Raw genomic sequence first — 114,885 nt, 5'->3', positions numbered from 1 at the left:
TAATGCTTGGGTGTTGGTGTACCTATCTGAGACCCTGGATTTAGGTGTAGTTACCTAAGACCCACCCATTTCCCCACCCCAGACCCGCTGGTAACTGGGGGATGAAGCCACGTGGCCGGGGCCAAAGAACAAAGGCCTCCATCCTTCACCATCCATCGCCATCCAGATCAATTGTTAATTATTTGATTCTACAACTGGCGCTCTGAACTCTGACCTGAAACCTGGACCCCCCAAATAAAACAGCAATGATGGTAAGATTTCTGCTTTTCAGTTTCATTTTGGCTCTTTTCGGGTGCACTGAGCCCAAAACCCTGGGCCACGTGCAACAACTTTCAAAGATGGCCAAAACCCCATCTGGGGGCTCAAAGGCCATTGAAACAAGGGAGGTGGAAGCTTGCATCACCTTGATCCCAGGCCCAGGCCCAGGACTGAGACTTTGTTACAATAAACAAAAACCTAGGCCTCCTCAAAGACTTATTAAAAGTCTAAATTGGAAACGGAGTAGAAAAAAGACTGTATTGAAAGCGGACTGATTTTCTGAGAATAATCTTTGGCTTGAATTTGGATTTTGACTTTGGAAATTTCAGACTGAACTTTTAGTTTAAACTCAACATCCAAACATAACCTGCGGAATAAAAAAAGCTGCAAAAAAGTTGTGTTGCGGCAGCTTCCTAAGTGTCGCCCGGAGGGGAGAAAAGCTGCGAGCCTGGGATCCACCCTCCAGATCACAAAGGTGAAATGGCGCGAGCGAAACCGGCCTGCACAAAGTTTACAGAAGCCACGTGGTGAGATCAGCGTGGGACAAATTAATCATCTGGACATATGATTTTAAGTGTAGGGACTAAGCGGGTAGTCATATATTTCACTCATAGTTGGTGATGGGATAAGTTTTAGTGAGTTAGTGGTTTAAAAAAAATAGGGAAGTAATACAGCTTAGCCCATTTAAGATCTGATTTCTAACCGCCTGCATCTTTGTCTTAATTAAGTCATTTTCTTTATAATTTAAATGTGTTTTGTTTTTCAGTTAATATTTTCAATTGCAAAATGTTTTACTGTGTGTATTTTAATGTACTTAGCCTGTTTTTAAAATGTATTTTATGCATTTATGCTGTAGTACTTCTGTGTAGGGAAGGTTAATAGGAACAGAAAGTTCCCCCAATATAGTTTAAAAGTATAGGAACATGAAAGTTCCAAAATAGTGCTTAGTAGAAAAGCATTAAGAAAATATTAAGTTACAGGTGTATAGTATATTTTGCAAAAATGTTATGTTCTTGAAAAGGGCTGGTATATTAATTTTCACTTTATTACATTGGTACATAAAAATATTAACCCACCTTTGGCTAAAGGTGGAGTCAGAATTACAAAAGGGTCTTTATATTTCAGAAAAGGGGGAAATGTTGGTGTACCTATCTGAGACCCTGGATTTAGGTGTAGTTACCTAAGACCCACCCATTTCTGGGAGGGGTCTTAGGAACCAGATATTAGGTGTATCCTTACCTGCAAAACCCCGCCCATTCCTGGGAGGGGTCTTGGAATAGGTAGATAAACCCTGAAGCTAGGGAATAAAGGGCTCTCTGCCCTACTGCACTCGCTGGCTTTAGGTTCTTTGCCTCTTTTGGTCTTGGACCAGGATGGAGGCCAAAGGGAAGATGGCTGAAAGGGTTAAGACTCAGGGTAGCCTAGAATGGCTGAATGCTTGAAAGGTTATGAGATAGGCCACACACATGTGGTGAATAGGGCATGAATAAAGCTGATGGTTCCTGATGCCTGCCTGTGAGTGAGTTTGATTTCGCCTTTCACCTGGGCCTGGGACCCGCTGGCTGGATGGGGTTGCTGAGCCATGTGGCCTGGGATGGCAGAGAGAAAAATCCATCGCCATCCACTGCCATCCAGCCCCATCATTAATTATTTAATACAACACTTAGGGTCCCCAGGTTCACCACCCTTGTGCTTGGGGGGGGGCTATAAGGCCAAATCTAGCAATTATCAGAGCCAATTGGGGCTACACTCAGAGATGCAGGGGTCGTGGTACTGGGGGCTGAATCAGGTCAGATACATGCAAAGCATGTAGCTCTAACCTTTACACTGGGGGCCGGTGAGATGGCGCTAGAGGTAAGGTGTCTGCCTTGCAAGCGCTAGCCAAGGAAGGACCGCGGTTCGATCCCCCGGCGTCCCATATGGTCTCCCCAAGCCAGGGGCGATTTCTGAGCGCTTAGCCAGGGGTAACCCCTGAGCATCAAACGGGTGTGGCCCAAAAAAACAAACAAAAAAACCCCAAACAAACCTTTATACTGTCTCTTCAGTTCCTTCCTGTGTATATGTACATTTAAAATATATGAACATCTTAATTCACTTAGAAAATAGGAGAGAAGCGAGTGAGACTTGTATGGAGAAATTATCCGAGCTGGGCTGCACCTAAAGAAACCTATCAACTGAGTTTTTCATAAGACAAACATCTAGAACATTCATTTCATCATAATACTCCTATTAGTCACCTTCTCCCTGTTAGTTGTGAGCTTTCCTCCATTTCTGAATCCCCAGGTCCTTATACCACACATTGGCTCAAGAATATGAAGCCTCAGGGGGCCAGAGAGACAGTACAAAAGGCAGGAATTTTTGCTTTGCATACGGCTGACCTGGGTTCAATTTCTGATACCCCATAAGATCTCCTGAGCATCGCTGGAAATGATACCTGAATGTAGAGCCAGGAATAAGCCCAGGTGTGGCTCCAAAACATACATACACACACATCTTCAGTCTATCCCATTTAATTTAGAATTGACAGCAATGTCATTTCTCCTGTGTCGACAATAAAACATTTGGTTTGGGGGCCAGAGCAATAGCACAGGTATGGTGTTTGCCTTGCAGACAGAGACCCAGGTTTAATCCCCAGCATCCTATATGGTCTACCAAGCCTGCCAGTACTGCTGGGTGTGGCCCCAACACAAATAAAATACGTTTTCTAATAATCTGGTATAACATTTGACTGGCTGAAGAACTCAGCAAGAAGGGTGATTTTAGGGGCCGGAGAGATAGCATGGAGGTAAGGCGTTTGCCTTTCATGCAGGAGGTCATTGGTTCAAATCCTGGTGCCCCATATGGTCCCCCGTGCCTGCCAGGAGCAATTTCTGAGCCTGGAGCCAGGAATAACCCCTGAGCACTGCCGGGTGTGACCCAAAAACCACACACACACAAAAAAAAGAAGGGTGATTTTATACTATTGCCCCCAAAGGAAATACATTTTATTAACTATTAGTGCACCATGTTTTAAATACTCATAATTGAATTCCAGGTATACAGTTCCAGCACCAAACCGACCAGCAGTGTTGACTGCCCTACACCAGTACTGCCAAGTTTCCTCCCACATCGTGACCTGTCTTCCCAAAAGAAAAATCTCTGCCCATTCAAAAACACTCCCTGTTTCTTGGTCCCCACACAAGCAGCAATGAATCTACATCTCTACAGATTGGTCTTTTCTGGAACCAGGTAGTACAATTCTTCGCTGCTTCTCCACCAGGCTGAGGATCAAACCTTAGGGTTTCACTTTTGCAAGGCATGTACTCCATCCCTGAGCACATCCCTGGTCTCTGGACCAAGTATGAGGATCAAAACAAAAGCAAAAAAAAAGAAAAGAAAAGTACAGGTGATTTAAAAATCATTTATTTATTGTTTGGGCCCCAGACCTGGTAGTGCTAAGGGTCTTTTCCAGGCTCTATGCTCAGGGGACATACCTGGCAGTGCTGGTGAATTGTATGTAGTGCTGGGAACCAAACCTGGGTTGACCGTGTACAAGGCAGGTACCTTACTCATAACTAGCTCTTGGGCCTTCCAGGTGACTTTAATAATAAGCCTTGTTTATTATGAATGCATTATGAGGAAACTTAAGAACTGTGTTTAATAAAAACATCACACATATTTTTACTTTTGGACCTCCCTTGTATGCCAGTGTATACAATCATCAGCAGTATGAGGAAATGATTTAATAATGAAACCTAAAATAAACTCTTCTATTCAATAGATTCTTCTTTAAATAAACTAATTTGTGAAAGAGACTTCCATTATTTTCCTTTATACTTTTCATTATCATGTTCAGAATTGCTTCCCGAAGCTATTTTAAAACATTCAGTCCACATTTCATCTTTTAAAAATGAGCAGCATGAACCTGGGAATATAAGGACTGAGGTGCTTTTCTTGATTGCTGCCAACTGCAGTAGGGTCTGGGCCAAAACAGCAGCAAAAATAATTTTTTTTAACAAAATTGTCTTGCAGAGAGCTATCTGATATTTTTAATGGGGGTGGGGTGGGGACCAGACTGGCTGTGCTCCTTTTCTTTTTCTTTCTTCCTTCCTTCCTTCCTTCCTTCCTTCCTTCCTTCCTTCCTTCCTTCCTTCCTTCCTTCCTTCCTTCCTTCCTTCCTTCCTTCCTTCCTTCCTTCCTTCCTTCCTTCCTTCCTTCCTTCCTTCCTTCCTTCTTTCTTTCTTTCTTTCTTTCTTTCTTTCTTTCTTTCTTTCTTTCTTTCTTTCTTTCTTTCTCTCTTTCTTCTTTCTTTCTTCCTTTCTTCCTCCTTCCTTCCTTTCTTCTTTTTTCTTTCTTTCTCTTCTTTTTGTCTTTCTTTCTTTCTCTCTCTTTCTTTCTTTCTTTCTTTCTTTCTTTCTTTCTTTCTTTCTTTCTTTCTTTCTTTCTTTCTTTTTCTTTTTTTCTTTCTTTCTCTCTTTCTTTCTTCTTTTTCTTTCTTTTATTTTGTTTTTTGTTTTTTAATTTTTTTTATTGTGACTGAAGTTCATTACACAGAATTATTTACGATACATAGTGACAATGAATGAAGGGCATTCCCACCACCAATGTTGTCCTCCCTCCAATCCTGTTCCCAGCATATCTCCCACATCTCCCTTCTTTACTCCTCAGAATCCTAGTGCAAATGGTCTCCGCCTTACAGCTTGTTATAGGTTGGGTATCTATTCTGTTTGGTGTTCCAGTCTGGTCATTTTTTATTTACACTACATGTTCATATGACTGGTCCTGGTATCATTCTTTCCCCCCTCAATTTATGAGGCTGAATGATTCAAATTATGCTATTCTGTTGGAGATAAAAAGGTTAAGGAAAAGAGGAGAAAATATTTGGTATCAACTACTAAAAAAAAAAATCACCGAATAATATCCACAAAAGTGGAAAAGAAAGAAAAAAGTGGGAGAAAAAAGAGAAGAAAATAATATCAAAAAACAAACAAAAAAATAAAATAAAACAAAACCAGAAAAAGTGCTTCAGTGGCAGGGTTTGTGTTACCCCACCTTTTTTTTTTTTTGTATGGGCACAGCAAGTATTGGGGAAGGAAGGAAATTCCCATGGCCTAAGAGATTCAGGGTTTCTCCATTCTTGAAGCATATTGTCATGGGAACAACCACTGGCTCCATACCTTCTCATTGCCATATCCCAGGTTTTTTTTTTTTTTTTTTTGGTGGTGTCAGGAACCTTTCTTCTCTGTTGTGGATGAGAAAATAAGGCCACTATAGCAAGCAATCTTGGTATTTGTGCAGGTCCTAGGACAGGGCCTAGGATAGAGTCTTTAAGGTTCTAGAGGTACTGTTCCTCCATTGTTGGTGTGTTCAGTTTTCTGTATCATGTGCTCCATGCTTTTGCTCGTTCCCTAAGCTGAAGTCTAGGAAATTATGGCTCCAAAGGTTCTGCTCAGGCTCTGTTGTCAGAATTGTGCCTCTGTATTAAGAAGTCTTGATTTTTGTAAAAGACCTGGGCTATAGCCTAGGGTAGGGTTTTCCTTAATGGTCTCAAGGTACATTCTGCCAGTCACAGTTGTCAAAGTCAGTTTTCTGTAGTTAGCGGTCTTATTTTTCATAGTTCAAAGGACGATACATCTTCTGATTTCCACTTAGTGTTAGGTGATGTGATAGGACCTACTGGTCTTAGGTCAAGTTGCCATTTCCTCACCGTTCTCGTTGTCATATTAACACTGGCACAAGTATATCTCCCAACGGAACTTACTTCCTGGTGCTGTTGCAGGGGGTTGTTTCAGTTCTATGTCTGGGATCTGGGATTTGAGAATGAACTAACACTGTCCAATGTCGTGGAGACTGAGTTGTATCCACATGACATATGTCCATGATGGGAGGCACCCTTGTGTAAAAAGTGTGAGTTCTTATCCTTAGAAGATAAGATCTTGTGTCTGAGTTCATGATTCCCCGTTATTTACTGTGCCTATACGAAAAAGCATGGTGTCCTTTTGTGTTGCTGGTGCTATTCTGAGTAAGGATGACAGGCTACACGTACAGTATCTGTGGTGTGGTCTGAGCTTTTATCCCAGGCAAGACGTTTTCTTAGTTTTTGTACCAAGCAGCACCAAAACTGGTGAGGGTAGAGAAAATATGTATATATAAAAATAGAATATATAGATAAAATTGAGATATAAAAAAAAGGAAATTGAGAAAGAAAAAAGGAAAAAAAAGGCATTTGAAAAAAGAAAGTGATGGGGGAGGTTATCTGTATGTTTAGGAATACATATCTTAAGATACATTATTATAAAGGTATTAAGCTTACGTAGGCAATTAAGGCCTCCCAATTAGGTCTTCTGAGATATTCTTGTGGGGAGTGAATGCCAAGGTACTTTTTCGTATCACAGACATTCCAAATAGAGTTTAAGATATGATTTGCGGCATTTCAGAGTCCTGTAGTGTCCTTGAGCTGGGGGTTTTGCTGCAGTTGAATCCGGTATCAAACAACCTTCCACGATTTGAAGAGGGTGAGAGGGGTCACAAGCTTGAGTCAGGAGGCTTATTGGTTGTGGTTTTTTGCTGAGACACAAGATGAGGGATCGAGAGAATGTCTTTCATTGAGGAGCTGGATGGTGGTCTGTTGGGAAGGAGGTCGGTCTTGGTGCCTAACGAGTTAAAAACTGAGGGTAAACAGGGTTAAATAAGGGGGAGATAACAAATCCAGGTTGGGATATGGGGCGGGGGGTAGAAAGGTCTCTGGGGGTGGGAAGGCAATATAGAAGAAGGGCTCTATACATTGTATAGATGAAATGTTTAAGGATAAGGCTCGGCAGTCAGAGAGGACAACTGTATAGAAAGTAACGTTCACTTAGACACTGACTTCAGAGATCTATTTGAGTGCTATCCTCCATACATAGGGTATTCCATTTCCTTACCTATAGTTTCCTTGACCAAATAGTCAAGAATTAGAATATTTTGGACTATGTTAAAAAGTGTATATGTCGCGCGGGCGCAGATGCGCCCCCACGCTTTTGAAAATAGTTGAGATAAATCTGATTTGGCTAGCTGTCTGGGGGTTCTTTGGCTACCTGTCCAGCCCAGTGCCCACCACATACCAACGCAAGGGACCAACTGCTGGCATGTGGCGTCTCCAGGCCCAGCTCTCACCTCTGTAGCTTGTGAATGAATGGATAGTGGCGAAGTTTTGCTCCACCCCACCCCATCTCCTAAGACCCAGGTTACCAGATCAGGCCATGAAGACCATTCTGGCATGGGGGAATCTGGGCACCTGGACTGGCAGTCCGGGGATTCTTTGGCTACCTGTCCAGCCCAGTGCTCACCACATACCAGTGCAAGGGATCAACTCCTGGCGTGTGGCGTCTCCAGGCCCAGCTCTCTCCTCTGTAGCTTCTTTTTCTTTCTTTCTTTCTTTCTTTCTTTCTTTCTCTTTCTTTCTTTCTTTCTTTCTTTCTTTCTTTCTTCTTTCTTTCTTTCTTTCTTTCTTTCTTTCTTTCTTTCTTTCTTTCTTTCTTTCTTTCTTTCTTTCTTTCTTTCTTTCTTTCTTACTTTCTTTCTTTCTTTCTTTCTTTCTTTCTTTCTTTCTTTCTTTCTTTCTTTCTTTCTCTTCTTTCTTCTTCTTCCTTTCTTTCTTTCTTTTCTTTCTTTCTTTCTCTTTCTTTCTTTCTTTCTTTCTTTCTTTCTTTCTTTCTTTCTTTCTTTCTTTCTTTCTTCTTTCTTTCTTTCTTTCTTTCTTTCTTTCTTTCTTTCTTTCTTTCTTTCTTTCTTTCTTTCTTTCTTTCTTTCTTTCTTTCTTTCTTTCTTTCTTTCTTTCTTTCTTTCTTCTTTCTTTCTTTCTTTCTTTCTTTCTTTCTTTCTTTCTTCTTTCTTTCTTTCTTTCTTTCTTTCTTTCTTTTTTTCTTTCTTTCTTCCTTCCTTCCTTCCTTCCTTCCTTCCTTTCTTTCTTCCTTCCTTTCGCTTTCTCTCTTCCTTCCTTCCTTCCTTCCTCCCTTCTTCCTCCATCCCCTCCCTCCCTCCTCCTCCCTCCCTCCCTCCCTCCCTCCCTCCCTCCCTCCCTCCCTCCCTTCCTTCCTTCCTTCCTTCCTTCCTTCCTTCCTTCCTTCCTTCCTTCCTTCCTTCCTTCCTTCCTTCCTTCCTTCCTTCCTTCCTTCCTTCTCTTCCTCCTTCTCTCCTTTCCTTCTTCCTTTCTGTCTTCCTTCCCCAGTATCAAATCATTTTCCTTTTACCTTTCTCCTTTACTTTCCAATAAACTTTTTTACCTTTTGAATCTGAGCCTGAGCGTCTTTATTCAGGAATCTGCAAATTGTGGTTCTTTAACATAGAGACTCAGCGTCATCACTCCTGCATCACTAGCAAGACAAACATTGCATATGGAAAATGGAAGCTTAGAAAGATGAACTGGATTACTTATGGTCCTGTGGCAGAATCTGAATAGTAACCAGAACTGACTTCCGGACTTCTCTCTCTCTTCCAAGTGATCCATTTTTTTTTCATTGACTGAAATTTGCTCTTATAGAATTCCCAAAACTTGCCCTCTTATTAAGGCCATTTTTTTCTTTCATTGGTCACCTTCTGTGGAAAGCCATTGACCCAGTTCTACCGTCACTTCTGTAGACCCAGGACTCTTATCTGTTAGGTGTGATTAAGTTTCTGCATTGCAGAAGACCCAGTGCATAAAAGAAATAATCAGGTCAGCAATGCAAGGCCATTAGAGAAGCAAACATACCTCCAGCCAGGCCTCCACAGGAGCCTCAAGGAAGTTTTGGATGCTCAACCACACAAGGACGGGAAGAATCTCCTAGAGAGTCATAAAAACAGTAGGTGGGGGTAAGAAATGGGAAATCTGGGGGGAGATAAAAGGATCTGCGATTGTTTGTCTTGGAAAGTCCAAGGCTAAGAGTGGCTTTCCAAATAAGAGTTTCAATGAGAAGACCAGTTATAGTACATCTTCCTTGAAGAATTGGCAAGAAGAGAACCACAGCAAGGGAAGAAGGGGGCCCAGAGATGAGCGACTCTAGATGCCAGGAAATTGAAACATAAAACAAAATGAAACAGATAAGCAGCTCCATATCCCACACCATCCTGGAGTAAGTGAAATCAAAATATTTAGGATTGGATGCTGAACATCAGTCATGTAATTTTATTTTTTTAATTAAAAAATGGGGGCCCTGGGGCAATAATGTGCAGATAGGGTGCTTGCCTATATGCAGCTAACCTGAGTTCAATCCCTGGCATCCCATAGCCAGGTCCCCTGAGCACCGCCAGGGAGCAATTCCTGAGTGCAGAGCCAGGAGTAAAAAACCACTGGGCATACTGGATGTAGCCAAAGAAACAAAAATAAAGATTTTGGGGGAGGGTCACACACAGTGTTTTTCAGAGGTCACTCCTGACTCTGCACTCAGGGACCACTTCTGGTGCATTTGAGGGAACATATGGGGTGTTGGGTATCGAACTCAGGGTGGGCCATGTGAAAGGCAAGCAGCTATATGTTGTATTATTGCTTTGATTCTGATTTTTTATCTTATTTATTTATTTATTTTTGAACATTGATAGACCAGACCTTGCAGTGCATAGGGGCTTGCACCTAGCTGTGCTGTAGGATAGCATAAGGCTGGGAATCAAATCCAGGGTTCCTTCCTACCAAACTTCATACTTAGAGCTGCCCTCTCACTCTGTCCCTCAATTTATCCCTGCTCCTCATCCCAGCACTCAGCACCTCCACCACAATCACCCTACTTTTCTTTGGGGTGCCACACCTGGTGGTGCTCAGGGCTTATTCCTGGATCGACACTCAGGAATTACTCCTGGTGGGATGCCAGAGATTAAATCTGGGTGATCTGCATGCTGACTGCATGCAAAACAAGCAACCTACTCATTGTACAGTAACTCCTACTCCTAAATCCTGCTTCTTAACTTCCCCACTCCCACCCAAACCCAATAATAGGTAATGGAGAAATAGTAAGGAAGTTACAGCAAATGTCTCCTGTGTGGCCAACCAGGGCTCAATCCCCAGTATCACATATTCCCTGAGTCTATCCGGGTGCAGTCCTGAAAGTCTCCAAGCACCACTAGGTGACCAAGGTAATAATCCTGGGTACTGCAAGACCCTCTAATCTTCGAAATTAACTTCTAAGAATCACTGGAAATGTCCCCTGGGCCTCCTTCTAAAAATCACTTGGGAGACCCCCAACTCTCCACATTACAATAAAGAGAATGAAAAATAAATCTCATTAAATTATCCTTGCCTTTTTCCAAGCCTACAATCCAGGACAGGGTTCCATTTCTTGAACTCTCTAGAAAGTCACCTAATGCAAAAAATTCTCATCATAAATTCATTCTAGCAATCCAGAACCTTCTAAGTGAGTGGCCTCTTTGGTTGATTTGTGTGCAGGGTTCTGGTTGCAGAGTAATGACCCGAACATGTTTATTTTCTGCCTATCTTTAGCTCCTGCTTGCAGACAGAGCACAGTCTAATGGAGTCTTCCTCTTTGTTTCTTGCTTGGAGAAGCCAGGGCAGAAAACGATCTAGTTTTTTGGGTCTGGCTTTGTACTCAGGGTTTATTCCCGGTATTGCTCTGGGTACCATACGAGATGCTGGGGATCAAACCCTGGGTGGGCAAGGCAAGTTCCCTATCAGATGAGCTATTGCTCAGGTTCAGTCCCTCTTCCTCTCTAAACTGGAAAGTCATTGGCAGTAAGAGATGAAGAAGGATTTTGGCTTATCAGTTGACTTATCAGTCATCTAAGTAATCAATATAGTTTCTTGCCCCTCACAAAGAAACACCTGCAATGGGGTTCCAAAGTGTTTGGGGTAAAAGACTACAATTGCTTTTGTTGGGGACTATGGAACGCGAGTGTGTTAGGTCTCTGAGAGCTGTGTTAAGAATTTCTCCATTCATGGAACTGGAGCCATAGTAAAGCAACAGGAGATACTTGCTTGGCACGCAGCTCACCCGGGTTCCACCCCCAGCATCCTCTAGTCCCCTGAACCCCACCAGGAGTGATCCCTGAGTATTCAACCCTGAGTAAGCCCTGAGCACCGCCAGATGTGGCTCAAAACAAAGAAGTTTCTCCAGGCCCAGAGAGATGCAGAACAGTAGGGTGTTTGCCTTGCATGCGGCCGACCCAGGACAGCTCTGAGTTTCATTCCCAGCATCCCACTTGGTCCCTTAAGTCTGCCAGGAGAGATTTCTGAGCACAGAGCCAGGAGTAACACCTAAACACTGCCAGGTGTGGCCCAAAACAACAACAACAACAACAATAATTTCCCCATTCATTCATAACCCGATCAGTCAAAAACTTCTTGCTGAAGCTAGCTCCATAAATATTGTGAGCTCCCTCTTTGCACTTTGAGAATTAGACAAAAAAAAATGAGGGAAGTTGAGGTTAAAAAAATTTTGGAAACAACTGAAAAAGTGCAACCGGTAGCTTTCTGGAATCAAAGCAAAAAGTCTGCTTTTCCTTCTTTGAGTTACAGACAGAATAGTTAGGAGGATGATTAGAAACTCTTCAGATTTGATTTGATTAATATTCTTTGGATATGATAAAAGGTTTTAGTAATAGCAGCATTTTCTCACCATTTTATTACATTAAAATACATAGAAGTTATGTTTTCTTCATCTTCATGTGTTTGTGTGTGTGTGTGTGTGTGTGTGTGTGTGTGTGTGTGCAATGTACCTAACTTTTTGTTTGTCTTATGTTTTCTGAAGATCGAGTTGCATTTTTGATAATTATACCACAGCCATACTGTGTCCTTCTTAGTACATACATCAACCCATGCAGCTCGTGAAGTTGACTTTTTGGGAGGGGGGGAATGTGCTTGGTCACATTCCTGTCATATCGATATTGTGGATATTGGTGACATTGCCATCCTTTTTTTTCTTTTGCTTTTTGGGCCATACCCAGTGACGCTCAGAGGTTACTCCTGGCTCTGAGCTCAGAAATCGCTCCTGGCTTGGGGGACCATCTGGAATGTTGGGGGGGGATTGAACCGCAGTCTGTCCTAGCCTAGCATGGGCAAGGCAGACGCCTTACTGCTTGTGCCATTGCTCGGACCCTTGGATTCTGTCTTCTTTCTCTACTGTGAAATACATATCTTTCCCTTCCTAGTTAATCTTAAACTATGTCTTGGGGGAGATGCTTATCTTTTGGGCAGCCACACCTAGTGAAGCAATGCTCAGGGGTTACTCCTGGCTGTGCACAAAGAAATTACTCCTGGCAGTGCTTGCACGAGGACCATATGGGATGCTGGGGATCTAACCCCAGTCAGTGATGTGTGAGGCAAGTCTCCTACCTGCTTAACTTGACCCCTTGGAGAGATATTTTGCTATTGCTCCTCTTCAAACTCTCACCCACTCATTTCAGTAGCCATTACAGTCTTGGCTGTGCTTATTCTAGTGGTTTATATCTAATGGTGATTCCCTTTTTCTCTTACTGAGTAAAAGCGTATTTGGATGAAAGAACTCTTTCTTCTCCATTTCTTTGTTTAGTTGATTATTCATGTTCTCATTAAATCATGAATGGATTCTATTCTTGAGGTTGCCATTCCATACTATCATTATTTCTTTTGTTGCTGAAATCACTTTAGTCTTAGCATGTGATCACTTGTTGTTTTCATTTATCCCACTTGCCTGGGTCTTTCCTTTCAGTGTGATTTTTAAAGAGATCAGCAGGTCAACCATCCCTCACCCCTGTGGTTAAACGGAATGAGGCCTGTTAATTCAAAGCTCTCCAAGGGAGAGGAACCCACCACTTTCTCCACTAGCCTACACTCATGTCGAAAATGAACTTGCTCAGAAATGTGCATGTTTTTTTCCCCGCATTTATTTGCTTTTGTTCTACAACTAGTCGAGATAAAGACAAAACAAAGCAGAAAGCACAATAACTGGTGTATATGTGTACCATGTCATATGGGAATTTAAACATACCCAGGGTCAGGTTTATAAATACTAAGCTCTCTTTGGATTGTTTTCTCCAGGATTCACTTTGCTTCAGACATCTGGTTTGGGGAGCATAACTGTTATGTTGTCCTTATTCACAAATCTCAAATGAGTTTTAAACAACTGTAGTCTCTGAGTTCAAAGTCATTTTTTAAATTTTATTTTATTTTTAGGTGCCGGAGAGATAGCATAATGGTAGGGCATTTGCCTTATACATGGCCAACCCAGACCAACCTGGGTTTGATTTCTGGCATCGCATATGGTCCCTCAAGCCTGCCAGGAGCGATTTCTGAGTCAGGAATAACCCCTGAGAGCCGCTAGGTGAGGCCCAGGTGTGGCTCAGGGGTTACTTCTGGCTCTCTTTTCAGGGATCACTCCTGGTCAAGTGCAGGGAACCAGGTGGGATGCCGAGGATTGAACCTGGGTTGTTAGCATGCAAAATAAATATCCTACCCACTGTGCTATTGCTCTGGCCTCCACTGACTCTTTTTTCTCTTGAGAGGGGATTGTTGGACCACATCTGTGCTGTAGTGGTGTTTAGGGGACCCTATGGGGTGCCAGGGTTCAAACCTAGACATGCATGCAATGGTAGCACCTTATCAGCTATCCTATAGCTCAGCCTCTCTTTTTGTTTGCTTTATTTTGGTTTTGGGTCACACCTGAGGTCTGTGTTCAGGGATCACATCTTGCAGTGTTTCGGGGACTCTTGCAATGTCAAGAATCTAAGCCAGATAAGATGGATGTAAGGCAAGTGTCTTTCTCATTTTTCTATCCCACCAGCCCTGAGATAGAATTCTTGACTGTGGAATCTAGTATTCATCGTCTCCTCCAGTTTTTGTTTTGTTTTGTTTTCGCCACACTGGCAGTGCCCAGGGGTTACTCCTGGCTCTGTGCTCAGAAATTACTCACGGGAGACTTGGGGGACCATATGAAACGCCAGAAATTGAACCTGGGTCAGCAGCGTGTAAGATAACATCCCTTCCTGCTGTGCTATTGCTTGAGGCCCTCCTCCAGGTTTCTTTTCTTTTCTTTTTTGGTTTTTGGGTCACACCCGGAAATGCTCAGGGATTACTCCTGGCTCTATGCTCAGAAATTGCCCTGGCAGGTTCAGGGGACCATATGGGATGCCGGGAATAGAACCACCAACCTTCTGCATGAAAGTCAAACGCCTTACCTCCATGCTATCTCTCCGGCCCCTGTTTATTCTTTATTGAGTGATAAAGCTCTCCAAAAATTAGGCGTGTGCACCAGCTCTGAGCATCCTCCAGGTTTCTGGACTCTGCCCAGAAGGTCAAAGGAATATGGCAACTGAGAAAGATTCAATTCTGGTTTTCCTTCCTTCCTTCCTTCCTTCCTTCCTTCCTTCCTTCCTTCCTTCCTTCCTTCCTTCCTTCCTTCCTTCCTTCCTTCCTTCCTTCCTTCCTTCCTTCCTTCCTTCCTTCCTTCCTTCCTCCCTTCCTTCCTTTTTTTTGGGGGGGGGGGTCACATCCTGTTGCTCTCAGGGTTTATTCCTGGCTCTGTGCTCAGAAGTGGCTCCTGGCAGGCATAGGATACTGGGCATTGAGCCACTGTCCATCCTGGATTAGCTGAATGCCAAGCCTGTTCTTTCTGAACCTGTTCACCTCCAAACAGGGACCAGGGAAGAGTTGACACTGGCTTTCATTCTCAAACTTCTATTTTCAAAGTTTTGTAAGGATTCCTAGAGCCAAAGACCTTCTACTGCATTCATGCTCACTTGGATAAAGGATAAGGATTTGGAGAGACATGAAAGAACCTCAAAATGGTAACATGGCAGTGGTTATGACAAAGCAAATGTTACCAAGGAGGAAATTGGAGTGAAGTGAGTCAAAGGGAGAAGGACAAACACGAAAGGGTCCCACTCAAGTGTAGTGTCTAAAGAAACACAATAAGGTTTCCAAATAAAGGACAGTGAGAACAGTCTTTGAGCTTTGATGGGTTCTATCCCCAGTATCCCATATGGTCCCCCAAGCCAGGAGCGATTTCTGAGTGCATAGGCAGGAGTAACCACTGAGCATCACCAGGTGTGACCAAAAAACCAAATATCTATCTATCTATCTATCTATCTATCTATCTATCTATCTATCTATCTATCTATCTATCTATCTATCTATCTATCTATCAACTATCTATCTATCTATCTATCTATCTATCTATCTATCTATCTATCTATCTATCTATCTATCTATCTATCTATCTATCTATCTATCTATCTATCTATCTATCTATCTACCTACCTACCTACCTACCTACCTACCTACCTACCTATCTATCTATCTATCTATCTATCTATCTATCTATCTATCTATCTATCTATCTATCTATCTATCTATCTATCTATCTATCAACCAGTAAAGCACATATTCCCTAATGTTATCATGTTAATCATGATAACAGGATCATGTTAATCATGATCTCAATGACTCCCCAACTTTCCAGGAAACTATTTGCCTGGAGGGGCTGTTCAACTTGGCCAACACTGCTTTCTGCATTCTTGCATTCCCAGAATACAGAATTTCATTTCTCAGTGAACTTCATTTATCGGGTCTTTTTGTTTGTTTTGGAGGGGGAAGGTCAAGCCATATCTGGTGGTGCTCAGAGGTTGTTCCTGGCTCTGTGCTTATTCGCAGCCATGTTTGGGAGACCATGGGGTTCTGGAGATTGAACCTGGACTTCCTGCATGCCTTGATTGTGCTCTCCTCCTCATTTACATAATTCACCCCAGTTGCTGAAGCCAGAAGACTCTGGGGATCCCCCAAGTACTGATCATGTTGCTTCCCGGCCCCTGCTGGGGTTTCTGCTTCTGCTTTGCTTCCTTCTCTGTCACCCCTTTCAATTCTTCAGGCTCCTTCCTCCCTCCTCCCTGGCCCTCCTGACTCAGTTTACAGTGCAATTTTGCTGGAGGGGTGGAGGTGAGCGCTGAGGGGAAGGTGGGAGGCTCTCAATCCCATTGCCTTCCCCAAACTTCCCTGCTCACAACAAATAATTTTAGTTTGTTTATTGGGCGGGGGGCATACCTGGCAGTACTCAGGGCTGACTTCTGACTTTGTGCTGAGGGATCACTCCTGGTGGGACTTGGCAGACCTTGTGGGGTTCTGGGGATGGGAACTCAGGTGGGTCACTTACAGGGCAAGCATCCTTTATGCTGCACTATCTCTGGCCCCATCAAATACTTTATGAGGAGCAAGACGTTGATAGAGTGTAAGGGCAAGCTCTGTGTCAGAACTTCTACTGGTCCCTATGGTCCCCCTGTTTACAACCTTCCCAAGTAAGAAGGTCTATTTTTCCCTTTTCTCTATTTTCTTACATTTTGGGGTGTTGAGTCACAGCAGCTGATGCTTGGGGGCCAAAGGCTTCTCCCAATGGTGTTGGGGGATCATGTGCCTCAGCAAGACAAAGGTTAAGACCTGATCTATCTCTCTGACCTTAGTTTTCCCTTTTATTTAGGGAAAAAAAATTTTTTTTTTAAATTTTGGGCCATGTCTGGCAATATGCAGGGATTATTCCTGGCTCTGGGCTCAGAAATCATTCCTGATAGTTCTGGAGTATCTGTGTGTGTGTGTGTGTGTGTGTGTGTGTGTGTGTGTGTGTGTGTTTTGGGTCACACCCGGCAGTGCTCAGGGGTTACTCCTGGCTCCATGCTCAGAAATTGCTCCTTGCAGGCACGGGGGACCATATGGGATGCTGGGATTTGAACCAATGACCTTCTGCATGAAAGGCAAACACCTTTCCTCCATGCTATCTCTCCGGCCCCAGTTCTGGAGTATCTTAAGGGATGCCAAGGATCAAACCTGGGCTGACAACATGCAAGGCAAGTGCCCTAGCCACTCCAGCTCCTTTTCTTCCCTTTTTATAGAAAGCACAAAAGATATTTGGCTCCAGGGCACGGCCTGGAAAAGCATCAAAGCGGGATACAACCACAAGGCCCTCAGGCTTCACTGGCTGAGCCGTTGGAGCTGAATTGTGGTCAGCCATAACGGAAGTGGCTCTGCTGGTGAAGGAACCTTTCTTTCTTCTCCCCTTTCCTCCTCCACTCCTGTTTGTTCCAGCCCTAAAACGAAGCCCTTGATTCCCTCCTTCAGCTTCTCCTGATTCCTCCTTATGACGCTGCTTCTGGGTTGGGCTTAGAAGCTTGGCATGTCCTTTCCCTTATTTATTGAAAAAAAAAAAACAACACCATAAGATTAAGGACAAGTCAATCCTAGCCCATTATTGAAAACCACACAATAAGGAAGAGAAAAATGCAGAACTGAGCAAAGTCCCTTATATTATCTCCTGCTCCTTCAACCCAACTGTTCAAATATAACTCTTAACCATTTAGCGGATGCCTGGTTGGACTTTTTTTTTTAACTCATTTAGGTGTGTGTGTGTGTGTGTGTGTGTGTGTGTGTGTGTGTTGTGTTTGAAAGGTTTTCTAACGTTCTGAGTTTGGGAAACTGTCTATGTTTTAAATCATTATTCTTTCCAATAAATAAACTTTAAAGAGCCCCCCCCCCCCAGCCCATCAAGCGACACCTCTATAGTAGCATTTGGACTGAATTCAGAAAGGAGCGAAGGCAGGACTCCCAAAATCTCCAAGACAAAGATATATGTCCTCCAGGGAAGAAAGAGCTCCCCACGAGCTTCCTAGCAGCTGGCCTGACCTAACAGGGTGTACAGGCTCCCAGCTTCTGGGCTGTGGAATCACTCAAGTGGATAGGGCTGTCTGGTGCCCAGGGGAGGGGACTCCAGAGGAGGGGACAGGCCAAAGAACGGAAGAGCGGAATGTGGGCTGGGCCAAGTTTAGAATTACAAGTACAGCTGAGGAGTTGGAACCACACTTGAAATAGCCAGCACCTTTCCCTGCCCCTTAGATGATTGTTCTTCTCCCCACTGGACCTCAGGCAACTTCAGGTTGGTGACATTTTAATCTCTCTCTCTCTCTTCCTCTTACCCCACCCTCTTTCCTTTTCTTTCTTCTTGACTCTGGGACTCAGAGACACATTGGGGTCAACCATAGGACTTAGAATCAAGGAATTTTGTTGCAGATCCTTTGGTAAGAGAAGAATGTTTCTTGAGTTTTCTTGCACACAAAGATTATGCTTGACTTTCTGAAAGTCCAGTGGTGTTGGATTAGTGTGACAATGTGATCCGGAAGAAGAGAACCCAAGAGCAAAAGACTTTTGGGTAAATTCCAAGAACATAAACGCTTTCTTTTCTGTTAAAGGAGATAAGCTTGAATGATGGAAAGAACATAAATACTTGGACAGGATTGGATGGAAATAAAACATTGAGTGTCTGTTGCTCTAGTGAGTGTTTTCATGACTAACTCTCTCGCATCTACCTACAAGCTCTTCAATTCTTTCTTCCTGCTAAGTACTTTAGCATGAGAAAATTGAGGCTGAGTGCCATCAAATGAATGTTCCTGAAGACAGGTAGTGAAAGCACAAAGCAAAGATTTGGACTCCCAACTTGTTTGACTTTACAAGTACACCTATGAGCTTAGGGGACCCTGGAGAAGGGCCAACCTTTCGTTTAGGATCTGGAAGGATGAAGAAGTGAAGGCTAGTGACATTCTGTCACTGGAAAATAATGACATTCTGTCATCATCCATTTAATGGTACAGGACAGCCCAGAACTACTTAAGAGGCTCAACAGCCTTTTCAAAAGAACAGAGAAATCTTGGGAACCAGTTGCTTAGACTTTTCCATAGAGTTCTCCCCCAATCTTTGGGGACCCATTTTCTAATTTATCAAAGAAATGAAAAACTCTACCATTCCCTGACTTTCTAACTTTCCAAATCCTTCAAGTAGCCCATGGAGGAGGCAGAACACCAGGAATTTTTGTTAAGAGTCCAGGGAGAGTCATTAAAGAGGATTCCATCAGACATGATAGAAAACACGGGCAACTGATGTAACTGAAGAGCAGGGGCAGTGTGAACTCAGATCCTGGCTATGCCATTTGCTCGCTCATTTGACAGTCTGCAGAGCTGTCCCATTGTGGAAGGTATGGAAGATGCAGTTTACTTTTTATAAGTCAAGGAAATATTGCTAATCTACCAGAGGGCACTGGGGGGGCATTAATAAAATCCATGTAGGTGATGTGCTAGCCCATAACAGTTGCCCACTAAATATAAGCCATCATGTCCTTAACACAAGCAGGGAATTCCTAAAAGGGTCAAGTTGAGGATTGTAGATCCTTATTAATGTTGTCTAGTGTCTCAGACTCCATTATTTGTCACCTCTCCAAAGAAAAAGAGCCCACAGCTTATGGTTCTTTTATTTTGATTTTAGAAAGATGAAGTGAAGGAAAGAGCAACTCATCCATGCTGGTTGCACTCTGCTTCTTTAATTCTTTAAAAGATTTTTTTTTTTTTTTTTTTTTTGGTTTTTGGGCCACACCTGGCAGTGCTCAGGGGTTACTCCTGGCCGTCTGCTCAGAAGTAGCTCCTGGCAGGCATGGGGGACCATATGGGACACCGGGATTCGAACCAACCACCTTTGGTCCTGGATTGGCTGCTTGCAAGGCAAACGCCGCTGTGCTATCTCTCCGGGCCCTCTTTAAAAGATTTTTTAAGGGTAAAGGAGATGGTACTGGAAAGATGGTACAAGTGGAAGGACATTTGCCTTGTATGCAACTGACCCGAGTTTGATCCCAGGGACCCTATATGGTATATATATGGTATCCCCACCAGGAGTGATTTCTTAGCTGTGCTCAAATCTAGGAGTAAAAGAACCAAAACCAAACCAAACCAAAACAGAATCAACAATAAAACATCAAAAAAGTTAAATTGGCTTTATTTGTTTATCTTATAAAAATAAAACATACTTTTTAATGAGCATGTGAAAAAAATACAAAATTAAGCCCCTATAATCCAGCCACTGGAGGAAAATGTTTGAGTGGGTGTCCTAAACTCTCAATACATTTAAATATTTTAGAGTGTTTTTAAATGTACTCATTTTGTATATGCTGTTTCATTTATATTTTCACTCATATGTTTTTGTGTATGTGTGGGTGCGGGGGTAGGGAGGGAGTGTCCACACCTGGCAGTGCTTAGGGCTTACTCCTGGCTCTGTTCTCAGGGATCACTTCTGGCAGACTCAGGGGACCATATAGGGAGCTGGGGGTTGAACCCAGGTTTGCTGCATGAAAGGCAAATGCCCTGCCTTCTGTACTATTACTCCAGCTCCAAATTTCTCTCATAAATTGTGAGCACCTTTTCATTTCATTACACGTGTTTCTCTAAGACAAGTTTTCTTTGGAGGAGACTTTTCAGGGTGTAGTCAGAGCCTGGAGGTCATTTCCAGTGATACGCAAATAATAGGACCTGACCTTTTCCCCACTTTTGGACCATACCCGGTGGTGCTCAGGAGTTACTCCTGGCTTTGCACTCAGAGATCACTCCTGGTGAGTTTGGGAGACCTGATGGTGTTCTGGGAATCAAACCCAGGTCAGCTATCTGCAAGGCGAGTGCCCTACATGCTGTACTATTAATCCAGCCTCCTAATTACCATTTTGGACATTTCAACACTTTCGCATTTCTTGACATCGTTCTGTCAAATCTTCACCCATAAACAATGATTTATTCAAATCAAATTCCAGGAAGGGACTTTGTAGCTTTTAGAATCTATAAAACCCATTTTCTTTCAACTGTTCCCTACTCCCCAGGTGCTAATATGGGCAAGGCTAGGTATTGTAGGGAGAACATGGACAAGGCCCCCATGTTCATACAGCCAATAGGGTTGTCTCTGTAGTCCAGTGCCCCTGCCTTCATCAAAGCAAGCTATATTCTTCACAAATCTAGATTCTTTGAATCTGTCACCCAGTCTTTCCTTATATGGGCTGCTAAGAGGGACTATCTATTGACAAAGGGGAAGAGAGCTACCCCTTGGGCTCATCTATTCCTTTAGGAATTTGCAGAAGGATCCCCCTCTGAGCCTTCCACTGTAACAGAGCCCCTGCTTGTTTTCCAGGTGGGATGGATAGCAGGATCTCGGGAACAACCAGTAATGGAGAGACAAAGCCAGTGTACCCAGTCCTGGAAAAGGCGGAAGATGGTACCCTGGAACGGGGGCACTGGAACAACAAGATGGAGTTTGTGCTGTCAGTGGCGGGGGAGATCATCGGCTTAGGCAACGTCTGGAGGTTTCCCTATCTCTGCTACAAAAACGGGGGAGGTGAGAGCCACTGTGCCATCGCACCCAGCCTCGGAAGGAGGGGCTTCATCTCCTGCAGACCCCTCTGGGGGAATCCCAGAGACATGAAGCTGTGGAGATGGAAGGACCCTTAAGTGTCATTAAGGACATGGCAGGAAGCAGACATAGATTCCATCACATGCCCAGGGCTCTTTCTGCCAAAGCCGGGTGTGTAGAATTGTGAGTGGCAGCTTAGAGCCATGCGGGTTAGAGCTGGGATTCAGTGATGAGACTTAGACCATGGAATCTTAGACGCATGATATCAGTTCACCAGGGTCTCCATTGCTCTCCATGGAGATAGTCATGTCTTTTTTTCATGATGGTTGTATGTCTTAGAGGGAATGGATGGAAAGAGATTAATAAATGGTAGTTATCTGACCCATCTCTGACACCAGACTGCCCTGTGGTCCTTTTCTTTTTCTTTATTTTTTTGGGCAGGTCATGCCTGGCAGTGTTCAGGGGTTACACCTAGCTCTGCACTCAGAAATCCCCCTAGGCAGGTTTGGGGGACCATATGGGATACCAGGAATTGAACCTGGGTCTGCCCCAGGTTGGGCACGTGCAAGGCAAACTCCCTACCATTGTGCTATTTCTCTGGGGCCTGCCCTGTGGACTTAAGACTTCTCTAATCCCAGTCCCTGGATGACACCATGGCATTCCCTGGCATTCCACAACCCACAACCCCCACTAGGATCATTGCCTTTGGCACCAGACGCTCTTTTTCTTTTTTCTTTTTGTTTGATTTTGAGCCATACCTGATGGTGCTAAGGGGTTATTCCTAGCCTTGCGCTCAGGAATCACTCCTGGCGGGCTCATGGGGATCATATGGGATGCCAGGGATTGATTCTGGATCAGCCGTGTGCAAGGCAAGAGCCCTACCGGCTATGCTATTGTTCCAACCCCAGGAGCATTGCTTTTGAGCAGCCTCTGAGGAGAGGGTGCCCACATGGACACAAACTGTTTTTTCTAGGCCTTTTTTGGGGGCTTCTCCCTGTAGCCTCAACAGTGGAGGTTGTTGCCTCTCCACTTACTGTTAGGGATCCCCAAGCTCTGTGAGGAGTCCCAGAGTACTCAAGGGTCTGGTCAGGTTGGTCTAGTCCATAGGAAGCTCTTAGGAGTTGGGGATCCCATGACTGGTTTGGAGGTGAGACAGCAGCGTGGACTATAGTGTGCAGAGGAAGGTAGCCAGGAAAAAAGACCCAGGGAAGTGGTGTGTGTGTGTGTGGGGGGGGGGCAGGTTTGGTCACACTGGCAGTGCTCAGGGCTTACTTTAAGCCCTCAGAGGACCCTATGTGGTGCTAGAAATTGAATATGGGCAGCTGTCAGCTTCAGGTAAGGCAAGTACCTGGACCTTTGTATTATCTCTCCAGGACTATGGGAGAAATAATTGCATGGGATGCAGGGCTTGGAAGTATCTTAAAGTAAGATCTAGCCTTCTTTTTTTGTTTTTGTTTTGGGGCTACACGCAGCAGTGTGCTCAGTGCTTACTCCTGGCTCTGTGTTCAGGGACAACTCCGGGCAGGCTTAGGACAGTATATGGGAGGCTGAGGCTAGGATCTAGACCAGCTTTGTGCAAAGCAAATGCCCTCCCTGTTCTATTATGGCTTTGGTGCAAGACACCAACCTGGATTTGATTGCCAGTATCCCATATGATCGATCCCCAAGCCCATCATTTGTCATTTCCGGTGACCCCGGAGCATCACTAAGTGCAACCCTAAACCAACCAACCAACCAACCAACCAAACGAACAAACAAACAAACAAACAACTTTTAGGGGAGTTGGAACCTCCAGAAACATCTAGCTCCAGTCTGGAGAGAAGACACAAAGCACAGAGTAGAGATGGAAGGGAACACAGAATGCTCAGAACCCGCAGAGATGTGTCTTTGGGGTTTGCAGCGACTAAAGATTGACCCTGAACTAAAAGTTCACTGGATTTTTTCCAAAGGGGTGGAAAGAGGTTAAGGGGATTTTCTCCCCCAGCAGTGTTGAAGGGCAGCCTGCAACGGCAGGACCTGGCTCCCACATCTTGTGAAGGACGGAAGGACATTGTCCCACTTCTGATAGTTCTTTCCACCCCCAAGGCTGGCTTAAGAATTGCCCTTGGGAAGCCTTCCTATAGAACAGGGGGTGGAGGTGTCTGGAAGGGGGGCTAAGCTGGGCATCAGAACTCGTCTGGAACCTGGTAACCAGCTTAGCACCTCACATGGCTGAAGATTAGGAGGTGGGCAGCTTTCTCCGAGCCTCTGTGGAATTGGGTAATTCTCTATGGGAAATGAGCAGGAATGACCCCAAGAGGCAAGTGGGTTAGTGTCCCCTACCTCTGCTACACAGGCCCTCCAGTGGGCTGAACTGACTCTGCTCTTTGTGGAGGCTCTTTGTATAGGCTAAAAATTGAGTTCCAAGCTGCAGAGAGGCCCCTGGCCTCTCTTTGTCACTTTGTCACTTGGGTGCTGGTGAAAGGTGGAGGTAAGAGGTGACTGTGGGGCTTTCCCAGCTCCACCCAGAACCTGCCATTAAGCCTCTGACTCAGAGGATTGCAAAGACCTTTCAGCCAGGGCCACCAGTGGGAGGTTTCCTTGCACTGGCTGCAGTGTTGCATGTCTTAGAGAAGTCGAGACGGTTGTGTGTTTTTCTGGTTGTGTGTTTTCAGTGCTCAAACCAACCTTGTTTCATTGTCAAAGGAAATGATTCACCTCTGGGATGAGACCCTTCACTGGGGAAAATGAGGGTGAAGAGAATAAAGATAGTTTAAGTGGGTTGGTTCCTTTCCTCCTGGGTGAGTGATTTTATTTCAGTCCCTGGTGTTCAGATATGGACTTCCATTCCCAAGGAGGACAGGTCTGGTTTTATTTATTTTTGTTATGTTTTGGGACAACACCTGGTGGTGCTCAGGGCTTATTCCTGGCTCTGTGCTCTAGGATCATTCTTGGCAGTTCTTGGGGAACTATATTCCGAGGATCAAACCTAGGTGGGTTGATGCAAGGCAAGTGCCCTACTTGCTGTGTACTAACTCTCTGGTCCCAAGATAGGACTGTTTTGAAAAAGTTCTGGAGAATGATGTCGTAGTACTCCAGGGTGTATTTCTCTAGGTTCTTTCTTGAATGCCCTTATTTGTGTTTTGTTTCTGTTTGGGGGGTCATTCCCAGTGCTTCTCAGGGCTCAGTACTCAGAAATCAATCCTGGTGGTGCTCAGGAGGCCTTTTGCAAAGTAGTGACTAAAACTCAAGAGAGCTGTGTGTAAGGAAATACAGTTCTAGCTGTACTGTATTTTCAGCATGTAGGTGCTATAGCTTTTAAACAGCTGTGTGTGCGTGTATGCGTGTGTGTGTGTGTGTGTGTGTGTGTGTGTGTGTGTGTGTGCGTGCTCACGTAAGGGCAAGAAGTCAGGCAAGCCAGGGGCTATTTGTTTAGTAGAAATGTCATGGATGAAAAAATTTCCAAAGTACTATTCTAGCCCTAAACCAAAGGAAATAATTGATCGTATGTGTGAGATGCCCTTTGAATCCTTGCAGATTTTTGGAGGGAGGGTTTACTCCATCCATACCTCAAGGTACTGAGGGGTTGTTTCAGGCTCTGTGCTCAGGAGTAACTGCCAGTGCTCAGGACCATATATGGTGATGGGCATGAACCAGTTGGTCAGAAGTGGCTGCTCTCAAAGCAAGTACTTGACTTCTGTACTCTCTCTTCATCCCTCTGTTTTTTTGTGTGGGAGACTTTTTTGGGCTTTGATTCATACTCAGCAGTGCACCCAACTTTTTTTAGGGGGGTTTTGAGTCAAACCTGGTGGTGCTCAGGGGTTACTCCTGGCTCTGTGCTCAGAAATTGATCTTGGCAGGCTCAGGAGACCTTATGAAATGCCAGGATTCGAACCACCATCTGTCCTGGGTCGACTGATTGCAAGGCATACACCTACCACTGTGCTATCTCTCCGGCCCCTGCACCCAGCTTTGTACTCAGAACTTGCTACTAGCAGTGCTTGGGAGACTGTGTAGCCAGGTTCCTTTCAGTGTAAACGTTTCCAGAGCAAGTTCCAGAGCAAGGAAAGGGTGGAGGCTAGTCTGCGACAGAACAGAACAAGAACTGAACTTTGCAAGGCTTTAAGAGACTTCACCTTTCACTCACATTAGGGGGTCACAGCTAAATCGGAATAGGGACCCTGCATAGTCTTAGTGAAGTTGGAAAGGGCTGTTGGCTCAGAGGGGAGTATAGATTTCAGGGGAGTCAGGGGAAAGGGAACAGTTACAAGGTCCAAAATTCTGGCATTATCTTGGATTCTCTTCTTTCTCCCTACATGGTTGGTGCCACCCAAAGTCCTAGTCCCCAGGCTTCAGGACACAGGACACTTTGGCTTCTCTCTAAAGCTTCTGGGACCCTGGCTATTGGCAAACTGATTTCTCCCACTTCTAGAAAATGAACAGAGAGGCAGAACCTCACATTTCTCATCACTTCCAGTTTCCCAGTCCGAGTAATGTAAGAATTTTGGTTGGAAGGAGTTTATTGTCTACTGAGATGTGGAAGTCTGGGAGAGGAGTGAGCTTAGAAAGAAAATAAAGGTTTGGGGCTGGAGAGATAGCATGGAGGTAGGGTGTTTGCCTTTCATGCAGAAGGACGGTGGTTCAAATCCCAGCATCCCATATGGTCCCCTGTGCCTGCCAGGGGCGATTTCTGAGCATAGAGCCAGGAGTAATCCCTGAGCATTGCCGGATGTGACCCAAAATCAAAGAAACAAAAAAACAAACAAACAAACAAAGAAAATAAAGGTTTAAGTTTGGATTGTTGAGCTGAGGCTTTTTAAAATTGTGTTTTGTTTTGGAGAGATACCTGATGGTGCTTAGGGCTTATTCCTGGTAGGCTTGGAGGACCAGAGGGGGTGCCAGGGAGCAGACCTGGGTTATATATGCCTCAATACAGCATCTTCCACCAAGTTTCCACTTCCTTCTGCCACAATGGTTCTAATTTTCTCTCCTCTAGCCCTCTGCCCCATCCCACCCTGCCCAAGGTTCACTTCTATAGACCAGTCTCCAGTTCTTTGGCTTTCAGGCAGTGTCATTCCTTTCCTATGCCTCTTCATCTACCACACATGAGGGAGATTGCTCTGTTTCTGTCCCTCTCCTGGCTCACTCCACTAAGTACAATACTCTCCAATTCCATCTCCATGGCAGCAAATCTCATGATTTTGTCTTTTTCGACAGCTGCATAGTATTCTATGCTATATATGTATCACTGTTTATTATGCCACCTGTTCTCAGGCAGTTGCATTATTTCCAGATTTTTGGCTATTATGAATAGTACTACGTGAACATAGAAGGTCAGAGGGCTTTTCTAGCCTTTTGTTGTTGTTATTGTTGTTGGCCACACCTAGTAGTGCTCAGGGCTTACTCCTGATTCTGCACTCAAGGATCATTCCTGGCAGGTTTTGGGGACTTTTGGAAGATGTGGTGCTGGGGATTGAGCCTGGGTCAGCCACATGCAAGGCAAATGCATTACCCACTGCTCTATCACTCTGGCCCCATGTATTTTCTGAATAGTTAATTTTGGCCTTCGGGGTAGGTACTAAGAAGAAGAATTGTTAGGTCATATGAAGCTCAATTTCTAGTTTTTAAGAAGTGCCCATATTGTTTTCCAAAGGAGCTGGGTTAGTTGGCATTCCCAGCAGTGAATGAAGATTCCTTTTTTTGGGGTGTTTGTTTAGTTTTGGGTCCAAACCTGGCTCAACTCAGGCCTTGTTCCTGACTCTACACTCAGCAACCACTTCCAGCAGGACTTGAAAGTGCTGAGGATAAAATACATGCCAGGTACATGCAAGACAACCATCTGAACCATTGTACTCTCTCTGGTTCCTGAATGATGGTCCTTTTTTCCATACATCCCTACTAACATTGGCTGTTTTTTGGTTTTCTTTGATATGCGTCAGTCTCACTAGTGTGAGGTCATATTGAGATATATTATAATTTTTATTTTTCTGATAAGTAAAATAGTATTTTTTTTCTTATACTTGTCGGCCATCTGTAAAATAGTATTTTTTTTCTTATACTTGTCGGCCATCTATATGTCTTCTTTGGAGAAGTTTTTGTTCATCTTTGCATTTTTTTGATAGAGGCCCTGGGTTTGATCTCAGCACTGCACACACACACACACACACACACACACACACACACACACACACACACACACACACACACACACCTGGGCTGAAGAAAAAGTTCCAAAGACTGAGAACATAGATTTTAAATGAGATGCTGGTGGTCGGGTAATATCCCTTCATGGTCCAGAGTACACCAGAATACATCCCTCAACACACCCAGCTCAAAACCAAAATAAAAAAGAAACAGGAAGAGGAGGCACCAGAAAAACAACATGCCATTAAAAAACAGTTATTAAAAACCAAGTAAACAAAGTGCTGGGGAGGCAAGTGGAAAGTTCGATGAGGGCAGAGGGTGAGGGACTTCTGGTGATGCACACAGCTCAGGGCGCATGAGGAATGAGGTGGAGGTCCCCAGGACCTTGCAAGGGTCAGCAAGGGGGCACAGACCCATCAGGAGGCTGACAATAATGGGAGAGAACAGGGAATGGAAACAGGTTATTTGGGCAAACAAACTCTGGTGGCTGAGGCTCCTCCCTCCCTCGCCTCTTCCTCCTGTTTGCAAAGCAGCTGAGGAGAGTGCTCGCATGTCCAGCACTGGGTCCTCATTTGTCACACTAGCTTGCTAGTGTGCTTGTGTGTCAGGGCATTTGGACATGTGTGTTCAGTCCAGTACTCCCAGGTGTCCAGCACAGATTTCTCACATGACCAGAATAGGGTCATATCCTATACCCTAGTATAGAATTCCCTCGTGTCTAGCTCAGTGTACTGTATGTCCAGTATAGATTCCCTGTGTGTCCAGTACAGGGTTTCTGTGAGTCCAGATGATGGGTCCACATATCCAGAATGGTGCACCCATGTGTCCAGCATGTTGTCCAACATGTGCTTCTGTAGGGCTATGGTCTGCATAACTTCCTTCACCTCCCTGGAGAGAAATGCACAAAGTCCTGTTTTGTTCCCACCATGGCCTGTCCAGCTATAACTTGCCAAAACTGGAGGAGACACACCCCATGACAGGACTTGGGGGAAGGTGGAAGGAGAGAGGATAGGCTGTGAGGTTCAACTCTGCCTGGAGGAAGCGCAGATAATTTGTCTGCTCATCTCAGCCCAGACAAGGGCAGGGTATTAGCCAAGCATTTGAATCAATCAAAGTCCAGTCCAGGCTGCTGACGCCTGGGGCAGATGTCATCGTACTTGGAGTCTCCGCTGGCGCTAATCCTAGAACACAGCTGAGCTGACAATCCCTGTGTGTGGATAGCGGCTTCTTTCTGCCACCACTTCAAACCCTTGTCCCTTCTGCTCTTCAGCCCCAAACCCAGATGTTGGAACATTGGCCTTCAGCTGGACCCTCTCCAACAGTCTGGACCTGGCAGTTGGCAGACTAAGTTCCTCTCCACTCCTGGGTAGTCTGGAGTCTCCATGTGAGGCCACCCCCAAATGCGCACCATTAAATTGCTCGGAAATACAGTTTGTATGGTGTCTACTGGGGTGGAAGTAGCTCTTCTGCTTTGCGCTTCGAAGACCTGAGTTTAATCTTTGATACCTCTTGCTATAATGATGGTCTCTTGAGCACCATCAGGAGCAACCCCTGAGCAAACACTGCTGGTATGGCCCCAAAAATCTCAAAAAGAGAGAGGAGGGCTGGAGAGATAGCACAGCAAGTCAAGCACTTGCCTTGCATGAGACCAACCTGGGTTCAAACCCTGGCAATCCATATGTTCCTCTGATCCCACCAGGAGTTGGGGGTGGCAGGGAAAAAAGAAGAAAAGAAGGAAGGGTGAGAGGAAGAGGAGGAGAGAAAAATAAATATGGCGAAGAAGAAAGGAAGGAAGGAAGAAAGGAAGGAGGGAAGGAAGGAAGGAAGGAAGGAAGGAAGGAAGGAAGAAAGGAAGGAAGGAAGGAATACATCATGAATCTTAAAAGGGGAGAATTGTGGGGGAAGAAGCCATAATGTAGGAACCAGCTCAAGACTCTGGGGGAGCTAAACTAGTGGGTACAGCAGTACCACTTGGCTCTGTTCTCATGGAAACAATCCTGTGATTCATCAGTGCAATGGAGCACGTGGCTGGGGTGCCCCTTTATTTTTGGGGGGTATGAATCACACTAGCAGTGCTCATAGCTTACTCATGGCTCTGTATTCAGTGCTCAGGAGTCCCTAAGAGGTGTGGGGGAATCGAATAGGTATCCGCCTGGTGCAAGGCAATCTCCTTGACCTCTGTCCTGCCTCTCCAGCCATGGAGCATCTTCTCTTCAAGGCAGAGTTCTCAAACCTTGAGTGCTGGGGAGGTGCTGTGGTATAGCTTTGCTATAGAGAATAATTTTTGCAACAGCACATGGAAATTTATTACCATTTCCCTCAATCATTCGGAGTTCAATGAGCGTCAGATTCATATGGATTCCTGCAGAGTATGCTCAGATGCTCTTTGCTGTGCTGCTTATGAAAATAAGACCAGTTTATGTCATAAAAAATTATCTGGGTGGTGGGGAGCTAGAGAGATAGTGCCGCAGGGAAAGGCATTTCCTTGCATGTACCTGACTCAGGTTCAATCCCCAGCCTCCCATATGGTTCCTTGAGCACCAGCAAGAGTCCTTCTTGAATACAGAGCTAGGAGTAGCCCCTGAATATTTTCTGGGTGTGACATATCCACCTTCCAAAAAAAAATCAGCTGGGCAGGAATGGCTTGTAGTGCAAAAGACTGGAGTGGTTGCCTGACATGCTCAAGGCCCTGAGTTTGATTCCTGGTACGACATGGGCCCTGACCACCATTGGGTGTAGCCCTGGTGGGCTCCAGCAGCATGAGCAACTCCACATCATCAGCATGAGCCCTGAACCAGCCCCAAATTCATGACTGAAAAAGGGGGCTCATAGAATAGCTGATTCCTTTCTTGGTTGGTCTTGTGTTCGCTCCTTCTCATGGGGGGGGCATGTCAGGGCAGTTTAGAATCTGAGGGAAGACACTATCAGACGGGAAAGAGGGGGGCAGGCCATAGAAAGCCATCCTCCATCTCTCGGGCCACAGCTCCTTTCACTGGCAGTGACAAGTGGAGGAACTTGGGTGGGGAATGAGGCAGAGGCCCAGGGTATTCCTCAGTGTGTACCTGGGTTCCTCTTACGCTCCAGCCCCACCCCCCCAAGCCTGTTCTGACTTTTAGGGCCAGTGACTTTGCCTGGTGAGCTTGGACTTTGGCCTCGGTGGGAGGTGGTCTTGACTCCCAGAGGCAGAGGGAGGCACTGAGCGCGGCCCAGGAGTTAAACATTGGCTCAGTGGATTGGGAAAGAACCACACAGACAGACAGGCGAGCATTTCCAGCTCTGAAAGCGGCCACTTCTGTGGCTCGTCTTCATAGGTGGATGAACTTAGTGGGCTACAGTGGGGCTACTCTTTTTTCCCCTTTCAATATTTTTATTATATTAAATTCTATTAAGGGAATAAGTGTGGCTACTCTTTATGTCTTTGTTCTGTGGCGACTAAGTTCCCCTCTCATGCTTGAATGATGGGTGTGTAGATTTAAGACCAGAAATCTGATGGTGGGGGTTTGGAGCACCCTATTTTCTATGAACTTTGGGTTTTTATTTTGCATTCGTTTTCCCTTTTTATTGTATTTTTGGGGGGTGTTATACCCAGCAGGAAGTCCTGGCTCTGCACCCCATTCATCTTTATTCCCAAATTTTCTCCTGTTGGGAGCTAGAGAGATAGCACAGCAGTAGGGCATTTCCTTTGCACACGGCTGATCTGGGACAGACTTGGGTTCTATTCCCAGCATCCCTTATGGTCCCCTGAGCTTGCCAGGAGCTATTTCTGCACGAAGAACCAGGAGCAACCCCTGAGTGCTGCCGGGTGTGGCCCCAAAACAAAACAAAACAAAAAAATTTTCTCCTGTCCCATTTCTCCACCTTTGGTCTCTGTTGTTCTCCCCTAGTACAAAGTAATGCCATCACAGATCTGCTCTTTTAAAACACATTTCCACCTGTAATGTCTTACGATGGACATATAATCTATTTGGGGTAAGATGCACATGATGACATGATGCCAGGTAGGAGCTACTCGCTTGTCTGCTCAAGTACAGAGCAGTTTCCTGTAGTAACCAACTGTTCATTAGATCCCCAGAAGCAATTCGTTTTAGGAACTGGAGTAATCATGCAGTGGGTAAGGTTCTTGTCTTGCACACAGCCAACCTGGGTTTGATTCCTGGCATCCCAGATTGTCCCCTGAGCCCTGCTGGGAGTGGTCCCTGATCCCTGAGTGCAGTCAGAAGTAAGTCCTGAGCACTACCTGCTGTGACCCTAAAACAAACAAGTTACTCACATTATAGCTTTGGCTAATATCTCCCCAGTCCCCCACTCCCACTCAGCCCCACGAAGCCACCACTCTTGATTCCCCTGATTTTATTTTATTTTTAAATTATTTATTTTTGGTTTATTTCCATACCCGGAAGCTTTCAGGGGTAAGAAATCAGTCCTGAGAGGCTCAGGGGACCATATGGGATTCTGGGAACTGAACCCAACACCGGCTCCTGATGTTGGTCATGTGCAAGGCAAATGTTCTACCAAAGACTATGCTATCACGGTGGCCCCTATTTCCCTGATTTGTAGATGCCTTCAATTCCCACATAGTCCTGAAAACAGCATTTATTTGTCTTTGTCTGGTTTTATTTCACTTAGTCCTAAAGAGCCATCCAAATTGCTGCAAAATACTGAAAGTTCTCCTTTTAAAATGTTTTTAAAAATCAAGGCATCATGATTTACAAAGCTATTTATAGGAGTTTCAGGCATATCAAAACCACAGGACCTTCTTTTTATGGGTGAATAATTTTCCATTGTACATATAGCATAGCTTCTTTATTCACACAGCTGCTAGTCAACTCTTGGGATTGTTCATTTCCACAGACCTTTCTGTGCTTAGCTTCCATTTCTTAGGCTTTTATATAAATGGAAGCATAGCATATAGACTTTTCTTTATCGTGCTACTTCCCTTCTGCATCATTATTTGGAGACTCATGCATAATTCTCATGTGTCAGCGCATTCCTTGTTATTCCAATTAGCCTACTGCTGAGAAGGATTCCATGATATGGATATGCCATCATTTGTTTATTCATTCTCTTGTTGATGGACTTTTGAGTTGATTCCAAAATTTTGCTTTATAGGTAAAACTGCTAAGAACATTTAGTGTACACATCTTTGTATAAACATAGGTTTTGTTTCTCTTGGGTAAATACCTTGGAGGGAATGACTGGATTACATGGTAGTTGCACTTTAACTTTTTAAGAAATGGCCAACCTCTTCCAAATTCGGTTGTACCATACTACATTTCTGCCAGCAGTGTGGGAGACAGCCAGCACTTGCACTTCCTGTCCAATACTTGCTTAGTATTTTTAATTTTAGCTTTTCTAATTGGTGTGTGATAATTTTTTAAGTAAAGATACTGGGGCCAGAGTGATAGTACAGTAGTTAGGGCACTATCTTCCATGACACTGACTCGGGTTCCATCCCCAGCCTCCCATATGGTTCCTGAGCTTTGCCAAGAGTAATTCCTGTGCATAGAACCAAGAATAACCCCTAAACATAAACAGATGTGACCCCAAACCAAAAAGGAATATTAAAACAAAATGGAGATACAATGACATATGTTATGTTAGTGTACAATATTTGGTTTATAGAGGTTTTGATTTTTGTGAGAAGTATTGAAATGCTCAGGGCTTACTCCTGGCTTTGAATTCAGGAATCAGTCATGGCTGGGCTCAGGGGTCTCTATGGGTACGGGGGCTTGAAATAGAGTTGGCCACATGTAAAACAAAAGTGCTATACTATGACTTTGGGACCTTACACATCTTTTCAGTTGCTTTGTATATACCTGTATTGTTGCACCAGGTAGCACAGAGAACAGAGCTGCCAGGATTACTCTTGGCACCAAGGAACAAATGGAAATCTGGTTCTTTAGCCATCCATTTATATTCTGACCCCAGAGATGGGAGCATAAATGGGCAGGTCTTCTGGATCACCTTAGGCATAAGGAGGTGGTAGTAGGAATGGAAAGGCAGACACTTAGGCCTCTGAGCCATCTCTGGTCCCATTTTTGTCTTGCTCTTGATCTAAGGATTGAACAATTTAATTAACTATATATTTTTTGATATGTGCACTTTGTCAAGTTGAGGAAGTTCTCTTCTATTCATCATGTGCTGAGTTTCTCCACAAAATGGCTCTTGCTTTGGACTAAATACCTTTCTACATTTATACCTTTCTACCTTTATTGAAATGGTCCTTTCCTTCCTTCCTTCCTTCCTTCCTTCCTTCCTTCCTTCCTTCCTTCCTTCCTTCCTTCCTTCCTTCCTTCCTTCCTTCCTTCCTTCCTTCCTTTCTTCCTTCTCTTCCTTCCTTCCTTCCTTCCTTCCTTCCTTCCTTCCTTCCTTCCTTCCTTCCTTCCTTCCTTCTTTTCCTTCCTTCCTTCCTTCCTTCCTTCCTTCCTTCCTTCCTTCCTTCCTTCCTTCCTTCCTTCCTTCCTTCCTTCCTTCCTTCCTTCTTTTCCTTCCTTCCTTCCTTCCTTCCTTCCTTCCTTCCTTCCTTCTCTTCCTTCCCTCCTTCCTTCTTTTGTTTCTTCCTTCCTTCTCTTCCTTTCTTCCCTTCTTCCCTCCTTCCTTCCTTCTCTTCCTTTCTTCCCTCCTTCCTTCCTTCCTTCCTTCTCTTCCTTCCCTCCTTCCTTCTTTCATTTCTTCCTTCCTTCTCTTCCTTTCTTCCCTTCTTCCCTCCTTCCTTCCTTCCTTCTCTTCCTTTCTTCCCTCCTTCCTTCCTTCCTTCTCTTCCTTTCTTCCCTCCTTCCTTCCCTCCTTCCTTCCTTCCTTCCTTCCTTCCTTCCTTCCTTCCTTCCTTCCTTCCCTCCCTCCCTCCCTCCCTCCCTCCCTCCCTTCCTTCCTTCCTTCCTTCCTTCCTTCCTTCCTTCCTTCCTTCCTTCCTTCCTTCCTTCCTCCCTCCCTTCCTTCCTTCCTTCCTTCCTTCCTTCCTTCCTTCCTTCCTTCCTTCCTTCCTTCCTTCCTTCCTTCCTTCCTTCCTTCCTTCCTTCCTTCCTTCCTTCCTCCCTTCCCTTCCTTCTCTCCATCCTTTTACTTCTCCCCACCTCTCCCCTTCCCGCCCCTCTTCTCTTTCCTTCCTCTCTTCTCCTCTTCTCACTTCTTTCCTCTCCTCCCTTTCTTTTCTCTCTTCTCCTTCATTCATTTTGGCCACATTTTGGTATTTTTGGCTCTGTGCTCAGGAGTAATCCCTAGGAGTGTTTGAGGGATCATATATAATGCCAGAGGTTCAAACTGTGGTTAGTAGCATACAAAGCCATCTTACCTCCTGTAATATATCTCTGACCCTTTCATTTCAGAAGCTATTTGATTAAATTATATTAATTTCAATGTTAATAAGTTGCTTTTAACCTAAACACTAATGCTTTTTTAAAACAAGTCTTAGCATAGGTATATTTCTCATTTACTTATTTTAATCTTAATATTTAAACAAATAGGGGCCAGAGCAATAGCACAGCAGTAAGGCATTTGCTTTGCTTGTGGTCAACCTGGGAAGAACCCAGGTTCAATTCCTGGCATCATCCCATGTGGTCCTCCGAGCCTACCAAAAAAATTTCTAAGCACAGAGCCAGAAGTAACCCTTGAGCACCACCAAGTGTGGCCCCAAAACCTAAATAAATAAATAAATAAATAAATAAATAAATAAATGTTTAAAAGTATTTAAGGGCCCGGAGAGATAGCACAGCGGTGTTTGCCTTGCAAGCAGCCGATCCAGGACCAAAGGTGGTTGGTTCGAATCCCGGTGTCCCATATGGTCCCCCGTGCCTGCCAGGAGCTATTTCTGAGCAGACAGCCAGGAGTAACCCCTGAGCACCGCCGGGTGTGGCCCAAAAACAAAAAACAAAAAACAAACAAACAAAAAAAAGTATTTAAACAAATAAAAGAGATATATAAATACATTGATATTTAAAGTGCATTTAGAAAAATTTTTTGTTTTGTTTTGTTTTTGGGTCACACCCGGCAGCGCTCAGGGGCTACTCCTGGCTCTATGCTCAGAAATCACTCCTGGCAGGCTCCGGGGACTGTATGGAATGCCAGGATTCGAACCACCGTCCTTCTGCATGCAAGGCAAATGCCCCACCTCCATGCTATCTCTCTGGTCCCAGAAAATTTTAATTATATTAAAACTATTGAGGTTTATGAAGTCCTTCATGGTTGGGTTTCAGATATACAATAAATCAATGAATCAGGGCCAATCCCACCGCCAGTGTCGACCTCCCTCCACCATGTTCCCAGAGTGTATCCCAACCACCACCCTTTGCCCCCCAGCCTGCCAGTATAACAGGCCCATTTAAAGTTCAGATTGTGGGCCGGAGAGATAGCACGGAGGTAGTGTGTTTGCCTTGCATGCAGAAGGACGTGGTTTGAATCCCGGCATCCCATAGGGTCCCCCAAGCCTGTCAGGAGTGATTTCTGAGCATAGAGCCAGGAGCGGCCCCTGAGCTCTGCCAGGTGTGACCCAAATCCCCCTCCCCCCAAAAAAAAAGTTCAGATCGTTAGAGTTTGGGTCTCTTGATTCCATTGTTGTTGATAAAGTACATTTCTTGAGCCTAAAGGATAGCTCCGTGGTCAAACCACTTACCTGCAGGCACCGAACACAGGGCAGCCTTGCTGTCTGTGACGTTCTGCACTGAGACTGCCTGTGATTTTCAGTGCACAGGCATGTGTGTGAACCTCGTAATCTGCAAGCATCGCAACCAGATGCTTAACCCCCCAAAAGCACCCCAATGAAAGATTTATGAGCACTGTGATCAAGAGCATGATTCTTGGAGATCATATCTGGCCACGCTCAGAACATACTCCTGGCTCTGCTTAAGGATCATTCCTGGTGAGACTCAGGACCACACACAAGGCAAGTGCCCTACCTGTTGCATTGTACTTCTGGCTACTGGGGACTTTGCTTTTAAGAATCATTAGGCAGAGCTGGAGCAATAGCACAGGGGTAGGGCGTTTGCCTTGCACACGGAAGGACCTCGGTTCGATTCCCGGCATCCCATATGGTCCCCCGAATCTGCCAGGAGTGATATCTGAGCACAAAGCCAGGAGTATTCCCTGAGTGCCGCTGCCAATGGGTATGACTCCCCCCTCCCACACACAAAGAATCATTAGGCAGTAATGGAATTGATTTTAATCAAGGCTAATTATCTCTCTGCTCCTGAGGAATGCCTTCTCTATCCTCTGTCCTGTGAATCTTGAACTGATTTAGTCTGACAGGTGGCGACATGCACTCTTCACAGCCCTGTGTGAACTCAATTATTGCTTAATCATTTGGAACAATTATTTCCCTTACCTTGGGTGGTTTTCCTCACATATATGTGCTGACCTGTACTCAAGCTTAAAGGGTGTCCTCTACAAACTTCTGGACCTTGTCATTTTCTCTTTGCTTGGAATACTGTCTTGTGAAGGAGGTCTCTTGTCTACCTTGACAGTAGATAATAACCTTTGGTAGAGAAAATTTCAGCATGACTAGCTTCCGTGATTGCTGCCTTGTCTCAGCACTGAGTGTGCAAACACTGTCAGAAACAATTATTAAATATTTCAGTTGGCTGATAATCTATCATTAAGAACAATCATTTCCAACCCAGAAGGATAGTACAATGGACAAGATGCTTGCTTTGCATATGGTAGACCCATATTTAATCCCAGTTATACCATCTGGTCCCTTGAATCTCTCCAGGAATGATCCCTGAGTGCAGTCAGGAGAAAACCCTGAGCACTATTGGGTGTGGCAAAAGACAGAAAAGAAAGAAAAAAGAAAGAAGAAAGAAGGAAGTAAGAAGGAAGGAAAGAGAGAGAAAGAAAAAAAGAATGAAAGAAGAATGAATCACAGAAATAAGGAAGGAAGAGAGGAAAAAGAGTGAAAGAAGAATGAATCATTGAACGAAGGAAAAGAAAAATAAAGAAGGAAGATAGAATGACAGAAAGGAAGGAAGAAAGGAAGAAAAGAAGAAAAAGAGGAAGAAAGAAAAAGGAAAGAATGGAGAAAAAGAAAAACGAGAAAGAAAAAGAAAGAATGAAAGAAATAAGGAACAATTATTTTCTTGAAAAGAATAAAACAATTGTGAACTGTGGATATCTAGTATTCAATGAACTAAATCCCTTATTCACACCACGCGTTATGTGTAATCTAGTTAGATAGTGAATGATTGATGGTTGATCAGTGCAAACTCTGGTAGATAGAGATGGAAAGTGGTTAATGGCCAAAGGTAAGAGGCCTGTTAGGTCCTAAGTAACTTTGACAGCCCCACCTCTGCTATGGTTCCTGACTTCTAGACAGACATCCTGGATCCTGCAGCTTCCCCATCTTGGGATTCTGATTAAGCATGAGTGGTAAATGAAAAGGTGGTGTGTAATGCCAGGTAACTGATAAGAGTTTTTCACCCACAGGTGCTTTTTTTATCCCCTACCTCATCTTCCTCTTCACCTGTGGCATTCCAGTCTTCCTCTTGGAGACAGCACTGGGTCAGTACACCAGCCAGGGAGGTGTCACAGCCTGGAGGAAAATCTGTCCCATCTTTGAGGGTGAGTAGTCTGCGCCTGATTTTCTGTACCCGTTCTCTGTACGAGTGGTCGTGTGTCTTCTTTGGAATGATTGCATGGTTTCACAGCAGCTCTGAATGAACCAAGACTCTGGGTCTCGGGATTAAACCCTCCACTGTGGGGCCAATATTGAGCCAAGCACACAGTCCACAGAGAAATGAAAGAGAAGTCTGGTATGAGTTTAAATAATTAGAGTGTAATTATATATTTAAACATATATAATAATATTTTTTTCTTTTTGTCTGTTTATTTTTGGGCCTCACCCAGGAAGGCTAAGGAATTACCTTGACTCTGCCTTGGGCTTTCTTCCTGGAGGTCTCAGGAAGTGAGGGATTGAATTTGGGTCAGCTGCATGCAAGGCAAGCGCCCTACCAGTTGTTTTATCACTCTGGCTCCAATAATAATTATATATATATTTATATATATACATATATATATATTTGGTTTTTGGGTCACACCTGGCAATGCTCAGGGGTTACTCCTGACTATCCTCAGAAATCGCCCCTAGCAGGCTCGAGGGACCATATGGGATGCCAGGGTTCGAACCACCATTCTTCTGCATGCAAGGCAAACACCTTACCTCCATGCTATCTCTCCAGCCCCCAATAATAAAATATTTTTAAAGAGTAAAAAATGTCTATAACGGGGCCGGGCGGTGGCGCTGGAGGTAAGGTGCCTGCCTTGCCTGCGCTAGCCTAGGATGGACCGCGGTTCGATCCCCCGGCGTCCCATATGGTCCCCCAAGAAGCCAGGAGCAACTTCTGAGCGCATAGCCAGGAGTAACCCCTGAGTGTCACAGGGTGTGGCCCAAAAACCAAAAAAAAAAAAAAAAAAAAAAAAAAAAAAAAAAAAAAAATGTCTATAACACCTTTATCATTTTGATATAATAGTTATCCAATATTTAGGCTGTTTTGTTTTGTTTTGTAGCTATATCCAGCAAGCGCTCAGAGTCAACCCTGCGTTGGTGATTGGGGGTCATTACTGGTTGGTGCTCAAAGCACATGGTGCCAGGGATCAAACCCAGGCCTTTTACAGTCAAAGCCTGTACTCCTGCTTTGGAACTATCTCTCCAGCCCAATTTAGGACACTTCAGTATTTCTCCCTTGGTAAAATATCTTGTGAGATTTTCATTAGGTTTTTATTTGGGAATAATTGCATAGTCAAAGAGAATTACAAAAATATGTACCTTTGGACCAGTTTTCCCCAATGTTAACATCTTACAGAATCATGGACTAGTACCAAATCCTGAGAAATACCTGGATATTTTCCACAATCTCCACTGGTCTTATGGAGACTCAGCAGTGTCTTCTTTTGTATTTATGTATGTCTACAGAATTTCAACTCATTATAGGATTGTGTAACCACTACAGCATCAAAACACAGATAGTCCAGTCCTCACAAAGACCTTCCTCGCACCCTCCTTCATCATCATGGTTACCCTCTCTCTAACCTCTGGCAGACACCACTAGTTCTGTGGTTTTGTCACTTTGAGGATGTTAGATAAGGAAATCAAACCATAGAAAAACCTGTTGAGATGGACTTGTTAATTTTGTTTTGTTTTAGGATCACACCCTGAAGTGCTCAGTGCTTACTCCTGATTCTGTGCTCAGGGATCTCTCCTGGTGGGGCTTGGGGGATCATATGGGGTGCTGGAGATTGAACTTGGGTCATCCCATGCAAGGCAAGTGCTCATATTCACTGTACTATCTCTCCAGCTCCAGAGGTGAACTTTTTCATGCACCACACAGATCCGTCCACATAGTCTTGGATCAAATAAGCAATGAAGAGTCTCTCACTCTCTTCACCCATTGAGGAATTCTGGAGCTGCTTCTAGGATAGGATAGAGGATTTTATGTTGTTATGTTAGTCTCTCTCTCTCTCTCTCTCTCTCTCTCTCTCTCTGTCTTTCTCTCTCTCTGTTTTGAGGCCACACCCAACTTTTCTCAGGACTTATTCCTGGCTCTGTACTCAGGGATAACTCCTTGAAGAGCTCAGAGGTCCATATGGGGTGCCAGGGATCAAACCCAGGTTGACTGCATGCAAGGCAAACACACTGACAACTTCTCAATCTTTCTGGTTCGATATTGCTCTATCCTTATAGAGTTTGCATATCATCAATTCATGGAATTGACATTTCCTGTGTTTCAGTCAGTGCTATTTTCTTTTTTTCCTTATTTTTTAACCAGAAATCTCTTCTCATCCACTTCCATTAAGTAGAGCCACCATGGTTTCCATAACAGTTGTCTATTTGAAGCTTTTTGTACAGTTTCGGTTACGTACAAAAACTTCCTGTTATATATATGATATCATACGTATGATATATATATATATATATACATACATATATATATATCTGGAGAACCTTTTCCTCATTTGGGAGAGATCATTTCTTTGTTATTAATTCTCAGGGTTAAGATCACTGAATCATGTTTCTGAAGGGATAGTATAGAAGATAAGGCACTTGTCTTGTATGAAGTTGACTCTGGGTCAACACCCAGTGCCACATATGGTCCCTTGAGCACCTCTAGGAATGTTTCCTGAGAACAATTGAGTATGTCTTAAGACTGCCACCCACCTTAAGCCCCTGTCCCAAAGATCAGTGGATCAAATGGGCAGTGAAACTGAGACCCTTTGATCTGATTTGCCACATCGTCTCATGCAAGCAAAACACTGACTGAATAATTGAATGAGTGAATGAGTCATGGGTCAGCTTCTCTCCCCCAATACCTTGAACAAGTTTTATCAGAAAGTTCCCAAATTTTAGTTTGGAGAGATAGTAGGGCACTTACCTTGCACAGGTCAACCTGGTTTGATCCCTGGCATCACATATGGTCCCTTGAGCCCTGCCAGGAGTGATCCCTGGTCGTGGAGTCAGGAGTAAGCATTGAACATGCCAGGAATGGCCCCAACAAACCAAAACAAAGTTTCCAAGTTTATATGCATACCAAAATCATCTGGGTACTTCAAAACACCTTGAGAATTGTACCCCAATGTTGGAATTTGTGACTGAAGTGGGCAGGGGTTTAGTCTGGACTTTGGAATCAAAAATATATCTACAGGAAAGGGGTCCAAGAGATAGTACAGTGAATAGGTTGCTTGTTTTGCCCATAGTTGGTCCAAATTCAATCCCTGGTATCTCATTTAGTCCCCCAGCAGTGATCATGAGCACCATCAGTTGTGATCCCCCCCAAAAGAAAAATAAATAAAATACAAATATCCCAGGGAACTCTAATATCAGATAAATTGGAAGTCACTTGAGTCATTTGGAGCGACAGAATGGCACCTCGCTTCTGCTTTCTTTTGTATACCTACAACTCTGGATGAGGACAAGCACATCTGCACCATAGTTTTCCCCTGTCATTTCTCCTCTGTGAACAGCCCATTCCAGTTCTTAACATGTTTTTTTTTGTTTGTTTTTTGTTTTTTAATTTTTTTATTATCTGATCCAGAGCAGACTAATACCAGGGATCATTAACTACTGGAATCTTGGCATTAGTCTTGCACATTTCAAAAATAACTTTGAATCACAGAACATTCAGAGCCTAACAAAGATGAAAGCACATGGGGAGGGGCCGGGCGGTGGCGCTGGAGGTAAGGTGCCTGCCTTACCTGCGCTAGCCTAGGAGACGGACCGCGGTTCGATCCCCCGGCGTCCCATATGGTCCCCCAAGCCAGGAGCGACTTCTGAGCGCATAGCCAGGAGTAACCCCTGAGCGTCACCGGGTGTGGCCCAAAAACCAAAAAAAAAAAAAAAAAAAAAAAAAAAGAAAGCACATGGGGAGCTGATGTCTGTAGCCAAAAACAGGAAGAAAAGCTCTGAGCACTGTGCAGAAAGCAAAGAGGCAGGAATTGGGCTCAGCACGGTTGGCTTTAGGGCCCTGATGTGGGCCATGAACTCTCTCCTATGCATGAAGCTTAGATGTGAGAAAGCTGTGCATGGCCCCAGCCCCTCGCTGCACTTTCTCCCCACTAGGCATCGGCTATGCCTCGCAGGTCATCGTTATTCTCCTCAACATATACTACATCATTGTCCTGGCCTGGGCGCTCTTCTACCTCCTCAGCAGCTTCACCATTGACCTTCCCTGGGGAAGCTGCAGCCACGACTGGAATACAGGTAAGTTGGTCTCCAGGGAACCCGTTGCCAGCCATTAACCCCACATGAACCCCAAGTAGGCATATCTCTACCATCCAAGCCACTGGTCCTGGCCTGGGACCTACCAGATAGAGCTTAAGTCAAAGGTAAAAGTGAGATAGTAAACACAATGTAGAATGTCCAACTGCAGCAAACAACTTAGATCTTCAGATCATGACTTCCATGTAAGATATGACAATTTTTATGAATATTCTGCTACTGAAGTTTTTCTTTTTCTTTTTTTTTGGAGGATGGTGGGGGCTTTGGGACAAACCTGACAGTGCTCAGGGATTACTCCTGACTGTGCTCAGAAATCATTCCTGGCAGGCTCGGGGGACCCCGGGGATCGAATCCAGGTCTGTCCTGGGTCGACTGCATGCAAGATAAATGCCGTACCACTTTGCATGCAAGATAAATGCCCTACCACTTGCTATTGCTCTCGCCCCATACTGAAGTTTTTCTCGAAAATTCTATTACCATGAATTTGTAACAAGCAATATCAAATAAGTCATTTTAAAAATTATTATTATTATTATCTGGTTTTTGGGTCACACCTGGCAATGCTCAGGGGTTATTCCTGATTCTGCTCTCAGAAATTGCTCCTGGCAGACTCGGGGACCATATGGGATGCTGGGATTTGAACCAATGCCCATCCTAGATCTGTTGTGTGCAAGGCAAATGCTCTACTACTGTATTATTTCTTCGGCCCCTCAAATAAGGCACTTTGTGCCTGCCAACGGAGCAGGCTTAGGGGTGGGAGGGAATCTGGGAACAATGGTGAAGGGAATTTCACACTGGTAGTGGGGTTGGTGTTGGGACATTGAATGCCAGAAATAACTGCATTGTTATAAACTTTGTAAATCATGGTATTTAAGAAGAGTAGCATATATGTATATATAAATATATATGTATACATATGCAAGAATACACTCACACCACAGATAAAACAACAACAACAACAACAACAACCAAAATCCAAGGCACTCTTTCAACCCCTGAACTTTCTTAAAGAAATTCATATATTATGAAGTCATGCATGAGATACTCCCTACTTTTGAGGTACTTTAGTTATTTTTAAATTTTCGGTTGAAGCATAGTTTCCCATGTGTTAATTGCTCAATTATGTGCTTCTCACATCTTGCTACTATTTTAGATCTTTTGAACTCATATAACTTACGTTGTGTTAAGCAGGGAATAGCTATTTTGCATGGCATCAATATAATTGATAATAGCAATTAATTTTCTTCTGGATTCCTTTTTTGGGGGGACAGGTTTGTTTTTCGCTTCACACCCAGCAGGGCTCAGGGCTTATTCCTGACTCTGACTTTGTATTCCTGGTGGGCTCAGGAATCAAACTCAGGTCAGCCACATGCAAGGTAACTGCTTCATCCTCTGTTCTATTGCTCCGCTCATTCTCCTGGGTTTCTAAGACAAGTGATGCAGACAACAAGAGCTACCAATGGCAGCAGAATGCTTGAACCTGAGTGAGTTGAAAGCTAAAGGCAGTTAAATATACCTGTAGTCACACTGACTAAAGAATGTTCTGTGAGGATGACAGTATTCAGTCTGATCTGGGAGCAACTCACCACAAGTCGTCTTTGAACACTCAAATGGCATATACATATATATATATATATATATATATATATATATATATATATATATATATATATATATACACATATATATGTGTTTTTGTTTTTGGGTCACCCCGGCAGTATTCAGGGGTTCCTCTTGGCTCTACACTCAGAAATTGCTCCTAGCTGGCTCAGGGGACCATATGGGATGCCAGGATTTGAACCACTGTCCTGCATTCAAGGCAAATGCCGTACCTCCATGCTATCTCTCTGGCTCATATTTTTGTTTTTATTCCATTTTGAACAGCCCTAGTGAAGATCCCCATCTTTGGAGCCTGAAAAGATGGGTCTCTCTCTCTCTCTCTCTTTTTCTTTTTCTTTCTTTTTTTTTGGGGGGGGTCACACCCGGCAGCGCTCAGGGGTTACTCTTGGCTCTGTGCTCAGAAATCACCCCTGGCAAGCACGGGGACCATATGGGATGCTGGGATTTGAACCACTGACCTTCTGCATGAAAGGCAAATGCCTTACCTCCATGCTATCTCTCTGGCCCCGAGATATAGTCTCTTTGTTCTTATCTCACACTGTTCTCTGGAACAGAACCTACATATTCACTTGTCAGGGAAGAGCAAGTTTGCATGTGACTCTCGAACCACCTGCTTCCTGTCGAGACAACCCAGTGTCCCTCTCTGCCTCCCAGCTTCATGTCTTCATTTTTCAAATAAAAAGTTAACACTGGGGGCACCTCCCTGACTACTCAGAAACCTTTAGGTTCTTCTCCAATTTAGCACCTGAACTGCTCCTGGCCCCATTATTTCTTTGTCTCTTTTGTCCCAGCTTAGCAAGGCCTTGAGGACAGAAAAGGTATCATGGTCTTTGTAGCCTCTGATCGTTGTACAGAGCTGGCTCTAAGTAAAAACTTCAAATTATTTTATCAAATGGATCAAGTTTTAAAACTGGTAATATTTTCTTTAATATGTACTTTTCCTTCCTTCCTCCTTCCCTGCCAACTTCTTTACTTTCCTCCTTCCTCCATTCTTTTCTCTTCACCTATCTACCTCCTTCCCTTCTTCCTATTCTTTTCCTTTCTCCACAAATTCTTCCCTCCATCTCTCTGTCCTTCTCTTCCTCCTTCCCTAATTTTATTCCCTCCCTTTTTCCCTTCCTTCCCTCTTATATATTGTTGCATAACTTCCCTTGAGGACATTAGTGGTAATACACAAAGGTTATAGTTTAATACAGAATGGTTCCTTGGAAATATTTGTGTGCAGTTAGTCTCTAGCTTATGAATGGTCTTTTGACTTTGGCTGTGAAAATGACACATGTGCAGTAGAAAAGTTCCTCAGGGTCAGGATAGTAGCTCAGAGGGCAGGGTGCATGCCTTGCACGCATGAGATCCATCCTTGTTGCCACATAGCCTCGGGGCACCTCAGGATATAGCCCTGGTAGCCCCCAGCATCTCAGGACCTGAGCATTGAACCTTCCTGCCCAGTTGCCAGTCAAACCCTGGGCCCCGAACACTGCTTGGGATATTCCTTCCTGCACTAGGAAAGAACTTTGACTTTTGATATGCTCTTGGGCTAATCATATTAGTAGTGTTTCTCCTGATGCTGTGCAGAGGGGAGCATGCATAGGCTATCCTTGCTCCCCACCTACTCTGGATTTTCTCTGTGCTCAGTGTAATGTCACATGAGTGGTCATGTGACAACTCATGGCAGGCCAATGTGAGTGCTGAACAGGTGACGGGAGGCTGAACTCGCTTTGCTAACACACTTAGCTTTGTTCTCTAGACTGCATGGAAGCGTTTTTGACTTAGGGTACATTTATCAGATATAACTTCACTCACCATCAAAAAAAAAATCAACAACAACAAAGACCTCTATTTTGGGTTTTTGGGATAAGGAGGTTGGGTCACAGCTGGTGGTGTTTCAGGCTATTCCTGGCTCTGTGCTCAAGGGTTAGGACCCTGACTGTGCCCTGAGGCCTCTTTGGATAGGCAGGGATTTGAACTAGAGTTAACTACTTGTAAGGCAATTGCCTTAGACACTGTATTGGTAAGTGGGTACCAGTATTCTCTGTCCCAAAGAAGCTTGAACTCTGAAGCAGAAAGCAAGCCAAATCTTCAGGGAACATGTGGTTGTGTTTTCATAAGAATGTCTATCCTGGGACCAGAGAGATAGCCCAGTGGGTAGGGTATTTGCCTTACATGTGGCTGACCCCAGGTTTGGGTTTGTTCCCCGGCATTCCATAGGGTCCTCTGAGCACTACCAGGAGTAATTCCTGAGTGCAGAGCCAGGGGTAACCCCTGAGCACCATCAGGAGTAGACCCAAAAACAAACAAACAAAAAGAATGTATATCCAGGGCCAGAGCAAAAGCATAGTGGGTAAGGTGCTTGCCATGCACATGAATGATCTGGGTTTGACTCCCAGTACTACATATGGCCCTTCCATCTCTACCAGGAGTGGCTCCTGGGTGCAGAGGTCAGATCCACCTGGGGGAGGGTGTGGAGGGCGAAGGAGCTTGTTGAGGCCATTGAGGGTGTATGGTGGGAAGAGATCATATTCAGGTTCCTCTCTTCCCATCTCCTCCAGTTTCACCCCACTTTCAAGCAGGTCAGTGGCTAATCATATTTCTGTCTTCCTGCCATGGGGCACGCGGCCAGAACATTGTGTGGAGTTCCAGAGGACCAATGGTTCCCTGAACGGGACGTCAGAGAATGCCACCTCACCTGTCATCGAGTTCTGGGAGTGAGTCCCCACTCTGGGCTTCGTGTGGGCAAGAAGGATGTAGAGGCGGGCATGGCACAGCTTGGCTTCTAAAGGAGAGTCAGGAGAGTATTTAGTTCACTTCTTGGGGGGCCCTCATTATCTAAGAGGGTATTTTTCCTGTTGTGTTTGTATTTGAGGTGAAGGCAGAACTGATTTCTGAGATGAGAGCTTTGCAACTCTTTCCATTCCATGCCTGTCCTTCCTTTCCCAAGTGGCTACCTGCTGGGGGCATCCATATACTTAATTGTCCTCTCTAGCTGCAGGAACCTCTGTCTCATTTACCCCTCCCCAGGCAGTGTGGTTTACTTAGGACAAGCTTCCTGATCTCGAAACTTCTAGAAGGTGGCACTGGTGGTGGTGGGCAGGGAGAATGTGGAGGGTTGCACCACCAGGTTAAACTGGAGTTCAGCTTCCCCAAGCCGTGTGTAATGAGACGTTCTTTGGGTGTTGGGTTGAGGTTTGCTTATTCTACAGTTCCCAGAAGGGAAAGGGATATCCCATACCTCCCCATCCAGGGAGGACAGGAGAAGCTAGTTCAGTAGTAATTCCCTGCAATAAGTAATCAATATAGATACGGAGATTACAGTAGGCAAGAAGATTCAAACTGCAAGCTGTTCACCCACAAGCCAATCGCTCCACCACATGGAACCCCAAGCCTAGACGACAGCCCTAGCTAAGCTCTCCTGCCTTCCATTTATTGAAATCCAATTCAAGCCCCTCCACAAGGGGAGGGGGAATAAACCAGATGAAAGGCAATGAGAAAACAAGGCCAGCAGAAAATAATTAAGATACAAATGAGAAATATTTGATACAAATGGGAACTATTTCAAGGCCTCAATTTACCTCAAATTCCCCCCTTTCTTTTTTTTTTTTTTGGTTTTTGGGCCACACCCGTTTGACGCTCAGGGGTTACTCCTGGCTATGTGCTCAGAAATCGCCCCTGGCTTGGGGGGACCATATGGGACGCCGGGGGATCGAACCGCGGTCCTTCCTTGGCTAGCGCTTGCAAGGCAGACACCTTACCTCCAGCGCCACCTACCCGGCCCCAAATTCCCCCCTTTCTAATTCTTTAAAAATGAAAACAAAATAGAAAATAAGTAATAGGCTCATATCTACCCTCATCTCTGGGCAAACTAGTGTCTCTGAGATCAGAGAGTGAGAAGAACTGAGCTGTCTCTGGACAGTTGCCTGGAGGCCCAGCTCTGTTGCCTGGTCGTGCTAACAGCAAGATGAGGTTGGCAGGAGACTGGAGCCAGGCTCCCCCTTCTCTCCGCAGGAGGAGGGTCCTGAAGATCTCAGATGGCATCCAGCACTTGGGAAGCCTGCGCTGGGAGCTGGCCTTGTGTCTCCTGCTGGCCTGGATTCTTTGCTACTTCTGCATCTGGAAAGGGGTCAAGTCCACAGGCAAGGTCCGTGTGGGAGCATTTCTGGCCCCTTCAATTTCAGGAAGGGCTGCTCTCTTGCTTGTGCTTAATGGGGTACTTAGTCACCCTCAGATATTTTCACATTGTAGCTGTGCTGGTCAGGAAGAATGGGAAAGGACCTCAGAAGCAATTTAGGGGTCCTTTCTTGAAGCTGTGTCTCTTTTTGAATTTGTTCCATGTATTCTTGGTGTTTGGGGAAATTAAAATAAGGGAAAGAGAATATTTCTAGAGAAATTTGTTCCTAGTTGTACAGTATGTGTGAAAACGTTGGTCCCAAATTTAAGTGTTAAACCTTTGGAAAAAACGGGTTTTTATTCAAACTCACTTAGCTTAAAATCATTCTCCTCCAACCTTAGAATTGGGTGGGTGGGGGAATATTTGCCTCAAAAGTGTCTGAGGGGGGTCAGAAAAATAAGAAAGTGGATAAGGTACTTACATGCCTTGTATACAGCCAGCCTGGGTTTGCTACCTGACACCACTTATGGTCCTGGGCACCACCAGAAATCAGCCTTAAACATCACTGGGTATTAACTCCCCCCCCAAAAAAAACAAAAAACAAAACAAAACCTGGCAAGCAAAAACAAAGAATTATATTAATACTAGAGCCAGAGAGACAGTACAAGAGTTAAAGCACTTGCTTTGTGCATGGCTGACCTCAGTTTCATGCCTGGCACTATATAATGGTGTCCTCAAACACCATCACAAGTGATCCCTAAACACAGAGCCAGAAGAAATCCCTGAGCACTGCTGCATGTGTCTCCCAAACAAATGAATACAATTAAAATGTAAAATAGACAATAAAATTTAAAATGTGCCATTCTGCCTGGATCTTACCTCAGAGGTGGCCCTAAGCTCTGAGACCAGCGAGACTTGGACAGAAAACTCTTCAGAACTCTCACCTTTGCCAGTTCACTGGTGGTGGTGGTGGTGGGGTGGTGGCAAGGCTACTTAAACTCCTTGGTCACACAACAAATAGTTCAGAGATCTGTTTTGGTTTTTGTTTGTTTGTTTGTTTGTTTGTTTTGGAGCCACACCCGGCTGTGCTCAGGGGTTACTCCTGGCTCTGTGCTCAGAAATTGCTCCTAGCTCGAGGGACCATATGGGATGCCAGGGATCGAACCCACATCCATCCCGGTTCAGCTGCGTGCAAGGCAAACGCCCTACTGCTGTGTGTTTTGGGTCCTGTTTTTTATTTTGTCTTGGTAGGGACACTCCCAAGGTTTATTCCTGGCTCTGAGCTCAGGAATTTCTTACTTATGGTGGAGCTCGGGGCTGGGGGTATAGACCAGATGTACTGCTGGGGATAGAACCTGGGTTGGCTGCATGCAAGACAAGTGTCAACTTCTGCAATATCTCTCCAGACCCCTTGATAGAAATTTGTATCAGGCTGGTCAGGGCTCTCTCCCCTGAGAGAAAAGGGAGGTGTAGTAGCTCCTGCAGAAGGAATAGGAAGTGAATAACTGTGAAGGAGAGGGAGAGGGTGCAGAAGAGGAGCACTCCTGACCTTCCATGTGAAGTGAGAGTGTCTGCTTCTAGGTCTCTTCTTGTGTCTCCTCTTATCCAGGTGGTGTATTTCACAGCCACATTTCCTTACCTCATGCTGGTGGTCCTGCTGATACGAGGGGTGACACTGCCTGGGGCAGCACAAGGGATTCAGTTTTACCTGTACCCCAACCTCACACGCCTGTGGGACCCCCAGGTAAGAAGACAAAGGCAAGCTTTCCTAGGGACACAATGTCCTCAGCTCTGCCTGGAAGCCTCTGCTCCTGGCCCACCAGGAAGCTTTCATGGGGGAAGGGATTCCTGACAGCCATTCTCAGCTATTTTAGGTCCTTCCTTCTGGGTCTAAGGTTCAATCTGGGGGAACAGGGGGACCTTGAGGCCATGGTAATATTCCTCTTGGGCTGCAAGAATATCATGAAGGCCTTTACTCACCATCCACCCACCCACTTTCACTTTTGACATTTTTTTTTCTCTTGTGTTAGATGGGGTTTTCTCTGCCTCTCTGTCTCTTTGTGTCTCGTGTTTTGGGGCCACACCCAATAGTGCTCAGGGATTACTTGCTCTGAGCTTAGAAATTACCCCTGGTGGGCTCAAGGGACCAAATGGAATGCTGAATTAAGTTTAGGTTGGCTGCATATAAGGCAGGCAGGCAGGCACCTTAGCCACTATGCTATCATTCTGGCCCCCTCTCTCTTTATTTTTGGCCACACTTGGAGTGGTTCAGGAGTTCCTTGTCGCTCTGCACTCAGGTATCACTCCTGGTGGTGATCGGGCACCATATGGGGTGCTGAGGATCAAACCCAGGTAAGATGCAATGCAAGTGTCCTCCTACCTGTTGTGCTAGTGCTTCAGCTACCACCCCAATTTCTTAACCCTTGGCCAGCTCTGTTTTTTCCTTCCCTTCAAACCTATAGTCCAGTCCTTGCTTTAGTACCCAGAGCCTCTGGCATTCACTGGACCTCTGTTGAGTTTCCTGTCTGTTGTCCAGAGGTCTCAGGTTGGTTGAACAGGGATGGGGTGGTATCACTTACTGACTAGCGAGTCTGTAAAGAGGGGTCTAAAGTAAAAAGACACTGTCCACAGGTGAACACCGGCTTGGCAGCCATTGTGAAATCTGGCAAAGCCAGGATGGCTGCAGGGGACTATGGGTAATTGCCATCCCAGTATCTTGAAAACACTACGTAGCTGCATACCTTGCCTCTTCCCCCTGGCCCAGAGCTCACCCTCCTGGGGAACTGAGCACATTTCATAACTCCTTCCCTGGGTACAGCGTGGAAAAAGCTCTCAGAATCTGTGACAAGGGCCTTGGAGACAAAGCACGTGAGACTCTTAGCACAGGGAAGACTAATAACTGGATATCTTGTCAAAAAAAAATTTTTTTTGGAATTTGGCCACACCCAGCAGTGCTCATAGGTCACTCTTGTGGGCCAGCTGTGTGCAAGGAAGGCAAGGCAAGTGCCTGAAACCCTATACTATCTCTTCTGTCCCAAACATTTAAAAGTGTCACGATGGGACTGGAATGATAGTACAGCTGGTAGAGAAATTTGGGTTTGATCCCCAGAACCCTATTTGGTCCGATGAGGCCCCCTCCAGGAGTGATCTCTGAGTGCAGATCCAGGAATAAACCCTGAGAACTACTGGATGTGGCCCCCAAACTGAAACATCAGTAGCACATCCTCTGGCGGGGGGTGTGTGGATGGAGGCATGAGAAAAATGAATAGCACACAGAATCCTTGTGTAGGATCTGGGGTGATCCAAAAACTGGCTAGATCTTATTGTCCAGATATCTGAGTGCTATGGGGGCCAACATGGCTCCCAGAAACCACCACAGTCTCAGTACAGAGCAACTAGCCTATAACCTGACTGTCTGGGATTGCTTCAAACTTCCCCTGGAACTTGAGTTTATCCATCCCCTTCCTGTTTCTTAGACTTAAGAGAGATCTAGGCTCATCTCTGCCCAGCTCGAGGCAGAACCAGGCTTTGAAGCAAAGCTGCAGCTACATAAACTATTGAATCTAGAAACTGCACCAACTCCAAGGAGCAAAGGTGGCCGTCGGGGCAAGCTAAGCACAGTATTTTTTTTTTTTTCCTTTCCTATTTTGTGAAAAATAGGTTTGTTCTTAACTTCTCTGGCATCAAAGAATTGTTATGGCAAGTAAGCTGCAAGCAGGAGGTTACGAGGGGGTAATAGAACTGAAAGGGGGCTTTGAAGGCCAGTTGGAAGAATGTGAATTGTTCCCTCATTCCAGAGGGTGCCCCAGTGGCCCTGGAGCCAGTAGGGAGCTGCATCTCTGAGCTGCAGAAGTTGGCCTGTATGAGTAGATCAGGCTGAGGAGAGGGCACAGCTCAGGCAGGAAGCTGAGCAGAGGGACGAAAAGGGGAAGGAAGAGTGCATGCTATTTCTGGGACTGACAGCTTTGCTAGCCAATTCTGGCTTATCCTACCTAACCCGCTAACAAATATTGAGTGCTTGTTCTTGTCCAGAGTTTCCCCTCACCGTGCTGGTTAATCTTCTCATCAGATCAGTCAGCGAGGTGTCCCCATAATATAGGTAAGGGATGGATGGCCTAGAGAGCTTAGAGATTTTTCCATCTTCACAAGAAGTAACAGAGGGACTGTGGTAGAGGATCTTGGACATTTCAGGAGTAACACTTCATTCAGTAAATTTGTATGCCAATACCATCAACTCGAACTCTACTGTAGCCATAGTATCTGAGTGATCATGGAAATTAAAAAATAAAAAACACTATTATTTTTGGGGCCCTACCTGGTGGTCCTCAGGGCTACTGGCCCTGCATTGCAGGATCACTCCCAATGGTGTTTGGGGGAACTCTATGTAGTGTTGGGAATCTAACCCAGGTCAGCCATGAGCAAGACAAGTACCTTACCCCTCTCCTATTTCTTCAGACCCGAGAAAATATATATTTTAAATAGTTCTCCATATTCACACATGCAATGTGAAAAATAGGATTGGACAATAACACATTCCAAATGCCATAGGTGGTCTTGAAGGCAAAGTCACTTTCTTCTCAGCTTTTTTTAAAATTATTTTTACTGCTCATTCATTGAACAAAAATTTCTTTTTTTTCGTTTATTTAAACACCTTGATTACGTACATGATTGTGTTTGGGTTTCAGTCATGTAAAGAACACCACCCATCACCAGTGCAACATTCCTATCACCAATGTCCCAAGTTTCCCTCCTCCCACCCGACCCCCGCCTGTACTCTAAACAGGCTCTCCATTTCCCTCATACATTCTCATTATTAGGACAGTTCAAAATGTAGTTATTTCTCTAACTAAACTCATCACTCTTTGTGGTGAGCTTTCTGAGGTGAGCTGGAACTTCCAGCTCTTTTCTCTTTTGTGTCTGAGAATTATTATTGCAAGAATGTCTTTCATTTTTCTTAAAACCCATAGATGAGTGAGACCATTCTGTGTTTCTCTCTCTCTCTCTGACTTATTTCACTCAGCATAATAGATTCTGTGTATATCCATGTATAGGAAAATTTCATGACTTCATCTCTCCTGACAGCTGCATAATATTCCATTGTGCATATGTACCACAGTTTCTTTAGCCATTCGTCTGTTGAAGGGCATCTTGGTTGTTTCCAGAGTCTGCTATGGTAAATAGTGCTGCAATGAATATAGGTGTAAGGAAGGGGTTTTTGTATTGTATTTTTGTGTTCCTAGGGTATATTCCTAGGAGTGGTATAGCTGGATCGTATGGGAGCTTGATTTCCAGTTTTTGGAGGAATCTCCATATCGCTTTCCATAAAGATTGAACTAGATGGCATTCCCACCAGCAGTGGATAAGAGTTGCTTTCTCTCCACATCCCCGCCAACACTGTTTATTCTCATTCTTTGTGATGTGTGCCATTCTCTGTGGTGTGAGGTGGTATCTCATCGTTGTTTTGATTTGCATCTCCCTGATGATTAGTGATGTGGAGCATTTTTTTCATGTATCTTTTGGCCATTTGTATTTCTTCTTTGTCAAAGTGTCTGTTCATTTCTTCTCCCCATTTTTTGATGGGATTAGATGTTTTTTTCTCTTGAGGAGTCGTGGCGATAGTTCAAATTTATGGAGTATATACTTTGCATGCAGGAGGCCTGTATTTGACCTTGTGCTCCTCAGGGTCCCCTAGGCACTGCTGGGAGCAATCTCTGAGCACTGAGCTGTAAGTAGTCCCTGAGCATTGCTGCGTATAGCCCCAAAACAATTTGTTGGCCTCTGTTATGTACCCTGACTGGCCTAGGTACAGAGTGTGTTAGATAATAGCCTCCAGCAAACATGAAGATGGAGACCAGATAGCCTTCAACTCTGAGCATTAATGGCCATACTTCTGTGTCTGGGTAGCTGCAGGGAATAGGACCCTTTTCAATCGACTCTTCAAAGGACCATGTTTCCACCCCTTCCAGCTGTCAGCTCTGCAGGGAGCAGAAGTCTTCCAAGTCCATTGAAGTCATGGGAAGGAGATGTTTTGAGCCTCAGGCTTTGTCCTGGGCTTCTGGGCTGCTTTATCAGCTGCCCATCTTCTCCACTGAAGCTGCTGCGAGGACCTTTGCTGTCAGAAAACAGGACAGTAGCACTGTCAAGGGTGCTACCATATGCTATATGCAGGGGAGTGCCTTTGCCCAGTCCTGAATGAATGTAGTAAATGATTGCATGATCATTCCCAATGGCATTTTTCTGGCACCTAAGAAAGCTGCAACATTGGTATTGGCTAACATGGACCCCAAACCTGCTTGGTCCGCCAAGCATCCCATTTGCTTCTCTGTCAGGCTTGTTGGTTGCTTCCGGGGTTGGGAAACCCCATAGAGACTACCATAGATACCCAGGACCTGGAGGTGAGATGTAATTGGCTGCATGTGCTTTGCCAAGGGTCCTATTTCTTTCCTTCCTTTCTTAAACAAACAAACAAACAAGAAAAAACTCCAGAAAAACAAGAGACACCACAGAGACTGATCCACATAAAAAATAACAATAACAACCAGTGCTGGTGCAGACGCAGGGAGAACAGGCCTCTCACTTATTGCTCCTACTTCTTGTCCTTGCCCTGACACTTTGTTCTACTGAACTCAGCAGATCTGTCAGAGCAGGAGGATGGAGGCAAACTGTTTTAAGAGGCTTTGTTGAATGAAGCTTTATTGTGAATTACCTGCAAAGGAAGTTGGAGCTATTTTTTATGCGAATTTAATTAATTTTTGTTATTAAGATTTATTATTATTTTAGAAATAATATCTTTATTTAAACACATGACTAGAAGCATGTTTGTAGTTGGATTTCAATCATAAAAAAAGAACACTCTCCTTCACCAGTGCAATCTTCCCACCACCAATGCCCCTATCCTTCTCTTCCCCCACCCCCTGCCTGTATTCGAGACAGGCATTCTACTTCTTTCACTTATTAACATTGTCATGATAGTTGTCAGTGTAGTTATTTCTCTAACTGAACTCAGCATTCTTTATGGTAAGCTCCTATTGTTGCTGGTCCTTCCAGCCCTCACCTCTATTGTCTCTATCGGCTGTTGTTAGAATACTGCCTTTTATTTTTCTTAAAACCCATAGATGAGTGAGACTATACTGTGTCTATCTCTCTCCCTCTGACTTATTTCACTCAGCATTATAGTTTCCAAGTCCATCCACATATAGGAAAATTTCATGACTTCATCACTCCTAATGGCTGCATAGTATTCCATTGTGTCTATGTGCCACATTTTCTTTAGCCACTCATCTGTTGTTGGCCATCTTGGTTGTTTTCAGAGTCTAGATATTGTAAATAGTGCTACAATGAATATAGATGTGAGAAAGGCATTTTTGTATTGTGTTTTTGTGTACCTAGGGTATATCCCTAGGAGTGGTATAGCTGGATCACATGGGAACTCAATTTCCAGTTTTCTGAGGAATCTCCATATTGCTTTCCAGAAAGGCTGGATGAGACGACATTCCCACCAGCAGTGAATGAGAGTTCTTTTCTCTCCACATCCCCGCCAGCACTGATTGTTCTTATTCTTTGTGATGTGTGCCAGTCTCTGTGGCATGAGATGGTACCTCATTGTTGTTTTAATTTGCATTTCCTTGATGATTAGTGATGTGGAACATTTTTTCATGTGCCTTTTGGCCATTTATATTTCTTCTTTGAGGAATTCTCTGTTCAGAAGTTGGAGCTATTGGTTAGAGGGGGTCTTGGTTTTAGTTTTTGTTTGTTTGTTTGTTTGTTTGTTTGTTTTTTCAGGAGTGTTGGTCTTCTAAGCAGTGCTGAGGAGGTTTAATAAGTCTCAGCTAAGTAGGTCAGTAACACAAAGGGCCAAGGATGCTATAATGCTTGGTCCCTGCCATGCTGGGGATTACCCACGTCATCGCAGGGGTGCTTGGGCCTCCAGGCCTGTACCTGGTGATTCTTAGGGACCACATGGTGTCTGAGATTGAACCACAGTTGACTGCATGTCTTTCCAGCACCCACACAGTATACTCTTTTAGCTCCTACAATGAGTCTTTGTACTTTGTTATGATACATTGAAATCTGCATCAATCACTGAAAGGGAATTTTCTTTGCTCTACTCCTGGTTCATTGTTTGGTAGTTTGTTCCCAAGCAATAGTCCAGGGGCAATGCAGTGCTAGATACTGAATCCAGGGTACTGTATAAAAAACACATGCTCTAGCCTCAAGTTTTCTTTCCTTGGTCCAGAACTTTTTTTTTATTAATTTAATAAATTTTTAAATTTAGTTAAAAACATTAATTTACAAATATTTAGGCATATAATATTTCAAAATCAATCCCATTACCAGTGTTTTCATAGTCCATTATCCCTCACCCTCCACCACCACGCACAACTCCTGCCTGCCACAGGAACATTACAAAGTTCGATGGTTGCAGCTTAGAACTCATGTTTTCAGTGTTGCTGCATCTGGGCTTTGGATGTATAACTACATCACTCTCCTACGTCATCAATCTAACTGAAGCCCTGACCTCTGTTCCCCATTACTTCCCTTTTTAAAATCTTTCTTTCTGCATCTATTTCTTTCCTTCTCTGTTCTCTCCTCCCTAAATTCTAGGATCAAAGGCGAACTAGTCATCTACATTTTTCTACATTACATTTACAATTATTCCATATGCCACACATAAGTGAGACCATCCTGTGTTTGTCTTTCTTCTTCTGGCTTACTCCATCTGACATGATATCTTCCAGTTCCAACCAGTAAAGTTCATGATTTCATCATTTTCTGTAGTTTCATAATATTCTGTTGTGTGTTTATACTACAACTTCATATTCATTCATCTGGCACTGATCACCTAAGTTGATTTAATATTTTAGCTATTATACGAAGTACAATAATGATAATGGTGTGCATTTGCCCTTTTGAGTTAATGTTTTAACAGAACTGGATTTCTGTTTTTTATTTTGTTTTTGGGCCACACCTGGCTACACTCAGGGGTTCGTTCTGGCTCTGCACTCAGAAATCACTCCTGACAGGCTTGGAGTACCATATGGTATGCTGGGGACTAAACCCGGGTTGGCTGTGTGCAAGGCAAATACACTCTGTGATATCGCTCTGTCCCAGAACTGACTTTTTTTTAATTTAAACACCTTGATTACATACATGATTGTGTTTGGTTTCAGTCATGTAAAGAACACCACCCATCACCAGTGCAACATTCCCATCACCAATGTCCCAAATCTCCCTCCTCCCCACCCGACCCCCACCTGTACTCTAGACAGGCTCTCCATTTCCCTCATACAGTATCATTATTAGGACAGTTCAAAATGTATTTACTTCTCTAACTAAACTCATCACTCTGTGGTGAGCTTCCTGAGGTGAGCGGGAACTTCAGCTCTTTTCTCTTTTGTGTCTGAAAATTATTATTGCAAGAATGTCTTTCATTGTTCTTAAAACCCATAGATGAGTGAGACCATTCTGCGTTTTTCTCTCTCTCTGATTTATTTCACTCAGCATAATAGATTCCGTGTACATCCATGTATAGGAAAATTTCATGACTTCATCTCTCCTGACAGCTGCATAATATTCCATTGTGCATATGTACCACAGTTTCTTTAGCCATTCGTCTGTTGAAGGGCATCTTGGTTGTTTCCAGAGTCTTGCTATGGTAAATAGTGCTGCAATGAATATAAGTGTAAGGAAGGGGTTTTTGTATTGTATTTTTGTATTCCTAGGGTATAGTCCTAGGAATGGTATAGCTGGATTGTATGGGAGCTCGATTTCCAGTTTTTGGAGGAATCTCCATATCGCTTTTCATAAAGGTTGAACTAGACGGCATTCCCACCAGCAGTGGATAAGAGTTGCTTTCTCTCCACATCCCCGCCAGCACTGTTTATTCTCATTCTTTGTGATGTGTGCCATTCTCTGTGGTGTGAGGTGGTATCTCATCGTTGTTTTGATTTGCATCTCCCTGATGATTAGTGATGTGGAGCATTTTTTCATGTGTCTTTTGGCCATTTGTATTTCTTCTTTGTCAAAGTGCCAGAACTGATTTTTTAAAAGTAATGCAACAGGGGCCAGCATGTTGATCAATACTCTCTTATCCTCTCCCTCCTCTTCCTCAAACCACACAATTAACATGTAAGGGAACTTGGATTTTAGCTTAAATAGCTTTCTGTATTCTGCTCCCTAGAGCCCCAGGATATATGTTTTCCGAAGGATACAAATTGAGAGTGTTACGAACTGTTTTTTTTAAAAATTCAATTTAATTTATTCAAAGTACATGTATCACATAGTTGTCATAGTTGATCATAAATCATTTGTTTCTAGGTAAGAGGGAACAAAATTATTAAAAAAGAAAAAAGAAAGAAAGAAAAGAAGAGAAGAAAAGAATACAGAGACGAGCAAATTTGTGAAAATTATCGTGTCGCCAATTAGGTCATTCAGTCATAGTCAGAAGTTTTAGTAAGTTCATTTTGCTAGTTGACCATTATGTTACTTTTCTTGGGGGGGCCACACCCAGTGATGCTGAGGGGTTATTCCTGGGTCTACACTTAGAAATCACTCATGGCTTGGGGGACCATATGGGATGCCAGGGGGGCGAACCGCAGTCCATCCTAGGTTAGTGTGTGCAAGGCAAACGCCTTACCACTTGCACCACTGCTCCGGTCCCCATTATGTTACCTTATTTGTTTCTCAACATTAGTTGGCTTCAGATACACATTGGTGTTTAAATTGGTGTGTTCCTACTGGGATGACAGTAAAAAAAAAAAAAAGAAAAGAGCTGCATTTGTGGCTGCACAGTACAGGATTCCAAACACTATTGCTCATGTTGGGCTTTTGTGGGGCTTGTTTTTGGCTGCCAGATCTTCTGGAAGTAGGAAGTATAAAGGTAGGGGTGAGGGTGCCCACTCTCATCCCCCTTCAAAAAAGTCCTATTATAGCATTCCAAATACCAGCATACCTGGGGTTTGGGTCAGATTGGTGTCTCTGCAGAGAGCCATAAATGAGTGGTGCTGCAGGACCATTGGCAAAGCAGCAGTTGTGGTGATGGGTACAATATCCCTGGCTTCAGCAGGTGGGGACTTGGCTCGCCCATTCCTCCATAGATTGCTGACTTTCAGCTGTGTGGCCAGAGTGCCCATAATTTTTCACAGCTTGCTTTACATCTCTTTCGATAACAGAGTGAGTCTATGGAGCTGGGTTGGTGTAGACACGCAACTACATTTCAAGAACTGCTTTTTATTTTTCTGGAATTATCCCAAAAGGTGGGGTGAAACTAAAATTTATTTGTGGTTTAAACATCTTATGAACATTATATTAAATGTTATTCAACCCATTTTCCACATAGAAAAGGTGAGGTTGGGTGACTTGCCTAAGACGACCCAGCTATTAATCAGCAATAGAGTTAGGAATTAAGTCAAGTTGGTTAGACCCAGAGCCCAGGTTTTTCCCATGACACATTTTTTAAAACTTTATTGATTGATTGATTGATTGATGATTGGTTTTTGGGCCACACCTGGCTCTGTGCTCAGAAATAGCTCCTGGCAGGCTTGGGGATGCCAGGATTTAAACCACCATTCATCCTGGATCTGCTGTGTGCAAGGCAAACACCCTACCGCTGTGCTACCTCTCCAGCTCTCCATGACACATTTTTGTCTTCCTATCTATAGTAAAATACAATATGGGATTATATTCTAGATTGAAAACATCTTATGGGGGGATCCTACACAGCAGTGCTCAGGGATTACTCTTAAGAAGTAACTAAGGCATCTACACTAAGGATTCACTCTTGGTAGTGCTTGGAGGACCACATGGGATGCCATGTGCAAAGTGCCCTACTCATTGATTTCTTCTCTTTTCCTCCTTCTATCCTTGTCCCCTCTAGATGTTCATCATATTCCGCTAGGGTCTTGTACATTTGTTTTTTAATCATGGTTAATCTTCTATCTCAGCTAAAGATGCACGGAACCTTTGCTCCAGAAACTGGGGCTGCTGGAAGGGGCAGAGAGTGGGTCACCTGCCGAGGGGAGCAAAACAGCTTGCTCTGCTTGTTCCTTTAGTCCTCTCTGACCCAGTTCCTTCCCCCGATCTCAGCAGGTCCTTCAGGCAGCAGCTGTGCAGAGAACGGGTCTGCCAAGCCCACCATGAGGAGGCTTTGGTCAAAGACACCAGAGCTGACCCCTGTCCTCAGACAGCTCAGCCCTCCCGTTGTGTTCTCCTCCATTCTCATTAACCTCTCTGCCTAGCTAGGGCTTAGCCTGTTTCCCTCACATCAAGAGAAACTGTCAAGTCACTCTCTTTTTCTGATCGTTGCTGTCCTAGTTCACAAAACTTTCTTTTTTTTTTTTTTTTTTTTTGATTTTTGGGCCACACCCGGTAATGCTCAGGGGTTACTCCTGGCTATGTGCTCAGAAGTTGCTCCTGGCTTGGGGGACCATATGGGACACCGGGGGATCGAACCGTGGTCCGTCCAAGGCTAGCGCAGGCAAGGCAGGCACCTTACCTTTAGCGCCACCGCCCGGCCCCAAGTTCACAAAACTTTCTAACTCCAAGATTTGCTCCTGTCCCTGCCCGTGTGTGGGCAGCTTCATATCTTTGTGAGCCCTTGAGAGTTTCCCTGAATGTATCCGGCATACTACTGAGGGCAAGAAGCATTCATCCATGGCCCAGGTTCACACAGGTTCTTGCTGTAGGCAGGCCCCAAGACTATTGAGGAGAAATCCCCTACCTCCGCTGTCACTCCAATTCATTCCCTGATCTTGAAAGATCTAGCAGGCCCCCAACAGAGAAGTGGCACATCTCAGACGTGCGGAAAATTCTTGGTAGATCAGCTCTCAAGTTGAAAGCTCTCAGACCAGCAAACGCAGTCATGAGTAAAGAGGAGTGAGATAGAATAGGGTGGCCTTGAGGGTTCCTGGGGGATTCTGGGGATAACAATAGGGCAGAGGATTAGAAAAGGAAATGAAACTTAATTTGTGTGTGTGTGTGTGTGTGTGTGTGTGTGTGTGTGTGTGTGTGTGTGTGTGTGTGTGTGTGTAGGTGCCACATCGTGCGATACTCAAGGTTTATTCTTGGCTCTGTGCTCAAAATCACTCCTGATGGAGTTTGGGGTATCATGTGATATATTGTGGATCGAACCTAAGTCAGTTACATGCAAGACAAGCACTCTAACCACTGTACTAGTTTTCCAGCCAGAACATCTTTTTTGGTGTTTGTTCTTCGACCGCATCCAGTGGTGCTCAGGGCTTACTCCTAACTCTGAACTCAGGGATCATTCCTGATGGTGCTTCGGAGGCCATATGATGGTGCCAGGGATTGAACCTGAGTCATCTATGTGCATGACAATGCCTTTCGTTACCTGCTGTCCCATCTCTTTTGCCCCAAATATGCAAGATCTTATAGAAACAAAGGGATGGCCTCTCTCTAGACCTGTAACTTTGGGCTATTTCCTTGCTGACCTGACCAACGAGGACCTTCTTGATCCTCATTTCCTCTGATCTTTGTCCCCTTAGCAACTGCCTGGCAAAGTACTTCATTCAGGGAGGGGGTTCACAGTGTGCAGAAGAAACAAGTCGTGAACAACAATCTCCCCTTTTCCTTCACCACCTGCTCTGCTCTGTCCTCATTTCTGCCCAAACAGAAACAGCGAGAGAAGTGAAGTGTGGTCCCCGCTATGGATGAGTCCCTGAGGCCAGTGTTCAGTCAGTCTTACTGCAAAACCATCACCGGTGGAGCATTGAAAGGGACACAGATTTCAGAGGCAGAGATGTCAGGGGCGCTGAATTCCATGAAAGAAAAGCAGAGGGCTTGTGTGGGATGGGGGAGAGCAAAGGACAGGATCAGGGGACATAGCAATGTTAGGCCACCTGCCCGGTGACGTCTGTGTCCAGAGCTTGGGGCTCTCCTGTGGTACTCACGTCCCCTGGAGGCAAGGGAGGGTTAGTAGCCCTGGGTCCCCACCTCCTGCTGGCCTGCTGGATGGCCTCACTTCGACTCGCCTTGATGTTCCCTCTCTATGGACTGTTATTCTAGCTGTTAAAGCTAAATCATAACATGCACAGGCCGGGTCAGCCAGCTGAGATAATAACAGTTCCCTCCATACTCTATGTTTAGTGGGAGAGTCAAATCCCCCCCGAGGAGTACAAAGTCCTTCGCAGACTCACGTCTCTGGACTTCTTGGTGAGCTGAGGGGTTTTGCTTCCTGTTTTGCAGATGTGAGGTTGGGACCGTGGGGACAGAGCTCTGCATTCACAGCACACCCCGAGAGAGGACTAGTTTCCCTGGAGAGCCCTCTCCTTGTTGGGGGGGGGCGTGCTTCCACACAGATCACCTAGCCAGGAGATCCTTGGGGGGAAAACCGGGGCAGAACCCGGGCTGTGTTTCCATGATGGAAACTTGCTGTCAGGTCATCTGACCTTTGGACACTTCGAGCTTGAATGTAGAACGTTGGCATTACTGTTGTTTCAATATAAATGAATGAGTCCTAGAGTTGGTGTGGTGATGGTGGGGCCTTTCTCGGCTAGGCCTGGCTCCTGCAGTCCCTATAGCTTGGCGGGTCTACAGGTTGCAGGGTGATGGCAGAGACATTCTCAAAGCAGTTAGATGAAGTTCCAGGAGTCAACCCACTTTATTTCACGGTCCTATCATAAGCGCCATGTGCATTTCCTCACATGGCTTCTATGCCAAGCCTTTTCCTAACAGCGCCTTCTCTGCTCCTTCTCTGGCTCTCTCTGCCTCTGTCTCCCTGTCAGCTTCTCTACGGCTTCCTCGCTGACTGGCTCTCCTTTGCTGATTCTCCTCGTTGATTCTCTCTGCTTATTTTTCACCACTCAATCTAACTCTCCTTCTTATCCCCTCTCTCCCCCATGCAGACTCCTCTTCCCATCCATTCTAGGTGTGGGTGGTTTTATCATTCAGGTGGGGTAAATAAGAAATTGGGGAAGGGGATATCCACATAGACTACTCCCAACTTGGCCCAGCCATATTTCATCTGGCTTTTCCTAGGGTGCAGCTTTCTGACCTTTTCCTTGTGTAGGTGTGGATGGATGCAGGCACCCAGATCTTCTTCTCCTTCGCCATCTGCCTCGGTTGTTTGACAGCCCTGGGCAGCTACAACAAGTACCACAACAACTGCTACAGGTGATTGGGCCTGAGCTTCAACTTGCCTTCCTGGCTGTTCCTCCAGCTCATGAATTCCCCCAACCACATTGCCCGGGCTTTCCCCCACTTTCCAATACCCCTCTCCCCCACTTACCCAGCATGAAAAAGAGCCCACGGTGGATCACTGCTTCCAAAGATGCGAGGCTTGTGATTGGCTGGGAAAGCTCACCAGGAGCTTTGGTTCTCTGGTCAACTCAAGGCGAAACTCATGCTGCTTCAAGTTTGTCTCAAGAAGCACAATTTTATTTTATTTTATTTTATTATTTTATTTTATTTTATTTTTGGTTTTTGGGCCACACCCACTGATGCTCAGGGGTTACTCCTAGCTACACATTCACAAATAGCTCCTGGCTTGGGGGACCGTATGGGATGCCAGGGATTGAACCACGATCCATCCTGAGTCAGCCGCATGCAAGGCAAATGCCTTACTGCTGCACCATCGCTCTGACCCCTCAAGAAACACAATCTTTACAAGGTCACACTCTGTCCCCCACTGGCCTCACAAGGTCCAGGCTCAGAACTGAAGCCCGTTTCCATCTGAGCTGAAAGCAGCCTTTGCAGCCACTTCCAAATCAAATTGAGGAGATTTATAGTGTTGCTGGGGTGTCTCCTTGCCCCCAGCTCTCCTCCACTGCACAACTGAACTTGGTCCTGGTGAATAATTCTAAGCAGTCTAGTGGTGCTGTTCTGTGAGAGGGCAGTTTGTTAAGTTTAAGTTCATGTTTTCTTTCTTTAGATCTAGTTAATTTTTGGAGAGGGGCATGGGAGCCAACACTGGTGGTGTTCAGGGCCTACCATGACAGTGTTTGAGAGGACATGTGCTACCATAGAATCTGGGCCTCCTGCCTGTAAAACCTGTGCACTAGACCCATGTTCCTGGCCCACAGCCTCACCTTAGCGGATGAATGGCCTTGCCCACCCCCCGTCTGTGCTGAAAGTCGGGAGCAGCAATGGCACCCTTGATATGCTTTATTTTGTCCCCCATGGCACCTGCTTTTGCTTTTGGGTGGCGCTGAGCGACCTGGGGCTCTGAGTGGTGCCCGTTCCATTCTGACCCTCTTTCTGTCCCCCCCCCCCCAGGGACTGCATGGCCCTCTGCTTCCTTAACAGCGGCACCAGCTTTGTGGCCGGCTTTGCCATCTTCTCCATCCTGGGCTTCATGTCTCAGGAGCAGGGGGTGCCCATCTCCGAGGTCGCTGAGTCAGGTGGGTGTTACAGTGGGTTCTGGGAACCTTGTGGGAACCTTCACTTACCAGATGGTTCAATTGTCACCCACACTGTGGCTGAGCTGTGCTCTCCCATTCATGGGTGTCCTGCTCTGGCAAGTCGTGAGAAGGCTTTCAACAAGTTCAGCTCCAAAGGGTACCAGCATGGACTCAACGTCTTCCTTCCGGCCCTTGACCCCTAGTTCTTTCTCTGTCTAGAGGCAATCAATGGTAGCACCTCAAGAGTCCTTTCATAGGGCTGGGGAGTACAGTAGGCAGAGTCTGTCTTGCATGTAGCCAACCAGAGTTTGATCCCTGCCACTCTCAATAGTCCTTACAATACCTCCAGGGGTGATCCCTGAGTGCAAAGTCAGGAATAAGCCCCGAGTATAGCCAGGCATGGCTCAAAAACCAATAAAATAAAAAGTTTAGTCATGCATGAGGAAACAAACATATGCACAAAACACACAGAGCTACACAGATACTCACGACTACGCAAGTGCTATTATTTCCTGTCATTCCTTTGTAAAAACAACGCTCTACTATGTATACCCTTATCTTATTTTATTCACTTTGCTTATTGATTTACTGTTTATTGACTTATCTAGTTTTGGTTCTCTTAGCTATACCTGCAATTTCTTAGGAGTGGCTCTCAGCTAGAAGGAAACTCTGACAGTGCTAGGAGATCATGTGGTACAGGGGATGGAAGTCCTGCCTCTTACAGGTGCTCAGCCTGTTGAGCCATCACTCTGGGCCTTGTTTCATGTGCTTTGAAAAGTTAAAGTGTACCTTTGGGGTCCAGGGGTAAGATAGCAAATAGGGCTCATACTTAGCATGCACTTGACTTTGGCACCACATGGTCCCTGGAGCATTTCTGGAGGCCCCCAGTATTACCAGAGTGCCCTGGATATTCCCATAGGCCAAGAACCACTGAATTCTTGGGTCTTTGTGTAGAACTGACAGCCTGGTCTATAAAGAATCGCAGTGGGATGCACAGATCTCCTGAACACTACTACACTAAAATGCCTCACAGGTCTGCTTCTGTGGGCCCATGGAGTTCCCTTACCCTCATTTCTTTAGGTTGGAGCCATACTCTGTAATGCTCAGAGGCTTCTTCTGGCTCTGTGCTCTCAGGTCACTCCTGGATGTGCTCAGGGGCTGATAACTGGTACCAGGGATCAAACCATGCATGGCTGCATGCAAGGCAGGCAATTTTTCTTTACTTTTTATTTGTGTGTGTGTGTGTGTGTGTGTGTGTGTGTGTGTGTGTGTGTGTGTGACTCCCATAGACCTCAGGGGTTACTCCTAGCTCTGTACTCAGAAATCAGCACCTGGTCATGCTCAGGGGTCCATATGGGATGCTAGAGATTGAACTCAGCCAAATGTCCTACCTGCTGAGCTATCTCTCTGGAACCATGGTGAGCACTTTAGCCCCTGAACTATCTTTCCAGGCGAGTTCTCCCCTACATTTTTTTTGAGGGTGGGGGCACGCTAGACTGTGCTCAGGAATTTGTACTCCTGGCTTTGTCCTCAGGGAATCCTATGTAGTTCCAGGAATCAGGAATTAATCCTGGGTCAGCCATATGCAAGGCAAGCACCTTATTCACTGTATTATTTATCCAGCCTCCCACTCTAGAAGATTTAAAATTTGATGCCTAGGTTTGGAGAAATAAATCTCAAGATTTATTGAGCAATCGGGATAGAATTTACTAGCAAGCCACCCAACCCAATTCTGTCTCCAAAAATTCTTTCTCCTTGAGGCTTCTAGGGTCTGTTCCTCCCATTGATCATACAGTGGCTGATACCTTGGAAATCTGGATGCAATTGGAGGTTTGGGTGAGGACAACGGTGGCTGTGGCGGTGTTGAGGTGTTGAGAGACCCACAACAGCACACAGCTGGCCGGCAGCTGGCCCGAACATGGTACTGTGCCCTCTGTTCCTTGCTTAGGCCCTGGTCTGGCTTTCATCGCCTACCCCCGGGCCGTGGTGATGCTGCCCTTCTCTCCGCTCTGGGCCTGTTGCTTCTTCTTCATGGTGGTCCTCCTGGGACTGGACAGCCAGGTATCAAGAGGGGGGCACTCAGGGCCTGAAAAAGACCATGGGTGCATGTGAGTTGGGAAGAGCTTTGAGCTTCACACCTTCTCTGCCCTCAGACAGCGGTGATCTGGCAAATATAGAAATGAATTGCCCTTGGTGGGAGGGAAGACATTGTTCTGCCACAGAGACAGACCAACGGGGAGGTGGGGAGAGGAAGGAAATGACAGGGCTGGTGGCAGAACTTCATCTTCGGTGCTTTGTCACCTCCAATTCTCTGGTCCTCTCCTCCAGTTTGTGTGTGTTGAGAGCCTGGTGACAGCGCTGGTGGACATGTACCCCCGTGTGTTCCGAAAGAAGAACCGGAGGGAGCTCCTCATCCTGGGGGTGTCTGTTACCTCCTTCCTCATCGGCTTGATCATGCTCACAGAGGTAAGGGCTAGGACAGGGGGCCAAAGAGGAAAATAGTTTTGGGGTTCCAATAGAACACCCCTCTTTCTGAGCACAGGAAGCCCATAGTAGGATAATCCAATCTGGCCTTGGGTGGTGTCTCCCTCCGTGGGGACGGGTGGGAAGAGTAGCCGGACTCCATGGCTAGAGGAGATGTGGAAGGCCTGGTGGGCCGGAAGTCTTGGGTCAGGAACCATGGCAGAGAACCGAGTTGTGGAAGCCACTTCAAAGCCAGCCCTGGGGAGGAGTGATGCTGGGTCAGGCCCTCAGGGAGGAGGAAGGAGATGACCCTGCTCAGCATGATCTCAGGGACAGCCAGCATCCCGAACCTTTGGTCTGCTGTCACAGACTTCCGGGCCTGTCCCCAAGGACCATCAAGGACCATCCATCTAACTACCGCTGTCCACCTGCTTTTCTTTTCCACCCCGAACCAGTAATTAAAACAAACTCTGGTCTCAGATCCCTGATGTGCTGACAGCTCGCAAGCAGCCCCTTTCTTCCTTCTGTCCCGCTGGTCTCTCCCAAGGGCGCAGAGGCTGGAGGGCAGGGGGGTGAGCCTGCCGCCTCAGGATAAGGTTCTCTGTCTCGCTCCTCTCAACCAGGGAGGCATGTACGTCTTCCAGCTCTTTGACTATTACGCGGCCAGCGGCATGTGTCTCCTGTTCGTGGCCATCTTTGAGTCTCTCTGTGTGGCTTGGGTCTATGGTGAGTGACTCTCCCCCTAGGTGCTGGCCCTGGAATCCCGCCTCTCTCAGGACCCTGGAACAAGAGAGATACACCCCTATTCACCCTTTTCTTTTCCTGGGACATCCCTCCCTACCTCTCAGTCTCAAGTCTCTTCAGAATCCTAAATTGCTTCCCGAGGACCCCCCCCCAACACACACACCTGCCATCCTTCTTGGTTATGACTGTACCCATATCCCAAACCTTCTCAGTCTGCAATTCCTTGGTAATCAAGAAGTGATGATTAGCTTGACTTAAGCCAGGTTTTGCCCATGAGTGTTGATATCTATGACCTGAGAGACAGAGAGACAGAAAAACAGAGACAGAGAACAATGGGTAGAGTGCTTGCCTTATATGTGGTTGACCCAGGTTTGATCCCCAGCACCTTTTATTTATTTATTTTTGTCCACACCTGGTGACACTCAGTGGTTACTCCTGGCTCCACACTCAGAAATCACTCCTGGCAGGCTCAGGGGATCATATGGGTTGCTGGGGATTGAACCCAGATCAACTCTGTGCAGGGCAAACACCCGACCTACTGTGCTATCGCTCCACCCTACCCCCAGCACCTTTTATGGTCCCCCGAGCTCTGCCAGGAATGACCCTTGAGTGCAGAGTCAGGAGTAATCCCTGAGAACTGTTGGGTATGACCCCCAAACCAAAACATAAGTAAAAAAGTAAACAAACAAACAAATAAATAAAAAGAAAAGCCAACCAAGAACCTGTTGATGGGTTCTGCCCATCCTGGTCTGCCTAATGTTGTGTGAGGTGCTAAAGAATGTTCCTTTCTTCTTTTCTTCATGGTAGGGGCAGGACGCTTCTATGACAATATTGAAGACATGATCGGGTACCGGCCATGGCCTCTTATCAAATATTGTTGGCTCTTTCTCACGCCAGCTGTGTGCACTGTAAGAAAATCTTTGGGGGAAAGGGAAGGTCAGGTGAAGGGACAGACAGACAGGAGTGGTAGGAAAGAGAAAGTAGCCCTAGATTAATTTGTAGAAGTGCCCAAAGGGATTTCTCTTTGGATTGAAGATGTTTTATATTTTCATCCACTCTCCTGCTGGATTCCAGAAAATGATGGCCAGTCAGAATTTTCCTTTGACACCGAGATAAACTGAGTTCCAGCCCTGTGAGGCTATTTGACTCACGGACACAATGGGAGGGGATGAAAAGTTGCAGACAGGCCGGAAACCTGAGGACACCTGGGTTTTCAGAGTAATGTCATGGAGCACCGCAGAGCTAATAGCAAGGCAGCCTGTCTTGTGTGTGGCCCAAAGCGCTTTGCACATTCCCAAGTGCTCCTTCAGCAAGAAATATCCCAATATTCATTTTCCAGGTGAAATAGAAGCCAAACATGTTTCAGCAATTTATCCAAGCAAGTGGCAGCTAGGATCGAAGGCCAGGCCACTTGGCTCTAGTGTCTGCGACTTGGGCCTTGCTGTGTTGCTGCTTCTGGCTTTATCTGTGGGTGTCAGTGATTGTCCCAACTGCTTTCTAGCACACAGGAAGGATCTCAAGGAGGTGGAGGGGGACAAGACCCATGATCCAGCTCCATAGTGTGGGGTGACAAGCTCGGCTGAAAGCCTTAGCAGGCACTTCACCTATCTATAGCGGGCAACAAACCTGTACATGGGAAGGCGGGGCACCAGGTCTGGAGTGACAGCTTGATCCCCAAGAGGCAGGTGATGTGGTTTGTGAATGTAAAGCAGAATTTAGATGCAGATTGGGGGCTGAAGGCAAAGCCAGACTTGGGGGTTCTAATGCACAGGAGCTGCGCAGGGTGCAGGGTCGACTGACCAGTTTCTCTTTCTGTTTCTTTCCCTCTCGTTCTCTCTTTCAGGCCACGTTCCTCTTCTCCCTGATCAAATACACCCCGCTGACCTATAACAAGAAGTATACGTACCCGTGGTGGGGTGATGCGCTGGGCTGGCTCTTGGCTCTCTCCTCCATGGTCTGCATCCCCGCCTGGAGTGCCTACAAGCTCGGCCATCTCAAGGGTCCCTTCCGAGAGGTACAGGGTGGGATGGAGACGAGCAGAGGGGCCAGGGACTCTGTGGAGGGGCAGGCAAGGGGCTGGAGGCCTGCGGAGTCAGGGAAGGATAAAGGGAGGCTCCGAATTACTGGAACTGGACACCTCCATGACACAAGGGGAAGGCTGGGTTGCAGTTGGCGGCAGTGCTGAAGGAATGTGTCCTGCTTTCTCTCCCCCTTCTCTCTCTTTTATATTTAAAGTTTTTTAAAAAGTAATTTTGATTGTGACCAAAGTGAATGACGAATCTTTCACAGTCATAGCTAAGGTACATAGTGACAATGAATCAGGGCCACTCCCACCACCAGAGTTGTCCTCCCTCCATCCCTGTTCCCAGCATGCATTCCTTATCTCCCTCCTTTGCCCCCTGGACTGCCAGCGGAACTGTTCCCCTTTGTGTCTAGCTTGTTGTAGTTTGGGTGTTGATTCTGTTGTTGGTGGTTTTGGGTTTGGTGGTTGAGTCTGATCATTTTTTATTTTCATTCAATGTTCATGAAACTGTTTGTTCCTGGTACCGTTCATTTTTATTCCCCCCTCTCAACTCATGAGGCAGAACAGGATGATTCAAGTTGTGTGGTTCTGTTGGGAAAACAAACAGACAAAACAAAAACAAAACAAAACAAAAAACTGGGAGGACTCCGTCTAGAGATTATAAATACCAATTTAAAAGATTTATTTAAAGTTTTAACCTTCCTCCCTCCCTCCCTCCCTCCCTCCCTCCCTCCCTCCCTCCCCTCCCTCCCTCCTCCCTCCCTCCCTCCCTTCCTTCCTATCCTTCCTTCCTTCCTTCCTTCCTTCCTTCCTTCCTTCCTTCTTCCTTCCTTCCTTCTCTTTCCTCTTTCCTCTTTCTTTCTTTCTTTCTTTCTATCTTTCTTTCTCTTTTCTTTCTTTCTCTTTCTTTCTTTCTTTCTTTCTTTTCTTTCTTTCTTTTCTTTCTTTCTTTCTTCTTTCTTTTTCTTTCTTTCTTTCTTCTTTCTTTCTTTTCTTTCTTTCTTTCTTTCTTTCTCTTTCCTTCTTTCTTCCTTTCCTTCCTTTTCCTTTCCTTCCTTCCATCCTTCCTTCCTTCCTTTCCTTCCTTCTACCTTCCTTCCTTCCTTTCCTTCCTTCTTCCTTCCTTTTCTTTCTTTCTTTCTTTCTTTCTTTCCTTTCTTTCTTTCTTTCCTTTCTTTCTTTCTTTCTTTCTTTCTTTCTTTCTTTCTTTCTTTCTTTTCTCTCTCTCTCTCTTCTTTTCTTTCTTTCTTCTTTCTTCTTTCTCCTTCCTTCTTTCTCCTTCCTTCCTTCTTCCTACCTTCCTTCCTCTCCTTCCTTTCTTTTCTTTCTTTCTTTCCTTTCTTTCTTTCTTCTTTTCTTTCTTTCTTTTCTTTCTTTCTTGTCTTTCTTTCTTTCTTTTCTTTCTTTCTTTCTTTCTTTCTTTCTTTCTTTCTTCTTCTTTCTTTCTTTCTTTCTTCTTTCTTTTCTTTCTTCTTTCTTCTTCCTTCCTTCTTCCTTCCTTCCTTCCTTCCTTCCTCCTTCTTCCTTCCTTCCTTCCTTCCTTCCTTCCTTCCTTCTTCCTTCCTTCCTCTTCCTTCCTTCCTTCCTCCTTCCTTCCTTCCTTCCTTCCTTCCTTCCTTCCTTCCTTCCTTCCTTCCTTCCTTCTTTCTTCTTTCTTTCTTTCTTTCTTTCTTTCTTTCTTTTCTTTTTTTCATCACACCCGGCAGTGCTCAAGGACCAGTCCTGGCTCTACACTCAGAAATCACTCTGGCACGCTTAGGGGACCAAGTGGGATGCCAGGAATCGAACCACCGTCCTTCTGCATGCAAGGCAAACACCCTACCTCCATGCTATCTGTCCGGACCCTAAATTTTCTTTTTTTTTTTTAATTTTTTTCTTTATTTAAGCACCATGATTACATACACGATTGTAGTTGGGTTTCAGTCATAAAAGACCCCCCTTTCACCAGTTGAACCTTCCCACCACCAATGCCGCCCATCTTTCTCCTTTTGCAGAGACTTCGCCAGCTCGTGTGCCCAGCAGAGGACCTGCCCCAGCGACACCTGAGCTCCCAAGCAGAGTCGTGCGTGTCAGCCTCACCCCGAAGCTCCCTCCTCCGGCTCACGGAATTGGAGTCGCACTGCTAGGGGACATCCGGGAGGGCCTGGCTGGGGGGACAGCTGCAGAAAGGGCTGACCAAGCAGCTTCCTGCAACTCACACATATGCACCCAGACTGGACCAAATAAGGGGGGGGGAAATTTGGGGATCCATCTTTTGGACGGATGATCTCCCACCCGCCCCCAAAAATCCCAACAGGTGTGTAACAGGCCAGTATTGAGAGTGGTACAGGCAACACTGCATTGGGCAGCAGCATGTGGCTGATTGGGGGTGTAGCCTGGGCTCTGGCTTCTGCCCCCTCAAAATTTGCATTCCATTAAATTACATTCCTCCCACCCACGAAGAATGTCTGCCTGGTTTCTGCCCTTCTGCCTTTCTGCCTTGAGAGTGGAGGCAGAGCCGGAGTGATGGGTACAGCTCAAAATAAATAAATAAAATAAAATCTGCCTCTGCTCTCCTTCCTCTGCTGAGACCTCCTGGTGCCCCTCAGCAGAGGGGGCTGCCCTATGGGGCCAGCAGGGGGTGCCAGCAGGACCCTCCCCTTCCTAGACAGTCCTGGCCCTGTCCTCCCCCTAAGCTCTGTGGAGTGAGACAGAAAAGGGAAAGGAAAGAGGCACACAGAGCCCCCCTCGAGGGAGAAAGGAAGGCATGATTGGGGCTTATTCCAGCTGTGCTTGTTTCTCTTCACCTGGCAGACTCCCTTTTGCTAAAATCACACTGTGCAGGGGTGCTGGGGTTGGAGGATGAGGGGCAGTGACTCTGCAGGCCAAGGGGCAAGTTCCAAGGTCCTGGAAGACCGTTACCCAGGCTCAGCCAGCAGAGGGACCCGGTGGCCTCAGCATCGCTTGAATTTTCAAAGCGTGTACTTAACCAACAAGGTGGCCACAAGGGGGTGGCACCACTGCCCGCAGACACAGCTTCGTTTTCAGGGCCCTGGGGCTGTGCAGATGAGCTGTAGGGTCCACTGGCCAGGGGGGCACCAGGTGGAAGACACAGCCTGACTCAGCTGGGGGTCAGCAGGCTTGGCTTGGGCCCCCGGGAGCTCACCGACGGCTCTGCAAGAGAGCTTACCTCTGAGAGGGTGTAAGGCAGAGGCGCACACATGTGTGAGTGGATCTGAGCGTGATTGTGTGTGAGTGAATATATGTGAATGTATGAATTTGCGGGGCTGTGCATATATGTGAGTGGATGTGAATGTGCGTGTGTCGTAACAATTAAACACACACTCCTGCTATTGCCCTGAATGTCTGAGTTTCTGCAGCTGCCTGGGGCCTCCCTCTCAAGAGATGGCTTTGGGGGGTGGTGGGTGGTCGTGGGGTGATTGTGGGGAGCAAGCAGACCTTCTCAGAGCAGCCGACCAAAGGTATATTGTATTCTCAGGCCCTTTTCTTAGCATTGTTTCATTAGCAAGTCAGTCATTGAGATTGCAGTGAAATCTCCATGTCCTACTTGTTTTTGGGAGAGATTAAGGAAGCAAATGCTGGCAGTGCCAGTGGGCACTGACTCAGGCTGTTGCTTTCTGGGCTTTGGTTGGATAGTATGGTGCCAGGCTCCACCACAGTCCTGAGACAGGAAGCCTAAATCTGGAGAAAAAGACCCCCTGCCCTCTGACCATCCGCCAGATGAATCCTTCTAGGTGGAGCTGTGGTTGCTCATGGCACAAGAAGATCCAAAGTAGGTATCTTTTGTTTTGTTTTTGTTTGGGGGACATACCCAGTAGTGACTAGAGATCATTCCTGGCAGGCTTGGGGATCAAATCAAATCTTCTACATGCAAGGCAAGCACCATACTTGCTGTACTATTGTTCTATCCTAAAATAGGCACATTTTTAAAAAATAAAAAATGGTGGTGGGGGGCGAAGAGATAGCACAGTGGTAGGGCATTTGCCCTGCAAGCGGCTGGCCCATGACTGACAGTGGTTTGAATCTTGGCATCTCATATGGTCCTCATGCCTGCCAGGAGTGATTTCTGAGCACAGAGCCAGGAGTAACCTCAGAGCACTACTGGGTGTGGCCCCAAAACAAAAACAAAGAAAAAGGAAAAGAAAAAAAAAATGAAAAAAAATGGTGGAGCAGAAGCAGTAGTATAGTGGATAGGGCACTTACTTAGCACAAGGCAAAGTTCGATCTCCGGCATCCCATATGATCTTCCAAGCCCCACCAGGAGTGATCTCTGAGCAAGAGTCAGGAGTAAATCCTGGGCACCACTAGGTGTGGCCCCCCAAAACCAACCCAAAAAGCAACTCAAAAAAACAAGTGGTGGCTGATGCTCCTACGGAAAAGGGTGGTCCTCAGAGGAAAACTAACTGGCATGGGAGAAGTGCCTGACACTGCAGATAGGGGGTCTGGGAGGCTCTTCCCCGCCCACGGACCTGGGAGGGGCAAGGTAGCTTGGGAAGGCAGCTTGGCACGCTGTGGTAGCTTCATTAATGGTGGAATGTGCTGGGGAGACAGTGCGTGGAGGGAGGGAGGCCCCAGAGCCGAGCGTTCTCGTCCTGACCTGCTGCTCATGTGCTTGTCTTGGTGTGTGTGTGTGTCTGGAATGGCGCCTTCATTCTTCTCTGCTGGAGGTAATGCTATGCAGTCCGCCTTGGTGCAGTTCATTAAGGCTCCCATGAGTTAATGGGTGTGATACAGGGGTGCCCAGACTGGGAGGTTATTGGACCAGGATAGGTTTGCTACTGGCAGAGAGGGAGCTGCTCTGCCACCCAGGGGCCCGGCAGAGGTGCAAAAGATGAGTCCCTGGATGTGGGAAGAGGAGAAAGATTACCTGGTTTTGGCTCCAGCCCTGGAGCTGAAGAGTTGGGGGCAGGAGGATGCATTCAGTTCCATTTGTTCTCTAGCCTGCTGCTTACGGGGATCCTGCATTTGGGATGGAACAATACCACCACCGGGGGTAGGGAGCTTGCCTTGCATGCAGCTGACTCGGCTTTGATCCTCAGCATCCCATCGGATCCGCTGAGCCTTTCCAGGAGTGATCCCTGAAGGCAGAGTCACAAGTAAGCTCTGAGAACTGCCAGGTGTGGTCCAAGAACAAAACAAGAAAGAAGACATTAAGGCAAGGCCATCCCCATACTCTCTAGAGGTCGTCCCTACTAATGCAGGGAGACTGCAACTGGACAACAGTTAGTTGAAGATGAATGCAGAGCACAGGAAAAACGGACAGGATACCAGTAGCCCTTGCAGGTAGATGAGGATGCAATTCATAATGCAACAAGCCCACCAAGATGTCTTCATCCCTCAGAGATCTTAGATCCAAATCCATTGACCTATGTGTCATGGGGAGGCCGTCATGGCCTCCATGAACCCAATATATGGATTTCGGTTCTGAGACATCACAAGCACATTTCTTTATAGAGCCTGGCTTGGGTCTCAGTTTGCTATCTGACTAGCTGTGTTCTTTGACAAATGAACTTTTCTGGTCCTTAGTTTGCTCCTCTGTCCATGGAAATGGTGGTATCTATACATCATGGCCATGTTGGATTCAGTAGAAGGCATAGGGAGAGCTGCCCTGGGAACACAGTCAAGCTAACTTCCTGTTTCCATTGGCTCCAACCACCTTCTCCCCCACACTGGTTATCAGTGAAGCAGGAAAATCCAGGGAGACTTTTCAAACACATTTCTGCTGTCTTCTAGCTTCCCCAGTCCTGGCCTTAGGTTGCAAAGAACTTCAGAAAGAAGGCTAGGGGCTGGAGAGATAGCATGGAGGTAGGGTGTTTGCCTCGCATGCAGAAAGATAGTGGTTCGAATCCTGGCATCCCATATGGTCCCCCCGAACCTGCCAGGAGTGATTTCTGAGCATAGAGCTAGGAGTAATCCCTAGTACTGCTGGATGTGACCCAAAAACAAAAACAAAAAGAAAGAAGGGTATGCATTTATGGAACTAAATAGTTTTGCAAGGAATGGAAGGAAGGTATTATCTTGTGGCCTGAGGGTTCTGTCACATGCAATATTTTTTGTTTGTTTTGGGTCACACCCAGTGGTACTCAGGGTTTACTCCTAGCTCTGTACTCAGAAATCGCTCCTGGCAGGCTCAGGGAACCATATGAGATTCTGGGAATTTAATCTGGTCAGTCCTGGGTCAGCAAGGCAAATGCCCTATCACTGTACTATTGCTCTGGTCCCAATTTTTTTTCACTAAGAGCAGTATTTTTCACTAAGAGCAGAACCCAAGTTTGTGCTCTCATTCTGCAAAATTATACTTTCAGAAAAAAAAGTAAGAGTGGGAGGCTGGAGAGATATCACAGAGGTAGGGTTTGCCTTGCACGCTGCTGACCCAGGACGAATGGTGTTTCAAATTCCGGCATCCAAAATGGTCTCCTGTGCTGCCAGGAGCGATTTCAGAGCACAGAGCCAGGAGTAACCCCTGAGTGCCACCAGGTGTGACCCAAAAACCAAAAAAAAAAAAAAAAAAAAAGGAAGAGTGGGATCAGTTTTCCCAAGTTCTATCTGTTCATCCATCATCTATTAATTCACCCATAAACATCTATCTACCAAACCATATAAATCCCAAATTCATCCATCCATCTCTCTCTATATAACATCAACTATTCTTTAATTCATTTATATTCCCATCCATATCCCATCCATCCATTCATCCATCCAATCCATGCACCCACCCACACACCCACTCATGTTCATACATCCCAAGCACTCCCTCCATTTGTTAAGCACTGAGTACCTTCTCTGAGTCAGTTCTACATGAAATGTTAGAAGAAGAAACAAAGACATTACTGTGGAAAACAGTCTGCTGCTGCATCTTTGTTTGGTGCCAAGAGTCCTAGAATCAAAGCCCGACCCCATTATTTGCTGGAATGGGGCCCCAGAACACAACACTTAGCTTTTTTCTATTAGCTTGGGGCTTCTAATCTGTGAAAGGTGACTCAATCTCTACTTTTTGTGTTATTGTTTTGTTTTGTTTTGTTTTGGAGCCACACCCGGTGATGGTCAGGGTTTACTCCTGGCTCTGTGCTCAGAAATAGCTCCTTGCTTGGGGGATCATATGGGATGTTGGGAAATTGAACCGAGGTCCTTCCTGAGTCAGCCACGTGCAAGGCAAACGCCCTACCATTTGTGTCACTGCTCTGGCCCTGCAATCTCTACTTTTCACGGATATATATTATGAGACTAAATGAGGGACCATGGAAAAAGCTAACCTGATTTAGATACACAAAGAATCCCTCTACAAGCATATGGTATGAGAATATTTGAACTTTATGGGTTCTCTTCGCACGGAGGTGACAGATTCATTTAACTGCCTTTCATATTATCCTGAATTTTTGCCAGGGAAGAAAGAAGCCACTACCACCCCAGACTGACTTTTCCTTTGGGAAATATGAGGGCTTTGGCTACTAGGAGTTTACCAATCAGTCAGATTACCCAGTGGGAGTTAGAAACTTCTGGAGTTGAAGTGAGGAAAGGTTTAAAATCAAAAGGAGGTGCCAGGGTCAAACAAGATAGCTCTTCTCCCCAAGGTGAAGGAGAGGTGGAAGACTTGTGGGCCTTGAGTGCTCCCGAGTCCTCCCAGAAATCCGGGACATGAAATAAAATTTTGAATGACCAAAGAATTATAAACTCCAACTTCTGTCTAGTCTAATTCTCCCTTATGGGGAGCTGGGTATATGGTCCTACAGCCTTGTCCTCAAGGTCTCAATGCAATAAACTGACACATGGTGACTGCAGCAAGCAGGGACAAGGCAGACCCAGCAGACCAAACACACTGTCCAGCTGATCCAGACCAAGCCTCCAGCTTGGTGTGCCTTCTGGCCGGGGCATGCCCTGCCCTGGCAGCTTCACTCTTATCCCTGTTCTGAGTTTCACAGAGGCCAAGGGTCTGAGAACTGAGACTCGGTGGCGGGGAATCCCAGAGGAGAGGCCGAGAGGAGCCTGAGAGCCACTCAGTGGGGGAGCTTCATGGAAAACTACAGCTGAGGATCTCACTGCATGGCCCCCAGCCCTGCTGGGAAGTTGGACACTATGAAGGGGAAGAGCGTACAAAAGGAATTTCCCTTCCTCCCCACCACTTCCCCTCCCTCAGTCCCACCTGGGGCTGAAGAGGCATCTTTACAGTCTGGAAGGAAGCCTGAAGGAACGGCCATTATGGGTCCTATGTCCATCCCCCAGGACTCACTGAGGGACAGTGCTGGAGCAGCTCTCATGAGCCCAGCGTGGGACACACCTATTTATTCAACACACACCATGTTGGCTGCCAAGAAATGGCTCCTGCACCTTTGGGCCAAGAGGTCACCAGCCCAGGGGCTACTCCTGAGTTTGGGGGTTGCTCCCAATGAAGCCTGGGGGGACCACACAGCGCCAGAGGTTTTGCATGCACAGCCATCTCTTCAGCCGCCAGTATACATTTTGCTGTCTGATCAGATACCACAGCACCCCAGTTCCTGCCCCTACAATGAGCCCCCACTCCCAACACCCACAAGCTCTTCTTAGGTGCGTGCTAATCTAGGCCCCTTGTAATTTTGTCTTCAATTCCGGCACCCTTTTCACAAATGGGAAACTGAGGCTCAATTCTATACTGGGTTGACAGGGCCAGTAAATAACAGAGCAGGGGTTCACATTAAGGTCTGGGCCACACGTGTTGGGGTCCTTTCTGGATCTTCTTCCTGAGTGTTTCCCCCCCCCCCCCCAGGGAACTTTGTCTAGGAAAATCCCAAGGCAAGGAGGGCTCCAGGGCGTTGCACTGAAAGCACAGGCAGGTAGAGGGTGGAAAACTCCAGCTTGTGATTCACCCTCCTTTCATGCCCAGGGCCAACTCCCCTCCCGAATTCTGCTTCCAGCCCACGAGGGGGTGGCTCCCACCCACTGCTTCCGAAGAGAGGGCTGTGTCCCTTCCCTGGGCATCTCCTCTGTTCTCCATGTGCGCCTGGACAGGGCAAGGTGAGAGGGGAGTGGGGAAGAGGGAGCCTGGAAGGGAAAGCACGGAGATGGGGTGGCAAGAGAGGCTGGGGGAGTGGAGGGGTTGTGTTGGGATAACACCTCCCCAGGAGGGAGGTGAGAGGGGTGCACTGTGGGAGTGAGAGGGGGTGGGGACCCGGGGACTGAGGACTTGACTTCCTGAGGTTGGATGTTGTAATCTTGGTTCACAAAGTTTTGGCCTCCGTCCCTCCTGTGGCTCGTGGTATTTCTCTGCCCCTGCACTTCACAATTCACTGGCACAAACACACACACATACGCGCACACACACACACGCACACACAAGAGAGTGCATACACGCACACACGCACACGGAGTTATTTTCTGTCCTCTAGGAGTCCCAGGACCAGAAATCTGCTTGGATGGGGTTTTGAGCTGGGAGTCACAGGAAGAGGCAAGGTGGAGGCCACTTTTCCTCCCAGATCTCTCTGCATTCTGCTGAGCGGCTTTTCTGGAACTCTCCGAGGGACAGGAGGCATGGAGCTGAGCTGACCACAGGAGCCAGATCAAGACGAGGTGAGCAGGAAGAGGAGGGCTGGCTCTGTCTCACAGCTCCCAGTACCGCTGGTGCAATGAGGCAAGACTTTGTCTAAGGAGGTGGAAGGGTGGCAGGGGCTGGGGGGGGGCAGTTCAAAGTGTGAGATGAGGGGGTGTCAGCTCATTCTTCCTTCTCACCCTCAGCATCAGGGTCACTCTTGGCCCGGCCTGGGGATTAAGAAAGCCGATGGATGAAGGCTGGTTCCAGGCAGTGAGTTTTGAAAAAGGGGGGGGGGGTGATCACCCCAGAGGGAGGAGGAAGCAGGTTGTGCCCAGGGAAGTGGGCAGGAAGACAGGAGAACCCCTGGGGTGTCTTGACAGTCACAAGCTGGTGGAGGGTACCCCCCTCCCTGTGCCCCCAGCTGGTTGAGTGACTCAAGATCCAAGCATGTCCCTGGATGAAGTTGTCCCAGCTCTGCTCTGCTCTGCTCTGCTCAGGGTGCAGGGAGAGGGAATGGGCATGCGTGTTTGTTTGGGGGACAAGAACAGAGCTGTGGGAGGTGCAGGCGCCCCTGGGGTGTGAAGGACTGATGGGAGGCAGGTTTTGGTGCCTTGAGCACAGGTATGTGTGTGCAAAGGGACGTGACGGGAATGGCACCCATGTGTGTATGTAGAAACGGACCTGGTATGTGGGTGTGGGCTGACCATGTGCTGGGCGTCCCTAGGGCACCACCTCCCTGCCCCGCCACCCCCCACCCCCACATGTCCCCATGTCCAGGGCATTCGTAGGCAGGATCCAGGATCCAGAAGTACAGAAAGACTGAGCCGGGGTCCCTGCAGCATTTGGGAGGGGGTCAGCCTTTCTAGAAGGGTCTGCACCCTGTTCCACTCTGGCCTGACCTCCAGGAAACTGCCAGTCTCTTGAGGATTTCTTAGATGGACAGCTTGGAGCCTGGCAAGGGTGCAGATGCCTTTGTTTGTGGAAGGCTACAGCAGACATGGATGGGGGGGGGTCCATACCATAATCCTCCCCTTGCTTACTGGAAAGGGGATGCTGAGGTCTAAGGAAGTGACTGAGACAGGAGCACCCTGGGGAGGCAGGGCACCCCCAGAAATTAGTTAAGCTGGGATCAACCTCTCCTGTTTGACTATCACTAGCTTTGTGCGACTTGAAAATGGGAGGGAGGAAGGTTGAGAGCAAGAGGGAAGTGTATGAACATTTTGACTTTCCAACATCCTCCTCCCCCTTGTCTCCATGCACCTCAGAGAAAGCTCAATGGGCTGGCACACCTTGTTTTGCATGCAGGTGGCATGGGTTCGAATCTCAGCGCTGCCTCATCCCCCAAAGACCAACAAAACATCCCTGAACATAAGTTACAAGGAGGTCCAGAAGGTGTGGCCCACCCCACCCACAAAAGTCACTCCCCAAGGAAACCTCTGAGGCTTTTGTTCAGGGGTGCTTGGTCTCTTGGGCCTCAGTCCCTCCTGTTGCCCTCTCTAGCTCACTTCCCCTTCACTGCCCCAAGGGTAGCTCAGGGCTAACCTCCCTTCTGACATGCCCAGGCTCTCAATCTGTCGTTCCAGTTTTTCATTCTTCCCGGTAAACTCCACTCCTCCCAGTAACTATTTTTTTTATTGTTGTTTAAAGAAAAACAAACAACCCCAAACTTGTCACCTCCATGTCAATTCTCTAGCTCAAGTCTCATTGTCCTGGCTCAGTACTGTCCTGTACCCCACCCTCCAGCTCTCCTAGTTAAATTTTCTCATTCATATTTTCCCAGCCAGTCCTCCTGATCCACCAGTGAGGACAGCTGGGTCCCAAAAGAATGGCCTGGGGCCTGAGGATGGTGAGGTCTTCTTAGGTTCCTCCCTGGGAAACTTTTTTTTTGGGGGTGCCCAGGGTTCCAACCTTTCTCCTTGTCATCAGCCTCCTGCCATTGGGTTTCGATCTCTCTGACCTTCCCAGTACCCATCTAAACCTGGGTTATTTTTTCTCTTCCAGGAAGACTAAAACCACCAGCAGAGGTGTGATTGGACTAAGGTCACAGAGCACGTCATCTTCATCATAAGAGCAGAGCGTGTCGGTAAGTGACCCAATTTGCCAGGCACCTGCTGGGGGGTGCATGCCTGTCCCTTCATTAGCCCCCTATGCCATAGTACCACTATATCTCATTTACTAAATGGGGTTCTTTCAGAGCAATACCGACCTTACATAAAGTTGACAGTTTTATTATGTGGATAATGCTTACTACATAAGTATTATTTTTATTATTATTTTATGTAGATAGTGCTAGTTCCAAGGCGAGCTTTGTTGTTATTCATAGCAAGTTCTGGACCAGTGCCTGGGTTACCAGTCTGGTGCTTTTTTATCCCTGGTTTCCAGTTCATTCATTCATTGATTGGTTTGTTCATTCATCCATTGGACAAGGAATCAGGAATCCTCCAGGCTGCCCCTGACCCCCAAGTTATCCACTGGAGTTTTCCCTGGAGTTAAACTCCCCCCGCCCACTGGGTCTGAATCTGGAGGTTTCCACTCCACTTACATCAGAGGCTCAAGTTTTTACTTTCCCACTGACTGTCTCTCCTTCATCTTCCTGATTGGGCCTGAATTTGCAGGGGGAAACCTCTAAACAGGTCCCAATACCAGATTTTCACTCTGACATGCTTTCCCATTCTGGGGCGAACCTGCACCCTCCAAGTCACCTTCAAAAATTTCCATAACCTCAAATGACTCCTGCCACACCTTCCTAACTGACTTGGGTTTGGGCTGTTGCCTGGTTGAAAGGACCAACAAATAAACACAGACTCTTCTTTTACTAAAAAGAATCCCTTGTGTTTCTCCTGGGCCTGGGAAGAGCATAGAATCTGCACAAGCTCCTGGCTGCTCTGATACCCCTCATGCCCCTGGAAACAAATGTAAAGGTGACCTGAGGGTGACTGGGGGGGGGTAGGGGTTGTAATGGGGGAGGTGAAGGCAAAACAGGTCCCATCCAGACAGACAACACAGAGCTGCCAGGCATCTCATGCAACTACAAGGCATTTGAACAGCAAATTCAAGGACAGAGTGAAACTAAGTCATTTATCTGGGAATCTGGAGAGTTCTGGATTCTTTAAGGGGGTAGGGAGTTCTGAAAGGGCAGCTTCCTTTTTAAGAGGCTCTCTTGCCCCACCTTCACCTTCCCTCCCAATCAGATGCCCAAAGCTAGTTGGCTCCCATGTTTACTCTGAATTGATCGATCTCCTTGGCACCAGAATGCACATGCAACTGGCCTGAGGAAAACTAAGCAGTTGCCTGGGCCATGCCTGCCCTTTGACTTCCAGTCTCGCCCTGTAGCCTTTGATCTTTTTGGATGGAGAAGCTGGGGCACATAGACCAGTGGGGTTGGTGATTGTTAAAAAAAATAAATTAAAAAAGGGCTTGGGATGAAGAGTCTCAAATTTGGGGTTTTAATCTCAATCTGTTCCTGAGGGGGTCTTAGATAAGACATGTCATCTCTCCATCTGAGGTTGTTTTCATCTGCAAAATGGGCACATGAAGATGGGCTTTCTGCCTCATAAAGAGCCCTGTGTAACTTTATGGGTAAATGTCATGGGGGAATTTGGGAGAAAAATCAGTAGTCCAGAAATATGAAATACCTTTCCAACAACTTGAAAAACGCAAGCACTATTCCTACAGTTAATACAAGATTGGGCTGGAGAAGATGTTGCGTTGTCTGTACATCTCATTTCTTCTCCTTCTTCCCCAGCTCTGCGGCCTCTCCATCCATTACATGGCTATGGACGGCAAAGTGGCAGTCCACAAGGATAGGCTTCCTGTGGTCACCTGGGTCCCTGAGGAGGGAGAGAAGTTGGATCGGGAAAGCGAGGAGCAGGTGAAGGATCGGGGCCAATGGACCAACAAGATGGAGTTTGTGCTGTCAGTGGCCGGGGAGATCATTGGGCTGGGCAATGTCTGGAGGTTTCCCTATCTCTGCTACAAAAATGGAGGTGGTGAGTTCACTTTGAGGTAGGCATGGTGGGGAGAGCTGTGTCCTGACAGCTGGTAGGCTGGGCCTTCCTGGGCGCAATATGGTAAACTGAAAGGAGGAAGGATTGAAGCTGGAGATTGGTGGAGTGTTCTAACTCTACCACTAGCCTCAGTCCCCGCCTCCCTGTAGAGTTAGGGGCCCAGAGGATTTTAAGTGAGGTAATGGGGAATCTGAATTTTTATTGTGAAATTTTGATTCTGTTATAGTTTTTTTTTTATTAAGGCATCATATTTCACAAAGTTATTCCTAGTTGAGTTGCAGAACATACAATGATCCAACACCAATCCCACCACCAGTATCAATTTCCCTCCGCCATTATTCCCCAGGTTCCATCCCATCCCTTTGCCTCCTCCTAGCCGGCTACCTTGTCAGGCACCGTTAAAAGTTTGGTTGTTCAAGTTTGGGTCTCATGAATTTTAGTGTTGTTGACTCTGTGGTTTGGGTATTTAGATCTGTCTTTCATTAATAACACTGACGTGCCTGGACGATGTCATGTCAAATGAATCCAGGCAGAAGATGTCAACACAGATATTGTCACTTGTCTGTGGTAGTTAGAATAACTGCTGAGGAAATGCAATGGCATAAAGGAAAGAAGCCAAGATCAACCTTGGCCCTAGAGCATATGGAGAAGTAAAGAAACAGAGAGGAGAGAATGGGGAGAAGGACAAATGTGAAATAATGATGATAGGGGTCAAAGGGATTCATATATTTTAATTTTTTTAAATTTTTTTTAATTTTTTTTGGTTTTTGGGTCACACCGGCAGTTTTTGGGGTCACTTCTGGCTCTGCACTCAGAAATCGCTCCTGGCAGGCTCGGGGGACGATATGGGATGCTGGGGATTGAACCCTGATTGGTCCTGGGTTGTCCATGTGCAAGGCCAACGCCATACTGCTGCGCTATCGCTCCAGTCCTTCATTTTAAATTATTTTATTTATTTATTATTACTATTTTAGTTTGGGGGCCATACCAACAATGCGCTGGGCATACTCCTGGCTCTGTAATCTGGGGTTACTTCTTGCAGTGCTCCAGGGACCATATGGCGTGTAGGGGATCAAACCCTGGTCAACCTCATTCAAGGCAAGATCCTTATCCACTCTATGATCTTGTCAGCTCAAGTCTGACTGTTAAATAAGCTCCTTTTTTCCTTGATATAAATGTCAATTGGTATAGTTTGTATTCAACCACTCAGCTAAAAATGATCATTTTTAAATAAAATTTTTTGCAGTGATATTGGTTTAGAACTTTATGTATACAGATGTGCAGCATTATAATTCTATGTCTGTAAACTTCCCATTATGATCACTACTAAAGAGTCTCCTAAGGGAGGTAATGGGCCATTATTGCCATAAACTTGTCCCCTTTCCCTCAGACCCCTAGTCTTTTTACTTCTGGTAGCCAGCAATAAGTTTTCTGTATCTAAGAGGTTGTTTTATTTGGTTGGTAGACTGTACTTGATATGTGAGCAAAATCATTATAGCATTCTCTTCCTCCCTTCTCTCTTATTCTCTCAGTATTGTTGTAAAATGGAAAATTTTCAGATTTTTCACAGCTGGTAGGTTTTTCCTTATTTTTTAGTTCTGCCATATCTCTTTTATACATCATTGGGGGCACTCAGGGGTCTTCTAGATCATTATAAGCAACATATAATGAATATAAAGGCACACTTATATTTCTTTATTTTGTTCATTTTGGGGGCCACATCTGTGGTGCTCAGGAGTTACTCCTGGCTCTGCACTCAGGAATTACTCCTGGCAAGGTCTGGGGACTATATAGGATGCAGGGGATTGAATCTAGGTTGGCCTTGTGCAAGGCAAATGCCCTACCAGCTATGTTATTGCTCTGGCCCCTGAAGGCACACTTAAATTTTTGAGTTAGGGCTATTGTATTCTTCAAATAAATTCTCAGAAGTAGAATAGCTGAGTTGTATGATGCTTATGTCCTTAATATTTAAAGGAATATCCACAGTGCTTTCCATTTGTGGCTGGACCACTTTTAACTCCCACAGACAACAGGCAAACGTATACTTCCGTTCACTTCTTTATAACATTTGTTGCTCATCTTTTTGATTCAGACCATTCTAAAAGAAGGGAGATGATATTTCATTGAGGTTTTCACTTTCATTTATCCTTTAATAAATGTGAAGAATATTGGGACAGAGCAGTGGTGCAAGCAATAGGGCGTTGGCCTTGCACATTCTACCTAGAACAGACTGCAGTTCTATCCCCCGGCGTCCCATATAGTCTGCCAAGCCAGGAGCGATTTCTGAGTGCATAGCCAGGAGTAACCTCTGAGCATCACCATCACCAGGTGTGGCCCAAAAACAAACAAACAAAAAGGGTGTGGAGAATATGTTTTCTTGGGCTTATACTCATTTATCTTTTTCTAAGAAATTGTCTTCCACCCATTTTTAAAAAAAATTTTTTTGGCATTGGGGCCACACTCCAGGGTTACTCCTGACTCTGCACTCAGAAATCTCTCCTGGCAAGCTCAGGGGACCATATAGGATGCAGGGGACCAAACCCAGATCTGTCCCGGGTTAGTCGAGTGCGAGGTAAACACCCTACCACTCTGCTATCACTTCGGCCCCTCCACCCACTTTAAAGTCAGGTTTGTGGTTGTTTAAATTGTGCGTGTTCTTCATATGTTTTGGTATTAATCCCTGGTTGGAAGTATACATGGCAAACATAATCTCCCATTCACCTATTGTGGGCCTACAGTGTGCCAAGAGCTGTTCTAGATGCAAACCAGAATGTGTTCTGTGTGTTGTCTCCTAGTGAGAGGTAGCAGTTACAGACAAGTGGGTAAAAAGCACAGCGTGTCAAAAGGTGCTGAGTGGAATGGTAAACAGCACAGTTGGAGAGAGGGAAAGAAAATACTGCGTGATGGAGTTTCGGAGGAAGGGATCTGAAGTGTAAACTTAGGGAAGGCAGGAGAAGCTTCCTGGGAGAGGAAGCCTTTGAACAAGATTTGAGGGGAATGAAAGATCTCGCCTTGTGGCTAGCTCTTAGGTGAAGAATGTCTGATCATAATAGCAGGTGCAAAGGTCTTAAGGTGAAAGTGTACTTGGCATGTTTGCAGAACATGGGGAGGCAGGCAACCCTGGGGCATGAGACACAGAAAGGACAATAGGAAATGAGGTCAGAGAGCTCTCGGGGCTCAGAGCTTGCCAGCTTTTCTCTAAGTCAGCTGGGGGAAATGGAAGCTTTTTGATCCTAGACATAGTATTTGCGGCATCTATGATTTCTTCATGAAAGAAACACTTTTATGATGGTTTTCAGGAATGAAAATACATCAGAGCATGGGGAGTGGTAGAGTCCTCTTTCTCAGAGTAGCGTGCGATGGGTTTTGGGGTGTTCTCAGAACTGGGGAACAGTTGCTGCTGCAGTTGATTTTTCATTTTATTAAAGCAGTGTATTTATTTACTTATTGATTGGTTGGTTTTTGGGCCACACCTGGCGATGTTCAAGGGTCACTCCTGGCTCTGTGCTCAGAAATTGCTCCTGGCAAGCTCAGGGGACCCTATGGGATGCCAGGAATTGAACTGGGTTTGTCCCAGGTCGGCCACATGTAAGGCAAATGCCCTACTGCTGTGCTATCTCTCTGGCCCCTGAAGTTGATCTTAGAGCATTTTGCCAGGCTCCCAAAGCAAGCCTCTTAGCAGTCACCTCCCTGCTCTCGCCCCTTTAGCTCCTAGAACTGCTCACCTACATTCTATGCTATTTCATATAAATATAACTCACTGAACTGTTTTTATGTATGACAAACCAGGCTCATTTTTTTTCTAACTTTTTTTTTCCTGTTTGCTTTTGGCCCACACCCAGTGATGCTCAGAGCTTATTCTTCCAAAGTGGGTTCAATAAATATTTACTGGGTATCTGTGATGAATTTTTCTCTGTATTAAAAATGTTGGGCCCAGAGAGATAGCCCAGCGGCGTTTACCTTGCAAGCAGCCGATCCAGGACCAAAGGTGGTTGGTTTGAATCCCGGTGTCCCATATGGTCCCCTGTGCCTGCCAGGAGCTATTTCTGAGCAGACAGCCAGAAGGAACCCCTGAGCACTGCCGGGTGTGGCCCAAAAACCAAAAAAAAAAAAAAAAAAAAGAACTTTGGTAAAGGGGCCAGAGAGATAGCATGGAGGTAAGGCTTTTGCCTTTTATGCAGGAGGTCATCGGTTCAAATCCCAGTGTCCCATATGGTCCCCCGTGCCTGCCAGGAGCAATATCTGAGCCTGGAGCCAGGAATAACTCCTGAGCACTGCTGGGTGTGACCCAAAAACCACACACACACAAAAATGTTATAGTTAATGGGGCCGGAGTGATAGTACAACAGGTAGGGGGTTTCCTTTGCATGCGGCCTACCTGATTTGGATCCCCAGTATTCCCACATGATCAGCTGAGCTTGCCAGAAGTGAGTCCTGAGTGCAGAGCCAGGAGTAACCCCTAAGAACCTCTGGGTGTGACCCCACCAAAAAAACCCCAAGAAACAAGGGGCTTGAGCGGTGACGCAAGCAGTAAGGTGCTGGATCTCCCAGTGTCCATATGGTCCCACAAGCCAAAGCCAGGAGCAATTTCAGAGCACATAGCCAGGAGTAACCCCTGAGCCTCACTGGGTGTGGCCCCAAAACCAAACAAAAACAAACAAAACAAAACCAAGAAACAAAACCTTTTAGTCATTTATTTATTTATTTTTGGGGTCACACCCGGCAGCGTTCAGGGGTTATTCCTGGCTCTACGCTCAGAAATCACTCTTGGCAAGCTCAGAGGACCATATGGGAATTCTGGATTTGAACCACTGTCCTTCTGCATGCAAGGCAAATGACTACATCCATGCTATCTCTCCTGCCTCAATAAAACCTTTTAGTTAAAAAGATCTGGGGAGTTGATTAAAAGGGCTAGAGCCCCTATTTACATGTTAGAGCCATAGATTTAATCCCTGTTACTATGTAGCATCCCAACCAAACCCAAACCAAATCAAAATCTTGGTTATTATACAAACTGCTTCAGCCAGTGAATTCAACAAAAAGAAATAAAATTTCTGAGTGCTGGAGTAAATAGTAAAGGGGAAGGGCACTTGCCTGGCATGAGGCTGACTCTGATATCCTTCCTGGCATCCCATATGATCCCCTGAGCACAACCAGGAGTGATCCTGAGCATTGCTGGGTGTGACCCAAAAACCAAAAAGACAAAAGATAAAAAGAAAAGAAATGGGATTTATAGGGCAAGTCAGGGAATGAGGCCAACACAGGAAGGAGGGTTTCCCTGACCAGCTGAGGAGAAGCAGGACATGGCGAGAGAGTGAGAGGGTGACATATTTATTTGACCCAGACCACTGTTTTGCATAAAACATTCGAAACAGAGATAGAGAAGATGAGGTCTGAGCCCTCATTTCCGAGAGGAGGTCATGGGAATTTGAAGCATTCAGTGATCTACCCTTGACTGCCATTTCACTGCATGCATCTGTCTTTGACATGAGGGGGGATGAGGGCTCAGGAGACAGGATTTGGGTTCTAGATATTCCTGCCTCAGTTGTGCCCAGTGGCTGTGGTTGTGGTTTCTGTGCTGGTGAAGGCATCGGGGAGAGTCGTCCACTGCAGTGCCCTGGGATGAGCCGAGTCAATGATAAAATGCAGACCCAAGAAGTGGTGAGCCTTGTTTTTTTTTGGGGGTGGGCTCACCTGGTGTTGCTCAGGAGTTGGTTACTTCTGACTTTGCACCCAGAAATCGCTCCTGGCAGGCTCAGGGGATCATATGGGATGCCGGGAACCGAATCCTGGTCTATCCCAGATCAGTTGCGTGCAAGGCAAATGTCCTACCATTGTGCTATCACTTCGGCTCCCTGTTCCTTCATTTTTAACAGCAGGCTCTAAACGAAGCTGGGGATTTCAATATGGGTTAATAGTCTTTGGGCTCTATTTAGGTATTCATTAAAGTTTTGAAATGTGTTCATTAAAAAAGTTCCTTTTGGGGTCCGGGCGGTGGCGCTGGAGGTAAGGTACCTGCCTTGCCTGCGCTAGCCTAGGATGGACCGCGGTTCGATCCCCCGGCATCCCATATGGTCCCCCAAGAAGCCAGGAGCAACTTCTGAGCGCATAGCCAGGAGTAACCCCTGAGCGTCACAGGGTGTGGCCCAAAAACCAAAAAAAAAAAAAAAAAAAAAAAAAAAAGTTCCTTTTGGAGGGGTTGTTTTTGGGCCACACTACTGTGCTCAGGAGTCACTCCTTGTGGAGCTTGGGAGATCAGATAGGGTGCTGGTAATTGAATCTACGTCAGCTGCATGCAGGGCAAGTGCCTTACCTGCTGTACTATCTCTCCTGGGCTTTTATTTAAAAAAAAAAAGTTTGTTAAACATGCTTTTATGGGGCTGGAGAGATAGTATGGAGGTAAGGCTTTTGCCTTTCATGCAGAAGGTCATTGGTTCAAATCCCGGCATCCCATATGGTCCCCGGAGCCTGCCAGGAGCGATTTCTGAGCATAGAGCCAGGAGTAACCCCTGAGCGCTGCTGGGTGTGACACCCCCCAAAACAAACAAACAAACAAAAAAACACATGCTTTTATAAATATTTTTATTTAGTTCCTATGAAATCACCGATTTATTTATGATTACATTTCAGGCATGCAATGTTTCAACACTGATTTCTCTTCTCTCTACCAACTACCCCCTATCCCCTGTTTGCCTCCCACCCACCAGTCTACCTATAAGAGGGTCACTTTTTGGGCGGGGTGTGGGCCACACCTGGAAATGCTCAGGGGTTACTTCTGCTCTACACTCGGGCATCACTTCCGGTGATGCTCCGAGGGACCATAAGGGAGACAGGATAGAACCAGGGTTGGCTTCATGCAAGGCTGTGTTATCACTCAAGCCCAAGAGGGGCACTTTGGATATATATAAGTTTTGCACTGGGATTTACTATACTGTTGCTGGCAGTGCTTTACACAAAACATTTGACCATCTTTCAGCACTTATTCCTTCTAGCTGGGAACTTCCCTTCACCATAGTTGTTGCCTCTTTCCTGTCCTATCCTACAGCCCCCTCAGGTGGCTGTATCCTACTGAATCCCAATTCTCATGTTCTTTGTGTTAATTTTTTAAAACTCTTTGTGATTTGTTTCTTTATTTTTGAGGCCACAAACAGAAATGCATGGGGGTAACTCCCAGTTCTGTGCTCTTGGCTTGCTTCCATGATGCTCAGGGGACCATGTGTGCTGGAGACAGAGCTTGGGCCTCTTATATGTTTTTCATGTGCTCAATTTGTTGCATTATCTCTCTGGCCCAGATTCTTTATTTTGGATAACTTGATTATAGGTCTATATCAGGGGTCCTCAAACTTTTTCAACAGGGGGCCAGTTCACTGTCCTTCAGACCATTGGAGGGTCTGACTCTAGTAAAAACAAAACTTATGAACGAATTCTTATGCACACTGCATAGATTTTATTTTGCAATGAAGAAACAAAACAGATACAAATACAATATGTGGCCTGCTGGCCATAGTTTGAGGACCACTGGTCTATATAGTAAAATGACTTCACAGATTATGCCAAATGTCAATTTTTCCTCTCCCTAGGCTAGAATTATGCTGATTATAGAAAGAGACACATGATTATTATTATTATTTTTATTTTGGTGTTTATGTCACACCTAGTGGTAATCGAGGTTTGCTCCTGGCTGGGATCTGAGGATTCTATGTAGTACCAAGGACTTAACCTGATTGGTCACTTGCAAGGTAAAAGCACCCAACCCATATTAGCTCTTCATCCCTAGAATTTATTTCTAACTGGCCACAAGTATGACTGACATTCACTATGGTTTTACTAATATGTGCAGAGAAATTAGGAGTTTTAGAGGGGGACAATGAACAAAAAGGATAAAAATAAGATTAAGATTATTCACCTAATAAAGTTCCTAGATCCAGAAAAGTGGGGGGAGACATTAAATTAGATCATCCACAAGAAATAATTCACTCATAAAGATATTTTTATAAAATTCTGAGTTCACACATCATTTGTGTACAGGTCAGTAAAGAGGACTTGGAAGGGATTTAAAAAAAGTATAATTTTTTTCTTTTAAGCTCTATTTATTTATTTATTGGTTGATTATTGGGCCACACTCAGCAGTGCTCAGGGGTCACTCCTAGCTCTGCACTCTGAAATCACCCCTGGCAGGCTGGGGACCATATCAGATGCCAAGTATCAAACTGGATCCCTCCAGGGTCTGCTGCATGCAAGGCAAAGGCCCTACCACTATACTATTTCTCTGATATCTGCTTCCCAAAAAAGGCATAATTTTGTTTACTTATTTATTGTATATGGTGCCATAAATCAAATCTACGGTTTCACATGTGCCAAGCATGCACCACTAAGTTGTACACCAGGTTCATGGGGAAGAGAGTTAAACTAACCTCAAAGCACAGGCCCCTTGCAGAGTTCTCTGTGGTATATGGTCCAGCCACCCAGGTCCACCATCTGGGAAGATGTCCAGAGAATGGTGCATCAAGTTAACTCCCAAAGCCTGGTTTCTGGAGGTTCGGTGTTGTTCACGGCAATAGCACAGCAGAAACCCAGAGAAGAGGCTGAGGACAAAAGAAACTCCTAGGGTCCATCTAGAACTAACCTCCTCACACTGTCTCCTAAAGCTGCCCATTGAGGGTGGACTCAGCCTGGAAAGGACCTAGCTCCCAAGGTTGCTTCTGGGGTCAAGAAGACATCACTTATGGACAAAGCTGAAGTCACTTACTTATCAGAGGGAAAGACTTCTGATATAGGGAGTAGCAAGGAAAGCTGAAGAGATAGTCCTGTGGCTAAAGATTTAACTTGCACACAGCTGACTCCAGTTTGATCCCCAACCCTAAATATGATTCTGCAAGCACCTTCTCTGAACATAGAGCCTGTAGTAAGCCCTGAACACAGCTAAATTCACAGTTGACCCATGTGGAAGATCCCTAAAAAAAAGAAGTGGGAGATGGCAGAAAGGAATCTATGAGTCACATGCTCTCTAAAAAAATTGTCCTATGGAACGTCTCCCCATTTGCATCCCTTCTCTCAGAAGGGATATCCCCAGGCCTCTTCCTGGCAACCATCCAGCCCCTGGCTATCGCTGGCACTGTGCTGACGTATGCAGTAACATGACCCAGGATGCAGAAGTAAACCAGGGTGGAAAGGACTTGAGACCCAAGTGCTGAGTTTCAGCTTGGGTGTGGTCCCCAGAGCCAGAAGACACACAAGTCCTTGTCCTCTCTTCCCACACACTACTAATGAGAATGCAGTTTTGTACAAATTTGGGAGGGCACTGTAGGTCAGTCATGGATCTTTCTAAATATTGTTCCTCCGACACTGGTGAAAACAACCCAACATCTGTCCATGGGTGAAATGGGCAAACAGTTTATGGGATGTTCATACAGAGGTAATTCCTCAGCCTTATGACAGAGGCTAATTTGGGGGGGCTGGAGCAATTGGACAGTAAGTAGGGTGTTTATCTTGCTTGCAGCCAAACTGGGTTCAAACCCCACCATTCCCCAAGCAATTTCTGGGTGTAGAGCCAGGAGTAACTAACCCCTGAGCATCACTGGGTGTGATCCCAAAACAAAACAATACCCCCGCCCCTCACAAAACGAAGGATGTTAATTTTTTTTGTTCATTTTGGTTTGGCTTTTTTTGGGGGGCCACACCTGGCATTGCTCAGGTCTTAGTTCCAGTTCTGTATTCTAGGGATTGTGCTTGGCAGCCTCTGGGGAACCCTTTAGGGTGCCAGAGATCAAACTTGGACTAACTGCTTGCAAGGTAAATGCCTTACTCACTCTACTCTGTCATCCCTGGAAGGAAGTTATTTCTAACCCATACATGTGGATGAATTGCTAAAGCATTTTGCTAAGTGAAATCAGCCAGACCCAAGAGGACAAATACTGGACGACTCCATTTCTCTGGGCTACTAAACAAAGGCAAAGTCACAGAAACAGAACTTGGAATGATGCTTGTTAGATGCTGGGGGGCCAAGGAAGTGGGGTCTCGCTGCTTAAGGCATGTGGTCTCCACTGGGAAGGATGAGAAGTTCTGGCCATGAATAATGATGTTGGATGCATGCACAAAAAGAGTGATGGGCCTGATGGCACTCAAGCTGTACTCTGGAAATGATTCAGTTTGTAGTATGGGTATTTTACCTCCCTTCAAGTACAAAAGAAAATGAAGTTGAGGAAACCAACCATGCACACCCTCTGGCCCAGCAACTCTTCTGCTAAAAAATGTTTGAGAACAAATCAAACACATGCAATTATGCAACCAAAGATCTTCATCACAGCCCAGTTTTTATTTTTTTGTTCCATTACTTTATTTATTTATTTTAAAAAATAATATCTTTATTTAACCACCATGATACAAACATGTTTGTAGTTGGGCTTCAGTCATAAAAAGAACACCCCCTTCACCAGTGCAACATTCCCAACACCAATGCCCCCAACTCCCACCCCACCCCCACCTGTATTCAAGACAGGTGTTCTACTTCTTTCATTACCATTGTCATGGTAGTTGTTGGTATAGTTATTTCTCTAACTGCACTCACCACTCTTTGTGGTGAGCTTCATATCATGAGCCGGTTCTTCTAACCCTCATCTCTATTGTCTCTGGGCATTATTACAATAATGACTTTTATTTTTCTTAAAACCCATAGATGAGTGAGACTATTCTGTGTTTATCTCTCTCCCTCTGACTTATTTCACTCAGCATGATAATTTCCATGTCCATCGATGTATAGGAAAATTTCATGACTTCTTCTCTCCTGACGGGTGCATAATATTCCATTGTGTGTATGTACCACAGTTCCTTTAACCATTCATCTGGTGAAGGGCTGCCCATTTTCTAATGAAAATGGCCCAAGAGGCCAGTGAAAATGCCAATGACATAAAGTAGCATGATATCTAAAGTGAATACTATACAGCCATGCCTGGTGCAGCAGGAGGAACATGCAGCTAGAAGGAGAGGTTCATGCTACACATCTTCAAGGGACTGTCATGTGCTTGAGACTGCTCTAAGTTTGGCAAAAAGAAGTTGTGTTGCATGTGTTTGGGGAGAAGACTAGAGGGTTAGCCAAGGTATTTCTTTTCCTCTTTGACTTACTTGAGAGTCCTAAGTTCTTGATTTCAAGCACAGAGCAAGGCTTTGAATCTTCATGTTAGCCTCGTTGTTGTCATCTATAAAGTGGGACAGCAAACAAGAGCTTATTCTGGGAGGATATTGGCATGCTCCAAGGAAGAGCTAAGTGAGGGAGCCAGAGTGATAATACAGTGGGTAGGCTGTAGCCTTGCAAGTGGCTGACCTGGGTTCAATCTCTGACATCCCCTATGGTTCCCCCAACCACTGCCAGGAGTAATTTCTCAGTGTTAATTCCTCAGGCAGTAGTAACCCCCGAGCATCACTGGGTGTGCACCCCCAATAAATAAAAATACAAAAGAAGAGTTAAGTATTAGCTCTGTGCAATAAACTCTAAATCCATACAATTGTAAGGGCCCATCCTAAGTGAAGTTTGTGTCTCAGTGACGAAGAGAGGGCAACGAAAGGCTGATACAAAGTTGGCTTTCTATTTCATTGTTTGGGGACTTTATGTCCATCTTTATTACATATTTTTATTTTATTATAAAACTGTGATTTACAAAGTCATTGTCAGTTGAGTTTTAAGTCTATCTTATTTCAACGCTAAGTCCACCACCAGCATCAACTCCTGTACTCCCATAAAAGTGTTCCCCTACTTCATCATCATCCCCCACATTCCACATCCCACCTTGACAGGCACTTTACAACGTCTGGTGGTTGCTGCTTAGATCTCATGGTTCTAGTGTTGTTGAGTCTGTGCTTTGGATGTATAGAGCTACACCACTTTCCCACATCACCATTATGACAAAGAAATGGCCTCTGTCTTTAGACTCTGTCCTCCACTTGAAGGACAAAGTCTCTCCATGAGGCATCTGGACTTCTATTTCAGGGAACCTACCTGATCCAAGAAAGGCCTTTGCCACTGGGAGCCCACCTGGGATCACAGCACCATGTAGGAGAAAGTAAACATTAGAAAATGGTTAGAGAGGGGCCAGAGTGGTGGTGCAAGTGGTAGGCCAGTTGCCTTGTATGTGATGTGACGTGACTAACCTAGGACAGACCTCGGTTTGATAATCCAGCATCCCACATGGCCCCCCAAGCCAGGAGCTATTTCTGAGCGCGCACAGCCAGGAGTATCCCCTGAGCATCTCTGGGTGTGGCCCCCAAAAGAAGAAAAAGAAGAAAATGATTAGAAGAAGCATGATTTTTCCTAAGGTGTTTTTGTTAGTTTTTCTCTAACACATAACAAAGTCGATCATTTCCTGAGCATGTCGCGTTATACAGAACACATGTTTTGGTTCCAGAAATAATAAATCTATGATTTTGTGAAGCACACTGAGAAAGAAAATAGATAGCAGAAGATATTAGATTTCAACTTACATTTTCATTCTCTCATCTCAGAGGTCTTTCTAACCCCTGGACTAGAAAATGTTGTCCCTATTTCTTAGACTTGAGAGTGCCCAGGATGGGGAGGAGGGGGCAGGATTTTGAGTCTTGGAGCACAGTGCATAATGGGGACGGGGGTGTATCTGAAGCTGAAAGACTCAGCCTTTACCTCCTTCTACTTCACAGGAGCCTTCTTCATCCCCTACTTCATCTTCTTCTTCACCTGTGGCATTCCACTCTTCTTTCTGGAGGTGGCCTTGGGCCAATACACCAGCCAGGGGAGCGTCACTGCCTGGAGGAAGATCTGCCCCCTCTTCCAGGGTGAGTGTCCCCATCCTCCACCTGCCTGTGTCCAGAGACTCCCATCCCTTCATTACTTCCCTGGGGTTCCTCCATGACACCATTGTCAGCCTATGGTGGAGAGCATAGGATGTGAGATTAAGTTCTAGACATCCATGTTGAGGGTCTGAGGGAAAGAACACCCCCTAAAGGGAAGGGGATCAAGCCTGACTGGGGGCCCTTGTGGTGCTCTCTCTTGTTGCAAGACATCAACAGATGCTCTCTAAACTCTCGGAACCCTTTAGCAATGGTTTCCATTGATTCGGTGACTCCTTGGGCCAGAACAATACATAGAGCACATGATGGGGTGAGGAGGGAGACGGGGGACATTGGTGGTGGGAATGTTGCACTGATGAAGGGGGTATTCTTTTTTAGGACTGAAACCCAACCACAAACATGTTTCTAATCACAGTGTTTAAATAAAGATATTATTTTAAAACCATCTTCAACACCCTATGTGGTCCCCAAGCAAAGATAGCATGAGACACAGAGCCTTGAAGAGATGCTTTCTTGTCACCAGCTTCATGGTGTGGCCTGGTCCTAGAAATTGGAGCTGGCCTTCGAGGTGTCTTTAAAGTTATGGCAATGGTGTTAGACAGTACAGAGGGCAGGGTTCTTGCCTTGCATGCCTCTGTGCTAGGTTTGCTTGCTGACAGCCATAGGGCCCACTGGGCACTTCCAGGAGTGATTCCTAAGTGCAGAGCCAGGAGTGAATCCTAACTATGGCTGACGTGGTGTTCCTCTCCTCCACAGTGACAAAGTAGGTGGGCAAGTTGAATGCCTCTGAACCCTTTCCATGTGACTAGGCTCACCCAAGCCAGCTCCTCACAGGCCTTTCCTCTGCTCTCCCACATTAACTCTTAGCCTCTTTCTGTGAATGATTTGAACCCATTAACTGGGCTGAAACGTCACATTTTGGACTGCTCTTAAGACTCTTAGAACAACGGCCCTATCACTGGATCTGGATTTGAGGGAGATGCTTGGGGTGTCTCTGCCTAACCTTCTCTTCTGTGGATTGGTCCAGTTCTCTGGGGGCCCTCGAGGGGGGGTCTTTGTTGTCTTGGAGAAGTTTCTTGCTTGTCTGAACTAGAGGCAGGATTCTTCCGAAATGCCCCTTAGAGGATCCCCAGGACTAGACTCTGTTTCTTGCTGTACTCTCTGGACAGAGGGGGTCACAGTGAGGCAAACACAGACTCCTGAGCAGTCTGAAACCTTGACACTAAATGGGGTGTGTGAGTGGAAGAGGGACAGAAAAATAGTATGGTACTGATTTCTTTGGAGTACACCTGGTTAATTTTAGGATTTAGGATTCATACCCGGTGATAATCAAGCTCTGCTTTTGTTGTTGGTTTTCCAAGATTCAGCCCTTGGAACTATGGCCACAGCCTCACTGGTTAGATTTTGGAGGACCATCCTTCCAGAATTTCTCACCAATTGATTGATATATAGTATAATATGAATACTAGGGTTTTGGAAACACAAGTGATACATACATCCTATGAATTATACATATAATATGTTTTAGGAAAGTTATCTACATAATATAAAAGATTCCATAGATTAGTGATCTATAACTTGCTTTAAGAAGACTGAAAAAGAAAGAAAAAAGAAAAAAGAAAAGGGGCCGGAGTGGTGGCATGGAGCAATAAGGCATTTGTCTTGCCAGCTCTAGCCTAGGAGAGATTGCGGTTCAATCCCCTGGCATCCCATATGGTCCCCCAAGTTAGGAGTGATTTCTGAGTGCATAACCAGGAGGAACCCCTGATCGTCACCGGGTGTGGCCCAAAAACCAAAAAAAAAATAAAAGAAAGAAAGAAGAAGGAAGAAGAAGAAAGAAGAAGGAAAGAAGGAAGAAGAAAGAAGAAAAGAAGAAGAAAAAAGAAAAGAAGAAAAAGAAGAAGAAAAGAAGAAAAAGAAGAAGAAGAAAAGAAGAAGAAGAAGAAGAAGAAGAAGAAGAAGAAGAAGAAGAAGAAGAAGAAGAAGAAGAAGAAGAAGAAGAAGAAGAAGAAGAAGAAGAAGACTGCTAGAGATAGCTTCTCACACCAATAGATAAACCATCAAGTACTAGCTCCACCAAGTCCCATCGCAAGCAGTCCGGATGCCCTTTCTCTGGCTCATGTTGAACCTCAATTTTTCTTGTCCCCTCTCTCTCCCCTCCTTTGGAAGGTATTGGCCTGGCATCTGTGGTCATTGAGTCTTATTTGAACATCTACTACATCATCATCCTGGCCTGGGCTCTCTTCTACCTATTCAGCTCCTTCACCTCTCAGCTTCCCTGGACCACATGTACCAACTACTGGAACACAGGTATCTGTCCTCCAGCCCCGGGATGCGGCCTTGATCTTTAGGTTGGGCTCATGTTGGCGGGGGTAGCTTGCGGTGGTGGTGGAGTGATGGTAGCAGTGATGGAGCGTGTGCCAGAACTTGCTTTTGAGCCCAGCTAGGTAGGCTCTGGTGCCTGTTCTGCTGACTCCTCCTTCTATGGGATCTAGTGGGACTGGCCATTAGGAGAACTCCAAATTTAGTGGCGCTGTTTATATGTCATGAAATTGCTAGTGACTATCATTTCTCGGGCAGATGAAGGAATATTTCTTGTGTATGTATCATGTGCATCGTGGCAGGCACAAGAGATCCAAGAGTGATCTCATCCTCCCAAGGATCTAGTGATTGGAACTCTGTGTTGAGGCAGAGAGCCATTCTAGGTGGTAATCAGGGGTCCCAGGGGCCACTTCCAGTCATAGTCAACTGGGACGGTGTTTCTGTGGGCATGAGGATGTGTTGCTACTCCCACACACCCATCACAGAGATATTCTGAAACCTCTGGAGCTACCCTGACGATACCAGGGGGCTTCATTCAGTGATTCTTGAAAGGCCATGCAGCGCTGTGGGTTGAAGCTCGGTTAGGAACGTTTTACATGCACCCTAATTCCTGTACTATCTCCCCAGACCCCAAAAAGTCACATGGAATAGGAAAGTTACGAATCGTAATGGGTGAAAGAAACAGAGCATATGGGAAGGACTAGCAAAGGCCTGAGGGTGAAGAAAGACCTTGGGAATTGCACTGGAAGTGGGGTGCAGCACAAAACCTCAGTCCCTCTGTCCACTGAGAGGAGGGTTTAGGAGTGGGCCACCCATATGGGGATAGAGTTCATCAAAGTCCAGATGGTGTTGGAGGCTGACAAGGGGCTGGAGAGCCAGGCGATCACCTGGAACAAGAGCAATGTGAGATGCCTGGGGAGGGTGCTGGCCAGACACTCTGAGCAGTCAGCTCCTGGCACTTCAGAAAAGGGGGGCTCTGAAAGTGGCTGTTAGGAATTGAGGACTCTCACGTTGGAGAAAGAGGTCTAAGGGGATCCTCTCTCATCACCTTGCCCTTGACTGATGTGTGTCTGATCTTGTCCCCCACAGAGCATTGCATGGACTTTCTGAACCACTCAGGAGCCAGCTCCGCCACCTCCCCTGAGAACTTCACCTCACCTGTCATTGAATTCTGGGAGTAGGTGCTGGACCTGGCTGCCACAACCCAGGGGGCCCCACAGAGGGGTTTGGTTGTCTGAGGCCCGAGACTTGCAGCATTCATTTCGGTGCCTACTTTCCAGCATTTACTCACTTTCCGCACCTATGCACTCACTTAACATAGATCCACCTGTCCTTAAAGACATACACATGTATCCATGTAGACTTGCATTTCCATATGTTCCTCCTTATACCACATCTATTGACACCCCCACAGCTCACAATTTGCATTTACCCACACCTAGCCAGAAACAGGCCAAACCAAGCGAGGAGGGCAGATTGTGTCTCTCTCTTCCCAAATGCCATGTTCAAAATGGGGAGCTTAAAACTGTCCATGGTGAAAGGGTTTTAGAGCATAGGCTCTGCCAAACCCACACTCATAATTTACCCTCCTATGTGGCTGTTCCTCCTTCATATATGCCCATTCCCACATATGTCCACCTCACTTTCATGCCAGTCTCTTACATCCTCACACTTAACTAAAACTCAACACGCACACATTTCCATGACCTCAGACACAGCTATATATATATATATAACATGTAGATTTAATTATTTATTAACATTTTTGGGGGGGGTCAAAGCAATAGTACCATACGTAGAACATTTGCCTTGCACTTGGCTGACTCGGGTTTGATCCCTGGCATCCTATATGGTCCCTTGATCCTGCCAGGAGTAATTTCTGAGTGCAGAACCAGGAGTGACCCCCTGAATGCTACTGGGTGTGGTCAAACTTTTGTTTTGTTTTGTTTTGGAGCCACACTCAGCTATACTCAGGGCTTACTCCTGGCTCTGTGCTCACAATCACCCCTGGTGGGATCAGGGGACCATTTGGGATACCAAAGATTGGATCTGGGTCAGCTGTGTGCAAGGCAAGCCTATAGTATATATCCATTATACTATTGCTCTGGCCTCACAGTTTTATTTATTGTCACATATTCAACCTCTCCATTTAACTACATGTATATATACAAATATCTATCTGTTCATTCATACTGTCTCTCTCTCTTTCCTCTCTTCTCTATTCTCTCTATATCTCTCTACAACAGAGTCTGTATTAGTTAGAAAGATAGAGATTCTCTGGGAATTAACAAACAGCCAGGACCACACAGCATCCAGGTGGGAAGAAGGGCTGTCTGTAGGGGAGAGGGGGCGCAGGGGCAGGAGAATCCTAGAATATGAAATTTGTGGGACAGCTGTAAAATCTGAAGCCTTGTCGTTTAGTCTTTCACTTGGTTATTTTCCTTCCCCACCCCAGGAGACGTGTCCTGAGCATCACCTCTGGCATCCATGATCTGGGGACCCTGCGCTGGGAGCTGGCCCTGTGCCTTCTGCTTGCCTGGATTCTCTGCTACTTTTGCATCTGGAAAGGGGTCAAGACCACAGGCAAGGTGAGGAGTTGCCGTTCTCTGTGTTCCCCAGAGTCTGTAGGGACCTTCCCAAGGTTGAGTGAAAGAGCAGCTGGAGGCAGAAACACAGCAAGAACAAGAACAAGAACAAGACAAGTCATGGGAGGTGAAATTCAGATGAAGACAGATATTTCTTTTGCAAAGAATATTATTTAGGACCAGAGAGATGGTACAAGGGGTAAGGCACTTGCCTTGCATGTGGCTGACCTAGTCTTGATTCCCAGCACTACATATTGTCCCTCAAGCCCAACCAGGAGCAATTCCTGGGCACAGAGCCAGGAGTAAGCTCTGAGCACCTTTGGGAATGGCCCCCAAATTCCAACATCCCCTCTCCCTAGGAAGGAAAGAAAAGAAGGAAGGAAAGGAAGGAAGGAAGAGAGAAAGAAAGAAAGAAGAAAGGAAGGAAGGAAGAGAGAAAGGAAGGAAGAGAGAAAGGAAGGGAGAAAGGAAGGAAGGGAAGATTAGATAGATGATAGATAGATAGACAGATAGATAGATAGATCAAGTCCATGCCATCAATTTAATCTTCAGTTGGTTGTTGGTGCTAGCCCAGATTTGCAAATGCATGACCCTCCAAGTTTAATATTTCGGAGTCTCACAAACATTTCAGTATCTTTCCCACATGACTTGTACCCTAATTCTTAGTGGTTTAAAATCCACTGAGCAAGCTTTCTACCACCAAGGCCTCTCAATTTCTTGTAAACAAGAAATTAAAGTTCTATTGGAAAGGAAATTCTCTTTTCTCTAACAAACATATTAAAAAGAAAATCCTCCTTTCTATCTTTCCTTCCTTCCTTCCTTCCTTCCTTCCTTCCTTCCTTCCTTCCTTCCTTCCTTCCTTCCTTCCTTCCTTCCTTCCTTCCTTCCTTCCTTCCTTCCTTCCTTCCTTCCTTCCTTCCTTCCTTCCTTCCTTCCTTCCTTCCTTCCTTCCTTCCTTCCTTCCTTCCTTCCTTCCTTCCTTCCTTCCTTCCTTCCTTCCTTCCTTCCTTCCTTCCTTCCTTCCTTCCTTCCTTCCTTTCTTTCTTTCTTTCTTTCTTTCTTTCTTTCTTTCTTTCTTTCTTTCTTTCTTTCTCTCTTTCTTTCCATCCACCCACCCTCCTGTTAATTCATCATCCATCCATCCTATCTATCTATCTGTCCATCCACCCCTGGTCAGCTGCATGCAAGGCAAATGCCCTACTCACTGTACTGTTCTGCCTTCTACTAATGGACTTTAGAGAAGTGGTTCTGAGGTTCTGCGAGAAAGGAGAGACAATGGTCTAGATGCAAGATGAGTTGATGTAGCAGCTGTTTTCTAACTGATGTCAAGTTTGGGGTTGTTATTGTAGTATATTATAGAGTTATTGCCACATTGTTTTATTGCCAATACATGCATTGCTTTTGCCAGATGAGAAGTATATATAGTAAAAGTATAGCAATAGTATAGTATAGTAGAGCAATATCATAGTATAATATAATAATATAATAGTATAGTATAGTAGAGCAATAGTATAGCAGGTAGGATATTTTGCATGTGGCAGACCCAGATTCTATCCTTGGCATCTTATATAGTCTCCAATTACTGCCAGGAATAATTATGAGCACAGAGCCAGGAGTAAATCCCAAGTACTACTAGGTGTGGCTTCAAACCTGGAAAATTCCCCTTTAACTCAAATTTAGAGCAAAGTAAAATAAAATTTCACTATCTGTGCTAAACATTGCACAAGTCACCAGTGTGGGGGTCGGATGGGTAGGGAGGATGGATCTGATGATTCTTGTTAAGTTTTAGCTATAAGACAGCCTAGCTTCTTTCATAAAGACATCTGTGTATGTGTGTGTGTGTGTGTGTGTGTGTGTGTGTGTGTGTGTGTGTGTGTGTGTGTGTGTGTGCTCCAAAGCCTTGGAAGTCCAACAGGTAGGTGATTCTTGGTCAACCAAGACAATGGCTCAATGTAAGGGCCCTCAGATGTGATACTGCTCAGCTCCTTCAGTGCTGGGAATTACCTGGGCTACCTTAGGGGTGCTGGGAATTTCCAAGGAAGCCTTGGCAATGCTCAGGGCAGCATGTGATGATACAGGGTACCTAACCCAGTCACAGGCATCAGGTACCTTAACTACTCTGTCAGCCCCATGAATGTGTGTGTGTGTGTGTGTGTGTGTGTGTGTGTGTGTGTGACACAGTTGGGATCATATACTTCCGTGACTCAGCTTCTTGTATTTGCCAACACACGGAGATAATTTTGGAACTTGCCAACAGAACTATCTATGCATTGATGAATTTTCCAGCATAAACGCTTACAATGGGCAGTAGTGATTTGAATTTGAAGAGAGTTCTTTTGGATTTGTTTTTGTTTTGGGACTGATCCAGGGCTGTGCTCAGTGCTTACTCTAAGATTTGTATTCAGCAATCACTTCTGGCAAAACTTGGTGGGCCGTATGTGGTGTTGGATTTCAAATTCAGGTCAGCCTTGTGCAAGGCAAGTGCCCAACCCATTAGACCATCTCTCTGGCTCCTGATGAAAGAGTTCTGATTACTACTGTTTACCGCCACTGAGTCTCTTAGAGTTAGACTGATACTTCTCTCTGCTCTGGGAAGCTAGGAACAGACAGGAGCCAACTTCTCTGTCCCGGAAGTAGCTTTCACCCGTTTGTTGCCATAATAAGGATAACAGTCAGCCTGATGACAAAATAGTAATGACAGGGACACAGAGAGAAAGACTGTGTGGGATGAGGAACTGGGTTCAGGAACACCTCTCTGCTTCTCCATTGCCCCCAGAGCCAGCCCCTGCTACACCCCATCTCTGGCCCCATCTTAAGCCTGGAAAAGTACTGTCTGAAGTTCCCACAAGTCACCGTTTAAATGGCTTCTCTTCTTCTGACAAGGGGGAGACCCTCTCACCAGGGGCCCTGAGGAGAATAGTCAAAAGTAGGGACAGAGGGAGAGGGGGGTTAAAAATAGTCTTGGCGGTGTTATGACTGGAAACTTGGATTCTGCCTGCCGCCCTGCTCCCCCCGTGCCTCTGATGTGTATATCACATGCTGGGGGGAGCAGGGGATTGCTGGAATGTGGAAGGCAGGTGTGGAAAGTTTCCTGTCTTCCCACCCTCAGAAGGCTCCAAGGTTTTGGACACTGGACTCTGTGTGCAGGTGGCACTTGTGGAGGGGGGATGGAGGGTCACCCCAGTCTCCCTGTGGCCCCTTGTTGCTGTTTCTCCACCAGGAATGACCTCAACCTGTCTCCCCACCCAGGTGGTGTATTTCACGGCCACGTTTCCCTACCTGATGCTGATCATCATCCTCATCCGAGGGGTCACCCTGCCCGGTGCCTATGAGGGCATCATCTATTACCTGAAGCCTGACCTGTTTCGCCTCAAGGACCCCCAGGTAGGTGCTGTGCTGGGGGGCATCCCTTCTTCCACTCTACTCCCCCATCCCACCCACAACTGTAAGTCTTTGGTTTGGATCGCTTGCTGGGTGTCCCAGCTGGCGGTGCTCAGGGACTATGCAGAGCCAGGGATGGAACCCATGCTCCCGGCATGCAAAGTCTGTGCTCTAAATCAAATCTATCTCCTTGTCTCTACCCAACAACACCCCCCTCATTCCCTCTCTCTCCATAAACACACATCCTTGACACACAAGATATGAAAATCTTGTGTTGCTTCTCTGTTGTTTTAGTGGCAGTCATGCCCAGAGGAGAAAGATGAGATAATATGAAAGAAAATAACACACACACACACACACACACACACACACACACACACACACACACACACACACACACACACGGAACTCAGAAAGCTTGTGTCATCATCCCAGTCAGCTGTAACCTGTTAGCATTTCAGTCTATTCCCTTCCAACTCATTTTTTCCCCTTGATGGTGTGTGGGTGTCTGTGTTTTAACAGAGTTGAGATAATTATATAGAGAAAGACATATCTTTTTTTTCCCCACTTCAATTATATTGTAAGCACTTTCCTATGTTATTAAATTCATTTGTAAGTGTCATCTTTAACACATGCCCCCGTTGATTCGTTCGTTCATTCCTTCCTTCATTCATTTAAAAAGAAAATGAGCAGGACGTGGCAACAAATGAATCCTTGGTACATTTTTATTGAATGAACCAGCGGAGATGGTGTGTAGAAGCCAGTGCTGACAGGGCAGTGAGCTGCAGGGAGATGGGGGGTACAGGGCAGTGCAGACCAGGCCCTTTGGCCAAAGTAAAGATTGTAGGTAGGGGCCAAAGAGATAGCACAGCAGATGGGCATTTGTCTTGCATGCGGCACACCTGGAGGGACCTGGTTTGATTCCCGGCATCCCATATGGTCCTCTAGCCTGCTGAGGGCGATTTCTGATTGCAGAGTCAAGAGTGACCCCTGAGCACCACAGGGTATGCTCCCCCCCCCCCAATCAATCAATCAATATATAAATAAAGTTTAAAATATTCCACCTAGGAATCAAGACATGTACATACGCAGGGAGCTGATAGGGGCCCACAGGACAAAATGGCAGATGGGCCACCAATAAGCTTCTCAAGTAGGTCAATGTCTTGATTCCTCGATAAAATCCTGACCTCTAGGAGTGGCAAGAGGAGAAACTGTGGGGAGGGCTGGGCTGTAAGTGATGCAAAGGGAAAGTGGAGGGTAGATTGCTCCTGCTCCAGGGATGGGCAGCCCCTCTTCCTCTCCCTCTGCTCACCTGGGGGGTTTCATGTAGGTGTGGATGGATGCGGGCACCCAGATCTTCTTCTCCTTCGCCATCTGCCAGGGCTGCCTGACAGCTCTGGGTAGTTACAACAAGTACCACAACAACTGCTACAGGTAGGCCCTGGGAGGGGAAAGATGTTGGGGACTGGAGGATCCCTTTATATGTCTGTGGCCCAAGGGCCAGGGTCCTGGGGTTGGGCTTCAGGGATTTCTTACTACTCACATGGATGACAAGTCGTGTCAAATTTAGGATTTTAGGACGGGGCCTTTTCCCAGCCTGCATTTCTCCTTTCTCTCCCTTTCTCCCTTTACCTCACCTCATCTGGTTTTTGGCCTCTTCTTAGCCTTTCTTCTCATCAAACTCCTGTTTCTCATTGGTGTTTCATCTTCATTTCCTCTCTTTTCTACTCTATGTCTGTTGATAAGCTTCCAAGATGAATTTTTAGTTGGGGGTGCAGAATGAGTAGGGTGTATCTTCAGGCTCTCAAGTAATGCTCAAGGGTCATCCTCCCTCCCACTGGTGGTTTTCTGTCAATGAAACCAGAAGCTCAATTCGTAGGCCCCAAGATGCAATGCTATGAGGACCCTGTGGCTTTGGGCCACTTGGGTTTCCTTCTAGAGGTGCACAATGAGGGCTCTAAGGAGCTTGTGGTGGCGGGATCAAACTGAAGTCAGCTGCATGGGAGGCAAGTGCCTTCCCCCAGTACTGTCCCTTGAGCCCCTCACCCTGGTATTCTTTCTTCCCCATTGTCTGCATTGTTCGGCCACAGGGACTGCATCGCCCTCTGCTTCCTGAACAGTGCCACCAGTTTCATGGCTGGCTTTGTGGTCTTCTCCATCTTGGGCTTCATGTCCCGTGAGCAAGGGATCCCCATCTCTGAGGTGGCGGAGTCGGGTAAGTGCCACCTTGCTATTTGGGGACTGACTGGAGGGAAGGTCAGAGCATCAAGAGGAAGCAGCACATGGTAGGGCCCCCCGTCACCCTAGTGGGCTCATGAGACTCACAGTGCCTGTCAGAATGAGAGAACTCTCCCCGCTCTCTTGATCCCCACTCTGCCTCAAGATGGGGTTCTCCCTTGGGGAGGGGAACGAGCACCCCAAGCCCGCCTGATTGTGCTGTGCTGTGTGACTGGCAGGTCCAGGCCTGGCTTTCATCGCCTTTCCCAAAGCAGTGACAATGATGCCCTTGTCCCAGCTGTGGTCCTGTCTTTTCTTCATTATGCTGATATTCCTCGGGCTGGATAGCCAGGTACGCCACCCCAGCTCAACAGGGTCCCTCCTGTCCTGTCACCCCCTTATTAGCTTCTGATTTGGGTGTCTTGCCTTCCTCTATGTCCTTTCCCCCTGACAGATATTTGGAGATCTCTCTGCTCTGTGGGGTTGCTCCCTGAAATGGGTGGGTTGATTGGCCTCAGGCCTTGCCACTAATTTGGTTTCCCCAGACTTGGCCTGTCAAGACACATACACGAGTGCTCCCTAGGCCCCCCAAAACTGTCCCTCCAGCCTCCTTTCAACTGCTGAGCTCAAGCCAGACCCCTCAGTTCTTTCAAGTCTCAGTTCCTCCAACCTCACCTCTGTTGAGGAGATGGGCTTTACCCACGAGACCCCTTTGTGTTCCTATAAATGGGTGGGCTGAGTGGGCCGGGCCAGTAAAGGCCCCCACTCATCTGCTCACCCACTGCCTCTCGGTCCACAGTTTGTGTGCGTGGAGTGTTTGGTGACGGCATTCACAGACATGTTCCCCAGACAGCTACGCCAGAGTGGCCGGCGGGAGCTCCTCATACTAGCCATTGCTGTCATCTGCTACCTGCTTGGCCTCCTCCTGGTCACCGAGGTGCTTGGGGTGCCCCACCCTCCGCAGAGCACCTTACTAAAGGGGGTCCTGATTCCTGCCTTCTCGCAGGGAGCTTACCGGGGCTGCATTGGCTCAGGCCGTCCCAGCCCCCTTGAGGTTTGGGGGGGCAGAAACTGACCACACATGGCTTTGGTCTTTGCAAAAAGGGGAACGGGTCTGGAGGGGTCCAGCCAGGCTCCTCTTCCATTCAGGAATGATGCATCAGGCTATATTTCTCACCTCACTGTGGAGGGTGGCTGTGTCCCCCCCCCCAAACCCCAGCCAAGGCTCAGCACCCCTGCCCCTCCAGGGCGGGATGTATGTTTTCCAGCTATTCGATTATTACGCCTCCAGTGGCATCTGCCTGCTCTTCCTGGCGGTCTTTGAGGTCGTCTGCATCAGCTGGGTGTATGGTAAGTGGGGTCCAGCCAAGAATGGGGTTCAGTCCCGGGCAGAGAATTCTATACTGCTTCCTCGTTGTCTCTAGGTCTTGCCGTCCTGGTTCTTTTGGGTGTGGGTATGCATGTGTGTATGTTTATGAGTGTGTGAAAGAGTGCATGTGAGTAGAGTGTGTTAGATGTGAATGTATGTGCGTAGGTTTATACATGTATGAATTCATAGCCATGTGTGAAGATGAGTGTATGTTTGATGTGAGCATGCATGTGATTGAGAGCAAGAGTGTGTGAGAACAAGTGTGTGAGTGTGAGCAAATGTGTGTGTGTGTAGTGAGAGCAATTGTGTTATTGTAAGCAAGCGTGAGAACACATGCATGACGGAACAGTGTCCTTTGCTAGGAACTCACATATTCCTCATCATGGTGGGGAGAATGGGGAGAATGACGAAGCTGAGGTGCAGCAGCAGAAGTGGTCTGTGGGGCTCTCATAGACCCCAACCCCTTAGGTGCCCCCTGTTCCTTTCTAGCTAACCCCCCACCTTGCTGGCATCTGTCATATGTAGAAACCTTATTTCTAGTGTTTTGTTCATTTGTTTTTGTGCCACACCTGGAGATGCCCAGGGGCTGCTCGTGGCTCTGTGTTGAGGTATGACTCCTGGTAGTGTTTGGGGCACCCTATGGGGTGCCAGGGTTCTAACTCGAGTTATCCACGTGCAAGGCAATTGCTCTACTACTGTCCTCTGGTTTCAACTCCCTCAGTTCTATTTCTTCTACACTTCCTTACACTGGGCCCAATTCTTCTATCTGTAGGCTCCCAAGACAGCCCTGGCCCTCTCAGTGATCGGTTAACTAAGCAGGGTTCTGCACCCCATAATATCCCACTGTCATGTGTATTGTCCTCGGTAACAATAGAGGAGCTCTTGGTTATTGAACCAGGGTCCTACAGTGCCCCCGCTGTCTGTTGGCTGTGTTCGCAATCCACCTGCCTTCCTCTCAGGGAAGGTGAGCCCAGAGATTTTAGGCATCTTGTCTGAGATGACTTGGTGGGAAGTGATGGAGCCAAGTTCACCCAGACTCGCCACATCCCTCTGGCTCTGAGGCCTCAGGCGAGGCGAGGCAGGACCAATGCCACAAACTCAGGGCCAGCATCCCACCAGCATCGTGTTTTTCTAACTTCCCTCCTCTAGCACTTGACCTTTTCTGCTTTTTCTTACTTGTTTCTCACAGAACAGCTTTTCTCAAGGGGGGGTCCCCCCTCAGATATTCCAAAGGGGCTACAGTGAATATCACACCCGTGGGGGACTGCAGCGTGAGACTGGAGAGCCAGTGATGAAGGGGGGTCCACAGGAAGAAAGCAAGTTCAGAAGGGGACTATGCTCACTGTGCTCAGGACGAGTTTCACGAGCCCTCTCCCCCAATCCCAGGAGGGGAATGATTGTGTGGACTACAGTGTCATGCTTTGAACTAGGGAGATGTTTCAAAAACAGACCTGGATGCAAATGGCTGCATTTCCTGGGCCAAGTTAGCAGGAAGCACTGGGGGCTAGGGGCCCAAAGGAGGGGTGGGTGGGGTGCGGGAAACACTGTGTTTTCTCCATCACTCCTTAGATGATTGTCTCTGCCTGGGCCTTGAAAAGGCAGGGGAGCCTCTGCATAGAAAACAAAGCCAGACATGCTCTCTCCAGACTGCATAGCTCCATCCAGGCACCTCTGGGAACATCTGGAGCCCAGTTAGCTCTGTCGCAGGGACACGGGTGGGCACTGCTTCGAGGGGCCAAAGCTCTTGGATTTTTCTTTTTTTTCTGACTTGACTTGAACCTGAATTCAGCTCTGTAGCACAGATAAACAAGCCTCTGTGGAGCCCCTCCAGCCCCATTGCAGGCTGCCACCTGGTGGGGGGAGGGTAAGATATTTGGGTGACCTTCCAGAAGAAGCCTTTGTCCTGCGAGGGGATGGGGATGAGAGGACAGGCCCAGGTGAGACCTTCACCTCAAGTTGCTTCACCTAAGTTGTTCTTCCTGTTCTCACATGCACCCCCAACTTGCCTGAGTAGGGGGTGATCGTTTCTATGACAACATAGAGGACATGATTGGCTACCGACCCTGGCCCCTGGTGAAGATCTCCTGGCTCTTCCTGACCCCTGGACTTTGCCTGGTAGGTGCCCCCTTAGATCCCCTTTTATTCCCCGCTTCCTGTCCATTCCTTTCTGCATGCTTTCTTCTCTTCAGAGTCCCTCTTACCCCTTCTTGGGCATCATTGATTCCTGTTCTAGCCTTTTCTCTCAGCCCCTCGATCCATCTGCCTAGTCACCCAGTTGTGGGTGTTTGTCTGTCTGTCTGTCTGTACTAGGCTTCTCTATCATATTCTTCACCCCAACTCCTCCACGTCGTCTTTCTGTCTCAGAATAGGAGCCATACTGTGGCCAATGCCCTTCATTCACGAATCCTTGTCCTCTTCCACTGGGTCTGAGGGTGTGAAGGTCAAAGCCATGAACTCTGGTCTGCTTCTACCCTTTTCTCTCTCTAGGCCACTTTCTTCTTCTCCTTGAGCAAGTACACGCCTCTCAGATACAACAACATCTACGTGTACCCATCGTGGGGATACTCCATTGGTTGGTTCTTGGCTCTCTCCTCCATGGGCTGCGTCCCGCTTTTCATCATCATCAGCCTCCTGAGGACCCAGGGCTCCTTCAAGAAGGTAGGAGCTGGGGGATGGAACAAACCCTTACAGGAGGGCAATGGGAGAGGCTGAAATTCAGGCAGGCAGTGGTATGATGTGAAATGGTGGGTTGTGCGTTCTACAATCCCCAAAGAGGGAAAGGGATCCACATGTCTCAAGTATGAGTAGGAAAAGAGATGCAGGTCCAGCAGCAATTCCAACCTAGGAAATAATCCACACATGATTAGAAAGGAATAGCATGCCAGAAACTCACACCACAAGCTGTTCACCCACAAGCCAGTCGCTCTACCACATGGAACCACGAGCCAAGATGGCAGCTTCCCCTCCAGGCCTCCAAAGCAGCCGTTATTGGGAAAAACAAAGCCCACCCCTAAGGGAAGGGAAAAAGCGAGATGAGGAGGTGATGGAGAGACATATTTTTAACAAGGAAACCAAAGGAACCAATCCAGAGACATCTAATTAGAAGGCAATATGAGGATCAATCCAAAGGTCTCTACCAACTGTATAGGGACCCAACTCAAGGTGTGCAGGTAGGGCCCTTTGATCTAGTAGAGTCTCGGGGAGAAGGATCTTTGAAGACCAGGTCAGTGGCTTTATTTTCAGAAATATTCAGAAGTTACAGAGTTATAGACCTTCAGAAGCTCATCCTCAGGCCAGAGAGATAGTGCAGTGGCTAGGGTACTTACCTCGCACATACTGGCCTTGATTTCCAGCATCCCATATAGTCCCCTGAGAACCACCAAGAGTGGTTTCTGAGTGCAGAGCCAAGAGTAACACTTGAGTTTCACTGGGTGTGGTCCAAAAAATCAAGAAGCTCATCTTCTGGTCAGACTCACTTAGGGTAAGCCGCCAAAGGGCTCACGTCTTAACCATCTCATTCAAGACACTTTCTTTCTCCCTCTTCTTTCCACAGCGCCTGCGACAGCTCATCACCCCTGATCCCAGCCTACCACAACCAAAGCCATACTTGCATGTGGACAGTGGCGCCATCCCAGACTGTGAACTGTCCCCCACCAAAGATGCGCTACTTGTTAGGGAGAAGGAGACCCACTTGTAGGCTGTGGCCAGAAGCCAAGAACCTCAGCCTGCACCATTCCATACTCCTATGGACAGCTTTTGCTTCTGTCCCCTCCCGCAGTGCTGCTGAGCACTTCCATGATATCCCTGGCACCCCCAGAGGGAGGCCAGACTTCTCTCCTCTCCTCAGCTGGAGACACTCCTCCTGGGGGGCTACAGACAGTCCTGTTGGAATATGCCACCCTGTTTCCCAAGGAGGGGTTCTTTCTGAGCCACCATTGGCAATAGCACGTCGAGCTGGGAGGGAGCTCTCCTATGAGTGTGTTCTGGGTGTGCATTGGGAGGGGAGCTCCCACTAGAACCCACACTGTGACCTGCATCCAGAGACCCTGATGGAATACACTGCATTGGAAGTGACAACTGAATGCCATCCTTCTCCATTGGATCTGACAGTCCTATATGAGGGCGTCCTGGGCTAGCTTGATGCTCTGAATTACCTAGGAAGGGAACTAAAAAACAGCCCCCTGTGCAGGAGTGCGGGGAGTGGGAAGGGAGGAATGTGTGAAGTCTTCCTGTGCCTCCTTGTCTTGAGTTTTCTCAGAGGCAGTTCATACAGGGGACCCAACTCCAATTCTGCTCCCAGCCTCTTTCTGAAATGTGGCCGTCTCCTCATGGAGCACTGGAATGGAAGAGACTTTGAAATGACCTCTAGACTTTGTGCAAATCTATGGCTTGTCCGGCTCTGCTGTCCATTTTGAAACCCAGGGCAGACATGGCTAATCAGTCATCCATCATACCCAGAGAAGACCTGGCCAATCAATTACAGATTTCTTACCCATGCACAACAACCCTTCTACGGTACTCCAGAACTGAGGAAGTTCCGTTTGCACCCTGCTTTTATCCAAACTCCTGGCTTCATGGAGAAGGAAACCAAGGACCCAAGAATCTAAGTGACTTCTTTCAACTTCATATAGTTCATGCCCCCCCCCCCCCCGTCAGGCCAGTGTTCTTCTCACCACACCCATCTGCTTAGTTAAAAGATGTATAAGTCCTCTGCCCCTTGTACTAGCCTTTTTCACCTTGCCTGCTTCTGTCCAGTTAGACTGTCTTAATTATGAGAGCCAGAGGTGTGACAGCTCTTCCCAGATTGGGGACCCCAAGTTGCTGTTTTCTATGTCAGCCCATTTATCTATATCCCACTCCTAGTGGAGGCCTTGGAGTCTGTGCAAACACCCAGGTTTCCCGAAAAGGGAAAGATAGCAGGAGGAAGTGATGGTCTTTGCTCTTTTACTTCTCCCTTTCTTCCTCAACACCCCATGTACACCTTATTCTGCTGCGTTCTTTCAAAGCTATGGGAGAGCCTATCCTTGCCTAGGGAAGGAGTTAGATGGAGTTTTGGTAAGTTTCTTGTTCTCGGCTTTAGAAAGGAAGTGAGGAGGGGAAGTGTGGGCAGAGTAGGCTATTTCCTGGGGCAGAGTCTGAGAACTAGAAGACTGGGGGGTAAGGGGATGTCACACAGCAGGGGAGAGAGAAAGGATGCAAACAGAGATGCCACCCAGAGTCCAGGGGCTGGAGTTGGAATCTATCGGTCTTGGGCAGAAGATATTGTACAACAAACGGGGCTCTTGCCTTGCACATAGTGGACCTGGGTTCTGTCTCCAGCATCCCATATTGTCCCCCAAGCACCGTCAAGAGTAATCCCTGAACACAGAGCCAGGAATAAGTCCTGACATTGCTGGGTGTCCCCCCCTCCCTCCACAAAATAAATAAAAGAATGTCACCTAGAGCCCATAGGGCTGGGGATAGAATCTAAAGATCTCTAAATCCATGTTCAGTGTGAGTTTTATTCCCTGGAGGACAAATCTGTGTGGGGCTTTTCTTCTGTTAGTGCACTGAATACAGGTTGGTGTCCAGACTCCTGGGCATGAAAGCCCCTTTTGCTCCCCTCTGGTTTATTTTGTGCACTCTGCTCACTTTTCTTGAGTTTGTGAGGAAACAGGCAGAAAGGGATGGAGCGAAACTGTTTTTCAGCTAGATTTCTCTCCTTTGTGATACTGGGGGATGAGTGGTGTGTGTGTGTGTGTGTGTGTGTGTGTGTGTGTGTGTGTGTGTGTGTGTGTGTGTGTGTGTGTTGATGGAGTGGGGGACATGGATTTCTCTACTGCCCCCTTTGTGATACTGGAGAATGAGTGGTGTGTGTGTGTGGGGGTGGGGGGGTGGGGTGGGGGGGCATGGGTTTCTCTACTGCCCCCTAGTGTCTTGCAAAAGCAGTGCCACCTCCCTTGGCCCTACTCAACCCACTGAGCAAACTTGCTTGAGCTGCCTCACTAGCTTGAGAGACAGAGCCGCCTTCTTCACCCCACACCCCTGGAAAAAGCTTTGAAAAAGCCAAATACTGCCTTTATCCTCCCCTCTGTGACTCCAGTGGGAGCTGGCTTGCTTTGGGGCAGTTTCTTGGCAAAGTATGTATATAAGGAGGCCGCTTGGCCGCACCTGCCACCACCGCCCCCTACTCCACACTGGAGAATGCTGTGATGATTAGACCCTTAGGCCTTCTTCCTGGAACACAGCATTGTCTGCTGCAGGTGGCAACTGCATGGTTCTGTCTGCTGGTGGGGCATGCGTTCCCCCAAATTCTGTCCCTGAATAGAAGCCTCCCTGTCTCTGCAGATGGTCCCTATGCCCTTTCTCACCTTCCATACCCCCAACATACTCACTGCTGCCCCACATCCCTGGGCTGTACACTTTTTGTCTATTTTGTTTGCAAATAATTTGTTTTGGGGTCACACCAAGCGATGCTCAGGGTTTATTCCTGGCTGTGCATTCAAGAATTACCACTGGTGGTGCTCAGATGACCATATGGGAAGCTGGAGATCAAACCCTGGTCACAGTGTATAAGGCAAGTGCCCTATTTACCTACTGTACTATGGTTCCAGCCCACACTGGTTTGTAAACTTGAGGTGTGTCTGCTTGGTCCAGGACACTGTTCTTCTGCTGCCTCTTCCACCCGAGACTCTCTCTACAACCTCTGTAGCTTTGGGTCTCTGTAGTAATAGTACAGCAAGTAGGGCACTTGTATTGCTTATGGCCTACATGAGTTTGATTCCCAGCACCATATATATTATCCCCCGAGCCTCTCCAGGAGTGATCCCTTGAGCACAGAGTCAGGAGTATACCCTGAGCACAGTTGCACAGTTGAGCATGATCCCTCTGGCTCCCCCCCCCCAATAAAACCAAAGTGATGTAGATAGACTGGAATGGGGCATGCAGGGACAGGAAAAGGAACTACAGGACAAGTCATAGACCTACGTATGCTGGCTCCACCATGCAAAGTGCCACTAATTTGTTTCTTTTTTTTTTTTTTTTTGGTTTTTGGGCCACACCCGGTAACGCTCAGGGGTTACTCCTGGCTATGCGCTCAGAAGTTGCTCCTGGCTTGGGGGACCATATGGGACACCGGGGGATCGAACCGCGGTCCGTCCAAGGCTAGGGCAGGCAAGGCAGGCACCTTACCTTTAGCGCCACCGCCCG

General features: G+C 46.2%; 2 protein-coding genes across 2 annotated transcripts; both read left to right on the top strand.

Annotated features, from left to right (window-relative positions):
* Positions 1-17,969: 17,969 nt before the first annotated feature.
* On the top strand, positions 17,970-71,942 carry SLC6A13 (solute carrier family 6 member 13). Its single transcript, XM_049783215.1, has 15 exons — positions 17,970-18,092; positions 21,152-21,355; positions 37,907-38,041; positions 42,033-42,173; positions 46,429-46,513; positions 47,811-47,943; positions 49,523-49,657; positions 62,939-63,042; positions 64,144-64,268; positions 66,217-66,329; positions 66,597-66,734; positions 67,355-67,457; positions 68,283-68,383; positions 69,319-69,489; positions 71,493-71,942. The coding sequence occupies exons 1-15, from the start codon at positions 18,053-18,055 to the stop codon at positions 71,622-71,624; spliced, it is 1,860 nt and encodes a 619-aa protein (XP_049639172.1). The 5' UTR covers positions 17,970-18,052; the 3' UTR covers positions 71,625-71,942.
* A 6,779-nt stretch (positions 71,943-78,721) lies between these two features.
* Positions 78,722-112,408, top strand: SLC6A12 (solute carrier family 6 member 12). Its single transcript, XM_049783212.1, has 16 exons — positions 78,722-79,038; positions 81,002-81,083; positions 82,746-82,989; positions 95,674-95,808; positions 97,993-98,133; positions 99,235-99,322; positions 100,601-100,733; positions 103,980-104,114; positions 105,442-105,545; positions 106,202-106,326; positions 106,568-106,680; positions 107,128-107,265; positions 107,576-107,678; positions 109,712-109,812; positions 110,185-110,355; positions 111,251-112,408. Exons 3-16 carry the CDS (start codon positions 82,770-82,772, stop codon positions 111,392-111,394), a joined length of 1,851 nt encoding a protein of 616 aa, XP_049639169.1. The 5' UTR covers positions 78,722-79,038; positions 81,002-81,083; positions 82,746-82,769; the 3' UTR covers positions 111,395-112,408.
* Positions 112,409-114,885: the final 2,477 nt, after the last annotated feature.

The sequence above is a fragment of the Suncus etruscus genome, chromosome 11 (genome assembly GCF_024139225.1).
Source record: "Suncus etruscus isolate mSunEtr1 chromosome 11, mSunEtr1.pri.cur, whole genome shotgun sequence".
Taxonomy (NCBI): Eukaryota; Metazoa; Chordata; class Mammalia; order Eulipotyphla; family Soricidae; genus Suncus; species Suncus etruscus.
Note: the sequence above shows the minus strand (reverse complement) of the source record. Positions and strands in the feature narration are given on the sequence as shown.

Coding starts and splice junctions, on each gene's coding strand:
- SLC6A13 (XM_049783215.1), top strand. CDS start 18,053: ATGATTGTTCTTCTCCCCACTGGACCTCAGGCAACTTCAG. Junction 63,043..64,143: donor TACCACAACAACTGCTACAG/GTGATTGGGCCT, acceptor CCCCCCCCCCAG/GGACTGCATGGCCCTCTGCT. Junction 66,735..67,354: donor GCTTGATCATGCTCACAGAG/GTAAGGGCTAGG, acceptor CCTCTCAACCAG/GGAGGCATGTACGTCTTCCA.
- SLC6A12 (XM_049783212.1), top strand. CDS start 82,770: ATGGCTATGGACGGCAAAGTGGCAGTCCACAAGGATAGGCTTCCTGTG. Junction 82,990..95,673: donor CTGCTACAAAAATGGAGGTG/GTGAGTTCACTT, acceptor TCTACTTCACAG/GAGCCTTCTTCATCCCCTAC. Junction 107,679..109,711: donor CTGCATCAGCTGGGTGTATG/GTAAGTGGGGTC, acceptor TTGCCTGAGTAG/GGGGTGATCGTTTCTATGAC.